Consider the following 141247-nt stretch of genomic DNA (forward strand, 5'->3'; position numbering starts at 1 on the left):
TTTCACAAATTGGGACACTGGAGTCTTCCACAAGTGCAGCTTCCCCAGGCGTTAACAGATAAACCACCCCTGCGTCCCTCACACCGCCACAGCCGGGTAATGCCTCACACGTATTCTGACCGCTCAGCCACCCCCTCCCCCGCCCCGCCCCGCCCCGCTCCTCTGCCGCGCCCCCTGGCGGGCCCTGAGGGAGCGGCGGCGAGGCGGAGGGCGCCTGCGCGCGGCGGGGCGCGGGAGGGGGCGCGTGCGCGCGGCGGCAGGGGCGGGCACCGGGGTGCGGCCGGGTGGAGGGGTGGCCGCGGCCCCGGGACCAGCAGCGGCAGCGCGCGAGGTGAGCGCGGGGCGCGCGGGCGGCGCCCCTCACCCTCCCCCCCCCCCCCCACCCCGTTCCTCTTCCCCTTCCCCCCACCCCTTCCCCTTCCGGGCTCCCCGCTGTGTGGCGGCGCGGCCCGCGGCGGGCCCCGAGGGGCCGTGAGGCGAACCGGACCAAGGTGCGGGTGGCGGCGGGGCAGCGGCCTCCCCGGGCATCCCGCGCGAGTGTTTCTTCTCAGCGCTGCCGCCGGGCGGAGGCCGGGGGCGGGCGGCGCGCTAAGGAGGAAAATCCTCCGCCTCCGGCCGCCACCACCCGGGCTGTCAGCGGGGCGGTGGCCCGGGGCCGGCGCCCGGCCTGGGAGCTGCGGCGGTCTCGGTCTCCTGCGTGGGGGAGGGCTGCTCGGGCGCTGCCCGCGGCTCCTCGGTATCTGCCCCGCTGAGGAAGCAGCCGTCTCCGGAGCCGGGAGGGCGAGCTTGGGAGTCGTGGGGTAACGAACCCCGCCGGCCGCGGGGGGGGGAGGTGGGATGCGGTCCCGTCTTCTGCGCTCGGCTCTCTGGGGGTGAGCGCGCTCCCCGGGGGTGCTGGAGGCGTAGGGGAGGGGCGGATGTTTTGGAGCGAGTTGTTTTTTTTTGTTTTTTTTTTTTTTTTTTTTTCCTCTGGTGGCATTTGCGGCTGGGGGATGTGCGGGGAGTCAGGCCGGCGCTAACCCGCCGTAGGGCTACCGTGGCGGGCCTGAGGCGACCTCTGCTCCCGGCGGGTATCATAAAAGGTTGGCATAGAATGAGTTCGCCTTTTCTAAAGGTCTCTTGTTTCAGCGCCGGGAGTGGATTTTCCTTTACAGGGAGAGGTAAGAGTAGTCGTGTTTTATCTGCTATTTAGAAACTGCCAAATTATTGTTCGGGGAAGAGCGGAGCAAGGTAGTGACCTGAAATACTCTTTGAGTGCTGAGGGGTTTCAGGAGTCACAGATACCGTCTCGTTTAGCAGTTGCTACAGAGCTCTCTTTCATCAGCTTAACGGTTCTCTCCTGGAGTCACATAAACTCTCGGGATCTTGTCCTGAGGCGTTCCTAGCTTAACCTCAAACCCTGAGAAGCAATGCTACCTTTTACTTGTTCTGAACGAGAAATCTTTCTGATTTAATTTGATTTCACTTTGTGTTTTTTGTTGTTTTTTTTTTTTTGAAAGATCCAATGAATAGCTGGTATTTGTTTACTCTTTATAAACACTTGTGATTTCCATAGTATTTACTCAGAGTTATAAAAAAGCTTTAAATGCTTTTGTTCTCTGTGTGTACCCTATACTTGCAATGTGTCCCATGCTGGAGTGTGATGCTCCTTGTGCCAGCATCATTAGCTGTGTGCTCTTTGTCCCAAGCTTATATTTTGATTTTAAAAACCTTATGTTCTCTTCTGTGTCAAATGTAAAATGCATAGCATGAAGGCTCTGTTTGGCCAGGTTGCCAGTGTTCAGCTGCACACAGGTTTTTCTATAGGGAACTTAAGCTTATGAGACATATTTGGCATTTTAGCTTACTATTTCCATAACAGAAAAGATGCTTTTAAATGTTCTTCTGAGAAGGAACTTCTTCTTCAGAGGTCTTGGAAAAACAATGAAATACGAGGTTTGCAATTAGTAGGAGGAAACTGAATGTGCAGTTTGATTTGCTTACATGATGAGGCTGTGATTCTTTTGGAGTCCAAAGTGTTTGCACAAGATGTGGTGTCATGTAAAAAGGAGTGTGTGTGTGTGTGTTTTTTTTTTCTTTTTACTTTCTTTCCTATGCCTTTATGTGTAAATTGGGTAGACTGCTAGAGTCTCCTTGACACTGGTAACTTCTGCTCACTTTTTAGAACTGCAATACTTGATGCAAACGAGACTGGCAAATATTGCAATATTGTAGTTCACAAAAAAAACCCATTTTTTGTTTGGTGTTTTTCTATTTTTTTTGAAAACTATTATTGATTAACCAAGTGCATATTTTTTTTTTTTTTTTTTTAACCCCCTGGTGAAATTTGGGGGCAAAGGAGGAGAAATCAAAGACAATGAAAAGCATGTGTGGGCTTTTTTCGTGAGGAAAAAGCTTAGATTTTCCCAGTATACACGTTATCCTTGAAATACAACAGTGGTTTTGTTACAACTTTTCTTAAAAATAGTGTTTAGAGTGCCAATGAATGCCAGGTGACAAAAGATGATAGGAAAATAGACTAACTTTTTTTTTTTCCCCCCTCAAATAGGAATCAGGGCTGCTTTAACTGGATTTATCATTCATCCTGCAATGTGCTTAATGCGCCTCTTCGCAGAACTTCATGTCTGAGGTACTGTCTTTCTTTTAACCAACAGTAATGAATAAGGCCTTGCCAGAATCTATAAAAGGTAGGAAGGACATGTTATTCCTTTCTTATGAGCTGAGTGTGATACCCAGGACCTCTCCTGGGTGATACAGGCAACTCGCAGGTGTGTAGTGGATGTGGGCACAGAACGCTGCAGTCCCAACTCCTAGTCTTACACCTTTACTGCACTCTCCCTTGAAGCACGTCAGGGTTGCTTTTGTTCAAATAAATGGTGAAGCATATCTGTCCTGACGAATCCATGCTTCTGCATGTGGTTGCAGGAGGAAAATTGTTTAATACACTGCAACTTTTGATTATGGCAGGATACATGTCACATTCATCTACTGGAGATTCAGGTATCTACTGAAGTCCTAGTTTTTAGTTCCTGTATGACTGTGCAGCCGCACCTTGGTATAATGTTATTTCACAGCTGTGCAGCTGTTTCACAACCTTGTTTCTGATGCCTTTTGGAAATATTTCTTATCCAGTAAACATAATCTTGGATTCATAGAATTTAAGGTCACTGATATTTGGTCATTAATATCGTTGCTGTTCTATAAAATTTGGAGTATGGAGTGTTTGTAGTAAGAATGTTGATGCACTGATGTTTATGTGGTTGAGGTGCCCAAATACCTCATGTGGACCACTTTTTCTCTGTGGTTCTCTAAGAAATACTGCTTACGTGATAAAGCTTATGTCTGTTTCATCCCTGCAGAAAAAAAAAATATCTTTAAATTGATAAACCAATTTCAGCCTAATTTGACAGGGGTAGAGGTTTTTAAAACATATGAAATGTTTTGGGTGGTTTCTTTTATTTCTTTGAAACAACTTCTTGCACCAAAAGGGGTAAGGCCTTTCTAGTATTCACACTGAGGGAAAAATCAGTGAGAATTGCGCTCTTGCTAGGCATCAGTAACATGTGCACGGAAGGTGAACCTCCAGGCAGAGCTCTGCAGAAAGCGGGCTTCCTCGATTTTGCTGTTCACGTGGAGCTCTGCATTGTGGACTGCGCAGTTCCTGCTCTGCTGCTGAAATCTGGCTTAGCTGCTTAACTTTTTTCCCCCTCTGCTGCCACTCAGGCTGTTGCAGTGTATTTTGTTTCTCTTGCAGGTAAATGGCAAGAGAGAAAGCAGTGTGAAAACTTTGAAGTCCAAGTAGGTCATTCATTGCTGAAGGCTATTAGGGATGAGGTCTCCTATTTAACTTTTTTACTCTTTCTTGGCATACATTCTAAAAGTCTGGCACTTGTCCATTTGTTTGGTGTTTGCCTAAAACAATGGCGAGTAAGCTGAGCTGTTGTGGAATAGTAACACAGTCTTGATTAAATTGCTGAGAGCCCCCTTCTCTTCTCTGTCAGGTCTGGTGGCTAAGATGAATGCAAGAAAAATCTTTTAACTCCTTTGCATGGGTGAGGATGGTAGGATATACTTTGAACTGCCTTATCTACCCAATTCATTGTTTAAAGTTTCCGCCTGACTTCATGTATCAGACGGACAGAATGAATCATCTGTGATGTAGTTTTTGTTACTGAAAGATGAGCAATTAAGTCATTGAGATTTCTTAACTTCTGCTTCTGCTTGCTCCTGATAAAGCAGTATCAAACTTCTGAGCCTACAAAACAGGGAAGGGTTGATTAAAGGTGGTGGCTGAACAGAACAACACAGCTCAGTACAGGTGATTTTGGCTGAACTTCTAGTGCATTTTCTGCTAATTTTTGGCCAGAATGGGGCCCTATCCAAACTGGAAAGAGAGATACAGAAGACCTGACAAACTGTGAAAATTAGGTTATCAATGAGCAATATCAAAGCTGAAATTGACCGAACGAGGAGGCATCTGGTGTTTAATGTAGCAAGGGCAGAGGCATATCCTGCTAAGAAGTAGTTCCTCTGCCAAGAATTTTTCGAAGTTCAGGAAGTATAAAAAGCATACATCTAGAAAGCCCCAGAAAAATTCAGGTTCATGTTTCCTCTCTGTTTTCTGCCACTGTTTTCTCCTTTCTCTCAGCAGACAGGGAACTCTCCTTCAAAAGTATTAAAGGGAAGAAGATCTAGAAGTTTTCTCTGTCCCACAAAAAAAAAAAAAATTGATGCCACATGAAGATATTATGTGATTTCACTTATGACAGCTTTGTGGGGAGGGGGAGTGGAATCCCAGTAGTGAATTTCCCCAGCAAATGTCCGGCTGGGTTACAGGAGAGCAAGCTGTCCATGTTAGTGATACCAGAAAATATGTAATTAGGTCAGAATAGAAGCAGCTCTCCAGACAATGTCTCGACACGTCAATTGAAATCTTGCACATTCCAAAGGAAGTGCCAGGTGTGCAGGCAGCGAAGGCAGACTTTGTAGCATCTTCTGAGAAGGAAACTAACCCAAACAGGAATGCCAGTTTTCTCATTCAAAGGCACTAATGGATGAGATAGAAATAACTCTCATCTGTGTATTTTTGCACAACACTTCTTTGTGGGGTGGTTGGGTATGGGTGTGGGTTTTTTTTTTTTTTATTCTTTGAAAATTCTGCTGTAACTGCTAGAACTCTTCATGTTCTAGTGGTCTTCCACCTTAATTGTAACGAAAGTCCTTTCTCTGGCAGGAATAGCAACCAGAATCACCTCTCGCTACTTTGGACTTTATGTTCATTCCTTTCTCTTGCTGAGTAACCTTTAAACTTGGCTTTGAAGCTTGTGCTGAGCTTTCTGTTTCGAAATTCTAAGTCTTGTTTTTGATGTATTGGTGTGTTAATCTGTATTTTTGTCTCTTTCAGTTCTTGTTACCTGTTGTATGTGGAGTTTTTCTCTCTAAAGTTGTCCCCAAAAATTCTTTTGAAGCTCACCAAAACCCCCCCCAAACAAACCCTAAACCAATTTTCCGGCTCTTGGTAATGTTTGCTTGTAGTTTTGTTTTCAGAGTATGGTGTGGGTTTTTTTTTTTTTCAGCATATATTTATATTCAGATGGCATGCAGTGCCAGCTCCATGCAAATTTGAACCCCAGCTTCTTGCTATCTTATGAGAGTTTTATTGCTAGGCAAATTGTTTACAAGAAAAAATTATGAATAGATACCTTATACATTTTGATCAAAGTGATACGTGGATTTAATAGAAAAGGCCTGACGGAGGTAATATTATTTGTTTGGTTGTGGCTTAAATTAAAAAAAAACCCAAAAAACAGACCTTGGTCTTCCATATGTAGATTTTTAACCAAACTATACCTGCTTACAACATACAGGTTTCTGGAGTGTAGGAGCTTCTTTCTACTCTTTTTTTTAATTATTAATTTATCTAAATTTTGTGTTTCTGTACTAAATCAAGTGTATCCTGGTGTGCGTTTGTTTTTCTGTATTGCATATGCCATGTGATTCCTTTCAGATAAGACAACCTGCTTTAAAGGAGCCCTGCAGAGAAGCATACTTAAGCCTACAAGCTCTTTTATTGTATTTGTGTAGTTCCTACTTAGCCTGATGCGTGTTTGCATGGAGTTATTTCCTATTGCAAATGTTGCTCTTCTAAAATCCAAGCCCTAGTCGGGTAATTCAAGATATTAATGCCATGAAAGAGCATTTGTGTTCCAGGCTTTTTTGTTACCTTACTACTGTTCTCTGACTTGAAAGCTCTAATGACCTCTTAAATAAAGCCCCAACAAAATAATCTTTGAGTAACACACTTTCATTAGAAACTTTAAGTTGGGTTTTATCAAACTACTTTAGCTGCTGGTGGTACAGGATACACTTGGCTTTGTAATTTACCAATATATGAAACTACCTCTATTGTCTTACAATATTGAGGCGATGACCCTCCAGATATTAGTGCCTGGGGTGTGCAGATGGGGCTGCAATTCTGGGATACCCTGTCTTTCTGTGAAAAGCTCTGGACAGAAATGCACAGAGGTGTAAGCCCTTGGGGGAGCTCGTGGTTTGTGTTTTAAAGAGACATCTGTTTCCCAGTCTTTGCAATTTGTTTACTTTATCAGCTAGGAACTGGGCATATAAAAGGCCTCGTGTATCGTGTTCTCCAAGACTTTTGTTGCTATAGCTGAATTTTTATTGCATGTGTCCAACTGACTTAATTCTGCCATCCATGTGATGTCACGTGTTATTGGCTGATCAAAATAGCAGCCTGTTGCATAGGTAGTTAATTTGGAAAAAAACCTTTTGCTCTGGAATTGTTGGTCAACAGTAAGGTTTCTGGCACAGCATCTTCTAGTACTTCAGTAGTTTGAAGTAAATGCAGGAATAAGCTTTAAAAACTGCTCTCTGTGCTGCAGTCCAGGGATGCTTTGGCAGATACATATGGTGTTCCACCCTCGTGATTCATTCCTACCATATGCCACCACTGGCTTGGTTGTACCAACACAGTTAGTTGTGCTACTGCTCAGTAAACTGGATGAAGCAACTCCTCACCCTTTTTTCACGGCTGAGGAGGTGGCCTGCTACCTGGGTGAGAAGGGGAACTGGCATTTGAAAATGTCTGAAGGCAGCCGTGCTGCTGGAGAGAACGTGGCAGTGTCTCAAAGCAGGTAGTGATCTTCCCTACAGGGAGAGCGGCAGTAGAGACTAGGATAGTGAGTTACGGTTGCATCTTCAGGTTCAACAGTGTTATGGGATTAAAATACATCTGCTCTTCTGTCACTGTTTGCTTGTAGCACTTAGACCCTTTGTGTTTAGAAATGTTATGTTGTAGTGTATGCTGCCAGTAACAGTGTTCAACCTCTATTAATAATATAATGCTAAACGTTTAATTTGTAATGTTTTAAGTAATTTAATACTAAAAGGGGTTTCAACTTTGGGGTTTGCAAAAATGCAAGAAATGTTTCTAAGCCTCTAATTTGACAGAACTTACCTATATCTTTTCTTCTTCTTTCCCGCCCCCCACAGCCCTGTTAAATGAAAATCTTGGTGCAGTTGTTCTGGAATAATACATGCAGTCCTGCTGTCAGCTTCTGCTGGTCAGTGCTGTTCTTTAGTTTACTGATTACCTTTACGATATACAGTTGCATATGCATCTCTACATTTGACTGGAGCCTTGAAATAGGATGACTGATTTCTTTGATGTATGATGAAACTCACATGTATGCTTTTCTGCCAAAGCTCAAATGTATTTGCCAGATTTCATTTCGGGTGATTCATGTTGTTTTAGAAATGTGATTCCTGCCATTTTCAAAGAGGATAAACTGCTTCTGTGTCATTCTCCTGCAAATTCTTATGCTCCAACGTCCTGCTGGGTCTTTTTGGGGCAAGGTTTCTGCACCGTTTCCCACCACTGGTTGGTTTTCAATAGTGCATGTGTACAACCATTGATATTCCCTTAAGCACCATATGTTGTAGTAACTGCGTTGATATCGCTCAAGTTGCCTGTTGCTGCTTTGTGCCAAAGTCTATTTTCATGTAGTGTGGCGTGCTCCCAGCGGGAAGAGAGCAGTATGTGGATACAGATAAAAACTTTGTCAGAAAGGATGAAGCTGAGACTTAAATGGTAATGAGTTGTTGATTTGTTTGGATGGTCTTGAAGAGGAAGTTGGAGGGAGGGGGTTTTATGACTTTTATAAGGGAACTACTTTGCTATTGCTAATTTTCTGTGTGTTCCCTTTGCTATTTTGGTGGTGTTGGAGCTGTGGTCTTTCTGGAATATGCAATATAGTTCCTCCCACTATTTGTTTCTGCTGTTTGAATCAGCGTATTTGCTGCTGGTTGCAAGTTGAGGATTACTGATAGTACCTCAAAGGCATTTGGGTGAGAAGGCAGATGCAAGTTTCTTCTTGCTCGGGCTAGCAGTGGAAGCTCCAGCATACAACAAATGACTGCTTGTAGGTGTTCCATGCTATTTTCAAAGTTCCTGCTGTTCATGCAATGAAAGTTTAGAATGAGTTGAGTTTTACGCTGCATCCATTTGGTTATCAAACCTGCTCTTCACGTATCAGGAAAGGGATAGGGAAGCCTTTAGGTGTCAGATACCTCCTGTAACAATTCCCCAGTCTGCCTAGGAAGGCTGTCTGATTGCTGATCTTCTACAGCATGTATTTTTTTTAATTCTTAGTGTAAGCTTTCTTTATTGTAGCTGAAGCCTATTAAGTTCTGCTTGTTCTGTCACTGATTAGTGAGAATAATCTGTTCTTGGCTTCTCTAGAAAAATTCTTTATGTATTCTAATCTGGGTACTATGGCTAGTTATATTTTGAAGAATAGCTTTTCTTGTGTGTGCTGCTTTCTGAACCTTTTATCTGCTGCCCTCTAAATAATGCGGTTTCTTAAGGTCTGATCCTGAGTTGAGTGAATTATTACAGTAAACAGTAGCAGTGCAGCCCAGCAATGGGTATCTTGCTTTATTATATAATTTTTGGACCTTTCTCTGCAGTAAACTGTTCAGGCAGTAGACTATGTAGACAAGAAGTGTGAATCTTGGAGAGGGTGTGTGTGAACCTACAAATGATAGAGTATCTTATTACTAGGTCTGAGGTCATGGTCCCTTTCCACTTGCAGGTACCTCTAAGGACTTGTCCCTTTGCCTGTGGGGAAACTGTCTGGCAGTAAGGCAAGACTGTGGGAATTTGGCTAACTTGTGCTTACATGGTTGGAATGCAGCCAGTTCTCTCCGCTCATTGCATCTCCATTTCACTACTGTCTTTCTAGCCTGTGAGCTCTTCATAATGGCTTCTGAGTATGTCTAGCTGTGATAAGAAGTTGTTAGCAATATTAAAACCACTATCATTGAGTGTTCTTTTCCTAACTTTTTTTCTTGCTTTGTGCAGGACTTTGTTTCTGGGTAAAGAATGCAGACTATAAAGTGCGTAGTTGTTGGAGATGGCGCTGTGGGAAAAACTTGTCTTCTCATCAGCTATACCACCAATGCCTTCCCCGAAGAGTACATCCCTACTGTGTTTGACAACTACAGCGCCCAAATGACTGTTGATGGCCGGACAGTTAGCCTGAATCTCTGGGACACTGCAGGCCAGGAGGAATATGATCGCCTGCGCACACTTTCGTATCCTCAAACCAATGTATTTGTCATCTGTTTCTCCATTGGTAGTCCCTCTTCCTATGCAAATGTGAGGCACAAATGGCATCCTGAAGTTTCTCACCACTGTCCAAATGTTCCCATTCTTTTAGTGGGCACGAAGAAAGACTTGAGAAATGACCTGGAAACAGTTAAAAAGTTGAAAGAGCAAAGCTTGGCTCCCACTACCCCACAGCAGGGGACTTCGCTGGCTAAACAAATTGGAGCAGTCAAATATTTGGAGTGCTCAGCATTGAATCAGGAGGGTGTTCGGGAGGTGTTTGCTGAAGCTGTGCGTGCTGTTCTGTATCCTGTGACAAAGAAGAACACAAGAAAATGTGTCTTATTGTAGTTACCTTGGGTGATGGATGTTCAAAGTTGAATATTGTCTAGAACCTTGGAGGCCTTTTTAATGAGTTATATTGAGGATTTGCATCTTGCACTAACAGCTCTAAGCAGAAATGGTTTATGCAACAAATATTCTTGCAGTCTTACTGCTTCAGGGAAACTGAAACAGAACAGATTTTTTTTTTCCCCAACTGAGAGGTCAAATATCTACTTTTAATTTCTAAAGTTCCAGTCTCCAGCTTCTCTGGGATTCACTTGGCTTCTGTCCTTATTTAATGGAGGAAGATACAAGAAGAGACTTCTTTGAAGCCAGACTTCTTTACTAGATAGCCATCAGTTACTAGATTTGCTGAAAAGCACAAATTCTGATAACTTTGCTTTAAGCGTAGCTGCTGCTTTTCCCATCTCTTATTTACTGATCGAATTGTTTTACAAACAGAAGTCTGGCTGTCCAATTTTAATTTATCAATTTGAAGCTTGAAAGCAATTTGTTTACATGCAAAAAATCCTGAAATAATTACTGAGATTCACCTTATAGTGAACTGTGATCATTTACATGAAGAGTTAGCATAAGGCATGTTTAATGCAACGAGCAAGACCCAGGGAACGCCTTCTATTAATAGAAGCAGGAGCTGATTTCTCCTAATGTAAGGAACTTAGGATAATGATGAATCACTCAAATAAGTGATTTTCATACTGTTCAACTGGAGAGGTGGAAGAGTAGTTTAGATGCAAGTTTTCCACAATCTTCTAAACTGAGATTTTATTTTGCTCTCCAAAGAGACTTTGCAACCTGAGAGTAAAGTTAACAGTTACCTTTTTGGACTGACTGAGGTAGTTGGGATGACACTTCTCAGAACGAGATTTTCAGTGTGATCCCTTTGATGAATCTCAGAGACTTGATAGCAGCCCATTTGCTCTTGAGGAAGTCATTGCTTTGCTTCCTAACGTTCTTGGGGCCACCACCTGAGATTTTTACAGCAAATTCCTTTGTTGTTTTTCTGGGAGAACACAGAAAATTCGGAGGTTCTATTTATAGGAACCAGGAATGCTCATTTCTTCCTGGTAACTCACTGATGGTTTCAATTACACATGTAATCGTTAGCCAGTCACTGGATAGGTTTACCTGGGCAGTTTTCTCTACTAAGTGATCAGTTATTATAAACTCTTTTAACTCAAGTTCTATTTATGTACTTTTTAACTTTCTTTAGCAGCTCAAGTGTGTGGCAGCTGGCTTTTATTTTCAGGATGTGCACTGTTCTTTGTGTGATGCCGGGACCAGCTGAGGAGCGAGCGCATGAAACCTTCCTTAGACTTAACCATACAGCTTGGTGGTATGAGAGCAGCATGCTGCAAAGATACTTTGTGTGAAACCAATGGTGCTGGACTGGGCTTTGTCGTCTGAAGTTGGCAGTGCTATCTTTGTCAGGATGCAGCCTCAATTGGCAATTCGGAACTTGCTTTCTTGTGATTCCCACACATGCAAAAATGCACTGGTGTCTACCCTGGAGAGAAAAGAAAATAATTTTAGCACGATAACGGAAAACGTATCAACAGGGTAATTAGGAGTCTTGTGTTAATTTGACCTTGCTTTATCTGATACGGTGGATAGAAACATTCGTATTTGTGCCCTAATCCCCCTTTTTGAAGAGGATGTGCCTTTCTTCAGCCGGTGTAACTGATGCTGACACTAACTGCAATTTTTGTATATCTGAGGTATGCTTGTGCTCGTATCGCTTCAGCAAACTGCAACCCATAGATTATAAACTGCAGTTAATCCAAATACTGGTATATGAGGAACACCGAGTTCCAAACATTGCCTGACTGCCAGCAACACCAAACCACCCGTATGCATGATGTTTGCAGAAGCTTAGAGACTCTGCCCATTTTTCTTCACCAAGTGCCATCGCCTGGAGCGTCTACACTCAGAGAAGTGCTGTTGCTGCTGTGGCTCCTGCTGCAGTGCCCTGCAGGCTGCCAGGGCGCAGGAGCGTTTCGGCGAGGTAACTTCTATCACCATGTTCTGCCTTTCCTTTAGTAGTAGGCCTTTAGTGTGGGCTTGACTTGCAGGCAGCAATTAACCCCGTGCCTTGTAATTCAAGATCATTTTCTGTAGGTAAATTTTGGTAACCGAGTAAATAGAATTTATCATGTTTAAAATGTATTTATTTAAGCCAGTGCACATGTTTTTTTTTTAATGATGGTCAGGTCTAAATCAACTGTTTAGTTACCCTGGTGCAAGCCCATAGCCTTTGCTTCATTCAGAGATGTACTTTAAAAAGTTTGTGATTTATTTGAACTGCTCTTAAATAGACTTTTAATTTCAACAACAGGCACCTCTTTTTTTTTTTTTTTTTTGTTGCTACATATATTTGCAATTTTGTACTGAAGCTACTACTGTTTTCAAAAGTTTTTACTTTTTTACGTACTGAAATCTGTTAGTTCTGCATTTTTTGTGGTTATTCCTAACTGGATTAAGATAATTTTGTGGAGCATAAATCCTGTTAGCAAGTATTATTGCACACCGTCCCCCTCCCCCTGTTTCTTTAGGCTCACGGAGCAGCCATCCTGGTGTTAACTGGAAGAGGGTATGGCAAGATAAAATTCAACTACTTAATCAATTTATTTGAATTGATTACGTTATGCTAGAACACTTTACCCCCACCTAGATTACTTAGTAAATGGATTGCACAACAGTACTGAGGAGAATAACATGCTAATGATGAAAACGAGCAGAAAGTGAACTTTGAACACCATCAAAAACTTCTCACTGACTTTGGAGGACCTTGGTAGTAGTCATGTAGATGCCTGGTGTTGCTGTTGCTTTCGGCCAGGAGGAAGAGTCCTGCCAGATGCCAGCTGGTTTCCTCCAGCCTCTGCTTTTCATGGGAACGAGCTTCGGGAGTGCACGGATCCAAGGAGCTTTTCCGTTCAGCAGGCATTCTCAGTGTGGGATCTTCCCCCCACTCCTTGGTGCATTTTGTTGTAATTAATCCAGTGCTTCAGTCTCCAGTCCATTCCCTTCCTCCCACACCTTTGGTTTTCCCTCTGGGCACATAACGCATACAGACCTCACGCAATCCTGGCTGGATTTTGTCTGGTTTTGGGAGACCAGAAGACCCCGGTGAAGCTCTGTGGCTTTCCCCAGCTGTTGGAAGATTCCTCAGTTTGTTATTGAACAGAAACGTGGTGTGCACGTCTTCATTCACTGAAGAGACTCTGTGTGAAGAAACTGATTTTAATCTTTCAGTTTGTGAGTGATTCCTGCAATACTCTTTTTTTTTTTTTTTTTTTTTTTTTTTAAATGGAGCCCAAGCCATCCCCATCTGCGGGGAGCCAGCGCCTGGCAGCCCACGGCTCTCAACTCTGGTACTGATACATACACTGGCGACTGGATTTTATACTAGAAAATAATTTCTATTACAGCTAACGCTTTTAAAGGAATTTTTTTTTTTTTAAATTATGCGGAGTTAAGTTGTAATAAACCCTTTCCTCACCTCTCTGCCTCTCCTGTTAACTCACCCCGCTGTTTGTAACGCACCCTCTTCTAAACGTAGTTCTTTCCTGTGGAAAGCCAGACGCCCCGCCCCCCGTTCCCCTCCCTTTCTTTTTTAACGGCAATAAATCGTTTTTCGGTGAACGCCGGAGCCTCTGCGCTTCTTTCGGAGGGAGCGGGGCCAGGCCGCCGGGGGGGCGGGGGGGCGCTGTTGGCCGAGGGTGGAAGCGGTGTTCTGGTTCCGCTTCCGGGTTGGCGCTTCCGCTGTCGTCGCCATGTCGGACTCGGAGAGCGAGGAGGAGGCGGATGGCGGCCGCGCCGAGCCCTTCTCGCTGGCCGGGTTCCTCTTCGGTAACATCAATGAGGCGGGGCAGCTGGAGGGGGACAGCGTCCTCGACAAGGTAGGGCTGTGTCGCTCTGGGGGGCGCCGCGGCCCGCTGAGGGGCGGGCGAGGAGGCCGGCGTCGGGCTGGGGGTCGTCGCGCTGAAGGACGGGCGAGGAGGCCGGGGTCGGGCTGGGGGTCGCGCTGAAGGACGGGCGAGGAGGCCGGGGTCGCGCTGAGGGACGGGCGAGGAGCCGGGGTCAGCGGTGTGGGCTCCGGGATGGCACCGAGCAAGCGGGTAGGGGGGCTCGGCCCAGTGGAGCCTCCTAGCTGGGACGTGGCTCTGGTCTCCCCAGGAATCCAAGAAGCACCTGGCTGGGTTGGGTGTGCTGGGACTGGGCAACCTCATCACTGAGATCACCGCCAGTGAGGAGGACAGCCCGGAGGCCGACGGTGTCCAGCTGGATGAGGAAGGTCGGGCACTGGGGGTCCTACAGCTCTGTGGCAGAGGGGTGCGGGAGCAGAGCCCTTCACAGGGAGGGAGGGGAAGAAACGCAGTTTGGTCAGCTGAGGCTGATAGTAGCTGGCCAGAGGGCCTCTGGCAAAGGCCTTGCTTTCTCCTGCTTGCCAGAGTGAATCCCACATTGTCTCCTGGTCGCTTTTGCGCTTGCTCTCTTTCATTTTTTTGTTAGTTTTTTTTTTAAACTTGTTTCTTCTCCCGTACAAATAAGTTTATTCTGTGTTTTTGCCTGTGTTAAACAAGTCTGTTTACAGCACAGTGTTGTCGTATCTCTTTTTTTATTTCTGAGCTTGTTGAACAGTTTCACTGAGGAAGTGAAAGGTGTTCCTTGTGCTAAAGTTGATTACTTACCAATTTTTTTGGGGAACCAGAGCTCTTGGAGCCTTTGGTTGGAAAGAGGGGAAAAACACTGCAATGGGAGATGTGAATCAGATGCTTTTGTTGCTCTAAGAAAAGGAAGCATAGGAAAGGATTCATATGTACATACTGAGGTCTGAAGTTATTAATATGCATCAGGATAAAGTTTTGTGTGACTAGCTTTCTTTTCTTCTAGGCTGGGTTAAGAGCACGGAAGATGCTGTCGATTATTCAGATATTAACGAAGTGGCAGAGGATGAGAGCCGTAGGTATAAGCAGGCAATGGGCAGCCTGCAACCACTTCGAAGACCAGGTAAATGGGATTAGCATTGCAGCTCTAGCTGTAGAAGTTATTTTGGGGCAGTCCCTTATACAGGTGATATTGTGGCTTTCACTTCTTGAAGAACCCGGTATAAGCTTTTGTGAAACTGTTCGCTGGATGAAGCCACTGCTTGATATCTTCCCTTTTTAAGGAATTAATGCCACGTTGGAGTTAAACTATACTCAGAAGAGAAACCGGGGTTCTCCTTTTGTTGTGGGATCCCCTGCAGAGAATAACCAATACCTGCTCATACTTCTTTAAGCTGTATTCTTAGAGAAGAGGGTTATGCAGGAGGCCAGGTGCTGCTCAGAGGTACTCAGAGATAGAAAGAAGGCCCTGATCCCTTAGGGAGTCACTTCAGCCTTAATATCTCTCTCCTGTTTTACCCTGGAATTCTTTTTCTGAAATTACTTTCTGCAGAAGACACTCTGGTTCTTTTGTCAGTCCCAGGGATCTCTGTCTGGCCTAGAAGAGGTTTAAAAACACATGCAATTTTTCCCTTTCAGTAGCTGTTAGTACAAATGTGAAATCTTTGCCTATCCCTTAAAGCTGCCTTACACTTCACCTTTCTGTTGACATAATGTGGTTAGTGGGATGTGAAGGTAATTTTGGCTTTTTAACCACATTTTTCTTGCTTCTTTAGCAGCTTTACTGGCTCTGCAAAGCAGGAACAAGGGGAGGTGATAGCGGAAAAAAAATACATTTTTTTTTTGAGTGCTTCAGTCATTTTTCTGTCAATTTGCCTTTTCCCCTCCTTCCCACTCTTCCTTAAATTTCAGTCTTGGGAATGAGTTTCTGCAGGAAGCCGAACTTGTAAGACTTTTGCACCTAGTCACAAAATGGAGAACGGTCTCCTTACTAATGAGAAGACATAGTCTTCTCATCAGGCTGGGACAGGTGTGAGAGAGTATAAATGGGCAGGGTGCCTGTTTCCCTTTTATTTTCTGCTTAACATTCAGTCTTGTCTCCTGACTGGTTAGATGAAGATGAGGACGATTATGATGCCGACTGTGAAGATATTGATTCCAAGTTGATGCCGCCGCCACCACCACCTCCAGTACCTGGAAAGAAAGAAGATGAGAAGGATGCAGCTGCCACCGGTGAGTGAGGACTTTCTTCTTCTCTCTGGCAATATGAATGTCTGAAGGAAGCAAACACTGCTGTGTAGCAGTTCATTCTGCGGCAAGCACCACGTGTCGTCAAAATTCGGTCTGCAAACTGCATCTAAAGGTGGGTTCTTGTCCTGATATGCAATGTCACAGGATTGTCTGAAATTTAGGGTGAAATACTGTATTTCCAGTGGTTGTTAAAATACTGATATTGACAATGAAACTGCTTTTTTATCTCATCCTCTCAGTTGTGGCTGGGAAATTCACCTGGAACGCTTAGGATAAAATGAAAGGTACCAGAATGGTACTCATAACACCTGCAGAAGCTTTATTTTTGCATAACTTGGTATAAATAGCAGATGTGGCATGAAGGGGTTGTACTAAGGGACAGGGAGGAAATCTGTTTGTTTATAAGGTGCTTGTTCTATTGTAGTATCTGAAGATGGAGACGGTATCATTTTGCCCTCCATCATTGCTCCTTCCTCTGCTGCCTCCGACAAGGTGGATTTCAGCAGCAGCTCTGATTCTGAGTCAGAGATGGGACCTCAAGAAGCCAGGCAGGCAGAATCCAAGGAAGGCAAACTCACACTTCCTCTTGCAGGAATCATGCAGCGAGATGCTACCAAACAGTTGCCAAGTGTTACAGAACTCTTCCCGGAATTTCGACCAGGCAAGGTATTGTAAGAGATATGTGGAAGGGACAGAAACTGTGTCATGTAAGCCTTCTAAATATGAATCACATAGTATCAAGGGTATGTAGTAAGTAATCATATAGATGTTCTTGCTCACCTCAAGACTTTCTTTAGTTTCTCTGTGCTGCTGTTTTCAGACTGTTTAACATGTCATGCTTTTCCTGCTGTTTGCAGGAGCCTCTTAAAAAACATCATATAAATCAGGGTGTGAAGTAATGTTTTGCTGTCCTGTGAGACCATAGCACAGGCCTGTTGATTTCTGAAAATTGTTATTCTGAGGTAGTAGAGAATACTTTTGCCAGATGATTAAATAACATAATGCTAATCTGTCTGCTTTCTGGCTTTTCTGGCAAATATTTGCTCCTCCTTTCATGCTGTCCTGAACTTGGTGTGCTCTTTCTGAAACAATTTGTGATCTGTATCCTTTACTTAATCCTCCCTCAAAACTGCTCCGAGTATGGATCAGAAATCAGCTTAATAACAAGTTGCTTGAAAGAACAATCGTTTTTTGCACAAAGTGGATTCATTACAATACTTCCCAAATAGCAAATGTGGTTGATATATTTCAATAATTATTTTGAAAGTTTTAAGGCTGTCGGCGGGGAGGAAATGTGGGAGGGGAAGGAGAATAAAGATGAGCTTATAGTTGCCAAACAGATGGTTATGAGCCAGGATAACTTGGTCTTATGCGTGCCTCCATCACAGGCTTTGTGAAAAGAGCTGAGCGATTTGCATAATTAAATGTCATGTTTTAATGATTTAGCTAACCTCTGTCTATTAGAAATCTAGGTGAGGCTTTAGCGCAGAAATTAGTCTTCTGGATCCTCTTCTGGCTTTTGCAAATTTGGTGTTTCCTGTGTTACTGTACTTTGTATCAGTTGGTGTGCTCATTTCTTTGGTGCTCAACATGTAGCGTCAGGGACTTGGTCAGTGTTGAGCGTACCCAGTGGGTGCAGAAAGCAGTCCAAGCTGTTAAAGCTAAGCACTTTTCGTAATTAATTCATGAATGCTATAGCTGGCAAAACCTGGACTCCTGTAGATTTGGCTACGAGGACTGGTTGATGTCTGAGAACGTGCATATTAATGTAGAACTGTTTTTCTTGATGAAACCACTTAAAATAGCATGTGGAGAAGCAGACTTTGTGTTTCATTAAACTGTTAGCAGCTTAACTCTGTCTGAGACCTTTGCCCTTTGAAACCTGCCAAAGGGTTTTGAAAGTAATTAATTTTTAATTAATTAATTTAATTAATTAATAATTACTTTTGAAAGTAATCTGGGGGAGTTTTGGGAAGAAGGATAATGTGGATGTAGGCAGAGATGGACAGAGTGGTCGGCTAAACATTATTTCCTTTGGGTATCAGCGTAACAGGTTAACGGAGAACATTAATAGGATGTCTCTTTACAAATCTTTGGTTCTAATTCTGGTTTCATAATTCTTTTGGTTAATTTGGGAATAATGCTTTCCCTCCTTACAAAAGTGGTCTGAAGAAACAATTATCAGTGCTTAATAAACAGCAAGTGTAATTGTAGAAGAAACAGAATAAAAAGCTTGTCATTGTCATCAGTGCAGGTTTTGGAGGTATGCAGTATGCATACAGGGGAACTGCATGGTAGTGGAAATCAAAATGAGCGTATTATTTCTGGCCTGTGGTATTTGTTTTTATCTGGTTGCTTAAGAGATCCCTGCTTTATGTAACTGCCTGCTAGCTTTGTCTCTTTTGCTAATAATTGTAACAACTCTTCTTCAATCTCCGTGTGTCTTTCTGAAGGTTCTGGGTTGTTCAAAATGAAAATAATTATTACCAGGTGGCATCTTACAACATGCCTGATATGCAAAGGCAATCTTTCTTCCCTCTGTTGAGTTTCTTTGTGGCTGAAATTAAGAATCAATCCTTTTGAAAAGGAAGGATCCATCAAACAGATGGATCAGAAACTTTTTTCCAAGTATAACCAAGAGCTTGTTGATTGCATCAGAGGTTGGGATGGTAGTACAGGCCAAGCTTCTGAATTCAGAGTGCTGTCTTTCGTTATTGCTGTTCAGGTGATGGAAATACAGACAAGCGTTCCACAGTGTGTTTTTTTTTTCTCTGACCCTCTTGTTTTTTCGTATTCTAGGTGCTGCGTTTCCTGCGTCTCTTTGGCCCTGGAAAGAATGTTCCATCGGTTTGGCGTAGTGCCCGAAGGAAACGCAAGAAGAAACATCGGGAGTTGGCACAAGAAGTGCAGATACAGGAGGGTGAAGTTGTAGTTGAGAGTGGAATGGAAGGAAAATCTCCTTGGGAATATGAGTTTGCTGCTCCTCCCCCTCCTGAGCAGTGCCTTTCAGATGATGAGGTGGGATATCTGAGACTTAGAGAGGGTCGCCAGCTAGCACTGGGGTTAGTAGTGGATTGGACAGCGACTTTTAGAGTAAAGAGCTTTTCCTCCAAACTAAAACTAGAGGACAGGGTTGGCTTTTTTCAGCTGTGCAGAAGCTCTTCTCCAGATACTAGTCAGTGACTTCAGGTGATTGCTTCTTACTGAGAAGGCTGCATCCATGGTACAGAATCAGTAGGAGAGCTTATCCTCTTTGTGTCAAGGAGAAATCTCTGTGTTCTTGGAAGTCTAATTGCAGAACATTCTTAAGGCAGCTAGTAAGTATGGAAAAGCACTTCTTAGAAATATTTTCTCCTCCGAGAATAAGCTGGGAAACTTGGAAGGAAGAAACCTCTTACTGACAGTTAGATAGACCCTCAGTGTAACCATTCCCTCCTTTGCTGTGCTTCAGATTACCATGATGGCACCTGTGGAATCGAAATTTTCCCAGTCAGCTGGTGATACAGACAAAGTAACAGATACAAAGCCTAAAGTGGCAGAATGGCGCTATGGCCCAGCACAGCTCTGGTATGATATGCTGGGTATCCCTGAAGATGGCAGTGGATTTGATTATGGTTTCAAGCTGAAAGAGAAGAAGGAGGAGCAGGAGGTTAAAGGACACACAGATGAGCGGGTGAGAGGGGAACTGTGGGGGAAGGTGTGGAGATGTGTGTGGCACTAGGGATTGCTGCACAATGAGAGCTTGGTCATGGGCCAGTGGATGGTTGTGCACCATGCAAAATGAGACTTATAATGTCAATGGAGGTCTTGAAGCAACTATTCTTTCCTTCCAGGATGCAGGGTTGATGGATGAGAAGGATGATCTTCTAGCTGATGAGCACTTCCTTATGGTGACACAGCTCCAATGGGAGGATGATGTTATCTGGAATGGAGAAGATGTTAAGCACAAAGGGACTAAGACACAGCGGGCAAGCTTGGCAGGCTGGCTGCCATCCAGCATGACTAGAAATGCCACTGCATACAATGCCCAACAAGGTGATCGACGGTCTGATATGAATTGTAGTTGCTGTGGTTGAGCTGACTCATTGCATGCTTTCTTCTCAAATACAGTACATGATTCTTCCTGTCAGGGAGTCTTTTTTGGCAAAATCACAGCTCCGCTCAGAATTCTGAGGTTTACTTTCTTTCCAAAAACAGAGTAGGTCCCTTCTGTTAAAGAAAATAGCAACTCTGGCTTTCTTCTCTCCGTGTGGAATACCAGATGCATAGATCCATCTATGAAGATGGATAGGGCTGGAGCACTTCTGCTGTGAGGACAGGCTGAGAGAGTTGGGGGTGTTCAGCCTGGAGAAGAGAAGGCTCTGGGGAGACCTTAGAGCCCCTTCCAGTCCCTAAAGGGGCTACAGGAAAGCTGTGGAGGGACTCTTGGTCAGGGAGTGGAGCGGTAGGACGAGGGGTGATGGTTTTAAACTGGAAGAGGGGAGATTTAGATTAGATATCAGGAAGAAATTCTTCCCTGTGAGGGCGGTGAGCCCCTGGCGCAGGTTTCCCAGAGAAGCTGTGGCTGCCCCATCCCTGGAGGTGTTCAAGGCCAGGTTGGATGGGGCTTGAAGCAACCTGGTCTGGTGGGAGGTGTCCCTGCCCAGGGCAGGGGGGTGGGACTGGATGATCTTTAATGTCCCTTCCAACTCAAACCATTCAGTGATTCTACGATTAGTATCAAGCAGTGCTACATTTAGGATATCTGCAGTTTATAGGCCAATGGAATTTTCTTTATGTGTTTTTCTTAAGTGGAAGAATTTTGTAAAAGTCTTCTGAAATTTCTCCTGGACTAATAATGGTATTTTGTTTTTTCTAGATAGGAAGTAGCAATTCTCACAAGACTCAGACTTTTCTCTTAGACACAGATGCATTTTAAATTTAAATTGCTTGCGTAGAATGAATGCTTATAATCTGTTTGTTATATCTTATCCGGCTTCTACAAGGAAAAACTAATGGGAATGTCAGATCTTTATTGGGTACTAGTGTCAATCCTTTACTGTTCAGCTGTGAGTACAAGACAGGAGTTGGGTAGGTGAATTGGAGACAGCTTTTTATAACAATTTTCATTTCAGCACAGTTGTGCCTGAGCTATCTGGGCCTGGGCTTGCTGTGTTTGACTCCCATTGAAAGCTACAGTAACATGTTAAACATGGTTGGTCTGTTCACATGTGCTAGGTCTTATGCCTCTCAGAAGCGTTAACTTAAGTGACATTAAGTGACACGTGAGCATAGGTGAGAGTAGGTCTGCCCTGGGAGAAGCTGCCTCCACAGAGCTATTCATTGAGGTCTGCTTGGCCATCCTTTTTTCCGTGGCAGTTTGACATAAGACAGGAAGCTGCTGGAGACCAGACCAACTGTTCTGTCAACAGCAACTGTCTGCTCAAGGCCTCTCACTGTTATAGGGACCCTGTAGAAATGCACCTTATGCATTGCCATGTAGCATATGCATAGGAAGCCAAGCATAACTTTGAAGATGCTGCAGACTCCAGCAGGAAGCCGTGGGTGAACACGTTTTTGTAAGTCTTACCTGTACTAATGATACATGACACTCTGTGATATGAGCAGTAGGCCCATCCTGGTTCAGGCTGGCAATTGCTCCATGCAACCCCCAAGTTCTGACTTAAGGCACTGCGGTACCCCCTAACCCTCCCACTCAAGCTAACTGTACTTTTGTTTTCCTTTTCTCCAGGTTTGAACCGCAGTGGGTCTTTGCTCAATCCCCCGATTCCACTAGCACAGAAACCAAATGTAGCAGGAGTCCTAGGTATAGCAAAGGGCAAAGAAAAGCAGGCCCCTGAACAGCAAGGTAATGAAGATGTTAATCTTTGGCCTATGAATAGGTGCATGACACATGTTTCTTTATAGACTTGTGTTCTGTGTAATAGCAGGGTCCTTTTTTGGCAACAAGGTGTAGATAAAAGGGAAATGTGTTTGCTCTAAAACCTGTTAGAGGCCCTGTTTCATTCTTGGAGGTTCTCTGTGTTTCAGTGGGGCAAAATAAGTGTTGGTAAAGCTGAGACTTGGGGCTCTGCTTCTTTGCTTCCAGGATGAGTTTTCTTTTGCCTTTTAGAGGTCCTGCCTCAGAAAGCTGTGAGAGATGGGGAAGGTTGAGGGAACAACATGTGGGGATGACCCCTGAATGGTTTTCTGCTAAGGTAGTGTATAAAACTTAAGAATTCTACCTTATGATTGTTGCAGTATCCCTGGATGAAGACAAGCCCTGGTACTCTATTTTCCCAATTGATAATGAAGAGTTAGTATATGGCCGTTGGGAAGACAATATCATCTGGGATGATCAGGCAATGGAAACCTACTTGGATCCCCCTGTCTTAACACTTGATCCAAATGATGAAAACATAATTCTAGGTATGTTTATAGCATCCAGAAATTTGGCTCAAATGGGAAAAGACAAGTGGAAATGGAAGCAAGGATTTATAGTCACACTGTAATGCAAATAAATGGACTGGGGCAATCCTTATGGTCTTTCTTTGTTCTGGCTTTTGAAGATAATTTGCAAGTAATCAAAGGCCTAAGCAGAAGGTGGCAATGGAATTATACTTTCAGCTACCAAGTTAAACGCAGTAACACGAGAGTAAGAATTAATGCCCTGAAACTTAAATTGGACATAATTAATCTGACTCTTGGTGTGTTTTAGAAGTGGCTGTCTTCATTTTACTTGCATGCATGTTGATTTGAAGAGGGAGGGTAGAGAAGTAAACCACAAACCTTGCCATTCTCAGCATGTCTTGTATTCAAAGCCTGACGAAGCACATTACTTAAGCCTCTTTCAGGCTATGGTAATGGCACATGGGACCAATGACTTTGCATGAGAACTGTCAGTGGTTTTGTTGCTGCTACCAACTTATTATTCCTGGAGTTTGATTTGAATGTACTCCCTGCTCATTTTGCTACAAGCTGGAGAGATTTTTGTCCTTTTTGGACCACTAAAATTACAGCTTTCTCTTAGATCTGTGTGTTGGTAATCTTCAAGCAGCCTTATGTAATTTAAGGATAGGCATAGTTTGCTACACTTCTGTATGGCCTGGATTACATTTCCTTCTTCAGGAAAGTGGGTCAGTTCTAAGAATTTCTATATGTATTGATTGGACTGTTCTGGTATTAGCATCCTTAAAAATCACTTTGATTTTGAGCTTGGTTAAAGTAAAGACAAACAGACTCACAGTATTTTCTTTCCAAGTCTGAAATACACTACAAAATTGCAGATGTTTGTATAAATAGTGATAAAGGTCATTCCTACAAACCCATTCTTATTTTTTATAGAGTGACATGAGATCTGCACGTGACGTTGATACAGCGTTTACCATGCCCGTGTTGCCAGGCTCTGCTTCTCATGTGAAAATCTTATTTGGAGAATCCATGCTTCACAAATTCCTAACTTTTAAAATTCATACTACTTTCCTGGAATTTTTCAGGAATCCCCTTTGGGTGCAGGTCTTTGGATTGAGACTCACTTCCCTGTTGTATATACGTGGGGGAGAAAAAGATTATCAGTACATGCAGTTGAGAAACAGTATTGGCACCCCTGTTGCCTTGACTCTCAACTCTTTAGAATAACTTTGGCAGAACAGATGCTATTTTTTGGTACTTTCATCAGTTAGATTTTTAGTAGATTTTGTGTTGAGCAGTGGATACCCCAAGTTATCCTCACAATTGTCTTCTTCCCACTCAAATCTGCTCACTGCTGAAGAAGGTATGGTAGAGGCTTAAGCATGGAGCTTTTCTGTGTTTGTTTAACTTCTTTCGTATTAACCTTTATGGAAGAAAAGGGGGAGGAACGTAGAAGAAGGACAGTTGCCCCAGAAACTGAGCAAAAAGGCTAAAATGTCTGGACTAAGCTGCAGCTCAGTAGGAGGTTGAGGTGCTGAAAAGGGAAGCCTAGGATGAGTGCCCTACAGTGTGATTGCTTGTGTCTTTAGAAATTCCTGATGAAAAGGAAGAAATGACTTTGAACTCTCCATCCAAGGAGAACAAGAAAGAATCTTCTCTAAAAAAGAGTCGAATCCTGTTGGGAAAAACAGGTGTCATCAAGGAAGAACCACAGCAGGTCAGCATAAGCATTAGCATTAGCATCTTGCAGGTTGGGAATGACGTGGGAAAGAGTGATTTTTTTTTTTTTTTAATTATTTTTATTTTTTGACACACCTCTCTCTGTTTAAAATTGAATTAGAACATGTCTCAGCCAGAAGTGAAGGATCCCTGGAACCTTTCCAACGATGAGTTTTACTACCCGAAACAGCAAGGACTTCGAGGAACCTTTGGAGGCAACATCATTCAGGTAGTCACAGTAGTGTTGGCTATAGAGTCAGAGACAGAGTGTCTTGATAGGAGGTTTCTAGCTGAAAGAATGATTTAGGATTTGTAGAAAAACAGAATTTTGATTAAAGCGGGTCAGTTAAGTGTTCATGAGAGAGACAGTTTTATTGTTGTTTAATTAAAATGATTAGAAATGAGTTTGAACTAACTTTTCTTGATTGCCCCATCAAATTGATGTTTAGGTGCTAGATCTTGCTGTAGCATACTTGCCATGCTTTTGTTTGGTGTCTCTTTCTGCAGGACTCTTTCTGAAGCAGTAGTGGGAGGGGGGAAAGTGGTGCAGATAGTCAAAAGGTGAGGCTGTACTTCTGCTCCTAGTGTGTATTTTAGTCTGGATAGTTAGGTAATGATGAATTTGAACTACTGCTCACTAGCCCTAGGTGAAGAGGTGGTAGTTTTTTCCTCCTTCATTGTGGTATCCAGTGACCTCTTCTAAAACCTCATCCAATTCCAGCCTCTTCTGTAACAGGAAAAATGTATGTAATTCCAAAGGCACTTCTCTCCCACTGATAGGGATAATGGCTTTGCATACCCCTAGTTTATAAAAAACATCCTCTCATTGGGTACCGTTTGAAATAGTACAGTTAAAGTTGTCTCTGTACAGAAAGGAAAGATCTATAATGGGATCTAAGCACTTTCTGTCAAAAGGCAACATGCATGATAACAAGTGAATTTCAGTGCACTGGTATTGCCGCTAGCAGACCTAAAAATATTACTAGGTTCTGTTATATAAGGGTTAGCAGGATAGGAGGATGATCTTGGTTTTGAGATGATATGTGTTATTCTTAACACACTTTTTGTTCCTCTGTTAGCACTCTATCCCAGCAGTGGAACTTCGCCAGCCATTCTTTCCCACCCATATGGGTCCTATGAAGCTCCGACAATTTCATCGGCCTCCCCTGAAGAAATACTCTTTTGGTGCCTTGTCCCAACCAGGGCCCCATGCTGTGCAACCTCTGCTGAAGCACATAAAAAAGAAAGCCAAGGTACAGTAATTTTTCTCTGTATCTGATGTCTGCTGTGGCTCCATTTGCACAGCAGATCTCTTTGATGTGCTGTTTTCCTAACGCTGTCTTTTCACTGGCACAGATGAGAGAGCAGGAGCGTCAGGCTTCTGGTGGGGGTGAAATGTTCTTCATGCGCACACCGCAGGACCTAACTGGCAAGGATGGAGATCTCATCCTTGCTGAATACAGTGAGGAAAATGCCCCTTTAATGATGCAGGTTGGCATGGCAACAAAGATTAAAAATTACTACAAAAGGGTGAGTATGCAGGTTTTGCTGTCGGACAGTGATTTTCTCCTGCCTCTTGCTGAGCGCTAACTGCACTTTCATTGCACATTGCAGAAACCTGGCAAAGACCCAGGAGCTCCAGACTGTAAATATGGAGAGACTGTTTATTGTCACACTTCTCCGTTCCTGGGTTCTCTGCATCCAGGCCAGTTACTGCAGGTGAGAAAAGCAAGCATAAGAAGACAGAGAAGTTGAACATGGAGTTAGGCAGAATGTTTTATGCCCTGTTTATTGAATCACGAATCAACTTCCAAACAAACAGATTTGGTTTCATTTCCAGTTTAAGTCTCTTTGTTTACTGATAATAATTCAGTTCTTGGCTTTTTTTTAAATATCCCTCTGTTGTATGCTTTTTAAAATTGTTGTAGGAATGATAGGAATTGCAGGAAGTGAATCTTTGCTGCTTTGCTTTGTGATGGCATTAGAAATACTGTTAGAGAGGACTGAGTGGAAGGCCAAAGCTGCTTGAATGTTGAGGAGCTCAGTAAATAGGTGTTGGAGGAGACAGATGATGTGGATTTATCATGATCCAGGATGTGTAAGCATTGTTTTGTGTACTTTGAGAATTGTGCTGCTAGTTGTCTGCTGGATGCCAGTTACTAGTCAGGTGTGTAGACCTCTGCTTTTATGAGCCTTTGTCTGTTCTTGAAATACATAGAGCTGAGATGGGGAGAGGAATTAAAGATGTTGTAATGACTACCTGGTTACAAAATCCATGATAAATGTAAAAAGAAATCGATTTCAGTCAATGCTAGCTGCTTTTGCTGCAGCAGTAATTCTGCTGTAACTTCCTGCTCTACCACAGGAAAAAAGTAAGGTGAAGGTTGATATTAGAGATTCATCACGAAACTGACTGACTTATTGTTCAAGCCTAAGAGGACTTCAGGCTTTCCAGAAGTCCTGTTTTATCTGTGATGAAGGGCCATCTCAGGGAAAGCTTTGCAATGTGGATGAGGGAAGTGTGGGAGAGTAGCGGTGAGTAAGGCTTGTGGAAGCCCTATGGATGGAGAAAACCCTTTATAGAAGAGGATGGTCTTTCTAGTTCCACTCAGTCTAGTGCCTCCTTGGCGCCAGTTTAAACTTTACCTTTAAACGCTGAACTTTGCTGCTCTCTGCTTTTCTGGTTAGGTTCTTAAAACCTCCTTCCCCAAGTAAAGTCTTCAGTCCTTGCCTCCTCCCATTCCCAGACTGTGCGTGTGTCCTGGGCTGGTTGCTGTGGTTATAGTGTTCTTCTGCGTATATGTTCTTACTACTCCTTTTTAAAGTACCTCCTTAAAGGTCAGTCCAAAGAGGTCTTCAAACTCTTTCGACATTTGTTCTAGGTTTTCTTATACTTTTGTGCTTCAGCCTCGGTTGTTCTCTGCATAAACAAGGAATGTTCTGACTGCATATCTTCGTATATTGTGATATAAATGATAGCGTGCCGTTGGAATTACTGGGATTTTTTGTTTGTTGTTTGTTTTTTTAAGGTCTTTTTTGTAGATTGAGTTACAGAAAATTTGATCAATACCTGAATTTCAAACTTGAATTTGTTTCTCTTTTTAGGCATTTGAAAACAACCTTTTCCGGGCCCCTATCTATTTACATAAGATGCCTGAAACAGATTTCCTGATTATTCGGACACGACAAGGCTATTATGTTCGAGAATTAGTGGATATTTTTGTAGTTGGTCAGGAGTGCCCACTTTATGAAGTACCTGGTCCCAACTCGAAACGAGCTAACACCCATATCAGAGATTTTCTGCAGGTATGTGATAAGAGGATAAGAGTCAGGTTGGGGATCTGAGGGGTCTTTGGAGAAAGCCCTTGGCATAGGCCTGGGCCTCACGTGGACAGACTTGATTAGAGAAGCTCATTGCCCTGCTATGGCTCCTATTTTTTTCATGGTGGGTTTTTTGGGGGTTATTTGTTTTTTTATTTTTTTTTATGTCAGGTGAGAGCACTACAAGAGATGGCTGTTAACCATACAGACTATTTTGGTTGCCGTTTAACCGTGATTTATAGGATGCTTCTTCTGTTTACTTGCATCCTATCTGAGGCTTTTTATTAGGCAAAATAAAGGGTTATAAGTTTTATATAAAAGTGTAGGAAACTGAAGACATTAGAATGAACTTTGAAATGGGTATGATGTATAAAATGAGTTATGTGGGTTTTACTAAGGGACAATTAAGGGATCTTAAAGGGTTTTATGTCCTATAACCGCACAGAATTAGAGTTGCTTCATAGGTCTCTGTTGATTTCCTAGATCTTTGGGACTGTCAGTGACCATTCAAATAAATATACCCAAATTTAGATTTTAGAGAAATTTTCTAGTAATTTACTGTCAGTTTAATTCAAAATTATAACTGAAGAGATATTTGCAGAGCAGGAAGATCCCTGCCATTCCCAGAGTTCAAATTTCTGTACCAAAGCATGATTGTTTGTAATGTGATAATGCAAAATTTCAAGGCAAATATTTTTTCCACATCTCCCTCTCAAAAAATAGCTGAACCTGAAGCAGACATGTCGCTTGGAAAGCTTATCCTAAGTAAATTTATAAGAAACAATGGGTTTTAAGTAGGAAGTCTGAAGAAGTCGCTAGAGTAACAGCATTGTCTATGCTGTCTTTGCAGGTTTGTTCTGTTCGTTCTTCGGACATCACAAATTTGTGAGTCTTGTCTTGTAGGTTTTTATTTATCGCCTCTTCTGGAAAAGCAGGGACCGTCCTCGGAGAATTCGCATGGAGGATATCAAGAAGGCCTTTCCCTCACACTCGGAGAGTAGCATACGAAAGCGGCTGAAACTTTGTGCTGATTTCAAACGCACAGGTATTTAAAGATTTTATGTGGACGTCAGCCATTCTTTGCTGCCCTTGGAGTTCCAAACAGAGCAGGAGGCAACATCTCCTCCTGATAAACCATTTTTGAAAACATCTATTTGAAGAACTGACGTGTAATCTGGTAGGTTTTTTGTTCCAATTTTTATAAATGTCCACTTTCTTTTGGCACAAGTGTGCTTGATGGTGAGAAGTGACTACAGTTTTGACATTTTTTTTTTTTATAACCCTTTGGGCAATGATTTACTTGTAAAGTAACAATGTATGACATCCACACACACATATTCGCTTCCCTTTTTGTATGGCTGTGTTGTGTTTTGCAAGCAAATACATGCCAGTAGAAGCTTGTCCCATCTTCGTTAATCTAATGGTGCTCTTGAGAGTTCCTATTTGTGTATATGCAGAATGATAAGCAGGTGGTAATACAAAGCTTTTTAGGCTAGCCATGGGGCAAAGTAGTTTGAGGTGAGGAAGTGAAAAGTGCATTAGATGCTTTTGGAATGGATTTTATACATTGAATGAGCATGAATGATGAGAGTTTGCTGATATAACAGGTGCTAAGTTAGGGGGTGTTGATTTAGACAAACGCAGAATGAAAAATCCTATCACTTTGAGTGGTATGTCACAGATATGTCATACTTGCTCCTTTTGCCAGCATTACAGCAGGGTACTGGATCTTGAAATACACTTAGGATTATGATGGCGTCCAACGTCTGTGCGAAAGTACTCAGTGTTTGATCTGTGCATTTTTCAGGGATGGACTCAAATTGGTGGGTCTTAAAGCCAGATTTCAGGTTGCCGACAGAGGAAGAGATCAGAGCAATGGTATCCCCAGAGCAGTGCTGTGCTTATTACAGCATGATTGCGGCTGAGCAGCGATTGAAGGTAAACAGTCCTTATAAGTTCTAAGGCAAGTTACTGACGAGTAGTTCTGTGAAGGGTGAGGCTAGGTAACACCTTCTGCCTAAAGCTATTTTTGCTATAAAGTAGGTGCATCAGGGCCCTTATTGATGGGCAACTTGCTAAGTTTTCTGCTATGTAAAAAGGGAGTTGACTTCTTGAAGAGAGAGACATACTCTTACCACCTATTATTTAGATAGTGAGTTAGCTATGCTCAAAGATAGCAAAGGGAAGGTATGAGAAAGGGCTTATGTTTCTACTGGGAGGTCTACAGCAGAAAGTAACCAGTATGTGGCTGTGAGAGAGACTGGTGATTTTTTTTTTTGAAGTTCAGTGCAGTAATTAGTTACGGAGTTTGTCAAAATACTGGGCAGTTTAACATCTGCAGTGCTGTCGGTCACAGCGAATCTTGCAAACACCTGTCTGTGTAAGTGTGCTTGTTTGGGATGACAAGTCATAGAATAGAATCACAGAATGGTTTAAGTTTGAAGGGACCTTAAAGATCATCTTGTTCCAACCCCCCTGCCATGGGCAGGGACACCTCCCACCAGCCCAGGTTGCTCAAAGCCCTGTCCACCCTGGCCTTGAACACCTCCAGGGATGGGGCCTCAACAACCTCTCTGGGCAACCTGTTCCAGTGCCTCACCACCCTCAGAGTGAAAATTTTTTTCCTAATACCTGTTCTATATTTCCCCTGTTCCAGTTTGAAGCCATTCTCCCTCGTCCTATCACTACATGCCCTTGTAAAAATCCCTCTCCAGCCCTTCGGATAGGCCCCCTTCAGATTCAAGAAAGTTGCTATAAGGTCTCCCCGTAGTCTCCACAGGAGATTCATAATATGTTTCTAGTTCTCTCTCCAGTAACCTTTTTAAGACTTCAGGTTCTCATTTTTCCTAATATTTCTCTGCAGGATGCAGGTTATGGGGAGAAATCCTTCTTTGCACCAGAAGAGGAGAATGAAGAGGATTTCCAAATGAAGATTGATGATGAGGTACTGTCAGAGCAATGAATGAGTGTGCATGCTAATATATAAATCAGCACGGCAGGAGAGAAACGAGGTCTGTAAATATGAAGGATGTAATTAAAGTAGGATTCAGTGGATTAAATGTTCTTGTGGCTTTGCTGGGAACTATGCTGCCAAGCTTATAACTGTGCTTGGGGATCCTTCTTGCCAGGTCCTTTCAGGAGTAGGCTTTTTGCCTTAAATGACTTTTGTGACTTACCTAGCACTTTTGTTCTTCATAGAGGTTTTATTAGGGCAGCTGAAGGATCAAGCAGCGGAATTCACCCTCATTATGTCAATTGAAATTTCTCAGTATGGTTGGAAGAATCCAAAATAAAAAGCTTGGAATTCTCCTTGATGGTAGCAGGATTGTGCAAGCATGTTTCTCTTCTTCCTGGCAGGTGCGCACAGCTCCATGGAACACCACACGAGCCTTCATTGCTGCTATGAAGGGCAAGTGCCTCCTAGAAGTAACTGGTGTAGCAGATCCTACTGGTTGTGGTGAAGGATTTTCTTATGTGAAGATTCCAAACAAACCAACTCAGCAGAAGGTATGGTTCCCAAGGTCAGGTTGAAAAGGAGCAATAACTGGAAAGACACGTGGGAGAAATGTAGTACATATTGGGGCATCAGGAAGAGAAAATATCACAAGATGAGCCTAGGAAAGACTATTATCTGATGACATTAATAGGCTGCATCTTTCTCTGAACAGGATGATAAAGAACCTCAGCCGGTGAAAAAGACAGTGACTGGCACAGATGCTGATCTGCGCCGACTTTCTCTCAAAAATGCCAAACAGCTTCTGCGTAAATTTGGAGTGCCTGAAGAGGAGGTGAGCATGAACCTGGAACAGGTTACAGAGTTCTCTCAGTAACGGATTCAGCAGCTGATGGGACGTGTACTTTTCTACTCTGACCTTGTGTGGAAAGGAGTTGAAATTCGCAGTCAGCTACCTCAGTTGTAAGTCTCTAAAGCCATTTCTGGTCTGTCTTCCTCTTTCCAGATAAAGAAGCTGTCCCGGTGGGAAGTGATTGATGTGGTACGTACGATGTCTACAGAGCAGGCTCGTTCAGGGGAAGGTCCTATGAGCAAATTTGCACGTGGGTCTCGGTTTTCTGTAGCAGAACATCAGGAGAGATACAAAGAAGAGTGTCAGCGCATCTTTGATTTACAAAATAAGTAAGTTCTTATCTGATGTTTACAGCCTTGAACCCCACCCTGTCCCCACCTTAAAAGTCCAGAACTATGTGTGCCTGGGGCTCGCTGATATGTAGTGGTAGAGATGTTGATTCAGCTGGTTGGGCCCACAAAATACAGCACTGAGAAAGAGGGCTTTGGCTGTTAATAGAAACTTATGCGTTAGCCTTAGTGTCTTGCTGTCATAAACCTTTTGGAAAGGTAGAATGAGTTGCATAGTCTGCCACATATAATGGCATGAAAAGTCCTACTGTTCCACAGATCAGTAGTTCACCGCCCTATTTCCTTCCTTCCGTCCGTCCGTCCGTCTGCCTTTCAGTGGTTTGCCATCTCTCTCTTGGGTAGCAGCTACCAATTCTATGTCCTATTCTTTGAACTGCCAGAAGAATTCATGCATTAATCCTTTCTCTGGCTCAAAACTTGGGAGTGGGGAGGCAATATAGTACTGTTGATGGAGAAGATTGGCTTGGAACAATTGATCTTTTGGACATTGGGATTACAGGAGGACTGAGAAGGGAATATATTGTGCCTATTCTTGTAGTAGTGATTTGCAACATTTATTTTCAAACCTTTGTGTCATTTTTACCCTTGTATTTCTGGGAAGGTAACAGGCTGATTTTTTGTGGCGGGGGGAGGAACTAAGTAACTTTCTAGGTGCCTTCTGTTTCAGGGTTCTGGAATCCACTGAGATCCTGTCAACAGACACAGATAGCAGCTCAGCTGAAGACAGTGACTTTGAAGAGATGGGAAAAAATATTGAGAATATGTTACAGAACAAGAAAACCAGTTCTCAGCTCTCTCGGGAAAGAGAAGAGCAGGAACGAAAGGAATTGCAAAGGATGCTTCTGGGAGAAGACAGTGGCAATGACAAAGAGAGGGGCAAAAAGGACAGGAGAGACAAAAAGGGGCTGTGTAAGTAGTGGCAACCAGCAGAATGTGCCTGGGAAGGGATGCAGAACTTTGTGTCAGGCTGCAAAGTGTGGTGATCTGGCTTCTCGGAGGAGAGTGGGAATTCCTTACAGGGAGAATGCATAGGCATGCTTATTTGGGGCTGCTTCTTTCTCCTGAGCTGAAAATGCATTTAAAGTGTTTTTTTGCTCCATAGCTTTTCTTATTTTGAACTATGAACTTACTCTTTTTTTTAGATATTCACTGCTGCTTGCTGCTTAAGTTTCCCCTTTTTGGGGGGGGGTGGGGTGGGTGGGTTGTTTTTGAGTAGTTGTCTTAAGATGTGTTCACAAATAGTTCCTGCAACCAGCTTATGGTACTGCAATTGGATCTTCTGTGTAAACACAGCTACATATGTGAAACAGATACTCTCAATATGTAGGCTGATAGCAGTGTCTGTTATGCTGTTTGCTGCAGCAGTGTGTTTGGGAGGTAATTGGGCAGCTGCCAGATTTGGATCCCCTGGAGACATGTTTATTTTAAGTGCATTCCAACAGAGAACTAAACATGTCCTGAACTGGCAGGTAAAAGGGTTTGACCTGTGAACAAGCTTCTGTGTATGACGGTGTTCATGACCACTGTTACTTGTTGCATGTGTATGAGCAAAGTTGAGCTCTGCTGCTTCTGAGTCAGCATTGTTGTTGCTGTTGGAAACCCAGATTGGGAACAAATCACTAATTAAATAACTGCTGGAATAATTTAGTAAGGGATATGTGGGTGATTTGCTGATGATTGTTGCCTTATGAAAGATATCCAGTGTTATAGAATCACAGAATGGTTTAGGTTGGAAGGAACCTTAAAGATCATCTTGTTCCAACCCCCCTGCCATGGGCAGGGACACCTCCCACCAGCCCAGGTTGCTCAAAGCCCTGTCCACCCTGGCCTTGAACACCTCCAGGGATGGGGCCTCCACAACTTCCCTGGACAATTTGTTCCAGTGCTTCATCATTCTCAAAGTGAAAAATTTCTCTCTAATCTGAATCTCCCTTCTTCCAGTTTGAAGCCATTCCCCCCTGCCCTATCACATGTCCTTGTAAAAAGTCCCTCTCCAGCTTTCTTGTAGGCGCCCTTCAGCTGCTATAAAGTCTCCCCAGAGCCTTCTCCAGGCTGAACAACCCCAACTCTCTCAGCCTGTCTTTACAGCAGAGGTGCTCCAGCACTCTGATCATCTTCGTGGCCTCCTCTGGACCCACTCCAACGGTTCCATGTCCTTCTGCTGTTGAGGGCTCCAGAGCTGGACACAGTACTCCAGGTGGGGTCTCCCCAGAGTGGAGCAGAGGGGCAGGATCCCCTCCCTCGCCCTACTGGCCACGCTTCTTTTGATGCTGCCCAGGATGCGGTTGGCCGCCTGGGCTGCGAGTGCACATTGCCAGCTCATGTAGAGCTTCTCATCCACCAGCATCCCCAAGTCCTTCTCAGGGCTGCTTTCCATCCGTTTTCTGCCCAGCCTGGATTTGTGCATGGGATTGTCCCAGCCCACATGCAGGACTCTGCACTTGGCCTTGTTGAACTTCATGAGGTTGGCATGGGCCCATCTCTCCAGCCTGTCCAGGTCCCTCTGGATGGCATCCCTTCCCTCCAGTGTGTCGGCCACTCCACACAGCTTGGTGTCGTCGGCAAACTTGCTGAAGGTGCACTCCATCCCAACATCCACATCACCGACAAAGATGTTAAATAGTGCCGGTCCCAGTACTGACCCCTGAGGAACACCACTTGTCACTTACCTTGAACAAAATCTCTCAACCAAAGTTATGGGTGGTGCTGGAAAGATTCTGTGGTCACGCAAGATAAGTCTAGCTCACTGTTGTAGCACTGGTTGGAGAACTGGATAATCGTTGACTTGCAGTTTCTGCCAGATCTCCAGACCTATCATCAAAACCACTGTAACGATAAGCAATCTGCAGGGCCATGTTGCAGTTGCCTTACAGGTTGCGCTTAGGCACCTGCGGGTCCTTGTTGACTGTAGCTGTTCCTTTTGGCTTTGTCATCCCTGTGGATAATTCAGTATTATACCTTTGTTTCAGGTTGATATGTGCCATGATAAGAGAACATAAACGAGCAAGGGAAAGTCTTCTGTTGCTTAGGTTTTCCTGGATAGGTGTCTTGAAGTTTTTAACCCAAAACTATCTGCTCTATTTAAACAATGATGTTTCTACAATGTGAAAGAAATTAAAAGCAAATAAAACACTCTGTTGTAGCATCAGCTTCAGGAGCCTCAGCAAATTCTCACAAAGATGATGACACTGCCTCTGTAACCAGCCTTAATTCTTCTGCCACTGGCCGCCGCCTCAAAATCTATCGCACATTTAGAGATGAGGATGGGAAAGAATATGTGAGGTGTGAGACAGTTCGAAAGCCGGCTGTTATTGATGCCTACTGCCGAATACGGACTACTAAGGATGAAGAGTTCATGTAAGACCTATGCGATTTTTTTCTTTTTTTTTTTTTCTTTTTAACTTTGTGTGTAGAGTATTTCATTCTGTTGGCAGCATGAAAAAAGGTAGAATTGAGTGTAGAAGCCTGGCACTGTAATTGTGTAGAGACAGAGAGATGTAATGGCTGTCCATTGGACGGTATTACAAATTTTGTACGGTGATTGACCTGGCAGAAGAGTACCTGGTAAATCATCAACTCAGATGAAAATCTTTGTGGTTTTTGTTTTGGTTTTGTTTTCCCCCTTCTTCCCCCAGACGAAAGTTTGCTCTATTTGATGAACAGCACCGTGAGGAAATGCGGAAGGAGCGGCGCAGGATACAGGAACAATTACGGCGGTTAAAACGGAACCAAGAAAAAGAGAAACTCAAGGGCCCTCCAGAAAAGAAGCCCAAGAAAATGAAAGAGCGTCCAGACTTGAAAGTAAGCATATCGATACATAAAGCATGCTAACAGGTGTTGGGTATTGGAGAAGTTTTCTGTTCTAGTGATGTCCTGACTATAGGGGATTTTAATGATACTTTGCCTCTAAATTAGGAGCCTGTGTATGAATTCTGATCTGTCATCTTTCTTACATTTTTGCAGCTAAAATGTGGAGCATGTGGTGCAATTGGCCATATGAGGACTAATAAGTTCTGCCCTCTTTACTACCAAACAAATGCGCCACCTTCTAATCCTGTTGCAATGACTGAGGAGCAGGAGGAAGAGCTGGAAAAAACAGTCATTCACAATGATAATGAAGAACTCATCAAAGTAGAAGGAACAAAAATTGTCCTGGGAAAACAACTGATTGAGAGGTAAGGGAAAAGGCAGAGATACTGATGATTAGTAAGAAAAAACAATTCAGAGGTTAGTGCAGAATACTCACGTATATTAATCACAGGAATAAAGTGACAGGGTTTTACACAGACTATTACTAGTGTATTTTGATTGTGTATTTGGTATTATGGCAGATGGGACCAGAGCCCATACTGGGGGACAAGTGGTCTTGATTCACAAGAGGGCTGGAGAAACTATTACGCTTTTTTGTTTTTACCTAGTGCCGATGAGGTTCGCAGGAAATCACTGGTCCTGAAGTTTCCTAAACAGCAGCTTCCTCCAAAGAAGAAACGGCGAGTAGGGACAACCGTTCACTGTGATTACCTGAATGTGAGTGAAGGTGTTACTGAGCTGATTGCAGCATCTCTATTTCTGTTTGTACCAACCGGCCAGTTTTTGTTACTCCTGTGTATCCTCTGCATGCAATGGAGATACCTGCCTAGTAAATGAATAAACTAAATTGCCTAGGATTTCTGTGGGTCGATATTTTGCATCTTGGAACTGCCTTAATTTTTCTGCGTCTGATTTTTTTAGCGTCCTCATAAATCTATCCACCGACGGCGAACAGATCCCATGGTGACGCTGTCATCTATCTTGGAGGGCATCATCAATGACATAAGGGATCTTCCTAATGTAAGTTTAAGCTATGAGATCAAAAACCCGTGTCTTAAGCAATATGATTGAAGTAGGTTGGTTGTAGACACCAAAACGATGCTAGGCTTTTCTCAGATGAGGGTTGTACCACCCCTTTCCCCCCTGCCTTGCACACAGTTGGTGTGTGCCATTTCATAAGTTAGCTCAGCTCAGAATCTTTTTTGAAATTAAAACATCCATGTCAGTAAATAATGTTGAATAGTTTTGTATGTGTGCATATTCAGAGCCTGGGATTTGATTTTTTTTTTTTTTTTCCAACAAAACCAGAAAAAGATGCATAACACTTGATGTAGCGATGTGCAATACTTTTATATGTGTGACGCTGGAGAAAATTATGTACTTCCCTATTTCTGACCAGATTTTACCAGAAACTTGCAAAATCAAAAGATTAAATGGAAGACTTGAGTTGAAACAAGAATTTAAAGTTCAATTTCTTGATTTTTGTGCTGCATAACCAAAAATACCATCTGAGAATTCTTTGTGAGATTTTTCTTCTTATAATGGTATTAAAGAACATTTTGTAGAAGGAAGTGATAGCCACTGTGGGGCTGAGCTTATCGTATTTTCCCTGGTGCCTACTCAACTGTGGAGGTTAAACTGAGATTGGCTGTGCTAGTACTGCGTTAATAAGCATTCATTTTTTTCTTTTCTTCCTCAGACATACCCCTTTCATACACCTGTAAATCCAAAAGTTGTCAAAGATTATTATAAGATTATTACTCGGCCCATGGATTTACAGACCCTGCGTGAAAATGTTCGTAAGCGGCAGTACCCATCCCGAGAAGAGTTCAGAGAACATCTGGAACTAATTGTTAAGAACAGTGCGACGTACAATGGTAGGCTATTGACAGTGTGAGGAAACTGTGTTTCTGTGAATAGGTTGTATGTGTATGAGGTGTGGGTCCTTTACTTTTAGAAATAACGAAAGCAACAGAAAAGCAGAATAAATTCACTGTCAGATGGCAACAATAAACGTGTTTTTCCAGATATCCTGGAAGACTATATTAATGTTAATGAGCTAATTCATAAATAAGAAAGAAGGGGACCTGACCATTTAACAATAACTAAATGATGACTGTGATGTGGTAACTGAAGTTTAATTATGAACCTCTCAATGACTGAGGACACTGGTGCGTGTATTAAGTCAAACTGCACTGAAGCAGCCCTGCGTATCCCCTTCATATAAGGTGAAGCAAAGCAAAACATTGTTTTCAGTAGACTACGTTTTGAGTGTCCTTCCTTTTTCCTTTCAGACATGGATTGGTGGGGAGAACCTTGTGAACTTATTTACTCAATATTGTACTTTAATGAATGAATCTTTCAATACAATTAGGAATAGTTCACACCTTCTGAAGCCATTGCCTCGGAACATGCGGTTTTGAGTAGAGTTTACTGGAATGATTTTGCGTGTTTTGGTTCTTAGTTGCAGTAATTTTTTTCCCCATTTGGGAATGTGAGAAAGCTAGTTTAAAAAAATAAAAAGCATAGATTCTGCAGTAAAGCATGGCTCTGCTGGGGAAAAGTGCTGATTCATTGAGCAGCTGTAGGTCAGCTGTATTCTGACTGCTGATAGAAAGGTCTTTGTCCAAAAGGTATTAATTCAACAGATAAAAAATCTTCCCAGCTGCATCGAGCCTCTCTGGGCTGTGCAGCATTCAGTGTGACACTGACAGCACTGGTTTTGTGCCTTTACTGCTTGCTTTATTATTTTGACAGTTAAGTCCCTTCTCTATCCCTTAGATCTGTTTGCAAATATCTGTTGCAAATACTTGTTTCCATGTCCGAGCAATTGTGAAATTACTTTAAGCTGTAGTTTTCTGAGTATTCCTTAAATGTCCATCTTACTGTCCTTAGCAGTTCTGCTTCACTGACTGGATTTAGTGAAGGAAACAGAAGTTTCATGATTTACACTCTGAAAATTTGGCAAAGGTGGAGGGCTTAGAGGCCAGTCTTCCACAGGCACAGCTGCTTTCCCCATAGGGTTTCCAAACCTTAACAGAATGCATACCAAAAGCATGACTATTTGCTACAAATAACCTTTTGTCATATAAGATCAATACTGAATTTTAGTAATTGTGTGTATTGAGAATATACTTCCTCCCCATTGTGCTAGAGATATAATCAGTGATGCTTTAGGAGTAAAGGTTAATTCCTGTTGTGACATAATTGGCCTTTTTAATCAGTCTGGAGTATCTCACCATACTTGCTGTGTGTTTGCAGGGCCAAAGCACTCACTGACACAGATATCTCAGTCCATGCTGGACCTGTGTGATGAGAAGCTGAAAGAGGCAAGTCTTGTGAATGAGTTGTGGTCAGAGTGGAGAGGGAGGGGATGATCGGGGGTGGTTGAGGAATTTGAGGACAGAGGACGTGAGTAGGCAAATAAGGAGAGTAGAATAATAAGAGGACTCCTCTGCCCACCCCGGGGTGTATTTGAATTTTTACAATTTAAAACAGTTCACATTGGAGTCTTTCTCAAAAAAAACAGATGCTCATTTGTTACTTGTGTTACTTTATCTTGTATGTAGGCTTATATCTAGGCTGTTATCCTCTCTTATTTACACGTGTCTTCATAAAAAGGTGAATGGGAGTCTTACTGGGACGTTAATTAACACCTATTAATCTCGGGCCAACCACTGGTGTTCCTTACTTTTGTTGCAGAAGGAAGATAAACTGGCTCGATTAGAAAAAGCAATTAATCCCCTCCTGGATGATGATGACCAAGTGGCCTTTTCCTTCATTTTGGATAACATTGTCACTCAAAAGATGATGGCAGTTCCAGATGTATGTACCTTGAGTGTGTGTGTGTGATATGAAAAATGGGCTGATATAGTCCCGTGGCTGTATATTTACATTGTTGTCCTTAGTGCACTGCAAAAAAAAACCCTAAACGACAGAGTGCTCTGTCAGGGAGCTGGCCTGTGATTTTTCTGAGTGGCACAGACACACCTGTACTCACCCCCTTCACTGGAGCAAAGGTCCGGAAGTGACGGCTGGGTTCCACTTTTTTTTCTGCTCCTGCCACTCCTTAATAGTGCCTGTGTCAACCTCCCATTAATATAAAACCACTGATTTTCATTAAGCATGGTCATTATGAAACATACTCTTCTGCTGCTTATGCAGCACTTGCTTTGGTAGATCTCAAAGCACTCTCCAAAGGTACAGCTTTCAGGTGCAAATGAATCGCAGAATCACAGAATCACAGAATTTTCAGAGTTGGAAGGGACCTCTAGAGATCATCTAGTCCCACTCCCCTGCCAAAGCAGGATTGCCCAGAGCACATTACTCAGGACTGCATCCAGGCGGGTCTTGAAAATCTCCAGGGAAGGGGACTCCACAACCTCCCTGGGCAGCCTGATCCAGTGCTCTGTCACCCTCACCGTAAAGAAGTGTTTCCGTGTATTTGAACGGAACTTCCTGTGTTCTAACTTGTGCCCACTGCCCCTCGTCCTGTCACTTGGAACCAATGAAAAGAGCCTGGCTCCATCCTCCTTCAACCCACCCTTTAGATACTTGTACGCCATAATAAGGTCTCCCCTCAGCCTTCTCTTCTCCAGGCTAAAGAGTCCCAGCTCTCTCAGCCTTTCCTCATAAGGGAGGTGCTCCAAGCCCTTAATCATCTTAGTTGCCCTTTGCTGGACTCGCTCCAGCAGTTCCCTGTCCCTCTTGAACTGGGGAGCCCAAAACTGGACACAGTATTCCAGTTGTGGCCTCACCAGTGCCGAGTAGAGGGGGAGAATGACCTCCCTCGACCTACTGGCCACACTCTTCCCTATGCAGCCCAGGATTCTATTGGCCTTTTTGGCGACAAGGGCACATTGCTGGGCCATGGATAATTTACTGTCTACCATGACCCCCAGATCCTTCTCCTCAGAGCTACTTCCCAGCAGGTCAGCCCCTAACCTGTACTGGTGTCTAGCATTCTTCCTCCCCAGGTGCAGGACCTTGCACTTGGTTTTGTTGAACCTCATTAGGTTCTTCTCTGCCCAGCTCTCCAGCCTGTCCAGGTCACGCTGGATGGCAGCACAGCCCTCTGGGGTGTCAGCCACCCCACCCAGTGGCTGAAACACAAGCTGATTTCTAATTGATCAGGTTTATTCAATGTTGTACTAGGTTGTTAGTATTAAAAAACCCCCCAAACAATAACCTCAAGCCTACCAAGTACAACTGCACAAATAAGGACTTCAGTGTCACTCATCTATAATGTGTGAGGTGTCTGAATGGCATAAGGAACAAGAGTCTGTAGTGGTTAGACTGAATGAGAGAGGGCTTAATGTCTGTTGTCTTTAAGACTTTGTTGGTTCCATTCTCTGTTGTCACCAAGTTCTCATTTCTGATGTTTAGGAACAGATTGTAGAGTTTTTCTATGCCGTCACACCGTGGTGAACAGTTAAATTGGTATATAGAGCCCTTGTTGTGAGATCAGACCTAGGTTTATATTCTTTGTTCATTGTACAAGCAGTGAGTGTTCTTACTGGACACTGCAGTTATGTTGTGGAGGAAATAGTGATATTAAATAGAAAAGCCCTTTGTATGATTATTTTATTGTATTACATGTTCCTACTGTTAAACAGGTATCAACAGGCCTAGTTAAAAATCCAACTGGTTGATCTTTTTTCTGTGTCCCTCCTGAAGCTAAAAGATTGGATTCAAGGTGATTTGTGATAAATATTTCCCATACATTTTGAGTGTTAATTAGTTCTGGAGGCTCGTTTTATGAAATTTGTAGCTCAATCTGTGAAATATTCTATGCAGAAGCTTTCTAAACTTGTCTGTTGTCTTTCCTCCAGTCTTGGCCATTTCATCATCCAGTTAACAAAAAGTTTGTTCCGGATTATTACAAGGTGATTGCTAATCCAATGGACCTGGAGACTATCCGCAAGGTGGGTAGCTTGAACTGAGCAGCCACTTGAGAGATGTTTAGACTTGATTACTTACTGGGTGACAATCTCTTCCAGAATATCTCCAAACACAAATACCAGAACAGAGAGACTTTCCTGAACGATGTTAACCTCATCCTTGCCAACAGCATTAAGTACAATGGTAGGTGGTGAAAATAAGGCTTCAGCTGCCTTCTGTACTTAAATGAATCCATCTGTGCACCTGTTCTTTAGTGCTGTCAAAGCCCGAAGCCGTGAATCCTGAGACTGGTTGTTGCTTTCCTTGCCTGCTGAGAAAAGGGATGCTTAAACAGTGATGTTATCACTGTCACGTGCTGCTTTAATTAAAATCATGTGCAGAATGGGGCAGTTACATTTGGGGAGGATTTTCTACACATCTCTGCTTCAGTTATTTGTTTCTGGGAATTTCTTTGAGATTGACAGTGTACAACCTTCCGATCTCCTAAATCATCTTTTTAATGCTGGAACAAACTGGTTGCTCTTTGTTAGTTGAATGTGAACCCTGATTTATATTTCTCCTTAAATCAGAAGGTGCCGAGATTTAGGGACCTGTGTCATGAGAGCTGTGTAACCAAAACCAGTCTTTCTGTCTCAGCAGCTGAGCGAATGTCAGAATGCATAAAGAGATTTGTTTGTTACTACAGGTCCAGACAGTCAGTACACCAAAACAGCCCAGGAGATTGTAAATATCTGTTACCAGACTTTAGCTGAGGTATGTGGACAACTCTACTGTAATGTTTTTGTATGTTTGAATTTTCTGTTCTGCAACCTTAGCAAGCTTCTTTATTCTTAGTATGATGAGCACCTGACGCAACTTGAGACAGACATCTCTACTGCTAAGGAAGCAGCACTAGAGGAGGCAGATCTGGAAAGTCTTGATCCTATGACCCCTGGTCCCTACACTCCACAGGCAAGTGACCAAGTTTTCACTTCCTTTCTTTTAGTTTCAATTTCCTGGATGTTCTGTCTAGGGGTGCCTCTGTTTACTGTTCTCCATCTGTCTGCAGTTTCTCTTTTAGTAGACTGTCTTGTTGGATGGTGTGCTAACAGCTGTTTTTTAAGGATAAATATGAGAAGTGTTTACAATGCTTCAGAGAGTGAGATACCTAAGACAAAGAAGGTAATTTGCCAAGCAACTTGCAACTGGTCTCAAGATGAGCTGTGTACGGTCAGGTACAACTGAATGTTGGTTGGAAATTCAAAGACTGTGCAAGGGTAGCAGTTAGAAACCCTCAGAAGGCAAGCAGCGAAAAGGTAAGGAGAACATGAGGGAAAAAAATCATCTGTCTGAGAAGATGCTGGAGAACTGTTTGGTGGGGGTATTGTTCAAGAAGCTTATTGCTATGAGCAAAGAAACTGCCTAGTATGGTTAGCAAAGTAGGACTCCTCTGCATTCTTTAGTGGGATTCTTTACATTTCTTAGTTCTAACGGAAAAAGCTTTTTTTTTTTCTCTTCACTATTATTTTATAGCAGACAATTGTGTGTGTCAGTTGTTTTGTATGTATTACAGACCAAGTTGGAAGCACAATTTATACTGGAGATTGTGTGACAGACTGCTTTTTCAGTGGTTATAAAGCTTATAAAATTTTGCCAAACTGTAGACCTTTTTTTTTTTTTTAATGCTGCTTCATGCCTTGGACTGTTTGGCTGTTTTTAAAAACAGCAGTAAAAAACTTTTACCAGGAATGACACGTTCATTCCTGAAAAATAAAATTGCCTTTGGAATTTCCCTGATAAGCTGGGTAGCGGTTCAGGGAATGTCATCGTGGTGTCTGAGATATGTCTTTTTTTTATTTGGAAAAACTGTTGAAGTTCATAAGCCTTAGGAAAGATCTCTCTGTTAATAACTGAATGATCAAAATTCAAATGTTGTATACTGAACTGAACATTAGGAAAGAATTTTTCACAGAAAGAGTGGTCGGGCATTGGAATAGACTGCCCAGAGAGGTGGTTGAGTCACCATCCCTGGATGTGTTTAAGGGATGTTTAGATGTGGTGTTGGGGGATATGGTGTAGGGGAGAACTTTGTAGAGTAGGGTAGATGGTTGGACTCGATGATCCCAAGGGTCTCTTCCAACCTAGACAATTCTATGATTCTATACCCAGTGTAGGACGACAGAGCAGAGCTTTCTTTACGTTTTTCATCCCCATTGTAGACCAATAATTTTTGTATTCTGTGCAAGTCTGGTGTGATTATATCTGGAAAGTTGCATTTAATTTTAGTAAAATCAGAGCAGAAAAGAGGAGCTTGAAGTTCAGGATCAATTTACTATATTATAAAGATTATTTTTAAGAGAAAAATGAGTTTTAAATTTGTTTAGGTAATAAGTACACAAAGATTATATGGCTGGAGCCAAGATAGCAGGCTACAAACAATTTTAGAGCAATATTTAACACGGAATCATGGAATTTTCAGAGTTGGAAGGGACCTCTAGAGATCATCTAGTCCAACTCCCCTGCTAAAGCAGGATTGCCCAGAGCGCATTACTCAGGACTGCATCCAGGCGGGTCTTGAAAATCTCCAGAGAAGGGGACTCCACCACCTCCCTGGGCAGCCTGTTCCAGTGCTCTGTCACCCTCACCGTAAAGAAGTTTTTCCGTGTATTTGAACGGAACTTCCTATGTTCTAACTTGTGCCCATTGCCCCTCGTCCTGTCACTGGGAACCATTGAAAAGAGCCTGGCTCCATCCTCCTTCAACCCACCCTTTAGATACTTGTATGCCATAATAAGGTCTCCCCTCAGCCTTCTCTTCTCCAGGCTAAAGAGTCCCAGCTCTCTCAGCCTTTCCTCATAAGGGAGATGCTCCAAGCCCTTAATTATCTTAGTTGCTCTTCGCTGGACTCGCTCCAGCAGTTCCCTGTCCCTCTTGAACTGGGGAGCCCAAAATTGGACACAGCATTCCAGTTGTGGCCTCACCAGTGCAGAGTAGAGGGGGAGAATGACCTCCCTCGACCTACTGGCCACACTCTTCCCTATGCAGCCTAGGATTCCATTGGCCTTTTTGGCGACAAGGGCACATTGCTGGGCCATGGATAATTTACTGTCTACCATGACCCCCAGATCCTTCTCCTCAGAGCTACTTCCCAGCAGGTCCGCCCCTAACCTATACTGGTGCCTAGCATTCTTCCTTCCCAGGTGCAGGACCTTGCACTTTCATCCATACATCCAACACATCCATCCAACACACTCCATCCATCTCTCCCCACAAAAAAAACCCACCCAAATTTGGCATTGTAGGAAGCTAGAAAGAACTTGTGAGGAATGATGATTGAATTCAACAGGGTGGGAACTGAGTATCACAGAAAAAGACCTTCCTGGCAGCACGAACTGTCAGGCTGCAAGGGAGTCTTTGGAGATTGAGTTGTTGAAACTATCTATTAACACATTTCAAGGAAGATTAGATGGAATCAAGGATGATCCCAGTACCTCAGAGAATGAGGGACATTCTTCTCTCTGTCTGATGGTTTCCTTCCCAAGAGCAGTAGTACCTGTTCTGATTTTTTTTTTTATTCAAGTTGGTGATCAGGAGAGAGGAAGAGAGGCCTGAGCAGTGAACTGCCTCTTCAGAGTCTGCTCCTTCTCTGGTCTTGCTAAAGGAGAGAGCTCCCTGAGCTTCTCCCTTGAACTTGTCGTCCGAAGGCCACCTTTTCCCTCTGCTTCTTGGCTGGAGGTACACTCCTGCTTCCCACGTGCCCAGACTTGTCACAGATGATCTGGTGATGGGTGCTTGGCTTTAGTTCCCTTTATTGCAAATGCAATTGAGATGACTAATATTTATCTCCCCATATGTTTCTTCAGGAGTTGGATTCCAGGATGTAAAAAGCAAATACAGCAAGTAGAGAGCTGTCAGTAGTTCACAAATTCTTAGGAAGCCTGTTTTGCCTAATTTAAATGGCATTGCTGCTGTTCTTAATTTCAGGGTTGTCATGATACATAAACTGTGTATTATAAGGGCATTTTGTCAAAATCCTAATCTGTAGTTCCTCATTAACTCTTCAGAGGTTAAACGGCATGCGAACTACAGTTTGGCTTTTAGAACACTTTAGCCATACCCTCCTTTTTTCTTGCTTTTCTCAGCTTTGGTGACTCTTGAGGCAGTGATTGCATAGAACTGAATGAAAGTTGAAGCTTCGCTATTTCATACGTGATAAACTTTTTCCAGTTCTGATAGCAGCATTTGTGGTTGCAACACCATTTCTATTGTAGGAACTGAAATGAAAAGGACCATGCTGAGTCACACCAAAGGTTGATGTGATCGAGTATTCTGTCTGGCAGGGACCAGAAGTAAGTGGATGCAAACATACAGTGATCCTTCTTACAGAGAAGCCTCTCTGCTTCTGGCAATTCGCTGTTCCGGCACCTTAACGTGGTGTTGCACCTGGACCATTCTATTTATGAGCTGCAGAGAGGCCTATTCTCTATAAATCAATCTAATCCTTTTCATAGAATCATAGAATGGTTTAGGTTGAAAGGGGGCTTAAAGATCATCTGTTTCCAGCCCCCATGCCATGGGTAGGGACACCTCCCACTAAACCAAGTATCAAAGCCCCTTGAACACTTCCAGGGATGGGGCATCCACAACTTCTCTGGGCAACCTGGGCCAGTGTCTCACCACCCTGAGAGTGAAAAATTTCTTCTTTACATCTAATCTGAATCTCCCCTCTTCCAGTTTGAAGCCATTCTCCCTCGGCCTATCTATACATGCCCTTGTAAAAAGTCCCTCTCCTGCCTTCCTGTAGGTCCCCTTTCAGATACTGGAAGGCTGCTATAAGGTCTCCCCAGAGCCTTCTCTTCTCCAGGCTGAACAACCCCAACTCTCTCAGCCTGTCCTCACAGCAGAAGTGCTCCAGCCCTCTCATCATCTTCATGGCCTCCTCTGGACCCACTCCAACATGTCCATGTCCTTTTTGGAGTCCATTTATGATTTTGGCCTCTGTAGAATAGCACTGCATAGAAGTACTGACTTCTATTTTAAAACCTTCTATTTGTTAAACTTCAAAGAACTTGTTAAACTTGTGAGCCATTGCATTTTACCGTGTTTGTTCTTTAAATAGCTTATCTGGATTAAACGGTGTTGAATAATACAAACACTGTGCTGAAAAATGCAGTCCTGAAATCCCAGTCTTGCCTCTCAAGATACTGTTAAATTTTCAGTTCAGTGTTATGTCCCCTGTTTCCACATACACTTTAGTCACCCGATTTGTATGATGCTGCAGTCTATCAAGATGAGAGCCATTTGTCTGCTCTGCACACTCCCATCCCTGCCCCAGAGAAGCGAGGAACTCAGGTCAGAATCCTCCGTCTTTTCATGTGGTTGGAGAGTTGGGTTGTATAAGCAAATTGCTAAACGGAGACAATTAACTTTGTAGGAAACAGGTGACAAAGATCAGCAGATTTCCCAAGCAGAGAAGGGAATCCATTTCAAAAGTTACCAGTTTCCTTCCTTTTAACTGCTCGGAGGGAAAGGGAAAAATGTAAAGAGCACTGGGAATTGGAACGCTGCAAAACAAAGAAGAGAGAATCAAAAGTTGCAAAAGAATCTGCCTGAGGCTAGATATTTGTTGCTTCACTACTGGGAGTAGAAACCTGGTGACTCATGCTACAAAGGGCTAATATGCAATCCCTTGTTGATTCTGAATAGAGAAATGATGAAGTACATTCTAGATATTTGGAAGATGATAAGTAGATGGTTATGATTGCATCCAGTGATGATTAGAAGCTGTACAAACACCTAGGAAGAGATGGTTGTCACTGTAGATACCTTGTAGTTGTAAAGGAAAAGAAAAAAAAAGCAGACCGGTTAAAGTTATTAAATCATTATAAATTAATTTGTTAGAGTAACCACAGAATATTTTTTCTTAGTCATTATTCTGTATTAAAAAAAACAAAAAAAAATTGTTGGAGGAGAGGGAATAGCAGAAGGATGACCATGAAAATAAATTACCAGGAGGAGGAAGGAAGTGAGGAGGGCCACAAGACTGAAGGTGGTATCAGAAAGACTAGTGAGAGATATTCTGAGCAATCCAGACAAAACAGAGACTGAATATGAATAGTTCCATCCAGTATTGTGGCTGGCTGTAGCTTTGTGAATGTCTTCTAGATCTGGACGTCTTCAAGCTTTGCATAGACTTTCAGTGTATAGTCCTAGGGGCAGAATCTGCATGTCCTCTCTACCTTTGACTCATGGTCACTGAGGGAAGAACAGGAGAGAGAAGGGCAGGAGAATATTTGTTGGAAACTTCTGTCTGCTTTTAAAATATTTTGTGAAAGGAAGCATTTGTTAAGATCTAGTGGTATTTTCCAGAAATAGCTAGGTAAACAAAGAACTCTGGTGCTGTAAGACTGGGGATTCCCTTTTCAAGGATGAAGGTCGTCAGGACAAAAGTGTGTGGAGACTGTGTGCTCTCTCATGTTGGGATACAGACAGAAAGGATCCTTGCACTGAGATTGATATACCTATATTTTCCTTTTTAATCTTTCTCCCCCTGTACTCCCGCACCCATCATTGTGGTCCAGATGTCAGTCATACCCTTTGGTTTATGTCCAGTAGCACCTTCCTCAATGGTATTGCTATTTGTGTTCCCCATTCAGATGCGCCAGGGGCGAGGTAGGCTGGGCGAGGAAGACTCTGACGTAGATATTGAAGGGTTTGATGAGGATGATGATGGGAAACCTAAGACTCCAGCCCCAGTGAGTATATTTACAGAACTCCCAGCCACAGTCTACCTGTTGACTTGCATACTTGTGGTAGAAGTCTCCATAGTATAAGGGTGGTCTGCTCTGTCTGCCACCCTGAAAGCCAGCAGTATTTGTAGCAATAGCTAGATTCTTACATGTAGTTTTAAAACGTCAACATTATGAAATGAGTGACTAGGCCAGAAAGAACAGTGTGATAAATAATAGGCATATGCTGGAAATGGCAACGGTAGTTTATATGTTGTTTGATCTTTGCTATCCCTGTTCTGTATGACCTAGGAAGTTGAAGATGCAGATGGTGACCTTGCTGATGAAGAAGAAGGATCAGCCCAGCAGCCCCAGGCTAGTGTCCTCTATGAAGATCTGCTCATGTCGGATGGAGAGGATGATGACGATGGGAGCGATGAAGAGGGAGATAATCCTTTCTCATGTAGGTGTACTTTTTTCTAAAAGGTTGAGCAGGAACTGGTGGTTCACAAACCCAGCTAATCTTCTCATGCTTCCATCACAAAAACATGCAGTAGAGAGTGTAGAGCATAATTGGGATACGTGTGGGCCAGATGATCTAGTAGGCAGAAAGGAAGAGAGACCAAAGGACGAGATGAGAAAGCTGGATGAATGTAAATGGAACTGAAACCAAAGTGGAATAGGAGTGCTGCAAGTACGGACACGAAAGAAAGCAGAGTTTAGCAAGATCTGGTTGACTGTATTTCAGAAAGTGAAACTGCAAATGGTTCTGAAAAGACTGGGACTATGATTTAGTGTGCAGAACCAGGAACAGGCAGTTTAGTAAAAGCACGTTTATTTTTGATAAGAAATGGTGTGGTCAACTTTACCAAGAACAAGTAGAGGTGTCTGGGGGTTCTTCAGATTGTACTCCTGTTTTACTAAAAACCTTGCCATGCAGAAAAGCTTATTTAGCAATGGCTTGTGAAGATTACTAGGGGAGAAGGAGGGGGAATTATTCCGAGTAGAGAAGCAAATAAGGCCTTTTTGAGTAACGATGGTAAGAAGATTGCTTTTGAATAACATCAGAACTGGGTACTCGCCTCTCAGGTGCCCTTTTGGCCACCTTGTGGAGACACTACTTTGTGTACATTCCTTACAGTCAATATCATAGCCTTCAAACAAAGACAATGGGTATGTAACCCACAGGAAAAAACCTGTTGATTTGTGACCAAATGTCGGTTTATTACACAGCTATCCAACTGAGTGAGAGCGGCAGTGACTCAGACGTGGAGCCCAATGCTGTGAGACCTAAACAACCTCACGTTCTTCAAGAGAACACGCGGATGGGCATGGACAACGAAGAAAGCATGATGTCTTATGAAGGAGATGGTGGGGAGACATCTCATGTTATGGAGGACAGTAATATCAGGTAATTAGAGTTGAGAATCTTGTTAAAATAGTTCCTCAAAACAAAATCCCTTCTCTAAAGAAGCGGTTCCATTATTAGTGCTGTACTTGTAATTTTGTCAGCTTTATTTTTTTGCATTCACATGAGAGAATACTGACCTGCTCTTCCTTCTCTGGCTGTTCTGTAGAATATTGGCATTAGATTCTCTGTTCTTTTTCTACTTGGGGAATTTAGTCCCTTGATGTGATTATTGATGTTTACCTAATAAATTATGGGCTGCGTGTCTTTCTGTCTGCGGTAAAGGTGACGACAGATGGAAGGTGTTGGAGCCATGAATTTTTTCTGCTCTGAGTATATCATATTGAGGCGAGGATGCTGGTAGACCATTGTTTCATCAGGAGAACTGTTTTTTTGTTTTGTTTTTTTTTTTTTTATTTTAAAAAGCTGGCCATTGACAGAATTTAAGTGTACAGTGGTTCAGAGCGTCCCACAAGGACTTCAAGCCTTTTACAGGAGTTAAATACAGAATTGTCAGTATCAGCAGATGGTTTGAAATGGTCATAGAATCATAGAATCATCTGGGTTGGAAGGGACCTTTTAAGATCATCAAGTCCAACCATTAACCCAACACTGCCAAACCCAGCACTAACCCGTGTCCCTCAGCACCATGTCTGCCTGTCTGTTAAATACCTCCAGGGATGGCGACTCCACCACTGCCCTGGGCAGCCTGTTCCAGTGTTTGACAACCCTTTCACTGAAGAAATTTTTCCTAATCTCCATCCTAAACTCCCCCTGGCGCAACTTGAGGCTGTTTCCTTTTATCCTATTGCTTGTTACTTGGGAGCAGAGACCGACGCCCCCTCGCTACCCCCTTCTTTCAGGGCACTGTAGAGAGCGAGAAGGTCTCCCCTCAGTCTCCTTTTCTCCAGGCTGAACACCCCCAGTTCCCTCCGCCACTCCTCATGAGATGTGTGCTCTTCACAACCCTTCACCAGCTCCGTTGTCCTTCTCTGGACACGCTCCAACACCTCAATGTCTGTCTTGTCGTGAGGGGCCCAAAACTGAACACAGCACTCGAGGTGGGGCATCGCCAGTGCCGAGTACAGGGGGACAGTCACTGCCCCAGTCCTGCTGGCCACACTGTTCCTGATACAGGCCGGGAAGCCATTGGCCTTCTTGCCAACCTGGGCACACTGCTAGCTCGTGATGGTCTAGTAAGAGTTTTCTCTCTTTCTTCTAGTTACGGCAGCTATGAAGAACCAGACCCAAAATCCAACACAAGAGATACTAGTTTCAGCAGTACTGGAGGGTACGAGATCTCGGAAGAGGAGGAGGAGGAAGAACAGCAGCGCTGTGGACCAAGTGTGTTAAGTCAGGTCCATCTGTCTGAGGATGAGGAGGACAGCGAGGACTTTCATTCCATTGCAGGAGACAGCGACCTGGACTCAGATGAATAAATTCCCTGTCCTGACGGGATGGGCAGCTTGGGCCACGCTGGGCTCCTGAATTTGTCCTAGTTTGGTGTAAGGAACAGTGTAGCGAGGACTGTGTTAACAAGAAGTGATTTTTTTTTTTTTTTAATGTAATATTTTAATCTGTTATAAAACGTTTTATGTGAGTAAATGGTGAAAATCAAGCTTCGGACCAGCGTGCTCCGCTGAAGTTTTGGGTTGTTGTAGCCTGTGCTAGTTCCAGAACCCAGGGGATTTTGTATGGTTTGTTCTTCAGAAACATCAAATAGTTTCCTCATAACTACCGGCCTGTTCGATACATGTGTGTCTGTCAGGAAATAAATGCTCGTTCACAATAAAATACCTGCTGTTGATAAACAACTATAAAACAATTTTCATTTCTGAAAGGGAAGGTTTTTCTCTGGGACCACAGCCCAAATGCAGGGGCTGAATTCTTACCTCAGACTGGTTTTGATATTACTGGTATTACTTCAGTATTTTATTTTATTTTTCGTAATCAGAATTTGGTAATTTGAGGCCTCGGGACGGCTCGTTGTTCACAGGCGACTTGTCATTTTGGCTACTCTGGTAGTGCTTCAGCATGGGGGTCTTCCCCGGCCCGTGGGGAAGGGGGCCCGGGCCCGGAGGTGCCCACTCGCCCCGCCACGCCTTCCCGGCAGCCCCCGCGCCGGCGGCCCCCGGATGTACCGCGGGCGCCATGTGCGGGGGGGATCCGCACGGCGGAGGGCAGTCGCGCACGCGCAGTGTCGCTGCGTTTGTCGCAATGGCTTTGCGCGGAGGGATACCTGAGTTGACAGAGATGGGCTGCAGCCGCTGGGGCGGATACCTGCCGGAGGGGGGAGGGGGGCTCGGCGGAAGGAGACAGAGGAAGTTCCGGTAGGGGTCCATCCGCCGCACGGGGGCTCCATGCGGTCCCTCTGGCTGGCTCCGCCCGGACTACTTGCCGGGGGGAGTTAGTCCCGGCAGCAACCATTCGGCAACTTGCTGCCTCCGCCACCGCCATTTCGGGAGCCGTCGCCGCCGTGTTAGTGCACCGGGCCTGTGGGCAGCTCGGTCCTGCGCCACCCGCTTCAGCTGAGCGGGCCCGCTCCGCACTCGCGGCCTTTCCGCTGCCTCCACCGGAGCCTCACCGGCCCCCTTTCCCGATGGCGACCTCCGTGGGGAACGTGGCCGACAGCACAGGTACCGTGGCCTGCCGCGCGGGTACGGGCGCGCCGGGGGCCAGCGCCGCCGCCGCCGCCCTGCGGAGTCCGGGCTCTGACCTCGCCCCGCGGCCACAGGGTGCCCTGCGCTCCCCCGGGGCCGTGGCTGACCCTTCCGGAGCGCAGCTCTCCCTGCTCGCCGGGCCCGCTCCAGGCGGAACTTTCCAGAAGCGGCCGCCTGGGCGAGGCGGTGGCTCCCGGCGCGGCCCCCGCCACCTTTGTGATTCTCTTCCCCGGTCTCGTCCCTCGGCGGGCTGCCGTCGGCGCTGCCCGTAGGAAGCCGGCGCGATTAGCTGTAGTGCGGTCCGACCGTCAGGTGACTGCGGGTTTTTTTTTTTGTAAGAGGACGAAGGAGGGTGACAACTCTGATCCCAAAACGTACGGTGACTGATCCAGAATCTCTTTGTACGCTTAAGGAGCAGATCTTGTGTAGCGTAGCCCAGAAGTACAGCGCTTTTCTGGACAGTGAGATGGCTAAGAAAAATCCTGCCCTATATTTAATGTTCAGATCCAGAATTTGAGGGATGGGGGAGAGAAGAGGAGACATCTCGCTTTTCCCCTATAGAGGAAGAAAAAGAAGTGTTCTGCTTAATGAAAGGACATCACAGCTTTATCCCCCAGATTTTAGGGGGGGTTCTTTCTGTAACCAGAGGGAAGGAAATGAAAAGCTGAAGCGATGTCTGGGAGGAATAAGATTAAAAAAAAAAAATCTATGGAGAAGGTATAGCAATACAGAAATAGGGATGTAAAGGGAAAGGGTAGCGATAGAGAAGTAGAGATGGAGAGGCAAAGTGCTGCAATACGGTATTTCCTTGCTCCTCAGCTAGAACTGCGTGTCACCGAGGCCGCAGCATCCTCTTGCAGCCTTGATCTGTGGAGTTGGAAAGAACACGTGCGTGTGGGGAGAGTCCTGTGCTCCTCCTCTCCACCATCTCCCAGATGGAGCTGGCAGTTGCTCCTGACTGGGCCTAGATTTTATTTAAATCTGAAGTTGAGCCATGAGTGTTTGGTAAGTGCTTAGGATGTTATTTCTGGGGAAAAGCGGCCTTGGGTGCCTCTGTGGTAGTTCTGTGTGGGTTTTTATTTTGCTTGTGTTCTGTACAAGTCTCAGGAAAGGTCGTTCTCATAGCACGTACTAGGCTTTTCCAAGGTCATAGTCAAAGCATGTAGCGCAAATTAGCCTAGGTACATAAATTCACATATACAAGACTTGATAAGGGATTCTTCTGTTTGTGACTCTTCTGTCTCTGTGACTGCGATTGTTTTCTTTAGAAATGGATTCAGTGAGCAACCATTGATGGCTGTGTTATGTATTCTTTGGGTTCCAAAACTTTTCTTCCAGCCAGCTTTCTATTAAACATTTAGCTCATTTTGAATTTCGTGATATAGCTGCCCACTTTCTACTTTTCAATGAACTTCTCAAGGATCGTTGCTAAAATACTTCTTTGGAGGTAGATGACTGGCTATTTTATGTTGAGCGATTGGCTCACTTTATCTGTTCTGGGGGGGGTTGCTTGCTGAAGAGACTTGATAAATGAAAGAAAACTTTAGCGTTTCACTTATTTTGTTGCTTTTATTAGCAATTCTTATTCCCAGGTGTTAAAGTATTTCTGCACTGCCTTCTATCTTGCTCTGGGAGCTGCAATCTCAAGTTTCACTTTTTGCTTAAGTAGGCAAAATGTAGGATTTAGGTAACAGTCAGAAACTTCTTTCCAAGTGGTCATAAGAATTTAAGTCTAAACTTTTTGAGGGTGTTTTTTGTTGTATTTTGTGTTTGGCTTTTTTTTTTTTGTTTTTTTTAGCTTTGAAATTTAATAACGCCATTGAAATTTATTTGAAGAAGAAATTATTCAGTTAGGTCCATGAGACATGCTTTTCCCGGTGTATGTGCCATCAGCGGAACTTGAAAATACCCTGACTGCCAGAGGGGCTAAACCTGTGTGGCTTTTAACAGAAGGAGGGAGTGAGGAACAGCGTGTTTGTACTCCAGTATAATCATTACTGTCAACACCTTGAAGTTTCATAAATGGTGCTGTCATTCTCATGTTGAATAACAGTTGTATTTGTTTATTACCAGTAGGTTTAACCACATATTGAAGTCCACTTTTCCCTTAGTCAGGATTTGGAAAACTATTAAACTAGGCTCCTAGAAAGCAGGAATCTAATCTGGATGAAGGTGCTCCATTAGTAATTGTCAAGTATCTGAAAACGAGTAGGTTTGCTAGTTCCAACTTACTGTGAAATAGTTCTTAGCACTGACAGACAATATAGTATCTGGAAAAACGGCTTTAGTTACATCATCTTATCTTCAATCTTATCGCCAAAACCTGCTAGTGCTAAAAAGGCAATTTTGAAAAGAATTTAAGTACTTTACATAAATCCTGATTTCAGAAAATAAACACTAGATAGTACTGTACCCAACCTCTCTGTGATTATTTTGCTGTCTAAAGTTCTCATAAAAGAAATTCAAGAGTCTCAGAGGATTTTTGTAGTACCTAACTGCAAAAACGTGTACTCTGATACTGAGATGCTCCCTTGTATTAGGAAGGATTTATCTGTTTCATTTGAATTCAAAGTTTTAAAACACTCTAGGTCAAGATGGGAAGTGTTTCATGAATGGAATTAAGTGACTGCAGAGTAGTGGAAATGCTGGATGGCGGGAGGAAAAATAAGAGATGTTTGCAGTAATTAAGCCTTTAAATAGCAAGAGTCATTGGTATAAAGGCAGAATTTGAAGGTCAACACTTCTTTCTAGGATGAACAGATGTGGCTTTTCCAAGCTGCACTTTTCTATATTTTAATACAGAATGGTGCTTTGTAAGAAATTTTATTTACTTTTCACGCTTAAGGCTGTTTTCTCTAAAACAGGTGGTGTTTTATTTAAGTATCTTGTTCTCCACAATTGCGTCTTAAATACTAAAACCATTTTGCCCATTCCAGCTAAGCCTCCAGAAGCACTAACTCCTTTCCTGTACCCTGTTTGTTTAATGTTTCCTTCTGTAGGCCACTCGCACAATCATTGAAGTGTGTGTTTGTCTCTCATCAATACTGTTCCAAGGCTGATTTTTTTTCTATGAAGGAATTTTTACCCATTAGAGAGAATGTAGGAGTATAGAGGATTCAAGGAATGTTCGCGTTGCCTTTTTTTTTTTTTTTTAAGGGCTTTCCCTGCTGGCACAGCGAAACTTCTTTTATTCAAGTCCTTTGAAGTATTTGCTTTCCTTCATTTCCCTATTAAGTTTTTAGAACTTGTTTTCAAATCTAAAAAGCATAAGATCTTCAGTCTTGGGGGAGAGTGAGGAGACTCATTGTTGTATTAGCAGCATTTCTACTGTTCTGAGCCAAATCCGGTATCGTATGAGGAATCTCTTTATATTTCAGGTTAATGGGAAATTATTTACTTAGAAATATTGACAGTCGTTACCATCTACATGTTCCTAGTATTAGCTGATGAAGACATGGGCTTGTACAGATAATGTTAGAAATATCATAGTAATAGGTTGGGGCATGATTATCTGAGAGTTCAAATTGCCAGTGTAGTGTTTTATGTAATTTCAAACATTTTCATCCTTCAGTTACGTACACTTTTTTTTTTCACATTGTTCTGTTCTGTTTTCTTGGTGTGTGCTTTTTTTTTTTTTTTAATTTTTGTTCCCATTATCTAACTTTTTGTTTTTCCCCCTTAAATGTTTTGGTGATTCTCCAGAACCAACGAAACGTATGCTTTCCTTCCAAGGGTTAGCGGAGTTGGCTCATCGTGAGTATCAGGCAGGAGACTTTGAAGCAGCAGAGAGACACTGTATGCAGCTTTGGAGACAAGAGCCTGATAATACTGGTGTGCTTTTATTACTCTCGTCCATTCACTTCCAGTGTCGCAGATTGGACAGGTAGGAGACTTGAGGCATTCTGTCAAGCTTTCTTTATAGTTTGCACCTCTAACAGTACTGAGCATAGCTGACAAAAGTTCTGTTCTAACATTTCTTTCTTTAATCACTGAATGCAAATAATGACTAACTTCATGGCAGCAGTAAAGACTGGTCAAAAATGATGTTCTTTTTGAATTTTGTTAGGGTAAGAGAAATACAAATCGGAATCGCTAGCTTTGCGACAAACAACAGATCTTGCTGTCGTTCTCATGTTAGTTTAATATGGTACACATTAATATTGAAGTGTCAGCCACACTTGTGTGTACTGGAGGTATTTAATGTATAAACAAAGGCATTTGTTTATTTATTCGACTTGCAGTGTAGGGGTTTGTGATTTTAATTTTTTCTTTTTTTAAATTGCAAGGCTGATTGCTGTGAAATGGCATGATTAGTTAAGAATTTTTGTCATCTGAAAGTTGTCTCTATCTTCTTTCTGCTTGCCTGTTCCTGATCTTGCTGTCTGTCTCAGGTATTTTGAACTTCTAGCTGTAAACCTGCATGTGCTAGTGAAGGAAGTAAGAACTGACTGAGATTTATTTTATATAGGCTTCTGAATGAAGTTGTAGTAAGAGTTCAGATCTGGGAAAGTAAAATGGGGGAGGATGCAACAGAATTTTACATCTACATATGTCAGCTATGTCCTGCCTGTTAAAAAGAGTAATGAGTGGAACATATGTTGGAAGAGGCTTCACAGGATTTCTGTAGCGTTTTCTCCAAGTGCATTGAGTTCAGGTTTGATGAAGCAACTTGAATCCTACTGATTGTAAGTGAGAGTTGTCTTTCTTCAGTAGAATCTAAAATGTGAATGGGGGAGACAATAGTTTAAGCTAGGAGAAGCTAAACATACAAGACAGCTCTATAAGCCAAGATTTGTTGGCTGTGTTTGGCTCTATTAAGCATGAATGTTCATTAAGTAACTAGGTAAACAGGCAAACTCTGGAAGTCAAGGGTGAGGTGTTGGTTGTTTGTGTGTTTTGGTTTTTTGTTTTGTTTTTTTTTTTTTTTTGGCTAACTTATCTAATTTTCTCCAGGTCTGCTCACTTCAGCACTTTGGCTATTAAGCAGAATCCACTGTTGGCTGAAGCCTACTCGAATCTAGGCAATGTGTACAAAGAACGTGGACAGCTACAAGAAGCAATTGAACATTATAGACACGCGCTACGCCTCAAGCCAGATTTCATAGATGGATATATTAATTTGGCTGCTGCGCTGGTAGCTGCAGGTGATATGGAAGGAGCAGTACAGGCATATGTGTCTGCCCTTCAGTACAACCCTGTAAGTAACACTTAATTTTATAGAAGAACTCCATACTACTGTCCCAGGACACACAAACAGCAGGTTTCAAAGAATGAACAAATGTTAACCCTTCCCTCTAACCTGTATGCGATAAACTTAACAAGGTGTTTAATACTTTTCTTTGACAGTCTTCTGTCACAAAATGTTTTATATTGCCATACAGTAAGGGCTGCTGTTTGTGTACTTATCGGTATTGTTGAGGTAACAGAAAAGCAAGGAATTAGGGTTTGGTGTTTTTTTTTTTCTCAGGTCAGAAGTTTCAGTAAATAACCTCATATTTAGCTTTGTGTGCTTTGAGGCAGTATTATTACAGTGAGAGAATCGCTGCTTAGATTTGAATGTGAGATCTTGCAAAATCATCAGGTATTACTTTATCACGAAGTCAGAGGTTTTGGGGTGATAAAGGTTGCCTTTGTTAGATTGCCACTGTCCGCTGGTTTACAGAAGCATTATTTTTGTTTTATAGGCTGAAAGTGAGTATCTGTGTATAAGTGACTCCTATAAAATAGATCTTGTGTTTGGATTTTGGTTGCAACTGTTTTAAATTGACATTTTTAGTAAACAGTGTTATCAGACTGATACCTTCTGTTTGCTTTGCATCGTACTCAAATAATGTGTATGGTACAGCATGATGAAGCACTCTGCTTGCTATTTGGTCATATATTTTGTCAAAAAAAGACTTAAAATGCAGCATCATCTGGTGTGCATAGATCCTTTTTCCTTTGGAAAAGCAAACGCAAAGCCAGTCCGACAAGAGCTGAGAATCTTGTTTCGCTGTGTTCTTCAGCCTAGGTGAACTTGTCTAACTTATTATGTGAAGTTGTGTGACCAGTGGAGTTTATGCACTGGTTAAAAATACTGTAGGATGGTGTTTTCATTCAGGAGTTGAGTTTTGTTTAGGTTAGAAACTTTTGTTGTCATTGACAAAAGTGTCCCCATTCTCTGGGTTCTTTACCACTAGATTATGTGGTTGCAGCCTGTGCTGAAGCTACAGATGGAAGAGCAAGAGCACGTGGCAAGGCTGTTGAAAATGGATGGATTAGTGGGAAAAACAGGGAGGAAAAACTGCTTTGGGGATCCAGGAAGCAAAATCACTATATTGAATCTATTTAAGAACCATAATGGCAGTGGTGTACCTTAAGAATACGGGTTTGCAGTCATGCTTTAAAAACAACAACAAAAAAGGGCTTCAGATACTTATGTGTGGCAAAAGAACTTAAATTGCTTGGGGGGGGCAGCATTTTTGTCGTTTTTCTTTTATAGTTCTGTATAAAGAGGAATAGTATGAAATACTACTTTCTTACTTCTTTACAGTTGTATTTTTACAGTACTAAAATCAGTAAGGTTATCTCTTGGCTGTAATGTTAGGTCAAAAAAATAACTTACATTAGTGGTGTATTTATTAAGAATTTAAAAGAAGTTGTGGAGGGTGTTCCTGTGCAGGTTCTCTGTGAAGACCTCTGGGGCATCTGAAGTCCTGAAGCTGATGGTGTGACTGATTTTTTTCAGGACTTGTACTGTGTTCGTAGTGACCTGGGGAACCTGCTCAAAGCCCTGGGTCGCTTGGAAGAAGCCAAGGTAGGTGTTGGGTAAACATCAGTGTTTTGAAAACTTGAACTTTGCACCAAGTCTTCAAATCTGCGTTGATCTACAGACAGTCTGAGAAACTGCTGAAAACTGAAGGCACTGAAACACCCCAGAGTAGTTGCAGGGCAAGATATGGCATGTCCATGTTTAAAAGTTGGTTTAAGTCAAGAAATGGAACGCTACCAAGCCTTTCTGCTGAACTAGACTATCTGATACCATTCTGGAGTGTTGGGCAGGGGCTCCATCATGCTCTTATCTGGAAATAAGTAACAGTCCTTCAAATCTGAGGCTTGCCTGCTGGTGCCAAGCAGAGAGCCTGTGGTTAGCTCGAGATCCCTGTACGATGCAGGTGCTATTGAAAATGCTGCTCTTCTAAAGTCCTTTGTGGCTTGTAAGTGGAGAAGAAACTTATCCAAATGTTACCTTGTAATATTGGCTTTTGAAGATTTTTATTCTTTTAACTTTTCCCTTCCCTTGATAGTGGAAGAAAGGCTAGTAAATGATCAATAGCTGCAGTATGCGAACTCCCCGAATATCTTTTCTTCATGTCTTCCCTCTCCCCTCCCCCAAAATAAAGAAATCTGAAGGACAAAGCTGGTTTGTTTGGGAAATGAACTGATCAAAAGAAAACTTGCTGTAGTGGAAAGGTGGCTTCTAGCAGTCTTGTGTTTCCTAAAGTGAGAATTCGAACACCAAGATGAGTTTAAAATTCTTGGCATGTTAAAAACTTGGATTGCACACAGAATTGTCTTGTTACAAGCCACCTTACGCGTCCGCGCTGCAGGGGTGAGGAGTGTGGAGAAATCGGAAACACTCTGGACTCCACGTCTGTCACTCCAAGCCCCACGCGCATGCTAAAAAGTGGAGTGTATGAACAGCGTAGCTGTCTGTTTGGCTGCAGCACCATTTGGGGAGGGTTCTGATCTTTACGGGGTAATGGGAGCGCAGGTTCAAAGTTCCATTCTTATTTTGATTTCGCTTAACGACTTGGATGTGTGTACCATCCTAGGGCAGCTGAATTGATTTGGCCAGATCCAGGTTGAAAATATTTCGTAGAAGCATTTAGAGTTGGAACAGTCTTTGAGACACTTTGGTTCTCAGCCCACCAAGCGGACAGCTAACATGAATTGCACTTCACTGCAGCTTTAGTGTGACTGGTATAGGCCAAGACACTGCGCCTGCCTTAGGTTGCTGACTTCTTTGTTTCAGAGCTCTGGAGACACCTAGTTTGAAAGTGTTATTCCGTTTTGTGAGAACTTAATAAACGAGGAAAAACATCTTGAGTAAATTGCAATGTATTTCTTTGGTTATCAGTCCATTTGAAAGATCAAGCCAGCAGATTCCTTACAGTTTGAACTAAAATTTAATTTCTTTGTAGATATTTCAGAGCCTTTCTTCCAAAAAAAAAAAAAACCAAACCGAAAAAAGTCCCTGCTGTATGCAATTGCCCTGATTAACCCTCTCCCTTCTGCATGTCTCCCTTGTTACAGACAGATTGTCCTCATTCCCATGTGTTAAGACATATCCAAAAAAATGCAATTGCTTTGTTGAACTCTTACTAATGATCTTGTTTTATTTTCTCTCTTGTTTTTGGTTTTTCACCACTGATATTGTATTTAGAAGGTTTCAGGTGGGTGAAACCTCCTATTCCATGCGTAAGGTGCCTCGCTGAAGGGAGCTCGAGGCCTGGATCTAGGGCAGACACACACCTCCTCCTCCTCTTCCAGCAAGGAACGCACCGAAAAGTCACATGATGAGAAATATGGTAACGGGTTTGTAACTGCCACAGCAAAACCATTTGCCTCCATGCCTGAATCTTCTGTCTTGTGGCTTCAGAAAACAGCTTAAAATATTTAATTACAAGCAAGTAATGTAAGAATATTTTATACTAGTAGCCACAAATTCTTTCAAAGAAATAAAGTAAAAGTAAATTAAAATATTTATTTTAAGAAATAATTGGAGATAGTTAATAGTAAAAGCTTCTAACTCTTCTGGTTGTTCATTTTTTTCCTTTTTTCTTCTTTGTTTGGATTGCAGCGTTCTGCTCTTCTGATGATGCGCTGTGATCCTGCAGTAGCGCAAAGGCTGCGCAGCGGTAACGCGCATTGCGTGCGATTAAGCCCTCGTGAACGGTTGACTGGATGATTAATCTCTGATTGGGTGACTGCCCAAGCTCCAGGCTGTGGCCTTTTGGATGAAATTGGGTTGTAACGCATTTTGAGTCCAGACATCAAATTTAATATGCGAGTTTTTCTATGGGCCTGTCTGGTAGATTAATGATTCTGGTTGGCCGTTCACTGGACCTAGGGGCAAGCAATAGAGCAAAGCAGTTCGCAGCGATAGCGTGGCGCCGTGCTGTTTAGGATGCGCAGCGACTTCTCGCGCTTGCATTACAGGGACCTAAACCTTCATGCAATCCTGTCATTTGAGGTTTTGAAGCTGCAGATGATTGAATATGCTTGAAGGAACTGGGACACCAGATACGGGTTGGGTGTGTCATCTCGCTTGACAAGGACAATTAAAACTGAAGAACGGCTTCATCTTTTTCAGTAGTTTTTCTATTTTTTTTTAAAGTAATTTCTGTCTGTTTTGGAATATTTCACAATTTAATAATTTTATTTCACGGAACAGTTGTTGTTACACAGTAGTTTTTTTTTTTATGCACTTGAGGGCGGCAGATATCTCCGCTGAACTAGTTGAATTATTTCTAAGATGCTTTCTGCGGTGACCTGGTGTATAAAGGCATGTTAATTTGTTTTCAGCATAACTGAAAAATGGTGGGCTTGCACCTGGGTTTTGGTTTGCGCTGGCGCAGGATCAACCACAGTTTGCAGCGCATTAGTTTTGGCGCAAGCTAGCCTATACTGCAGGGTCACTTTTGGCTGGTTAGAGAAGGCATACTAACAATTTTTTTTTCTCATTTTTTTCTTTTTACAAATATTCCCCTTCCCTTGTATCTCTCTTCTTTAACTGTTCCAAGGCGTGTTACTTAAAAGCAATTGAGACTCAACCAAACTTTGCAGTGGCTTGGAGTAATCTTGGCTGTGTATTCAATGCCCAAGGAGAAATTTGGCTTGCAATTCATCACTTTGAAAAGGTAACTATCTCAGCCATTCAGCTTCACTGCTAGATTTTAATGTACGTGCAGTGGCCTACTTGTAAAAGTATTTTGCTCAGCAGAGAAAGAACTTCTTATGATGCTGTTGGTCAACGTCCTATGTTAATCGGGTTTTGTTTTTTTTTTTTTAAACTTTCTGATGTTTCAGATTGCCTGTGTGCCACTAGAGAGATATGTTTAGAATTGCCCAAACAACTTCACGCACGTGTCAAATACAAGAAAATTCATTAAGTTGTTTTACAGTCCTTTTCCAGAATAAATTTTTTAAAAATGTAATTTGATGGCAGTAATGTTGTGCATGTTTCGTATGTGAGAGGGAGAAACAACTTTCTGCTTAAAATCATTTTTCATTGTGATTTTGTTTCAGGTATTACTCTCCTGTGAGTAACTGAGGAGATCAATTTTAAGTGACATACTAATTCCTCTTCTCCAGGATTTTTCACCACTGTTGTTTCAGACTTCTCTAGATTGCTGTCATTAAGTAGTTGTCTGGTCACCTTCTACTTTGTTAGCATCTTAATTCAGTTTGTACTCATTTCTTAAGTTTCTAAAGTGACCTAAACCCAGATTTAAGATGTGGACAGTTTCTTCCTGATATTTATGACTTAAGAGCTACAAAAATAATTTTAATTGCTTGAGGTTTTTTTTTTGTTCTGTCTAGTTAGTGATAGATTGTAATGTATTTTAATTTGGAAATAGTAGTGCCCTTGAGAAAGACTGTAAGAGTGTGGCCTGTCAAATACTCAAGTGTGGCTTATTGCTGCATCATTTGTAACTTTATTGGTTCTTAAATTTTTTGCTTTTTGTTAGTTTTGAAGGGATTGAAAACGTTTTCTTGTAGTTAGATGGCTACTGAATTTTCTCTACACACATGATGTATTTGCTCTTTTCTTGCTCTTGTGAAACTGTCTCCGTTTTCATGGGCTGCTAAAGTTTTAAAATACTGTCTTATTTTGCAGTAGATAAAGGCTATGGATCGTTTTTTTAGGGCTTTGGGGTTTTCTCCCCTAAAATTAAAGTTAGCATACCATGGGTGGGCAGGAGTATGATCAGCCTAACATGAAATAAATGTTGAACACGTTATTCTGCAGTAGTTACAACTGATTAAGTAAGCAAATGAATACATTTGAAGGTAGTGTATGCTGTCTTTTCTACAGATACATAACTTTGATACTTTGTGATTGATTTTTATAAATCAAGTTTTCCTTTCTTACTAGGTTATTGATAAAGTCTTACATGCTTACAGATTGGGTTTGTCAAATTAAAAACAAACAAAAAAACAACCTAAAACCCCCAGCTAGGTTTCATAGAGAATATTTATGTGTTAATGCTTAAAACTGTTACTTCCAAAATATTTTCAGGCTGTAACACTTGACCCAAATTTTTTGGATGCTTACATCAATCTGGGAAATGTCCTGAAGGAGGCAAGGATATTTGACAGGTAAGCAGATAAGAATCATCGCTCTGTCAGTGGCCGTTCAAATGCATCAAGATAACAAATTAGATTCCTGATGTAAACCTCTTTGGACAGTATAGCAAAGACTTCTGCTGTCAGCTAAGCAAGCAAATGGCTTTGAAATGCATATAGAGCAGGTTACTGGAATTAAAAAAAAAAAAAAAAAAAAAAATCCTGTGGAATGTATTCCTTTATGTTACTTTCCTGTACTTAATAAAATGAGAGTTTCTGAAAGCATCAAAAATAGATTTGAAAATAAGGCTGGGGACGGGTGAAGATAAGATGTCTGAGAAAGGCCTGAACCCTTGAGTTCTTTGTTTTCATGATGTGATTCAGGATATAATCTACAAGTGTGTTTCTTCTAAAATTTTCCATGTAAAACAAGTTGAAATGCTGAAATGCAGCTAAGCATCTGGTTGAATATTCTGTGTTTGTTATGTGTCAGCATTGTGCTATTGATGGGGTTGCAGTACTGTTGCTGTCTCTTTGAACTAACCTGTTTTGAGACCTAATCTGATACATGAATCTTTCTTTTGTTTCTAGAAGAAGGTCCCAACTGTGTTGTTTTTATGCAGTGTACCATATTGCATCTGTTAATTGAACTACAGTTTCTGGTAGCTGTGGTTTGTGGCTCCAAATTTAATAAAAGCTTGCAGGGAAAAGTTAATTATTCTAACTAGTTGTGTTGCACACAGTGTAAATGATTCAGTGATTTCTGTTTTAACCACAAATTACTGGGCCAAACGGGAATGTTTCCTCCTCATTGTAGACTTTACATCACTTTCTTGATAATTTACTTGTGTATACTGTTGTGATTTTTCTGGAAATCAGATTTGAATACACCAGTTGTTTATATAGTCCTATAGGAGCATATAATTGAAAGATGTCACTTTCAAACAAAGTGAAGTTTGAAGTATGAATAAAGCATGATACATATCTTAGTTTAGTGGAGAGAATAAAGGCATCTAATAATATGATACTGTTTATATTGAATAATTAAAAAATAAAAAAGGGCAATACTAGTAATATATTATAATATATAATATATATATTTATATAATTTATATATATTTATATATAATTATACTAGTAATGAGGAGTGTTTAAAAAAAAGTAGACAAAAGCTTTACTTTTTTCCAGAAGACTTAACATTGATCACTATACAGCATCAGCTGGAAGAAAATCATTCCTGTTTTATGAAGTATTTCTTCTAGTCTGCTATTCATTACAGAATGGAGCATAGCGTTAAGATAACGTGAATAATTCATCCCTTGATTGGGCTTTTAATTCAGGCAGCACTCAGTGTTTTCAGTAACATCTTACAGGACAGATTTGCGTGTGTTAATAATACATATCCCTTGTAGTTTTTTTTTTTTTAAATATAGGTCGTTTTTATGACCAAAGTAAATATGATTGCTGCTCTGTAGGTGATTGTTTGTTTACCTTCTTTTTCTTGTTCCAGAGCTGTAGCAGCTTATCTACGAGCCTTGAGTTTGAGTCCAAATCATGCAGTTGTGCATGGCAACCTTGCCTGTGTGTATTATGAGCAAGGGCTGATAGATCTGGCAATTGACACGTACAGGAGGGCTATTGAACTTCAACCCCACTTCCCTGATGCCTATTGTAACTTGGCCAATGCCTTGAAGGAGAAAGGCAGTGTAAGGAGTACTTTTTTTCCTTTTAAAAGTTTTAAAAAGTACAGTCAATGTTTATTGTAGACACCAGATGTCACCAGCTTTATTAAGATGGGTTGTTATCCTCAGTCATAAGGAAGAGTAATTCAGGAAATCTCTACCTTGAACCTGTTAAAAGTGATTGTATAGCGACTTCTCATAAACAGTGCTGTTGCAACAAATATTACCATATTCATAGAATGGTTTAGCCTGTTCCACCCCCCTGCCCTGGGCAGGGACACCTCCCCCCAGCCCAGGTTGCTCTTCCAACCTGGCCTTGAACACCTCCAGGGATGGGGCAGCCACAGCTTCTCTGGGCAACCTGGGCCAGGGGCTCACCACCCTCAGAGTGAAAAATTTCTTCCTAATACCTAATCTAAATCTCCCCTCTTCCGGTTTGAAGCCATTACCTCTTGTCCTATCTCTACGTGCCCTTGGAAAAAATCCCTTTTCAGCTTTCCTGTAGACCCCCTTCAGATACTGGAATTATATTAACAGTATGCCTTTTTTTGAAGGTGGTAGAAGCAGAAGAATGCTACAATACAGCTCTTCGACTTTGTCCCACTCATGCAGATTCTCTCAACAATCTAGCAAACATCAAACGGGAACAGGGGAATATTGAGGAAGCTGTCCGTCTTTATCGGAAGGCTCTTGAGGTACAGTTTAATGTGGTGAGGGAGAGGTGGGGAATTGAAGTTGGGAATGTGTAATGTGACACAGTGTTTTTTTTTTTTTTTTTTTTCGTCTTTGGTAGTAAGTGGAGGAATGTCTGCTTAGAAACCTGCGTCATATAAAAAGAGGAGTAAAAAATCCGCAAGTTTGGTTTTTTTTATATGGTCTACTTGGGGCATTTGAGAGACGGATTCTACTTTTTCTTCCAGGTTTTTCCAGAATTTGCTGCTGCACATTCAAATTTAGCAAGTGTTCTGCAACAGCAAGGAAAGTTACAGGAAGCTCTGATGCATTACAAAGAAGCTATTAGGTAAATGGATACTATCTGTAATAATGCCAGCCTTTCATAACTGGGACGTGCCATAGATTTGTACAGAAAGTGACTTACAGTAGCGTATTTTAATTCAGATAGTTGCTTTGCAAAGTAAAATTCTGGGTAAGAGTATGGCTCTTCATTAGAGGAGGAGCTTTTATTGTTCGTGACTCATATTATCTTTGTTTCTCAGAATCAGCCCTACGTTTGCAGATGCTTATTCTAATATGGGAAATACTTTGAAAGAGATGCAGGACGTTCAAGGAGCTCTACAGTGCTACACCCGTGCCATTCAGATAAACCCAGCCTTTGCTGATGCCCACAGCAACCTGGCCTCTATTCACAAGGTAGCACATGGGAATGATGCGCTCTTAAAACATGGTGGGGCACTATGAGTACTTACTCTGAGTATATTTTTATCTGCTGGCTCATTCCTGTATTTTTACAGGATTCAGGGAATATACCAGAAGCCATTGCCTCTTACCGCACTGCTCTGAAGCTGAAACCCGATTTCCCAGATGCCTACTGCAACTTGGCCCACTGTTTGCAGGTAAGGAAGATGAGGTTTTTACTGTAATTCCTAAGATTCCTCTGCAGTAAATGCTAAGCTTGATCACCTCAACCAATCGCTAACTTAAATGTAGAGTTAGACTTCAGTGTTAAATCAGAAGATCATACTGTCATCAACAGTAATTTCTGAAGTTCTTGCTTCCATTTTTGGAAGAAGCATTAGTCTAAATTTGTGAAATATCTGTTATAGATCAAAGGAAACTGTTGCCCTAATGTTTTTTTAACTTTTCCTTTTTCTAGATTGTCTGTGACTGGACTGACTATGATGAAAGAATGAAGAAGCTGGTTAGCATCGTAGCTGATCAGCTGGAGAAAAACAGGCTGCCTTCTGTCCACCCGCATCACAGCATGCTGTATCCCCTTTCTCACAGTTTTAGGAAGGCTATTGCTGAGAGACATGGAAATCTGTGTTTGGACAAGGTAGGAGGTTTTATATAGGCCAGTTGTGATTGAAATAGTTTGTGGTTTCGCCTGTTCCTACTGAAAAACGAATGCTTGTGTAGTTAGTATGGGCCTCTAAGGTTTCTGAGTCACTGATCTGTGGACAGATAGGACAGAGTATGACTTAGCTAGTTTTGCAGGAAGGGGTGTTTTGGAAAAGCAGAGTGAGTAAATTATTGTTTCCTGACAGTAAAACAGATCCAGGCAGCTCTGTGATGTTATTTCTCGAAATCTGGTCTTTTCCAGCATCTGTAGCACTTGGAACCTGACCTTGCCTTTAGTGAATCCTTGCTGTAATGTCTGAGCTTTGTGTGGGATTGACTTTGGGATTCCCAAATCCATTCGCTTACTGGCAGTGGCAGCAATGTTATAAGGGCAACGCATCACAGTAGGAAGTACTCAAGGATTTGTTGTGATTCTGTTCTGGAGTCTTGTGTGTACAGTAGAATAGATCACTCCAAAACCATACCAGCTCTTGCTGTGATTACTTGTGTGCCATTTCCATGAGACTGCACAGCGCCTCAAGCTGCCGTGAGTGCAGTTGCAGTCGATGGCAAATTCTTCAGTAAAAGTTTGATGCAACTTCTTTTTCTCTTCAACCAGAGAGTCACAGGTGTTGGCACTTGTGAATGTTGACATGGACTGCTTGAGCAGGTTGCCAATTATATTTGAATCATAGAATGGTTTAGGTTGGAAGGGACTTGAAAGATCATCTTGTTCCAACCCCCCTGCCATGGACAGGTACACCTCCCCCCAGCCCAGGTTGCTCCAAGCCCCGTCCAACCTGGCCTTGAACACCTCCAGGGATGGGGCAGTCACAGCTTCTCTGGGCAACCTGCGCCAGGGGCTCACCACCCTCAGTGAAAAATTTCTTCCTGATATCCGATCTAAATCTCCCCTCTTCCAGTTTGAAGCCATTACCCCTTGTCTTGCCGCTACATACCCTTGTAAAAAGTGCCTCCCCAGCTCTCCTGTATGCCCCCTTTAGGTACTGGAAGGCTGCTATAAGGTCTCTCCTGAGCCTTCTCTTCTCCAGGATGAAACCCCCCCAACTCTCTCAGACTGTCCTCACAGCACAGGGGCTCCAGCCCTCTGACAATCTTCGTGGCCCTCCTCTAGACTTGATCCAACAGGTCCATGTCCTTCTTATGTGGAGGGATCCAGAGCTGGATGCAATATTCCAGGTGTGATTTCACCAGAGTAGAGGGGCAGAATCCCCTCCCTCACCCTGCTGGCCACGTTTCTTTTGATGCAGACTGGGATGCGGCTGGCCTTCTGGGCTGTGAGCCCACATTGCTGCCTCATGTAGAGCTTCTCACCTACCAACACCCCCAAGTCCTTCTCCTCAGGGCTGCTCTCCATCCGTTCTCTGCCCAGCCTGCATTTGTGCTTGGGATTGCCCCGACCCAGGTGCAGGACCCTGCACTTGACCCTGTTGAACTTCATGAAGTTGGCGTGGGCCCACCTCTCCACCCTGTCCGGGTGCCTGGATGTACTGAAAATATGCTGTCAACCAGTGGAAGTTTCTGATTAGCTAATGTAAGGATCTCAAACTTCAGAAGATAACACTAAGCTTTCAAACTGGCTTAATAGCCTTATAATCCTATCAGTGATAGTGACTACGAGCTGATGTCTGGGGAAGATGGTGAGCATAAGAACAGAAAGTGTGCTGTGGTGCTTCACTGGATTATTGTTCAGTTCGCAAGTGGCTTGTAGCTTGAGAACTTCCTGGTCATACTGGTGTGGTATTTATTTAATTATCAGGGGTTACTTTAAAAAAGGCAGGAAAACAGAAATGTTAACTTGCAGTAGTGATGTCTGTCTTTGGCTGAATGTAGGTATGTGACATCTTGTAACACAGTTTGTGGACACTACACTTGGCTGCAATGGAGGTTTCAAACAACAGATGCCCACAGGCCACTTACTTGAATGTGGGATAAGGCTAATTCTACAAACTTGTGGGATTTTTTTTTGTCCCTCATTTTAGCATTTGATTTTGTTTCCCGAGTTTATAAACAGTTGTGTATGTTTTCTTGACAGATTAATGTTCTTCACAAACCACCATATGAGCATCCCAAGGATTTGAAGGCCAGTGAAGGTCGACTTCGTATTGGCTATGTGAGCTCTGATTTTGGCAACCATCCAACCTCGCACCTAATGCAGTCGATCCCTGGCATGCATAACCCAGATAAATTTGAGGTAAAAATACAAATGGTGTACTTAAAGCTTTAAATATGGCTGTAAGTGGCACTTTCTTTTTCCTGGTGCAGACAGGTAAACTAGGGAAGGGTAGATTTTTGTTTCTAGGTGTTTTTTTGTTTTGTTAGCAGACTCTTTTTTTTTTTTTTTTTTTTTTTTTTTTTTTTTTTTTTTATGGGCTGAAGAGTTCTCCAGCCTGGGTGATCCTCCTTTACCAATATGAAGTGTTATTTAGAAGGTAGGCTAATTAGATACCTGTCGTTAGAACACCTGTAGGTAGGATTTGTGGCTTGTGGAAGACTATTTTTAAGCTTCAGCTGCAGTTCTTTGAGTAGATGCATTTCAGCATCAAGCTACCACTGCCCGGTTACTTCTGATTTACAGATACGCATCTGTTTTTTGGTCACTCTCTGCTGCTGGTATTTCTACATGTATTTTTCTCTGGAATACCTGGATCACAAACATGAACTTCAGATTGGCTTGGCTACTGCTTTTTCAAAAGGAAATGGTAGGCTATGCTTACTTCAGGAGCATATACAATTTAGCGATGCTAAAGACAGTCACATCTCTATTTATTTGGGTATCATGTTCAGGGATTGAGGCTGTAAATAGAACTAATTCCTAGTTCTGTTGTTTGTCCCATGACTGTTTAAATTGCCTTGGTTTTGCGCTCCTGTTTTCCAAGACATGAGAATTTGCTTCTTTGTAAAGAGTTGTAGGTCTTTCCTTCTTGCAAAAGTGTTTTTTATTAATCTGTTTTGTTTGTTTTTCTTGCTTTTTCTGGTCATGAAGTCTTTGTAGTCTGAAATGCTTGTGGCAAAGCTGCATGCTTGAATTGTTATCAGAAGTGTGACCATGAAGCAGTTTTTTTCATGAAACAATTAAATTGGTGGTCTGAGTACATAGGGGTATGGGGAGAATATACCATTTAACCTTGAATCGGCTCAAGACAAAGGGAAGTCTTTCTTGTTCTGGATTTATAAAGCTCTACAGAGCTTATTTAAATACTAAATAGAAGTTCTCTTTTATTTTACTAAAACCATGCTTTTCTGCAGATAGAAACAATATGCAGAGAATTTATTATTTGTTTTATATCAATGTGGGCTAGGTTAGCTAAAGATGCCTGGTTACATAACCAGTCAATCTTGAGTTTCTCAGATAGATATGCAGTTTCTTAACTGGAGAGAACTACTCACTTGTTTAAGGAATCTGTTAAAAAGCTTCCACGAGGCTTAGCTTGTCTCTTCAACCTGAGTCATAATTATGATTCTCACTGATTACAGATTCAAATGTGTCTTTGTAAAAGGCGTTCTTAGAGAATTTGATGCTTATGCATGTCCATTTATTAAAATTACTTTACCTTGCACTGATGAGAACATATGCAAGATGTAATGCCATACTCTAGCACCAGACTGGGTAAAACTGGAGCCTGCTGCAAATGTGTCAAATGCCTGTTTCCCCCCCCCCCCCCTTTTTTTTTTTTTTTTACTACTTTCTCAAGTGGTAAATGTGACACAGATAAGTATATTTGTATGAATTTTGATGTAATTTTGCTTACGTAATTTAAAATTGCAATACCATATGTTTTATAGTAAAGTTATTTTATTGGCAAGTTATTGCAGATACTCGATTTCTTGGTGCCTCATGTTCTAGGTATTCTGTTATGCCCTGAGTCCTGATGATGGTACAAACTTTCGTGTAAAAGTGATGGCTGAAGCAAATCATTTCATTGACTTATCTCAGGTGAGCTTTTTTTGTTGCATTGACCTTTCAGCAAACCTGAATGAAGAAAGAGATCAGCCTGTAGTTTGAGATGTTTAGTTGCAGTCATTTCTTGAATTAGACCGATGTTAGCCTTGAGAATTTTGCAGTTTGTAGATGCATTACTGTTAGGCCTTACCTGGAAGGCAGTGGTTATCACATTCCCTCTGTGTGATTATTAAAAAGTAATATTAGCAGTATTGAATAACTGTTCCATTAGGTCTTTAAATAATGGTCATGCCTAAATATCATGGATAAGTCAAGATGCCACAACTGCAAATATATTTAAGCTTGCTTTTCTCCAGTGAAGTAGGATAGAGGCTTAATGATTAATGGGGGGATTTTGCCCCGCTATCAAAGGCTGTCCTGGTAATGTTTACAGGTGGTTTAGTTTTTTTGGTTTTAAGTTCCATGTGAAAACTGATGGGGATTTCAGTAGACACAGAAGTCAAGAAGTTGTTATACTATCTCAAGATAACTGGCAAAACCCTAAAGCAACATGGGATAATCAGTGTATGTTAATAATAGAACTGGATTGGCACCTGAGCAGTCCCAGATTAGGTGATAGGTAAAACTTGCATGGAGTTTCTAAACTCATCATGTCCAGAACCTGCTCTTATATGTAAAAATGCTAAATTGATGTCAGCAGGATTGCTCTTTGAGATGGATTTTGCAAAGTTGATCTTTTAAAATGTTCTTTTAGAATAATTTGCTTCAGTTAGGCTTATGAAAAGCCATTCTGCTCCCCTCCCCCCCCCAGATTTTGCAGCTGTGAATGCTGAAGCCTTTGGTCATGGTAAAACAGAGCAGCAATTTTGTATTTGTTGTTGCTTTTAACAACTATCTAGGAAAAATTCTTTCCTTTGCCCAGAGAGATACACTGAGTTTTCTTCTTTAAAATTCTTGAGGCATTAAACTCATTTTTAGATTACAGTGCAACTCTTAGATACTTGTACAGGGGTGTCAAACAAGTACGAACAGTTTGCTGTGATCTGTTACATTAGCAGTGTAACTCGCTGGAAGTTAAACTAAGATGGGAACTCAGATTGTTGTCCACTTGGAAATATAACTGCCTCTATGGATGTGTTTACCCTGCTATAAAATGTGAAGTAGCTTTCCCTTTTTACAAAAATGAAGTACTTTTGTGGGGTATAATAATGGTAGAGTGAGTCAGCTTTAGCAGTAGCTGCAGAGTAGTGAATTGGCTTACTTTTGATCTTTGATTTGAAGTAATTTCTCTGTATGACCTTAGTTTGGGAATCTACCACTTGTGCTACATGAGCCTTGATTGTTAATTAGCCTTATGGGAGTGGTGGTGATGGGGAGGGCTCTTCTGGTTTGTGTAGTCTCAGTTTCTAGCATTTTTTTTTTTTTTTTTTTTTACTGCTGCTGTAATAGAGACATCTATCAAACATTATTTTTTTTTCAATCTGCTTGTTAAGTAATGACAATTTAATTAAGTCTTGGAGGAATTTAAAACTGTTGAAAATTATTTACCTTTCAGTATTAGATAGGAAGAGAGACACTAATTTCAAAGGCTTTGCTGTTCTTGAAAGTCATTGGTAATACCTTGTGAAGTTCTGCTCTTCTTTGGTCTTGATTTAGCCAAGAACTGAAGCAGTTTCAGCGTTGTGTGAAGTTTCTTCTGTGGTTCATTTGTGATATTGTTCTGTGTGACTTGCTGAGCTTGGCAACGCTAGGTATGACGCCTCTGATTTGAATGTGCAGAGGCAATCTTCAAAGTACCACAGTTACAGTTCCTGTCAGCAACTGCTTCAACTGTGCCTAGCAAACTTGGGTTTTTCTTGGCTTCAACAGGGTTTGGTTTTTTGGACTGAGTTATGGACTTAGACCTCTGTAAAACCAGGAGTGACGATATTTTAAGTCTCACCTAAATTAAATTATGCAGTGAACACTTATCGATTGGTACACTGATGACTAACCACATTACTAATGAAAGACTGAAAACAAAAATCTGTATTTTTGTATTATTTATGTATTATGTATATATTTATGTATTATGTATTCTTCAGATACCATGTAATGGAAAAGCAGCAGACCGCATCCATCAGGATGGGATACATATTCTCATTAATATGAATGGTTACACCAAAGGAGCCCGAAATGAATTATTTGCCCTGAGACCAGCACCTATTCAGGTAACTGAGTTAGATGGCTCTGTATCTCCAAAAAAACACTATGAGTAGGAAGAGTTTCTTTTTTTCTTCTGACAGAGTGGAAAAAGCGTTGAAGGCTCATGTTGATCAGTAAGTGAGAGAGACTTTTTAGGGCTTAGCATATGTGAGGCAAGTAGGTTCATTCTGTTGAAGCAGTAGTTTGTTTTTTTAACGGGCTTTGTGGGCAGTTGAATGTCCTGAAAGAGATCTCCTTAACTCTATGAGGTTCCTATACACCACTGGCTTTCTTGCATTAGCGAGAACAAAGAAAGGGTATTTGAAGCAGTTGTGGAAATGAGCTGGATACTTTGGCCTTTTGCTTGAAGGATCAATTTTAGAACATCCTTGAACTGTTCATTGTCTCAGTAGTGAAAGCTTGGGGTTAGTGGTTGCTCTTCAGTTGATAAAGCACAAGAAGGAACTTGAATCTATGAGTGGAAAATTTAACTTACAATGTGTTGATTTTTAACTTCCTTTATTTTTTCAATGCACCTGGGACTGGAGCCTTGCGTTCTTGTTTTTTTTAGGCAATGTGGCTAGGTTATCCTGGAACCAGTGGGGCGTTGTTCATGGATTATATCATCACAGATAAAGAAACTTCCCCAGTTGAGGTGGCTGAGCAGTATTCAGAGAAATTAGCTTACATGCCAAACACTTTCTTTATTGGAGACCACGCCAACATGTTCCCCCATCTGAAGGTACGTAGGAAGATACAGCAAGAATAGTAGGTGCTTTCCATAGCTGCCTTTATAAAATAGCACTTAGTATAGTACTTGGTAAGGGATTTTGAAACTTTTTTAGAACTTACTTGGGTTTTTTTTAACAGAAAAAGGCAGTCATTGATTTCAAGTCCAATGGTCATATTTATGACAACAGAATTGTTTTGAATGGCATTGACTTGAAGGCTTTCCTTGACAGCCTCCCCGATGTCAAGATTGTTAAGGTGAGAGCTACTCTTCTGCATGTTCGGTTGTAGGGACTGTAGCTAGTGCTTTATCTGATGCTTACGTGATTTATCTTAGATGAAGTGTCCTGACAGCTGTGACAATGCAGACGGCAATGCCGCCCTCAGTATGCCAGTCATTCCAATGAACACAATTGCAGAAGCTGTGATTGAGATGATTAATCGTGGGCAAATTCAGATAACTATCAATGGATTCAACATCAGTAATGGATTAGCAACTACTCAGGTGAGGCACTTCAAATCGCTGTTCTCTTGGGTTTTATGTTATATCTGTATGTTTTAATGTAACAAGGAAGAAGAACCTCCAAGCAAATGTCTGTCTTCTGTCATGTTGATTTGTTTAGTTCTCATACTGAAGGAGAGTCGCAAATGTGTTATAAGCTACAGATGTGCTGGAAGATGATCTTTCCCCCCAAAGATGGAGGGGTTGTATCAGGAAGTATCTAAAATCCAAAGAAATTTAATCTTGTTGCATAAAATAGACACTTGGTTGTTCAGAATTTGAAAGCTTTGTTTCTTGCCTGCAGCCTACAGAGCATTTGTGAGCTGTTACCCAATTTCAGTTGTGTTTTTCCTTTACAAAAATATTGCTGGGTAATGCAGGCAAAGTTTCTCCACTGTATCTCAATGGCGTTTATTCATCTTGCATCTTTCTGAACTATGCACTATACATGGTGCTTAACAGTTAATGGGATTTTAGTGGTAGTGACAGTTACTGGCTTTGTTTAATACTTCTTCCTTTGCAGAACAGTTCTTTTTGAAAATACTGTGCTTTGTCATCAGCATAACTCTTGACTTGCGAATTTTACTTAGTTCGCAGTCCTTCAGGAATCTCTTTTATGTCATTGTATGAGACCTTTTGTTATCACTGCTTTATCCATAATCTTAGGCCTTGGTTTCTGTTTGTGAGTTCTTTTGTGCACAGCTGAGACTTCCCTTTAAGTTGGTGATAGGTTATATCTTAGTTTGCTTAGTGAGCTTATTAGCATTTGTTTCCTGAAATCGTTGTCCCATGAGAGTAATAGAGAATTCTTGTCTTAGCACTGCACCACCAAGATGAAACAACCTAAGCTCTGTCTGTGCACTTTTAAAACAGGATTTCTACCTTTTTTTTTTTTTTTTGCACTAATATAACCCTTTTTTGTGCTTGTTATAATTTGATATCGGCTACTTTGAGGCATAGGTCGACGAGAATTGTGCATTGTGGTTTTTGAGGTCTCCTCAGTGACCTGGATAAGTAACACTTTTACCAACTTTTGTTGAAGCAAATTATCTTGTGCATCTTCTAACGGAGTCAGTGACAGTGAGTCATTGTCATTCATGTCAAGTTTGTCAGCAGTATGCTTACTTTGGCTGCACTGCCCCAAGCTAAATTTTAAATACCTATGTATGTAAAATTTATATGTAAAAAGAAAAAGGCTCCAAGTGTCTGTTTTGCCCTATCTGTACTGGTGTTGTTATCTGTCTTTGATTCTACCATTGCCTGTCACTATTAAAAAAAGTACATTAAAAATCATACTTCCATTTTACTAATCCTCAAGGCTCTTGCATGGTGTTTTGATTATCCCAACTTCATCCTCTGCTGTTTTTTGTTAGCATATTCCTATTCTTTGTGAAGGCTGTGAGAGCCGTTCTTTTTTGAAAGTCCATTAATAACTCTTCTAGTCTGATTCTCAGCATTTCTCATTATTTCCTTGTCAGCTAGTTCCTTATGGTCTTTCAGTTACCTATTAGTCTGTGTTTTCAGTCTTGACTATCTGTTCTGTGCCTGATGTCTTTCATCTTAAAAAAAAAAAAAAAAAAAAAAAAAAAAAACACAAACCCAAACAAACAAAAAAACCCAGACCCCAAAAAACAAACCACAAAAAAACCCCAAACAAACCAAAAACCGCCTTTGCTTTCTAAATACTGTTTTATTCTTCCTTGAACTCTTAATTTCGTTTTTGATCTCGAGGAAATGAAATGACCTTAAGGAGGGGAGGAGTCCACGTGTAATGCCTCATTTTATGATTCTTCTTTCCAATTATTCCAGTTACTTGGAATTTCAGGGAGATATAGCAAGGGCATGAAATTGCCTGGTGTTTTGTGCCTTGGTGGTTGCAACACTGTGGCATCCACAAGCATGTATGCATACCAGTTAAATTCTTGTCATGGGTAAGTAAACAATTTTGATTTTGTATAATAAAACCAAAGATATGCTTACAGTAAGTTATGATGCTAACAAATGTCGCAGCGTGTCTTGGGACGATTTCACAGGGCATAGCTTGTTTCCCGCAATGGCAGCATTCCAATAGCTGTCTCTCTTTTTTTCTTTAGATTAACAACAAAGCAGCAACTGGCGAAGAAGTTCCACGAACTATAATTGTTACTACCCGTTCTCAGTACGGCTTACCAGAGGATGCTGTTGTGTACTGCAACTTCAATCAGCTGTACAAGATTGATCCTTCCACTTTACAGATGTGGGCTAATGTGAGTATCTGATATGAAACCTAAGGTCAGACTTTGGGAACATAGCTGTTCTGTTCAAGTTAGCAGAGTCTTCATGTAAGTTAAAACTGTAACTGTTCTGTGGAAAACATTGACCCTGAGCTGTTTGAATCCTTACAGTGCTTATGTTGCAGGACTTAGTGTTAATAGAATATAGAGTTTTTTTAGATTGATTTCAAATCACACCTGTGCTTCTAGTCAGTGAAAAATTTGTATCTTGGGCACACTTAAGCTAGTGTGCTGGTACTCCATTGTGAAGTAAGTTTGGTCTTCCCTCATCTGCACAATTAAGTCATACCTGGCCTTGGCAGTTGGCAGATTGATAGGTCTGAGCATCTGTATCGAGGTCCAGTTTATAGTGTATTGCTGAGAGTTACTTGAGGTGTTTTTTTTTTTTTTTGTATTCTGTAGCATGGGCCTATAAATAACTGAGATCATGGATTTCAAGACTTACTCTCTAAGCTCTATGAACTATTGCTCAGAGTTGTTGTCTCTTTCGGTTGGATGAAAAATGCAATCCTCGTTATCCCACTTGAAACGGTGATGTGGTTTTTTTCCTGCTCTATACCTCAGACAATTAAAAGCATTGAACGATTACGCCTTTTGCTTCATTTTGGTATGTGGTAATTTCATGTTTGGAGAAGAAAATGTTTCTGATGGAACTTTTTGTATTTGCTTCTTGATTTTTGTTACAGATCCTAAAAAGAGTTCCGAACAGCGTGCTGTGGCTGCTACGTTTCCCAGCTGTAGGAGAACCCAACATTCAGCAATACGCACAAAACTTGGGTCTTTCCCAAAACCGAATCATCTTTTCTCCTGTTGCCCCCAAAGAAGAACATGTGAGGAGAGGGCAACTGGCTGATGTCTGTCTAGACACTCCGCTTTGCAATGGGCACACAACTGGCATGGATGTACTCTGGGCCGGGACGCCAATGGTCACTATGCCAGGTAACACAGTGGGGAACCTACATAGAACAGATGGATTTGAATATTACTCATTTTTTAATAACAAACAGAAAGCTCCACAAACTTTGTTGCCTCTTGTAGAGGGAGAAGGAAAGTAACTCATACTCTGCAATATGTTACGTGATAAGCTTATTCCTGCTATCAATTTTTTTTTCTTTTTTTCCAGGCGAGACTCTTGCATCACGAGTTGCTGCCTCCCAGCTGACTTGCCTGGGTTGTCTTGAGCTCATTGCAAAAAGTAGACAGGAGTATGAGGATATTGCTGTGAAACTGGGAACTGACCTGGAATAGTAAGCAAACTTGTACTGTGTAATGTGGTAACATCAAGAGTGTGAAGTGTTGTATTTGGGCGCAGCGCTGAGACTTAGCAGTAGTATTTTACTATTTAAAATAGCTAGGCAATCCTCATCTAGAGGTTTCTTGTCTTGCAGTTAACTCAGCTTCTGCTTTTACAGTAAACTTAACAGCGCTCCAACTGGAGTAACAGTGGTACCTGTTCTGAAGAAATTGCTCATGTGCGGGCTCTAACCTGGTAAAAAGTACAATATAGTTCTTTTTAAAGAGTGTTCTTTTTTTAAATTGAAGATTAAGCAGTTTGTCACTTACTGCAAGTTAAAATCGTGCTGTAAAAAGTTACCACAGTACAGATAATGCAGCAAGTTGATGCGTTCATTTGAAGCTCTTCTGAGTTGAAGTGGTCATGTCAGAAATTATTAGGGGCAAAACCAGCAATATGAATTTGGTGGCAATGAGAGCAGGTATTTTTGCAACAGTTGTACTGGCAGTTCTGGGTTAGCAGAAAATAGTAGATTTCAAAAACAAACAGTATGATGAAGTGTTTGGAACCTCTCATGACTGCTTTAACTCTTTTTGTAGCCTGAAAAAAATACGTGGCAAAGTCTGGAAGCAGAGAATATCCAGTCCTTTGTTCAACACGAAACAGTACACAATGGACCTGGAGCGGCTTTATCTTCAGATGTGGGATCACTATGCTGCTGGCAACAAACCAGACCACATGATTAAACCAGTAGAGGCCAGTGAGTCTGCGTGAAGCAAGACTGGCTGCATGCCCACTTAGAACTCTCCGGCAACTGAGCCTCTCCAACACTTCTGCAGAGATGATGAGCTAAAAACTGTGCATTTCTACTTAATCTGCCTGGTAATCTGTGGCTGAAGTAATACATGATGGTGATTAAAGCACAGCCAGACTTATTTCTTGCATGATAGGGAAAGACTCTATAGAGCCTGGGATCCTTTTATTCCATGAGGAATTTGAATGGGATTGAGCCGTGTACACGTAAGCCAGTGTGTAGGAGTGACGTGGTGGTTGCTGGGGGAAGTTTGAACTGCCCAACCAATGATGATTTCATGGATTGATTTAATCTTCCTACGAATCTCTCTCTCCTTTTATGTGGATTGGGAAGCATTTTAACATTTGATTTTGGGTACTCTTGTTGGTATATGTGTGGTTCTCCCATGACAAGATTTCCAGCTAACAAGTGTTGCTCCCTGCATTAATTTCTAAACCGTGTGGACTGAAAGGGCATATTTGCTGGTGTAGTCTTTTTTTATAGGTTTTATAAACCACTTAAGCCTATATCAGCATTTTAATGTTTGACCTCTGTTTTGGAGCTCTCTGTAATGTGTTGGTTTAGATAAGGACTTTGGGTTTTTTTTTGTTTGTTTGTTTTTAAGCTTCTCCAGTAACTCAGCTAATTGGCTTCATGATGGCAGCTCCCCTTCTGTTGAAAAACCAAATTTGATTTGAAATTAATCCTCCCCACAAGTGTTTTGAGGTAAACACAAACTGGTGCCAAATACAGACCTTTCAGGAATGATTGTGAATTATGTATAGAGGCGCAGTCCTAGGTACTGTAGCAAAGACTTTAAACAAAAAAAATAAAGCTTTGGTTTGCCAGTTTGACTGATTTGACCAGTGTTGCGCGTTTTCTGCTGCCCTTCTTGGGCTGGTGTCAGAAAAGTAGTCTGAACTCCTCTTTTCTGTAATTTTAAGTAACGCTATGTGTTTCAGCAGAGAGAATCCCAGGTGAGTGTACATCTCGTACATGCCCCCCAAAAAATCATTTAGCCAAGCCATAATTTTCTATGCCGTTTGGCATTTTGCTGATAATACAGATTCGTATCCACTGCAGGAAGACCCCATGCCATTTGCTGCCATACTGCAATACTGTCAGCACAGAAAGGGTGGCCAGCAGTGCGACAGAGAATTTAAATATGTTGGATACCTAGTTCACAAATCTGAGGTATAATGTGAAATCATTTCAGATCTAGTGCCTTGTTTCCTTTCTTAATATCCTATAAAATTCTAACCAAATTAAAGAATATATAAATTATTCCTCAAAAGTGATGTAAAAAGAGCCTTAGGAGGGTAAAAAAAAAAAAAAATTATCATGCTATTAAAGTTGAGATATGTGGCCTATGGGAAGCTTCTGGACCAAACATCGAATTGAAAATCACCACGATCGGCTCTTGCCCACCTGAGAGCGGTCTCTTCAGGCTGCGGATGTACGCACTGTGTGGATACATCTGATGCAGGCAAACTGGAACCAGGCAGCCTCGCCTCCAGTGCCAGCTCCTGAAATCCCAGAAGGAGAAGAGGTGGGATGGAGAAAGGGGGTTTGCAGGCAGGAATTGGGGAGTGGGGGACGGAGTGCGGTTGGTATAAGGCAGGTCAAGCTCAGGGTCGGAAGCGGAGCTGGGCTGAGGGGTGAGCGGAGAGGGGATGGTGGGTTGCGGGCTGGCAGAGGGCCAGTGACTCCAGACGGGACACAAGTGCTGCAGAGGGCCAGCCCAAAACCTAACCCCGCTCGAGGCCTGAGGGTCGGTCTCTGTACCGAGTTGCGGTGCAGACTGCTGTAATGGAGGGCCGACGATCTCGGACCCCTTCCGGTGCCGCTCTGCGTGACTGAACCCGAGAAGCGTTCATCTGGGTTTTAAAAAAACAAAGTAGTAAATGGAGAGACAAATATTCCCTCGTTAAGAGAACAGTAATAAACCTGAATCGCTGCCGACCGGATTGGTTAGACATCTTAAACCGCCCGCCTCAGTTTGCGCCGCCTTTAATTTAGCCCCCTGTGCGCAGGCGCGACCCGGGCGCTGACCCGGAAGCGCTGCGGCGGGGCGCGGGCGGTTCGAAGCGGGATGGAGCAGCGGCGGCCGCCGGGGCCTTCGTCCCCCGCACTCGGCCGGCCCGGCCCGGCCGCTCCCGCTCCTCGTCGTTGTCAGTCCGAGGAGGCGCGGGACGGGGGCCCGGCGGACGGTGGGGCTGCGGGGAGCCGGGGCCGGCGGGAAGGCAGGTGAGGTGGCGCTCGGCGGGGAGGCGGCCCCGCGCCGCGCCTCCCCGCGGCCTTCGCTGGTTTTATTATTGATCCTATCTAAATATAGTTTTAGTTTGCGCCTTCGGTTGTTTTGTGATAATTGGTAGGTATTAAGAGGTTTCAGAACTACGGTCTGTAAGGTTTGTGTAACTAATGTAATTAAAAGAAGCTGTTTTCACATCTTTAAACAATTGCACAGCGTATTTTTCAAGTTGTTAGTATTTGGTTGGTTTTTTTTTTTTTTTTTTTTTCAGAAAACAAAATAAGTAATTTGGTAAGAATATCACGGCTTGCCTCTCCCTGTGTGGGAGAATTGCAGTCCCAGTAGTAGTGTGTCCATTCTGCCTCTTTGTGAGAGTGACAGCAGTTTGCTGAACCGCAGCAACCGTGTTAAAGTCTACTTTATACCGAAGCAGCTTGTTTCTTACTGTTGTGTGTTTTGACGTTTCAGACTCAATACAACACGGCATTCTCTGATCATGAACCGTGTGTAAGATGAGAAACAAGCTTTCCGTCCCTTCCGACATCCAATTTGAACTTAAACCAATGTAATGTTCTACGCCCGTGTCTCTGAACAGTCCACTCTTCCAGATTTTGACAGCAATTGATTACTACTTGACTATATATGGTTGTTAAAAGTTTTAGTACTCAAGTTCTAATATTTCTATTTTAAGTAATTTAAACCACTTCAGCCTGAGATGTTCAGTGTTTGTTCAGTATGTAATTGGTTCTTAGTGCTTGCAGATGCTTCAGACCAGCAGAGATGTGGATCTACTCACTGTTGACCTAATGTCCTTGAGACTATTCTGCATTTCATTTTTTGCAGCTGTGCCCTGTACTTCTCTTCCAGCAGCGATGATGAATTTGAAACATGTAAGTAATCACAGAATCACAGAATCACAGAATTATCAGAGTTGGAAGGGACCTCTAGAGATCATCTAGTCCAACTCTCCTGCTAAAGCAGGATTGCCCAGAGCACATTACTCAGGACTGCATCCAGGCGGGTCTTGAAAATCTCCAGAGAAGGGGACTCCACCACCTCCCTGGGCAGCCTGTTCCAGTGCTCTGTCACCATCACCGTAAAGAAGTTTTTCCGTGGATTTGAATGGAACTTCCTGTGTTCTAACTTGTGCCCATTGCCCCTCGTCCTGTCACTTGGAACCAATGAAAAGAGCCTGGCTCCATCCTCCTTCAACCCACCCTTTAGATACTTGTATGCCATAATAAGGTCTCCCCTCAGCCTTCTCTTCTCCAGGCTACAGAGTCCCAGCTCTCTCAGCCTTTCCTCATAAGGGAGAGCATAATAGCATACGTTAGTTTGTGTTTTGAAGGAGGATGAAAAGGCCACATTTCTATCAAGTTATAGCGAAGTAGTTTTTACACGTGATTTTCTTTTTTTGCTCCTGCTGCAAAATACACTTTCTCCTTGCAGCACAGTGTTGATACCTCTGTGCCACAGTGGGTGTTCTTGCGTCTTGTGTCTCAATGGCTGCTTTTTGCCTTCTTGCGTTATTTGTTCTTGTTGCCTCCGTTTTGTCTGTTCCCTGTCAGTCACTTGCTTCCTTCTCAGTCTACAGAGCATCTTTGAATAAGCAGTTACTGTTCCAAACACGTGTCTATACTACTCCAAAATCCCTCTTATGGCTTTTGCTGCATGAGTCTTAACCAGTCGGAGGGATGGTTTTGGCTTTTCATAGCAGTTCTAGGTCTTGGTAAGATGGAATTGAATACTAAATTTTATATGGTGGCTTCTGCTGTGCATAACTTCCTATCTTTATGTTTAGCCTGTACATACAAAATCTGATGTTCATATTTTTGGTTTTGGGCATAGCTATTATGGCTATCATTTTGTGCTAGGGTAGTTGAGTACATGCTATTTTTTTTTTTCCTGTTGCAAGAGTTCTATTAAGCTCATTCCTTAGATGGACTAATCATGGCTTTACCACATCTCAAGTGGGTTTTAGACTGGTAAGTAATTAAAAGGTTTGTAGATCTTGCAACATGTACCTTATTACGTATTCAACATTTGGACAGAGATGGTAGAAATGAATAGTAAAGCAATAAGTTGTATCTGTTTATTTTGCCTTTTGCATATCACTCTTGTGTTAGCCCAGCTGCTTTTGAAGCAGATTTCTCATTACCGTAGAGTTTGTGCTGTGTTCCAGCTCAGTGTCCTGCGAACGATCTTAAGCATTGTTAAGCCATACTACAGCCATGTGCTGTGTCTAGTTCCTGCACTACCTCTGGGCTTTTAAATCTTGTAAATATTTCAATGCTGTCCACTCATTAGGTCATTGTTCACTTCCCTGTAAGTTTTTAAACTGAGATATTGGACAGTCTGCTCACTTTTCCTACTCTTTTTGCCTCCTCTATCCAGGAGGCTCTTGAGGCCAAAGTCATGCGTTGGCTCTGGTATGGAAGGTAGCTGAGCGTAACCAGCTGGGGCTGGGAGCAGAATATTTGCAAAGCTTTTTTATCACCATATTATCACTGCACTGACAACTGTAGGAAAGAGTGAAATGAAACTACGTGCCAAGAGGCAAGAAATGAAAGAATTGATTTATTAAGTGGCAAGTCATATTTTTCTGAAAGCTTTCAGTTTCCTGTGACCAGCTGTCAGCCTTATTAGTTTGGTGCTGCTTCATGGTCTAGGAACACTGTAGTTGTGATCATCTAGGAAAGCTTCTGGCTGCTGGCCATCTGTGCTTTGATGAGCCACGCTGGTGCAGTGGCTTGGAAGGCAGCAGATGCTGCAAATGCTGCATTTACTTCTTTTGCGATGAAGGTAGTGGTGAAGACTACTGGGTGCTAAAACTGGGAATAACATAGTGCTCCAAATACTTTTTGAGCTTTGAGATTTTGAATTCTCTCCCTCCTCCTTTATTATCTCCCTGACCCATAATTGGCCCATTATGTTCTGAAGAAGGGACAGTTGTTTCCTGTCCCTCCAGCCTGATTTATGCTTTAATGAGGTTTGTTCTCCTTCGACTTTCCTGAGTCGCTCATAATAAGGAAGGTGTGTGATATTTTGATGGCATTTCTGATAATCTATCAAGAGTCAGTACTCCAAGCGTGTCCAGTACTGCTGCCTGAACTATGTTTTTGTGTTTAGCAGTCACCACAATATTCCTGGAGTGATTAAAGCACATTTATTTCTGAGAAGAATTGCTGTTCTACAGTGGGGAATTACTGTCACCATTTTTTCTGAATGCTTTTTTGGAGTCACTTAGTGGAATAAGCATACGGACACCTCTTTGCAGTAGGAAAACTACTATCTGCAGTTACTGAAATGCTTGGAGAAAATATTGATAAACTCTTTCAGTTCTACCGCCAATGATCCACTTATATGAGGAGGCTATACTGGATACGGCAAGATATGTAACAGCACTTCTTACCTGTCTTTGTGCAGGGCAAGGATTGAATAATGAAGGAAATGCAAGACATCTGCTGTCAGCTTTGAGGAATTGAGAGTTGGAATTATATGTAAAGCATTCTTATTTTGGATTTTTTTTTTTTTTTATGATTTTAGACTGAATTTTTACTAGTCGCAAGCTTTTCTCTTAAAAAAAAAAGTCTAACAAAAGGAACAGAACCTTGTTCTTAATTAATCTTTTATTGTTGCAGTTTTGGCTAGAATGAAAACTCCCAAATCTGTTTCTAAGAAGGTGGCGGCAAGGTGGGTGCAGTAACCTATGACTTTTCAATGTTTGTATATTAGTTTTCTGTATCACATATACCATTCAGAATACAGAAAAATGATCAAAATTTTAGTGATTCATAGGCAGAGAGATATGTGTGTAGGAGTGAGTGCAGACGGACCCATTACCTGTTCAGTCTGTATGTGCAGGTCAAATGGAAAAGGGGATGTTTGGAGGTGTACATGCTCTATTGCCATTCCTGTTAATGGATGTAAATGGTAACTTTTCACAGAATCCCAGCGTGGTCAGGGTTGGAAGGGACCTCTGGAGCTCACCCAGTCCCACCCCCTGCCAGAGCAGGGGCACCTCCAGCAGTGGCACAGGACACGTTCAGGCGGGTTTGGAATGGCTCCAGAGTGGGAGACTCCCCTCCTCTCTGGGCAGCTGTGCCAGTGCTCTGCCACCCGCACAGGAAAGAGGTTCTTCTTCATGTTTAGATGGAACTTCCTGTGTTCAAGTTTGTGCCCGTTTCCTCTTGTCCTGAGCACCACTGAAAAATGACTGTTCCCATCCCTCTGGCACCCTCCCTTGAAGGTTTTGTAAGCATTGATGAGATCCTCCCTCGGTCTTCTCTTCTCCAAACTAAAAAGCCCCAAGTCCCTCAGCCTTTCCTCATAAGAAAGATGCTCCAGTCCCTTCATCATCTTTGTAGCCCTTTGCTGGACCCTTTCTAGCAGTTCCCTGTCCTTCTTGAGCTGGGGAGCCCAGAACTGGACACAGTGCTCCAGATGTGGCCTCCCCGGGGCAGAGCAGAGGGGGAGGATGACCTCCCTCCACCTGCTGGCTACACTCTTCTTGATGCACCCCAAGATGCCATTGGCCTTTTTGGCCACCAGGGCACATTGCTGGTTCGTGGTCATCCTGTTGTCCACCAGGACTCCCGGGTCCCTTTCCACAGAGCTGCTCTCCAGGAGGTCAGCCCCCAACCTGTACTGATGTACAGGTTATCCTCCCCAGATGTAGTACCCTACACTTGCCCTTGTTGAACTCTGTAAGGTTCCTTTCTGCCCAGCTCTCCAGCCTGTCCAGGTCACACTGTATGGCAACACAGCCTTCCGGCGTGTCAGCCACCCCTCCCCGTTTTATATCACCAGCAAACGTACTGATGATATGCTCTATCCCTTCATCCGGGTCATTGATGAATATATTGAACAGGACTGGACCCAGTACTGGCCCCTGAGGAAAAGGGGCATCAGTTGCTGCGCGCAACTGATAATGTTCTATTGGGTGGCTTTTTATGCTTTGCTTTTTTAGTAAGGCAAACTTACTCTTCTATTTTCCTGCTTATGCCTAACTTGTTTTCACATTATTTGCTTGTTTTACAGTTTGAAGGGCTTTATTGATGACTCGGATGATTTCTTCTTGGATTTTAAAGTGAGAGAGAGCACAACAAAGAATGGCAAGTAATTGTCCAACAGCAAATCCGAGACAGGAATTTTAATGAGTGGAAAGATAGCATTCATTGCTGAGCTCATAAATTTCTGAGAGAGCTTGTTAAACATAAGATTGCTTTGTCTCTTCCTTGAGGGTAAAAGAGGAGAGGTTTTTCTGTCTCCCCTGGGGGTGACAGAGGAAAGCATAGTCATACTGTTCTGACAGATGTATGATTTGAAGCACTGATGTAGGTCTGCAGATACTATGGACTCTCTGCTAGTATTTGGGTCTGTGAAAAGAGTAGTGAATCATGGTTGATGAGGCTGAGCTGCAAATATGGGCTGATCACTGGAGGGAGGACTTAGGATATGCAAAACAGTGTTCCTATGGCTGTATGAGCTCATCCTGTGGCTAAAAGACACTGAGTAAAGAAAGAAGGTAACAGTTGTTAAGCTAGATACCTTTAATTTGATTCAGGTGTTGGCAGTCAGGCCAGTCTTGCCTATGGATGTTGCAGAGCCACAGACACGGATCTTTAATTTGGAGCTTCTTTAGCCAAGGTCCTATGTGTAATCCTGGCTACAAGATGCTCTGGCAAACCATGGCTTGAGGGGTTTCAGTGCTTGTCTGAGCAGAGGATCCCTCTTTTCCCCAAGAAATGGAAAGTGCCTCGGTTTACTAACATTCAGACCCTGACTACAGCTGTCTAGCACACTTCTCATTGGACTTTCCTTGGAGGAGTGAACAGGGTTATGGAATTCTTCATACAGCCACTAGGCCAGCAAGCAGGTGGTAGAATTCTAGTAGATGAGGGATGATAACAGTGATCTCATGTGAACCTGTAGAAGCCCTGATCAAGAAGGGTGGGATCTCTTGCACCCGGTGTGAATGTCAGCCTGAAACTGTGTATGCCAGCAGCAGACTGTAAAAAGCTAATGGAATGGTTTCTGGAGGGGAAAAGGGGGGAAGCAAAGTGGACCAGAAACATCATTAAAAAAAAAAAAAATCTCACCAATAGATCTGACGTGATCCCTTGATCTTGATAGGCCAAATCTGAGATGTCAGATTTGCCTTGTTTGTTGGCAAGCGTAAGTGCTGTAGGCTATGGTTCAATCAGCTGAGCATATTTTAAGTCACCCTTCACTTGGTGGTTTTATAAAACTTTATATGAAATGTTGAGCATGTAGCTTTTGTGTGCTAGCTACCTATTCAGGATTATTCGGCCTGGTGGCTGATGTATATGTACATGGGGTTTAAGCTCCTTTTTATTTTTTTACACATCTTTCAGTGACTTTCCATTTAGTATGATGGTAAATGAGCAGAGTGTAATAAAGAAAATGCAAAGATATCTTTAGCTTCTTTGTGTTTTCCTATCTTTCAAGGGATTTTTTTTGTGCTAAGGCAAAGGTGGGTCTTAAAGTTTACCAAAACTTTAAGTTGTTTCTTTTGAATTGCAGCACAGAAGGATCTTCAGACCCTGAAGAAGTTGACGACTTCTGGAAAGAAAAACACTTGCTGCCGAGAATTGCAGAATTCAGAGACTTCAAGTGACAGTGAAGATTCTGTCTTTGTAGAAAGCTCATGGCATGACTACCAAAAAGGGGGGGTGAAAGATTTGAAAGAGAGTTGGAGTTGCACAAAACTTTCACCTCCACAAAATCTGAAAGAGTCAATTTCCAGAGGCAGTCCAGACTTGCTTGTTAGAAGGAAAGAAAGGAGCTGTGAAAAAAGTACAGAAAATAAAGTCCAGACTGCGGCACTACGACAAAGTACAGCTGTAGAATCAGATAGCTCAGATGATGAATTTGAATCACTAATAGAACGAATCAGGAAACGAAGCATACCCCGAAAATCAATCTTAAGCACAAGTAAAACTGTCTACCAGCCAAGTGTTATAGGTAAGTGATTGTTCTTAGCTAACTTGCAAGCTGCCTGTTGGCAGCAATGGTAGCGCTAATTGCCTAATTCTTTTCCTTTGGGTGGCTTATGCTTTAGAAGTGCAACCTAGCATCTTGCAGCTGAATTTGGCACAATCGGAAGTTATTCCTCTGAGCATTCTGAAAAATGATTCTGCTAGTCTTGTGGTATCAAGATTTAAGTTTTTCACTATTGCTTGTTTTTATAATTCCTGTAATTGTAGGCATTTTTAGTTTTTAAAATTGTGCTGGAAACATCTAACTGGTGGTTTTAAATGATGATAATTTTTAATGTAATTTTTTTAGAGTATGATAGCAGTTAATGTGAAGCTGTCATTTTGGCAAGACTGAAATTCTGAGTAGTTTAGATGCTGCTAATTTAGTATTTGGATTTATAATTGACTTCATTTTATTTAAAATGCAGTTTATAATGAGAATTTCCTTAATCAGTAGCTCCTTCTCTCCTTTGACTAACTGAAGTGAGCTCCAACTGAAAGATTGCAAAGGCTGAAAAGGGCAATTGCTGAGTACGAGCAGGTAAAACCAAATATTTTTGTAGAAGACTAAACGCAAGGTGCCTTCCTCACTAACAAGGACTAGTTCAGGGCAAGGAGACCTATGGAAGAGGATGGCTGACAGCATAGAAATGTGCCCTGGGAAAGAGCAAATTTCTTTTATTTATTGGAATATGTTGACATGGTCTAGAAAACATATTCTAGGAGTGAGCTGGCAGCTGCACTGGCTTCTCTGTATGTGGTTGTGCAGTGAAAGGAGACAAGTTGCCCAAATAGGAGAACAGTTATAGAAAAGGCAGCAGAGAAAACACCTACTGAAACTGCAAACCTTGAAGTGGTCCTTGATTTCTGGTGTGAGGGTCAGTCATTTTAGCAGTCTGTCCAGACATGGACTGGGGTAAACAGTGATCTCATCACAACTTGCCCCTGAAACAAGTGATGTGACTTAGGGTACATGACCGAAGGTTAGAATGATATTTTTTTTTTTTTTTTTTTTTTATTCAAATGGTGTCTCTGTGTTACTACTCCCAATGTGCTGGTGATGGATTTTGAATTTGTGAAATGTCACAGATACGCCTGCCTGAGGTCACAAATGCTTTTTCCCTCTACTTCCTCCTAGCTGAATGTTGGAAAGTTTGGAGTACGCCACTCCTTCATCGAACGGTAATTTTTGTAGTATATAACAGCAAATTCACTTTCCATCAGTTGTAAAAGCCTTTGTATTCAAGTAGGTGCGGTAACAGTGTGTATGCTGAGTTGGAATATTTCACTTTTTTCGCTGTTGTCCGTTATACCTGGTTGCTGATGTCTGCGCGCCCAGTTCTTTGAATGTGCAATCCTGTGACTCTTTCTGTTGAACTAGAAAACATCAAGCCACCCTGTGAAGATGCCCAGTCCTTGAGAGGCGAGGGAGTCATGACACCAAAGCCAAACTCCATTTCACTTCAAGAAACACCTTCCAAGATAACGGCTTCTGCAAGAATTCCTAGGGATGAACTGGTCAGTTGCTCACAGTCAGCAAAGATGGAGAAAAGGTAGGTGTTTTTCCATCTTTACTATGTTCTAGGACCATTATAGATGGACAAAGAGATGCTAAGCATTTTGCCTAAGATGACGTTGTGATTTTTCTTGTACCTAGAGACTTCTGCTACCAATTAAGCAGTTGTTAATGGTTAAGTAGCTGGAAATCATAGCTTTCAGTCTCAGATATGTCAGGGAGAATATAAGTTAATCTCCGCATGGAGGGATTGATGACAAATAAATCTTCTTTGTTAATGTTAGCTCTCTTGCTGTTCCTTGTCTTGGCATGGCATACTTGAAACGTGCGTTGGACCTACAGATTCTATCTATCCAGCTGCCTGCCTCTGAAAATTTATCAGGACCGATTCTGTTAGGAATTCATGTCTTTTAACAGGCTTGTCTTGATATTTTTGACCCGTATCCTTATAACTTGCAGAATTTGTGTTTCTTTTTCTATATGTGGAAGCAACTTAAACTTTTCAGAAGAAAGCCTTGATAATTTCTAATAGCTGCCTTTATTCTGCCTTTTAGACATCTGATGTTTTCTTGAATCATTTTATAATTGTGTATACCAATACAAAACCTTTAAATTAAGTTTTCAAAGCTGATGCTTTGTCTTGGAGTTAATCATCCTAGTGGAATATCTGCTTCCCCTGAATAAATTCTAGAGGATTCCCAGAACATCTTTGGCTATGTTTCTGAAAATATACTTTTATTGTGGGTGACCATATTATTAGATGACCATATTATATTAGGGTTGGTCATACATTGATCAAGTTTTGATATCATAGAATCGTTTTGGTTGGAAGACACCTTTAAGATCATCAAGTCCAACCATTAATCCAGCACTGCCAAGTTACCATTAAACCATGTCCTTCAGCACCACGTCGTCACATCTTTTAAATACCTCCAGGGATGGCGACTCCACCACTGCCCTGGGCAGCCTGTTCCAATGCGTGACAACCCTTTCAGTGAAGAAATTTTCCCTAATATCCATCCTAAACCTCCCCTGGTGCAACTTCAGGTCATTTCCCCTTCTATCGCCTGTTACTTGGGAGAAGAGACTGACTCCTGCTTTGTAGGGGAGTGGTTTTTGTGCCTTTTTGTGCCTTGCAGTGTCACAAAGATCTGAGCTACCACCTTTTCCTACTTGGTGGTTCTCAGTCTAGTTTTGTGAATTAATGAAATAACTGCGCAACTACTGCAACAGCTCTACCCTTTCATGCCCCCAAAGGGGGAAAAAGACAGTACAAGTGTCTGTGCCCCACTGGCCTCGGAAGGGCTAGCTAGTGAAGAGAGTCAGGAGAGGTTTGTGCCAGTGGCAGCATCCCAGAGATCCATATTGGCTATAAAGTGGTTGTCATTTGTCAACGTGGTATCTCTGTACTTCAGTAAATTGCTTTATGGCTTTTCTCGTAGGCTCAGGGTGTGCTCCGTGCCTGGCTGTTTCTTGCAAGATCTCTCAAATCCGGATGCCCACTATGTGAAGTATTTCAAGAAAAATAAAGAGGAGCTGGCGCAGAAACTCTTCTGTCTGTATAATCGTACCATCTTTGAGCAGAAGGTTGGCTTCAAAGCAAAAACTACAATTCTAAAATGCTGGTTAATATGTTGCTCCTTGCCTTTTGATGTGATTGCTCTTCATCCTCTTCAGTTAGCAGAAGTCAAGCTTTATAGCAATGGCTTACATTTGAATTCGTTCAAGCAATTTCTTTGAAAGGGGTTTATCGCCACTGTGACACAGCAGTTTTCCGCTTGTCTCACTTTCCCAGCTGTAATGGTGTATCATCCTTAAGTGATCAGTCTGGGTGGTATCCAATAGTCCTTGATGTGAGGAACTGCTACATGAGGGGCCTTGGAACAGTTTCGTCTTCCAAAGAGGTGACTGATATTTATCTTCATGTATTTCCTGTGTGGTCATCAACTCAGCAGCCCGGGAGCGTTTCTGTTGCTGCCTCTGTGGTAGTAGACCCCAGCAAAGGCAGCTGTGGTTTTCTGCTGCTGGAAGAAGCTCAAGGTTCCACCATGGCTTATTCAGCTTTTACTCCAGTAACATGTACTAGTGAACTCTGCATCGTTACCACAGCCTAATAGCTAGTTGTAGTGCAACTTTCTTGCCTGCAGCTGACAAAAGGCAAGTGGAAGGAGAGTACATTGGGGAGCAGGGAGCTGATGGATAAAAGCACTTCCCTTTGTTCTTAGGGCCTGTTGCTTCATGCTTCAGGCAATCTTCATTCAGTCCTGTTGCGTATTCCTGGCTGCCATTCAGGAGAACAGATTTAAAAGCTGCTTATCCTTTGAATAACAGTTTTGGGTGAACCTAAAGCTGTAAGCTGTGTTTTGAATTGAAGGCTCAGTTTCAGAGAACCGCCGTCTTGACCTTTACATCTTCTGGGATACTGGAGATCCTCCTCTGATGAGAAATGTCCTTGAAAGGACGGATGCTGACGGCAGGAATTCCAGCAGAATTTCCTTCAGGAAGGAAAATATTTCTGTGCAGCTGAGAAAATATTGTTGAGTTGACCAAGGACAGGCTGAGGTCAGGATTTCACATAAAGCTGAGCTGAACAGGCTCACTGTTGCTGAAAGCAAAATATTTTGCTCTCGAGTGCTTCAGCCCTGTACCTGTGCTGGCACTTACTACTATGTAAGTAAGGGATAATCGCCCCTCTTGCAGTGTGAAGGTGCATCAAATTAAAATGGCGAGTTGTAGGTTCAGAACAATCAAAGCAGATGGTACTTGACTGCAAATTATTAAGCTATAGAACTTCTGATCATAGACTATTGTGGATGCTAACAATGCGTATGTATTCTTAAACATACACACACATTCTCCCCAAAACACCAGAAAACAACTTGAAGGGCTATTTAATGCAAAGGAATCACCTGTGGCTCAGGGAAGTGTTGTCTTGCAAATGACTAGCAGTTGGGGATAGTACTTTTTTTGAAGAGGAAATTCTGTTTTATGCCTGACCTGTCCTTGCATTTCCTCTTAAGCAGCATGTGTTAGGCACTGTTGGAAGGAGAATAGGGGAACTAAGGGACTTTTTGTCTCCTGCATTGTGAAACTCCTGGTGTTGGTTACAGAAAAACTGATGATGGGAATAAGAAGCCATGGAGGGTGGGTTTGCATCTGAAGTCACAACAGTGTTAAGGGCACTAACAGAGACATCCTGTACTGGCTTTGCAGTAAATATAAGGGGAAGATAGAGGGTCAGAAGAAGAAAAGAGAGGTAGAAGAGGGAAGATTACATGTACTGTTTTGTTTTTCAGTTACCAGAGAAGATGGTAATAATATGGAATAAGAAAATGAGAAAAACAGCAGGATATTGTGTAACTGGGCAGACAGAAGGTCCTGAAGCAAAGCGTTATGCTCGCATAGAACTTTCTGAGAAAGTCTGTGACTCTGCAGGTAGGTAAAAGAAAAGTTATGTTGATTCTTTGGTGAGAAAGAGAGTTCTAGAGATAAAACCAAGAATCTGAGGCCTAAGAAGATCTGCAACTGGCCCCTTCTTTGAAATTTCTTATTACCTTGAATAAATAAATCCATTAATGGTTGTACTTATCCTCACAACCCATCTAAGAGGCTGGGCAAATTTAAAAAATCTGACAACAGACGTGTTCATGCCAACAGCAGTATTTTGTTTTATATTTCTTATTGCTTTGAAGACTATAATGCTATAATGGCAATCTAAAATCTGACTTCTTCCATCATAGCTAGCCACTTTGTTGGTAGTATTTAAAGCTGGAATAAAGACAGGTCAGCGCCAAATTAAATTCTGTTATATGGTGGGTACTGTAGCTGTTATTTCTCCCTCATCCCATCCCAATTTGGGGAAGTGAATGTTTGAGTTACCATGGGAGAACCAGTTCTGTAATTAATGGAATATTTTGAAGTAAGCTTAATAAATTTGAGAGATACAACGGAGTACCCTGGGAATATGCTTTTGAGGTTGTAGGGTTCTACAAATGCTGGTTGGGTTTTTAAGAAGCACCTTTTAGAAGCACAAGAGCAGCCAATCTTAGTGTGTCGTAAGACAACCAAAAGGGGCAGAAGATCAGCTTGGCTGAACAGGGAACCTTGTGGAGCTCAAGAGAAAAAAGAAATTGTCTGATCTCTGGAAGCGAGGTCAGGCTACACAGGAAGATTAGAGCTGTGGTTTGTGTATGCAGGGAGAAGACATGAAAAGCCAAAGCTCAGTTTGAGTTGAAACTTGTCAGTGTTGTGTCAGATAACAAGAAGGGGTTTAAGTACATTAATAACAAGAGGAGGTCTAAAGAAAACATTGGACTGGTGCTTGTTGAAGATGGTCATCTGCTTAATAGGGATGAAGAAAAAATGGAGGCATTCAAGGCTTTTTTTTTTGGCCTCAGTCTTTAAAAAACTGACAGACCTTGGGCTGCCTGGTCCTGTGGGTTGGAGGACCACGAGTGCAGGAAGGGTAACTTTCCATTTGTGGACACTGAAATTGTCAGGGACCAACTGTATCAGCTGAATATTCACAAGTCCATGGGGCCTGGTGGGATTCACCGCAGAGCACTGAAGGAGCTGGGGGATGTTAGGGCAGGACACGTCTCGATCATCTGCCAAAGGTCTTGGGAGTCTGGGGAGGTCCCTGCTGACTGCAAGCTAGCCAGTATTATTCCAATTTACAAGAAGGGCATGAGGGAAGACCCAGGAAACTACAGACCTGTGAGTCTAACCTCACTTCCTGGAAAAACTATGGAGAAGATCCTACTGGGTACTACTGAAAGGCATTTAAAGCATAATGCAATCAGGTACAGTCAATGTGGGTTCACAAAGGGAAAGTTCTGTTTAACTAATTTGATCTCCTTATGTGGATGAAGGGAAGGTGGTGGATGTAGTTTTTCTGGATTTCAGTAAGGCTTTGGATACTATCCCTCACAGCATCCTTCTGTACAAGTTGTCCATCTGTGGAACGAGCAAGTTCATGGTGTGCTGCATGAAGAACTGGCTGAAGAGTAGAGCTTAAAGTGTTGCAGTGAACAGGGCTACATCTGGCTGGCGACCAGTCACCAGTGGTGTTCCTCAGGGTTCCATGCTGTTCAATGTATTTATCAATGATGTGGATGCAGGAGTTGAATGCACCACGAGCAAGTTTGCTGATGGTCCCAAACTGGGAGGCACTGTCGACTCTCTGCATTGCAGAGGGATCTAGATAGATGGGAGCGTTGGGCAATGATTAATGGGATGAAATTTAACAAGGACAAATGCCAGATTCTGCACCTGGGATGGAGTAATGCCGGGCACGAGTATAAATTGGGAGAGGAGTGGCTGGAGAACAGCCCTGCAGAGAGGGATCTGGGGGTGCTGGCTGACAGCAATGTGCCCTGGCAGCCAAGAGGGCATACCGCATCCTGGGGTGCATCAAACGCAACATCACCAGACAGTCAAAAGGGTTGGTTATCCCACTGTGTTCAGCTTTGGTGAGTACTGTGTGTCGTTCTGGGCCCACAATTTAAGGAGGATGTGAAGGCACACGAATGTGTCCAGGGGAGGGCAACAAAGCCGGTGACAGGGCTGGAAGGAGTGGCTTATGAGGAGCAGCTAAAGACTAGGTTTGTCTAGTTTGGAGAAAAGGAGGCTGAGGGGTGACCTTATTGCTCTCTCCAGCTTCCTGAGGAGGGGATGTAGAGAGGGAGGTGCTGAGGTCTTCTCCCTGGTATCCAGTGACAAGATGTGTGGGAATGCTTGAAAGCTGCACCAGGGGTGGTTTAGACTGGACATTAGGAAGCATTTCTTTACTCAGAGGGTGGTCAAGCACTGGAACAGGCTTCCTAAAGAGCTGGTCGATGCCCTGAGCCTGTTAGTGTTTAAGAGGCATTTGGACAATGCCCTTAATAGCATGTTTTAGCTTCTGGTCAGGCAGTTGGACTAGATGATCGTGGTCAGTCCCTTCCAACTGAAATATTCTATTCTAATTGTCAAGAAAGTTCAGTGCTCTGCTCTAGTTGTTTCTGGGTGAAAAATATCAATGATACAAAAGCAACCAATGAATGTTAGTCTTAATAAAGGTGTTTCAGGTCTCATAAAACCAAACCAAAACACTCACCCCCTCCACCCCAAACCAAACCCCAAAACCAAACAAAACCCCAAACAATTTAGGTGTGCAGGGAAGTAACTAGGATGCAGAATGAGGGCTGATCACAAAACTGGAAATGCACTGAGTAAAACCTTGTCTTGGGGCATTTTATCTTTTCAAAACATTTGTAATCCCAACCTCCGAAATAACTCTTGCATCTTAATAAAGAGTGAGTGTTAAAGGTCTGAAGCAGTGACCAAGGAGGAAAGTCTGTACTTCCCCGTACCTGACTGTTCTTAATGTCTTTTGTTTGCCTTACCCCAAGATCGTCTTCGAGACACGCTAATTCATGAGGTTTGCCATGCAGCCACCTGGCTGATCAATGGTGTTCGTGATGGACACGGACGATTCTGGAGATTCTATGCCAATAAGTCAACTGTGATTCACCCGGAACTGCCAGTAGTAACAAGATGCCACAGCTATGAGATTAATTACAAATTCATCTATGAGTGTGTTCGGTGCAAAGCTACGTGAGTACTGTTCTGATCTTGCATATGATTATGTATTAACTTTGTCTCTAATTTCACAGTCTCCCGTGTCTAGAAATCCTGGATCTCTTAAACTGAATTTAGGTTGGAAGGGACCTTAAAGATCATCTCATTCCAACCCCCATGCCATGGGCAGGGACACCTCCCCCCAGCCCAGGTTGCTCCAAGCCCCGTCCAACCTGGCCTTGAACACCTCCAGGGATGGGGCAGCCACAGCTTCTCTGGGCAACCTGCGCCAGGGGCTCACCGCCCTCACAGGGAAGAATTTCTTCCTAATATCCAATCTACATCTCCCCTTTTCCAGTCTGAAGCCATTACCTCTTGTCCTATCCCTCCATGCCCTTGTAAAAAGTCCCTCTCCAGTCTTCTTGTCGGTGCCCTTCAGATACTGGAAACCTGCTATAAGGTCTCCCCAGAGCCTTTTCTTCTCCAAGCTGAACACCCCCAACTCTCTCAGACTGTCTTCATAGCAGAGGTGCTCCAGCCCTCAGAGCATCTTCGTGGCCTCTTCTGGACCTGCTCCAACAGGTCCATGTCCTTCTTATGTGGAGGGTTCCAGAGCTGGACACAATAGTCCAGGTGAGTTCTCATGAGAGTGGAGTAGAGAGGCAGAATCCCCTCCCTTGCCCTGCTGGCCACGCTTCTTTTGATGCAGACTGGGATGCGGCTGGCCTTCTGGGCTGTGAGCCCACATTGCTGCCTCATGTAGAGCTTCCACCTACCAGCACCCCCAAGTCTTTCTCCTCAGGGCTGCTCTCCATCCGTTCTCTGCCCAGCCTGCATTTGTGCTTGGGATTGCCCTGACCCAGGTGCAGGACCCTGCACTTGGCCTTGTTGAACTTCATGAGGTTGGCATGGGCCCACCTCTCAAAACTGCCCATGTCCTTCTGGATGTCATCCCTTCCCTCCAGTGTGTCTGACCTAAGTAGCCTGGAGGAAGAGAAAGGAGTTCTTCCCCCCAAGTACTGTCTGCTGCAAGTATGCAATCAAAGTATGTATTTTTCCATTTCAGGATTGGACGTCATTCCAAGTCCCTGGACAGAGAGCGCTTCGTGTGTGCGTTCTGTGGGGGTCAGCTAGTCCTAAGTCAGCCCACTCGGAAAGATGGCACTCCTGCTAGGACACATCTGACACCCTTTGCGAAGTACGTGAAAGAAAACTATGGACTTACTAAAAGAGAGCAGCATGGGTTGAGTCATGCAGAAGTCATGCGGAAACTCAGTGCTGATTTTGCTTTAAAAACTAGGCTTCAAGATTCCTTGTAATATCTCAGTACACTTCCTTTCTTGATGTCGCTCAAATTTTGCGTGTAGTAGTAAATAAGTCTAACATGAGTCTAAGAATGTGTTTCAGCGGATTCCAGATAATTTTAATATTTAGCAATAAATACTTCTAATAAAGAAGGCCTTAAGGCCTTTTAGAAAAGGGGCAAGAGTGAGCAAGAAGTAAGGATGAGAGAAAGTCCATGGCGATGCACAAGTCAGTTGGGGTATACTTCTTAGTCTTCAAATAAACACCACCTGTGCCTGGGAAGATGCAGTTCTAGGCCCTTTGTGGGACTGACTCGCTGCGTTTGTCTGGAATTTTCTGAACGGTGTTTACACACAGTGCTTCATAGCACGTCTTCAGTGACTCCAGTGAGCAATGTATTTACTCTTTCATCTGGGTAGCTGATCTGTTGTAGACTCTGGGTACGTGCTGAAGACCTGCTAGGTGTGCTGTCTGGGATTGACAGACGCAAAAAAATCCAGGCCTGTGAGCCAAAGTCCTCTGATTCTGTTTGGATGACTTGCAGGCAGGAAAAGGGGCAGACCTGAAGAAGGCTTGAACGTGAGTTTAGGCATTCTCCCAAGGAGAGTTGCTTGAGTGATCCTTCGCTGTTTTGTTAAAAGTGGTAGGTAGATGATGCCTCAAATGTGTTAGAGAAAGTGTGAGCTTCTGCAAAGCCCTCTGGCCCTTAGTGAGATCAGAGTCTTTCTGATTAAATTTTGATTGCAGTTGTGCCTCTAGCACTGAGATTTCGTAGATGCTAAAATAGATGCAAAAGGCCAGGTCGGGGAAAGCATACGCTTCCCACCATAGAATGAGAAGGGCTAGCCAGATGACTCGAGCTTTTCATGTAGAACATGACTGAATGTGTGTTAAAGTGTTTGTGTCTGCTATAAACAAATTGCTCAGGGGATTCGTAATTTTGAATAATCAATAAATGCAAATTTTGTACCAACTGTGGCAATGAACCAGGGTTCTTTGTTTCAATTTAACTATGGCAGTGTAGGTCTAGTACATGAAGCTTTCTGATTTCTCCTAGCTAGTTTTGAGTTTTCATGTGCAGCAGGTCACCCTGCTTGCTGTCAAGAATACCTCTCCCTGCTCCCCACCTCCTGTCCTGCCTTTATTAATTCTGTTACACTCCAACTGAAAAAGAAATATTAGCAGCATATGAAGGAGTTCAAACTGCTGCAGAAATAGCACCTCAATTGCCTGTGCTGAGCTGGATGTTCAAAGGAAGGGTCCTCTACGCATCTGTCACAGCCCACTCAGAAAAGAGCCGGGGGGGGTGTGGGGGGGAATGACTCAGATTTGCAAATCCCCAGCGGTGTGGACTAAGGTGAGACAACTCTCAAGGTCCATACAAAAACATTTATTAGATTCCCACAGTGATTAATACACATCTCAACAAGGTCCATGATAATTGGTTAGGTATATAACAAATGAAGGCAAACAGTAAAACTAGTTATGACAAGCAGTAAGGTATGCCTTGCATTACTTAGCTACAGATATACAACAAATCATGGAAAGCAGTACTTAAGAACAGATAAATAAGGAATTATGATGAGTGGTGAGGTATGCCCTCTGTTACTTAAAAGGGCCGCTCCTCATAAGACTTATTCTCAAGACCCTTCACCAGCTTTGTTGCCCTTCTCTGAACCCTCTCTAGCACCTCAGTGTCCTTATACTGCAGCGCCCAAAATTGATCACAGTACTCAAGGAGCTGCCGCACCAGTGCAACAGTACAGTGGAACAATCACTTCTCTAGTCCTGCTGGCCACACTATTCCTGATACAGGCCAGGAAGCCGTTGGCCTTCTTGGGCACACTGCCGGCTCATGTTCAGCCGGCTGTCCAGCAATACCCCCAGGTCCTTTTCCACTGGGCAGCTTTCCAGCCACTCCACCCCAAGCCTGTAACTCTGCATGGGGTTGTTGTGACCCAAGGGCAGGATGAGGCACTTGGCCTTGATTAACCTCACACCATTGGCCTCGGCCCATCGATCCAGTCTGTCCAAGTCCCTCTGAAGAGTCCTCCTACCCTCAAGCAGGTCAACACTCCCACCTAACTTGTTGTCATCTGCAAACTTACTGAGGGGGCTCTCAATCTCTTCTTTGAGATCATTAATAAAGATATTAAACAGAAGTGGCTCTAACACCTTCAGGAGCTCCACGCTTGTCAGCTCCATCTGCCACAGGTTGAAAAATAAAGTCACATTGCAGATCTAAAAGAATAGGGCAGGATTTGTAAGGGCAGCCTGGCTTCCACTTGCAAATGCTTACCAGGGACCAGCATTTCTAGTAAGGAGGGAGACCAAGTAGGGAAATGCGTGGCAGAATGCAGTGCCCGCATGGCTCCTGGGCAGGTGCTGGGACATGAGCAGCCCAGCAGACAGAACTGCTTTCATTCAACAATATACCCCCTTGGCAGGGCTGGAGCATCCCCACAACTGCACCTGGAAAAGGGATAAATACATAATTCAGGCAGCAGCTACCTGAGATAAGATGTCAGACCCCTTGCACTGTGAATCCTGCTGCGGCATAACTTATCAGAGTAGATTAGTCAAAATCTTGATCCTAATGCTGTCTCTGAATCAAAAGAACCGGCTTGGTGATAAGGGCATTTTTGACAGCAACATCAGCCCTCAGCGCTGGCTGGACCAGGGCATAGCAGGGCAAAGCATGGAACAGGGAAAGGCAGATGAAAGAAGAAAAGACCAAGAAAAGGGGGAGGTGGGAGGTGCCCACAGGTGCCCACAGAACTGCTCTTGTTTTATTTTTGCCTTTTATGTCTTTAAAGGTGAACTGGGAAAAACAGTGTCCAAGAACAAAGCCTTGTCAGTTACCCTAGCTCGTTAACTCATCACTGTTAACGTGGGCCATGCTGTGGCAAGCAAAAAAAGGTGGAAGAAGGACTTCCTGTCTTAGAGCAGGTGAAAAAAGTCCCTCCTTACTCAACAGGCAGCCAATTTAAGAGGCCTTGAGCTGAATGATGCCCAGATTGCCCAGCCATCCCTCCCCAGCTAACCATTCCCCCAACTCTTTCACTCTCACCAGAGCCCTGCTCCGAAATTAAAAATGTCATATGAGATCTCCAAGTCAAAAGGTGACAGCACTGAAAGCTGTTGCTGGTTCATACCTTCCCTTGGCAGCATTTGCAAAGACCCACAAACTTTGGGGCTCTGAGCTTTCTCTGCTACTTAACGATTTATCTCATGCTCTCATTCTTGCCAGGTCCCAGCTTCAAAATGGCAAATGCCCAGTAATTGCTCCCACACCAAAGGTGCCAAGATCAAAAGCTCTTGCTGGCCCTCACTATCCCTTGGCAGCACTTTCAAACCCTGCAAACACTGGGGCTCTGCACTTGCCTAGCGACTCAATAGCCAAAACAGTATTTCTTGCTCTCACCAGGGTCAGGCTCAAAAATTGCGAACATCCAGCGATTGCTCCCACATGAAAGTTGCCAGGAGGGAAAGCTGTGGCTTGACCTCACTGTCCCTTGGCAGCGCTTTCATCGCCCCACAAACCTTGGGGCTCAGCACCTTCCCGCTGACTTAATCCTAAACCCCACATTTTTTTACGCTCATCAGGCCAGGCTCAAAAATTGCAAATGTCCAGTGATTGTTCCCACACCAAAGATGCCTGGAGGGAAAGCTGTTGCTTGTCCTCACTGTTCCGTGGCAGCGTTTTCACAGCCTTAAAAGACTGGTGCTCCACCCTTGCCTGACTGAAATCAACAACCGATGTCGATGACATCGATGACCAACATGGATGACTGATATCTACAACAAATGATGATTGACGTCTATGACCATTGTAGTCATTGGCAAGACATGTCAATGACCAAAGTCTACATCAACAACTAAAGTCAATGACCAACATCAGTGTTGATGACTGAAGTCAATGACTGGCGTTGAAGACCAACATTGATGTCAACCATTTATGTGGAGCACAGACATCAACGAACAATGTTGACAGCTGATGTCAGCCACCGACATCGATGCTGACATCTGAAGTCGATGACCGACGTCGATGGCTGATTTTGGTGTCACTGACCCTCTTCTATGACCTACATCAATGACCAGTGTTGACATTGACAACTGACATCAACAATTGATGTCAACAACCATGGCCAACTGTGACGAAATGGGAAAAAGGACTTCACTGAGAGGTTCAAATTAACAATATATTTGGACTTCACTCACAGGTCCAATATGTCACTATTGCAAGTTCTATGTGTACAATGGCGATTACATTATTGCAGTTTAAAAGAAATTAGTGGGATACACTATTGCGAGCTACAAATGATCCTGACAAGTAACAACACAAACCACAAGGGCGCTAGATATTAATACCTTAAAAGAGTGCACCAATCACAAACTCAATAGCATGCCATATACCATACGTATGTTTCTTAGTCACTTACCCTCTCTCTCTCAGGTGAGGTCGCTCAATCCCTGGGAAGTTACCCTGTACAGCATCCTGGATGGGGGGGACAGATCTCCTACAGGCCAGCTGTATCGTTGGAAAATTCCCCATTTTTCTCCCCAAACCCTGCGGTTTATATTTCCTGATTCTGTGAGGGTGCAGGATTATGCCTGAGTGGATTACACTGTCTGGGATATTTACCTCTGGTGGTGCGATGGCGAAGTCTCTGTTGCCAATTTGTGATGTCTGGTGCTCAAAGTCACGGGAATAGTGGTGGGATGGGACTCGGGGCATTTTGTTTGTTAAGGGCCATTTGGTTTTTGTTCTTATATGCAATCTTGAGATAACCCCAGGCTGAGCTGTTTTGCAGCTCCCTGCAAGTTATCTCTGCATAGACAAGGCAAGGTGGAGATGAAGCTGAGTCAGATAACAACTCCCTGCATCTCACCTATTGTGTTCTGAAACCAGTTTGGCTGGGTGCTCCCATACACCAACATCAACTACTGACATTGACGACTGATATCGATGACATTGACATTGATGACCAGCGTTGACATCAGCAAGCAACATTGATGACGGATGGTGACAACCAACATCGACAACTGAAATCAATGGTGACAACTGACGTCAATGACAAATTCGACGTCGACGATGGATGTCAACAACTCACATCAATGATGTTGACAACCACCATCAACAACTGATGTTGATGCTTATGACTGATGTTGTTGTCCGACATTGACAATTGACATCTATGTCTATGATTGATGTTGACAACCAATGTCAATAACTGGCATTGATAACATGGATGACCACTGTGGACAACTGACATCGATGACCAGCGACAGCATTGACAACCAACATTGATGATGCTGATGACCAACATTGACGACCAAAGTCGATGATGGATGTTGGTGACAGATGTTGATGACCGATGGTTATTGATGCCTACGACCATCATGGACGTTGACAAGAGATGTTGACAACCAAAGCCTACTTCAACAACAGACATTGACAACCAACAGTGAATGGAAAACAGAAGTTGATGACCAGCGTTGACAACCGACGTCGACATTGACAATCAACATAGATGACAGACACTGGTGAATGACACTGAAAATTGACATGGATGACAGACACTGACAAAAGATGTTGATGACCAATGTTGTCCACCAAGTTTGATGTTGATGACCGATGTTGATGACAGAGGTTAACAACCGATGTCAACATCACTGACACACTTCGATGACCTATGTCAATGACAAAGGTCAACATTGATGACCAACATCGATGACTGATGTCAACAACCAAAGTTGATGCCAATGATTGAAGTCGACAACAAACATCTATGACTGATGTTGATGTCGATGACTGATGTTGGCAACTGATGTAGAAGTCGATCATGGGCATTGACAAGCAACGTCGACAAGTGACATTGACAACCAAGATCGACGTCAATGACCAACATCAATGATCAACGCTGACAACTGACATCAATGACTTACATTGATGACCAATGTCAATAACGTCAACAACTAACATCAATGCTGATGCTGATGACCAACACAGACATCCAAGACTGATGTCAATGGTTGACGTTGATGACCGATATTGGTGACTGACATCAGTGACTGATGTTGATGATGTCAATGACAGACATTGATGCCCGACCTCGACTATGTTGATGACCAACATCGATGACCAATATTGATGATGTTGCTTGTTGCGGCCAGGTAGAGGGGAGCAAGCACACCGATACGATGTATGTTAGCATTAATCTCTGCTAAGCTCCGTTTATTGCTAACACTCGGGTTACATATATAGTCATTCGTATCTTGTACACGCGATCACGCATTGTTTGATTGGCTGTCTCGCTTTGTGCTTGCGGCAAGCACGCAGGGTTATTTCACCCATGATTGGTTAACATTAGCATATTGCTCAATCTTGCTCAAGCGTTATTTTTCTTGCTGACATCCTGTTCTTGTTTTACTCTTTCTGCCAACTTTCCTGTTATCTAGTCTCAAGGTTAAGGCATCCTTCACAATTTGCTATACACACGGTCTATTTTCCAAGGACTAGCTTCCACATCTCCCCCTCTTTTTTCAATTAGGGCATCTGATATCTGTTCCAGACGTTGCATCAGACATCGAATCAAACAGGGTCTAAACATACCTGAGTGTAGGCCGACAGGTGTTTTTCTGTGGCACACTAAAAGCAAAGCGTTCAGTATCTGAGGGATGCAGAGGAATAGAGAAAAAACAATCTTTCAAGTCTACAATCAGTAAGTGCCAATGTTTTGGTAATGCGACTGGAGAAGGCAGGCCTGGTTATAACGCCCCCATAGGTTTCATTATTGCGTTTACCGCTCTGAGGTCATGCAAGAGCCTCCATTTTCCTGATTTCTTTTTTATAACAAAAATAGGGGTATTCCACTCACTGAATGATGGCTTAATATGTCCTAATTTCAATTGTTCCTCGACTAATTGCTGCAGAGGCTCTAACTTGTCTTCAATCAGCGACCACTGAGATACCCGCACCGATACATCTGATTCCCATTGCAGTTTTACCGTGGGCAGCCTCTGCCCCTCAATGGCCGCTATCAGAAACCCGAAGTTTGCAACGCAATCCCCCATTGGGACATCACATCACGACCTAAAATCCACAGGGGTGTGTGCATGACATAGGGCTTTACCCAGGCTTGCCTCCTTTCTTGTTTATCTTCAATACAACAAAAAAGGGTACTTTGCATTGTAATTGATGCTCCTCCTATACCACTAACCACGGTAGCAGACTTGGTCAGGGGCCAATGCTCTGGCCATGCTGAAGCAGGGACATTTGTAACATCGGATCCTGTGTCTAACATCATTTTGATTTCTGTCCTTGTCATTGGTTCACCCTCAAGGGTTATTCTCACCTGTCGCTGAGGTCTTTCTACCCCAATTTTGGTGGTAAAGAGGACCAAAGGTCCCGCAGTTTGTCCTGAACTACCAAAGGCGCCCGCCCCTCGAATTGCCTGTTTTGCGACGGGCACTCTCGATTTAAATGGGACAAGCTGCGCTATTCTGCTTCCCTGGGTAATGGTTGCAGGAGGAGCAAATACTTTAACCATTATCTTAATTATTCCCGTATAATCGGCATCAATAAGACCTGGTAATACAAAAATTCCCGCTCTACTCGCTGACGAACGTCCTATAAGCAAGGCACTTAACCCCATCCCCAATGGTCCTGTTGCCGTGGAGTCTATTAGGGTTACCTCTCCTGTAGTAATAGTTACGATTCTTGCCACGGCCAAATCGACTCCTGCGCTTCCGGTGGTGGCTGCGGCAAGCTCGTTGAGGCAACCGTGGCGTGTCTCCTGTTTGTCGGGTATTTCTGAGCCGCGCCCGATCCGTGGCTGTTCTGGTTTCCCGGCAACGGAGTACCATCCTTTTTAAATCGCGAGCGACACTCAGCGGCCCGGTGGCCGAATTTTTCACAGCGATTGCATGTTCCCGAGAACACAGAAGGAGAAGACGAATTGTTAGAGGGGCGCATTGGGCAAAAACGTTTCAGATGACCCATTTTCCCACATCGAAAGCACACTCCTGGTCCACGGTCTCCCTTTCCCAACCCCCCTTGCTTTAGTGCAGCGGCTAAAGCGGTGGCATGGATGCTCGCCTTTTGCTTCTCCTCCTCCCAGGGACGGGCAACTGAAGTTTCATTGGTGTTGGCTCTTCCCTAGGTGCAGAAGCCCCCTCAGTATTAGGATACTGTGGCGCCTTTTCGTTAGGGTCCCAGGGCAGAATTAGATCGTCGAACTCGCCCTTTTTGGTTACAGGAGCGACAATATTGTGAAAGGGTTTCACTGGGGGAACAGGATCAGAGAGAGGCCCCCAATCTGTAGGATTATCCGCCTCCTCCTTCTCTGCCTGCTCCCTCCCTTTACTCAGTGCGTCTTGTAAAGCAGCTGCAACCTCAGCGTCAGCATGTACTTGTTCTATCATGAGACGCACTTGCCGATAAGTCCGCGCTAACTGCTTACTCCCTTTTTGTTCACTTTGTACACTTTGCCATAATTCCTCACCTATGTGCCTCCACTGGTCTTGATCAAATAACTGTCCAGTGGCTTGTAATAGTCCGCGGCGCTGGCACCAAAACAAGAAGTCTGTGAGCTCCTGCCGGGGTATTTGGTGCCCTGTTTTCTTTGCTACGCTTAACAACCCGTCTATCGTAGCCTTTTCTATCGCTGATACAGCGGATCCCATCCCGAACCAGACCGCAGTCTGCCTGACTCACCGGTCAGCCGTGGCCACGTTTCTCTTCTTTTTTCCTGCCTCTCTCGAGCAGCCGGGATCTCTACCTTCTCTCGTCCGCTTAGCCGTCCTGGTCTCTCTCAGTTGCAGCACAGCTTCTGTATCACGTCTTCTGTATCACGTCTTCTGTATCACGTTGGGGTTGCTGACTGATGTCTTATGACCAATGTTATCTTCCCCATGTGGATGGAAACAGTGACTGACATCAACAACTGATGTAGATGACTGACACAGACATCAAAAATGGGAATCCAAAGTGGATGATGTCGACAACTGAAGTTGATGATCAAAGTTGATGACCGACGTTGATGTCAATGACTGAAGTCATTGTCTGATGTTAACAACTGATGGGTCAATGTTGATGACTGACATCAACAACCGAAGTTGACAAAAACATCAGCATTGATGACCAACAATATCAACTGATGTTGAGGACTGACATCGATGATGTTGATGATTGATGTCAATGACCGACATCCAGGTCAAACTACTAATGTTGAGGAATGACATTGACGTTGACGATCAGTGTTGATGACTGCTGTTTATGCTGGATGTCAATAATTACAATGACTGGTGTTGATGACTCACGTTGATGTTGATGAGTGACATCGACAACCAATGACATTTGACATCTACAACCATTGTAGACATTCACAACAGATGTCAATGACCAAAGTCTATGTTGATGACTGGTGTCGATGACCGACATCAATGTCAATGACTGAAGTCAATGACTGGCGTCAATGACCAACATTGATGTCAAGATCGATGTGGAGGAATGACAAACTTCAGGCAAAGTAGGAAAACTTTGCCTGAAGTAGGAAAAACCCAAACAGTTTTCCCAAACAAATTCCTTTCATGCACCACAGGGACTTTATCCCCTTCTACAGTATATAAAAGGTCTGACTGAGCAGGACCAGCTCGATTGGTGGATCCCCTGGTGTTAACTAATCAGGTGGCTTGAGCTAAATGCTTGTTTGAATTTTTAAAGGTTCCACCACCCATTGCTTTCAGGGTGGTTTTTAACAGCCCATTTTATGGCATAATTTTCCCAGAAGCTGGTGCGTGATAGGGGATATGATATACCCACTCAATGCCATGTTCATTGGTCCAATTACTTGCAAGATTGTTTTTAAAATGAGTCCCATTTTTAAAATGAGTCCCATTGTCCGATTCAATTCTTTCTGGAGTGCCATGTCGACATAGTACTTGCTTTCAAGGCCCAGGATGGTATTCTGGGCAGTGGCATGAGGCACAGTGTAGGTTTCAACGATCCAGTGTTTGCTTCCACCATTGTAAGCATGTAGTGCTTACTCTGGTGGGTATGAGGGAGTGTGATGTAGTCAATTTGCCAAGCACCGCCACCATTTTAACCATCATCACCCACATCACAAAGGTATTAACTGTTTAGCTTCCTTGATTTTGGCGTATTTTTCACAATCGTGGATATATGCAATAGCATCCATGGTTAAATCCACCCCTCGGTCACGGGCCTGTTTATATGTTGCATCCCTTCCCTGATGACCTGAAGTGTCATGGGTCCATCAAGTTAAAAATAGTTCACCTTTATGTTCCCATTCCAAGTCTGTCTGGAAAATTTTTGCAGCCTGATCCACTTGCTGATTGTTTTGGTGTTCCTCGGTGGCCCGACTTATGGGTACGTGGGCATTTACGTGACGTACCTTTACGACTAGGTTCGCTAGCTGGTCAGCAATGTCTTGCCACAGTTGAGCAGCCCAGATAGGTTTACCTCTGCGCTGCCAGTTGCTCTGCTTCCACTACTTTAACCACCCCCACAGAGCATTTGCCACCATCCATGAGTCAGTATAGAGAGAGAGTATTGGCCACTTTTCTCGTTCACAACATCTAACGCCAGCTGGATGGCTTTTACCTCTGCAAATGGACTCCATTCACCTTGTCCTTCAGCAGCTTCTGCCACTCGTCCTGTAGGACTCCACACAGCAGCTTTCCACCTTCGATGTTTTCCTACAATACGACAAGATCCATCAGTAAACAGAGCATACTGTTTCTTGTTATCTGAGAGTTCATTATATGGTGGGGCTTCCTCAGCATGTGTTACCACCTCCTCTGGTGCTACTTTCATCAAGTGACGTCCAGCAAGCTCTTCAAAATGAACACGCTACCCATGGGCACAAACCAGAACGAATTTCATACCATCTTTCCTGCCCTGACATGAGATCCTGCAATCATGAACTAAATGGACTTAAACTTTTGTATTTAAACATAAACTGTAGATAAGTGACCTGCATGTATCCATATCATATATATATATATATATATGTGCATGTAAATCTGAAAGTAATAGTAATCCGAGCAAGATGCAAATGGTATGGAATAAGGGGTGGAATGTCCTGGTTTGAGGTAAAACAGAACCAATTTTGTTCAGTAACTTTGCTTCTTAGCGGGGCCTCTTCTAACTACTGACATTAACTGCATATTGTGCAGTGTTCACTCTCTGAGTGATAAGACCCATGTTTACAGCTGACGCCCGGGCATGGGATGCAGAGAGGCTCTGCTTATACTTACTGCTGTAACCCCCACGGCCAACCCACTTTGTTATTTGCCCCGTGGGAGGGTCGGAAGCGGAAAAGCGCAGTGGGGTCTCACCTGCGGGGAGAGGCGGACAGGACAGGTGGCCCCAAACTGACCAACAGTGTATTCCATCCCATCTGCCTCATGCTCAGTGTAAAAGCTGAGGGTTCAAAGGGTCAGCGCTCTTCCTTCAATGGCTGACGTCTGAGGAGGACTCTGTTCGTCTGCCTGTGATCCCGATCATGAATCCACATCTGGAATCCAGTTCCCTTCCATCACTGAGTCCAGCCCGGGACTGCCCCAATGCCAGCCGGTGTCGTGATTGTCATCTTGGGAGCTTGATACGGTTTTGTATATATTTTTCATTATTTCTTTTTCTTTTATTATTAATATTTCATTACAGTAGTTTAGTTCCTTCTAAACTCATAAGTCTCTTTTTCCTCCTCTGCCTCTCTCTTTGAAGAGGGGTAGAGGGGAGCATCTGTTGGTCCCATCTGGGATCCCTCAGGTCCCCAGTAGCTGATTTGGCCTAAACTACGACACTCATTCTACCCTGTCACCTACTAATTTACTACTGACATCACAAGAAGCTGCAGAAGCCAGCCGCGTGCTTCTGCAGCCACAGAGCCAACATTGACATCACAAGCACCAGCAAAACCCAGGTGTTTATTCATAACCAATAAACTACTTAGACATCAGTGACATCAAAAGCAGCTGTGCAAGCCAGGGGCCTACTCTTACCCTGTCACCAACTGGGGCACTGATGGCATCACAAGCACATGAACAAGCCAGGTGCATACGCCTGCCGTATAACCAGCTCAGACACATGTGACATCACAAGCACCTGCACCAGCCAGCTGCATGCGCCTGCTGTATCTCTTAGAGAGCAACCACTGACATCACAAGCAGGTGCAGAAGCCAGCTGCATACCCGTGGCCTATCAGATTCTTACCCATCAGTGACAACATGTGCAAACCAGGGACTTTCTACTGCCCTTTCAACTACTTGGGAACATGACATCACAAGCAGCTCCACAAGCCAGGGGCCATCTCCTGCCCTAATAGCTGCAGAGACACCATTGCCATCATCAGCAGCTGCACTGGTCAGGACTCCATTCATTCCCAATACTTAGCCACCAGGGACATCACAAGCACCTGTACAAGCCAAGGTCCTTCTCCTGCTCTGCCAACTGCTGAGGCACGTGTGACATCTCATCCACAAGAAGGGCCGGAAGCACGATCTGGGGAACTACAGGCCTGTCAGTCTGACCTCGGTGCCTGGGAAGGGTTGTGGAGCAGATCATCTTGAGTGCCATCACGCAGTACATGCAGGACAAACAGGTGATCAGGCCCAGTCAGCATGGGTTCATGAAAGGCAGGTCCTCCTTGACTAACCTGATCTCCCTCTATGACGAGGTGACCTGCCTAGCGGATGAGGGAAAGGCTGTGGATGTTGTTTACCTGGACTTTAGCAAAGCCTTTGGCAGTGTTTCCTACAGCATTCTGCTGGAGAAACTGTCTTCTCATGGCTTGGACGGGTCTACCCTTCACTGGGTAAAAATCTTGCTGGCTGGCCATGCCCAGAGAGTGGATGAATGGACTGAAATCCAGTTGGTGTCCGGTCACGAGTGGTGTTCCCCAGGGCTAAGAGTTGGGACCAGTTCTCTTTAATACCTGTATCAATGACCTGGACAAGGGGATCGAGTGCACCCTCAGTAAGTTTGCAGATGACACCAAGTTGGGTGGCAGTGTTGACCTGCTTGAGGGTAGGATGGCTCTGCAGAGGGATCTGGACAGTCTGGACCGATGGGCCGAGGCCAATGGTGTGAGGTTAATCAAGGCCAAGTGCCGGGTCCTGCACATGAGTTCACAACAACCTCATGCAGCGCTACAGGCTTGGGGCGGAGCGGCTGGAAAGCTGCCCGGCGGAAAAGGACCTGGGGGTGTTGGTTGACAGCTGGCTGAATATGAGCTGGCAGTGTGCCAAGGTAACCAAGGCAGCCAACGGCTTCCTGGCCTGTATCAGCAACAGTGTGGCCAGCAAGACTAAGGAAGTGATCGTCCCCCTGTAGTTGGCACTGGTGAGGCCCCACCTCGACTACTGTATTCATGTTTGGGCTCCTCACAACAAGAAGGACACTGAGGTGCTGGAGTGTGTCCAGAGAAGGGCACCAAAGCTGGTGAGGGGTCTGGAGTACAAGTCTTATGATGAGCGGCTGAGGGAGCTGGGGTTGTTCAGCCTGGAGCAAAGGAGGCTGAGGGGAGACCTTATCACTCTCTACAACTACCTGAAAGGAGATTGTAGTGAGGTGGAGGTTGGTCTCTTCTCCCAAGTAACAAGTGATAGGACAAGAGGAAATGGCCTCAAGTTGTGCTAGGGAAGGTTTAGGATGGATATTAGGAAAATTTTTTTCACTGAAAGGGTTGTCAAGCATTGGAACAAGCTGCCTGGGGATGTGGTGGAACCACCATCCCTGGAGGTATTTAAAAGACTTGTAGATGTAGTGCTTAGAGGAGTTTAGTGGTGGTTTTGGAAGTGCTAGGTTGATGGTTGGACTCGATGATCTTAAAGGCCTCTTCCAAACTAGATAATTCTATGATTCCATAACTCAGTGGATTAGGCAGCCCAAGATCTATCAAGTACTATTAAAGACTGAGGCAAAAAATGCATTGAATGCCTCTTCTTTTTATTCATCCCTATCAGAACATCCTCAACACGTACCAGTCCAATGTTTTCTTTTGACCTCCTCTTGCTATTAATGTACTTCAGAAAGCCCTTCATGTTATCTGAAACAACACTGGCCAGTTTCAAGTCTAACTGAGCTTTGGCTTTTCATGTCTTGCCCCTGAATATAGGAACCATGGCTCAGTAATCTTCCTGTGAAGCCTGACCTTGCTTATGGAGATTATAAAATTTCTTCTTCCTCTTGAGCTCCATGAGGAGTTCCCTGTTCAGCCAAGCTCGTCTTCTGCCCCACTTGCTTGACTTATGACACAGTGGAATTGCCTGCTCCTGTGCTTCTTAAAGGTGGTTCTTAAAGACTGACTGGCAGTCATGGACTCCTAAGCCGTCAAAAGCAGGTTCCCAGCTCCCCAAATAGCTTAGTTTGCTCTCCTGAAGTGCAGGGTAGCAACTCTGCTGTCCTTTTTTCTTATTACACTGAAAATTTTAAATTCAATAATTTAATGAGCACTGTGGCCAAGGCAGTGTGAGACAACTCTCAAGGTCCATACAAAAACATTTATTAGATTCCCACAGTGATAAATATATCTTAACTATGTCCTTGATAATTGGTTAGGTATATAACAAATTATGGCAAAAAGTAAAACAAAGTATGGCAAGTGGTAAAGTACGCCTTGCGTTACTTCTCAACAGATCATACACAACAAATTATACCATGAATTATAGCGAGTGGTAAGGTATGCCTTGCATTACGTGCTTAACTTTAAAAGAAAAAGAGAAAAGAAAGGGAAAAAGAAGGATAGAGAAAAAGACAGAGAGAGAGAGAAAGAGATCACTGGTCCTGGTTCCAGCACTGGTCCAGCCATCGAGGGTCTTTGGTTTGTAGAAGCGCTCTTCTATGGATCTCCAGGGAAAAAAGGTCTCCCTAGGGGCACTTATTTTCCCCTTTTATGTTCACGGTATCAGTATGACCCGCCCTGCTGTTACGGTGCTCAGGTTTCTCTTTCCCCCAGGTGACATGTAACATGATTTGGGTGGAGAGACAAGTCCTATGGTCATACATGTTTAGACTTTGATATGCATTTTGTGGATAATGAGGCAAAGGTCATTCATGGGACATGATGGCCCTGAAAACAGAGAACTAACAAGCTTCACAGGTTGAGTAGAAAGCCCTGTCTTCACAAGACTTGCCCCCCACAGCAAGTGTTAGCCTTATCAGTTCTTTGAGCACAAAGCCTACATTGTCCAGACTCCACATTATCCACCCCTTGGCTACAGCCACATTGCAAGGTACTTGCGAGTGTTTGAGACATTCCTCAGTCAGGCTCAGAGGGCCTCCCCCATCTTTTGTCTCTCACCATTTGTTTCAGGGAATTTACAAGTTGTCTCTTACACCATGGAGTCACCGGCACTTGCTTTTCATGTACACATCTGTCACTCTTGCCACTGGCAGACCTATGGTGAACAGTACAGGTGTGCTCCAGTGATTAGTCCATCCAGTCCAGTGGTGTTTTTTTTTTGTTGTTGTTTTTTTTTTTTTTTTTTTTTCCCCAAGGAACCAGCAGTCACATGCACTTCTAGTCCTCCCTCTTGAATTCTGCCTTCTATCTACGTCCCTTCTTTTTGGCTTCATCTGTATCCTTAGTACTCCTTAAGTGATGGCATCCCTCTCTTTTGAGGTTGTGGCTCTGTTGCGTTAAGGGGCAAAGTAGTTTTGGCAGAACATAAACCCCCTTGCGTTCTAACACTCCTCACCGAGGCAGGAGGCTAGGTGTGGCTAGAGTTAAATTCTGAGTGATGCCCCATTCAGCACTATCAGCCCTGGCACGTTTAGTCTATTTTAAACTGTTACGGTTCTGAATACACTAACAGCAGACTGTACCTTCAGCCCAGTCGTGCTCCTGAACTGGCATGGCCACACGGTCACGTTCAATGAGAACACCCAAACGACGAGCTGCCTACACAGTGCAGTTTGCTTAAACAACAGAGACATGAGTTCTTTTGGATTGCCGGTGACAGTGACTGTCTGCAAAGCCCCTGTGAATGCTAAAGATGCTAGCAATATAGCTCGCTTACAAAAGCGCTAAGTTATAAAACCACTCTATATAGAGATTTCTAAGTTTCCCGGGGAAGCACTTGGCATAACCAAGTGTTCGAATCTTACAGACAAGCATGGGGGCAGGGCCTGAGCTCTGCAGAGGATCCACCACCACGAGGTCGCCCCCGGTCCAGAAAGACTCAGAGGAAGAGAACAGCAGAGAAATAGTTATTGTATTTAATAGCGTTTCCCCCTTAGGTGATAGTCCCGTGTAGGTTTTAGGTCTTCGTTAGCCATCTTTTAGGTCTTCGTTTTAGGCTTTAGTGTTCTTCTGATAGGAGTAAAGTTTGTTTTTCTTCTGATAGGAGTAAGGTTTGGTTTTCACGAATCACGAAATTTTCAGAGTTGGAAGGGACCTCTAGAGATCATCCAGTCCAACTCCCCTGCTAAAGCAGGATTGCCTAGAGCACATTACCCAGGACTGCATCCAGGCGGGTCTTGAAAATCTCCAGAGAAGAGGACTCCACAACCTCCCTGGGCAGCCTGATCCAGTGCTCGATCACCCTAAAGTGAGAAACCCAAAGAAGGTTTTTTCTTGTATTTGAATGGAACTTCCAACTTGTGCCCGTTGCCCTGTCACTGGGAACCACTGAAAAGAGTCTGGCTCCATCCTCCTTCAACCCACCCTTTAGATACTTAGAAGCAATAATAAGGTCTCCCCTCAGCCTTCTCTTCTCCAGGCTAAAAAGTCCCAGCTCTCTCAGCCTTTCCTCATAAGGGAGATGATCCAATCCCTCAATCATCTTAGTTGCCCTGCGCTGGACCCTCTCCAGTAGTTCCCCATCTCTCTTGAAGTGGGGAGCCCAGAACTGGACACAGTGTTCCAGTTGTGGCCTCACCAGTGCAGAGTAGAGGGGGAGAATGACCTCCCTCCACCTACTGGCCACAGTCAGATTCAACACTTGGCTCAAAATAGGCTGGAAAACTGTCCTTACCCCAATACACCTCAGAAATCAATCTGCATGAACAGGGAACTGTCACTCTTTTTGCAAACTCGTCACTAGGGGAGCTGGAAAAATATTTATAAAATCTATAGCTATTTAGAGTCCAGACGATAAAAAGCACAACACAGGTCCCATGAGAGAAACTGCAATGGGAAAAGGTCTTGGTTTGATTAGGTTGCTGGATAACAGCTTCAAGTTAAGGGATTTCTTGAGCTACCGAAACCATTTGCTGATTGTCCTCCTCTTCTTTCCCCCTTGCTCTTCTCCTCACAAATCAATGGCAAAGGACACAAAGGAACAGACTTCCTTGATTGCATCCAAATGCCCCAGTGCTTTACAGGAACACATTTTGAGTAAAAGAGCAACAGAAGTGACTGACAACATGGAAGAAGACTGGGCAATAAACCATTAAAAAATCCAATTGAAATGCCTCCTCTCTTCTTTGGCACTTGGGAAACTTCATCTGGACTCTTCTGTTCCCCTCCTGGTTTCCACAGCCCAAGAAAAGACTTGCTGTGGGCCCAGCCCAAAGCCTTTGGGATGGTGAGGGGCACACAAGAGGCAGGCAGAGGGAGCTGCCTCTGGTCTGCATCAAGAAGAGGAGGCTCGGGGTGGACCCAGCTGGTGACTACAGCTGAACAAGTGGCACTAGGCCCAGAAGAAATCCCAGCTCGACAAAAAGGAAAAGATTATCACCATGAGGCTTCTCAGACACGGCACAAGGGCTCAGAGGGGTTGCGAAGCCTGTCCTTGAGGGTACCCAAACGTGACTGAACTAAGACCCAAGCAACGGGATCCAACTGGGGCTGCTCTGAGCAGAAGCTTGGACTGAAGACCTCCAAGCATCTCTACCAACCTCTATGCTTCTGTGGTTCTTCGAAGGTGAGCTGTCCTGCCTTCCCCAGATGGGCAGCGACAGCCACAGCCTTGTGGAAGGCAGCCTGTTGCACTACCACCCAGGCCCCTACTTCAGATGAACAGCCACTATCAAGCATTTGCAGGGCACTGGGTCGGTGGGAGGGCACTGAGGACCCCCAGCCCTCCTGGAACACTGTTGCCACCATCTGGTTGAGACCCCAGCCATGGGATGAGGAGAGAGCTGGAGCCCAGGGCTCATGAGGGGAGCTGGAAGGTGGTCCCTATGCCCAAGGGGTGGCCTTTCTCTCAGGCAAGCAACATGGTGGGCAGGAGCGAGCCCCAGGAAAGAGGCTTTTGGCCCCCTTGACCCTCCTCCTCTTCCCACATTTGGGCATGTTTCAGGCCACAGCCCCCCCATGCCCAAACATACCATATTTGGCCACATGCATCAGCCACAGTCCCAATCAACATCACAACGGCTTCCTGATGTCATCAGCCGCCTCACACTGCCTGTTCTTGAGGACATATAAAAGCAGGGGTCCCTGCAGCTGGCCCACAGTTTGCCGAGCTTCCAGGCCCTCGGACGCCAAGCATGCTTGGAAGGAAGAGGAGCTTGAGCAGCGAGGCGCATGGCTGCCCACCTTTGTGTGGAATGCCGCAGAGCCACTCCCCGCAACCGCAGAGGAGGCAGGCTCATCCCAGGAGGAGCAAGCTCAATGAGCAGAGGTGGCACACCACTCCTGATGGCACAAGCGCGGCTGACCTCGCTTCTATAATCAGAGGCATGCAGCGCTTGACCATAAGCTCACCAGGAGACGGCGTGGAGCCCAAGTGCACCTGCCTGCCAGGGAACAGCCAGAGCAGTGAGGCAGATGGCTGTCCACTTTGGCATGGGACGCGACAGAGCCATTCCCTGCAACCAGGGAGGAGGAAGACACCTCCCGGGAGGAGAAAGCACAATCAGCAGAGGAGGAACGTCACTCCTCATGGCACAGTTCCGACTGACCTTGCTTCTGCGATCAACGGCACACAGCGCATGGCTGTAAGCCCACGAGAGAACGGTGTGGAGCCCAAGCGCATCTGCCTGCCAGGGAGCAGCCGGCACAGCGAGGCAGATAGCTGCTCAGCTTGGCATGGGATGCCACAGAGCCGCTTCCGGCAACCATGGAGGAGGAAGGCATCTCCCGGGAGGAGGAAGCACAGTCGGAGGAGGAGGAGGAGGAATATCACCACCCATGGCATAAGTGCGACTGCCCTTGCTTCTGCAATCAACAGCATGCAATCGACAGCGTTGATTTTATGTGTTTACTCCTTAACTTATTAAATTGGGTTGGTGAATGTAAAAGTTCTGGGACTGCTCTTGCTGTTTGTGCTGTAAATAATTTAAGCAATTAAAACTCGTTCTGCTTGGTTGGTGGTGCTGTTATGGTTGGAGAGACCCATAACAATTTATTGTCATTTAGGCAATCATTCTATCACCTGATGAGCCTTCCCCACCTGGGAAATGGAATCGGGTAAAACAAGGCAACCTGGGAGCTGAAGTATAAACAGATTTATTAGAGTAAGATTAGGTAATTAACATTAACAGCACATTCTCCTTTTGCTCCTCATCACTTGTACGTAAAAAAACCTGAAAATCAAAGAAGCAGTGGTGCGTTCACACCTCCTCCCTAAGCCTGCTCCTTGCTGCGGGTGTTGCCAAAGCGATGCCAAAAGGCAGGAGTTTGGGGAAAATACCCGGCACGGTATTGAAATACAGGTCCAAAAGCCCTGCGGGTGGATTTAAACCACCACTGCCACACGGAAGGGCTCCACGTGCAGATTCTTGCTGCGAGTCTCGCTGCTGTTCTGCACCACTTCCAAAACCTCAAAGTTCTGACGCATAAACAGAATCTGGTCCAGATTCTCTGGCACCAGGATGGCGCGCCCATGCTCCAGGGCACTTTCCCCAGCAGTGAAGGCCTGGTCTGGCAGGAGGGCGGTGGTGGGGATGGCGAGGTACTGACGGCTCAGCCGCCCTGCGGCCGGGAAGCAATGCTCGTTGTTCTGCCACCAGTGCAGCGGCTGGTGCTGCCCTTGCAGAGGAGCTCCATGATGTAGTTTTCCAGTTGCTGGTGGATCTCGGGCATGCTCTCCATGGCGTCCTTCCCCCAAAGGACGTCGTAGATGCTCTGAGACAGGGTGCTGGCGCATGGGTCCTTGTGAGCAGGCAGCTGGCTGCCAGCATCTGCGCCCGTGGCTTTGGAATCTGAGTTTGGCACCCCAAACTGGGTGGCAGATGGGGACTGGCTGTTGCAAACCCGCAACAGTATGGTTCTCACTGGCTGGTGCAGCTCGCTTAGGCTGGGGCTGAGAAACCGCATCTCCTGGAAGCGCTGCCCAAAACAGAGGCCTCTTCGGGTCTGGGGTTCCCCTGATGGTGCTGGGGGTCCCTTTATGGTGTTCTGGTTTGTGCTGGACGGGCCCTTGAGGACACTGCGTGTCCACTGCGGTGTCCTGGTGCTGTAGTAAAATCCCTAACATGGGTTCAATTACAGCATGTCTGCCTTTACCAAAGACAGCAAAATCTCCTTTGGAGCAGGGAATGTGAACCCCCGCTTTGAATTGGACCTTTGATACCATCTTCACGAACGGAACTGGAATATTAAGATTTAATTTGAAAAAGGAAAGGGGATTTGGATTAGGGAAATGGAAGGTTCTGGGGAATGATTCTAAAAATTGGTGTTGGCATATTAATAAGACCCAGCAACCTGTATTGGTTAAGCAAACAGGACCATGTGATCGATTCCCTCGGGGAATGCAGTTCCCTTCAGTGTGGAAGACTGCAGAACATGGAGAATGGCATTACGTGCAATCTACTCCTTGGTGTATGGATTGGACAGGGAATCAGTCAAAAGAGAAGACAGGAAAAATTAATTTGCCTCCTGCTTGGATGGCAGAAATCTATGAGAGGCAGTAGAAGTCGGATGGTTGAACAAGATCTTGCATGGCTTTGAGTTTGCCCGGACCGTATGGCTGCAAAGCCTATTGCGAAACCCAATCATTTTTGTGATCGTAGTGATTTTTGTTTGTGTTTTGTTTGGATGTCTTAAGAGTATCGTTATCAAGCAATTATCTCAATCTTATGTATTAGTGATACGGGATAGGAAATGAGGCTCACTGAAGTACAGAAAGACTTGGGTAAGTCTCAAAGGGGGGGAATTGTTGTAATAAAATCGACATAAACCAGGAAAATTAAATGTAACATGTAATTGAAGCAACAAAGGAAACCTGCTGCTACTCAAGTCCTCTATACTGCCCCAACGCTATTTATTTACCTAATCTCAAAATAAAGAAATAGTTAGTAGACACGATTTCTCTATGATTCAGTTAAGGAACTAACCACCAGACAGTGTAGCACTGTTGGTAAGCAGGGTATTCCTATCAAGAGAGCGACGAACTGTAGGCCTGGTCAGCAAACCCAGAAAACCACTTGGAACTGCCAAGATCAGAGGAAAAGCGGGTAAAAGGTGGTTCTGGAAGAGGGAGATTGTGACCATCGACTCATTGAGCACCTACTCAAATGATACCACCTATTAAAAAAATAAGAGTGGAAAAAGAAGACAGAGTCTGTGCACTCATTTACGTGGGAAGCAAAGAAATCTTGACCAATCATTAGAGGGAATAACAGTGAATATGTATTAATTGTTTAAATATGTAATAATCAATGTGTAAAAGTGAAGATTTTTGGAACTAAGGTGTGAGCGCTCCTGTTTTGGGACAAGCACCCATTTCTGTGCATTAATGGCATAAACTTAGAAATACCTCTGCTCTGCGTGTTACTGGCTTGCCCAGCAGGTAAAGAACCCAGATTTCGGATGATAGTGGGGTGTCTGTAAGGGGTCCTGGGCGGCCCTTATGGGGTCCTGGGGGGGACTCTTGCAGGCCAGAGGGAGACTGGGGCAGCCCTTCAACCACCTGGGGGTCCCCTCTGGTGCCTCTGGGGAGGGTTTTGTGGCTGGGGAGGGCTGAGCTGGTTTCAAGAGGTGCTTCCTCCCTTTCTCCAGCCCACCCAGCTCCCCCGACACCACCACCCCCCTGGTTTGGTGGGTGCCAGCAGTGCCAGCTTGTCCCACTGGGTCGGGGCACTGAGGGGGTCACAGCCCTAGCCGCAGGATGGGAGGAGGAACCACAGCACCAGGGATAAAATGTTGGTCTCTATTTCTTTAACATTTCCCATGGGGGGCACCCCAGGGTTCCGCGGCTGCACCGCAGCTGGTGCCAGGAGGGACTCCAACGTCCCCCCCTGTGGAAAGATTACTAAAAATGATCAATAATACAGCATTGGTCACACGTTAAGGAAAGGTATACAATCAAAAGGCTTCTGTGTGAGCCGACTCAGGCAGGACACAGGAACGACCACAAGATAATGGATGAAAGACAAAGAACAAATGTGATCTCGATACCTCACGAACTGGGGAGTCTCCGCAGCAACACCCGGGCAGAGGGACACAAGCAGGGGATGCAGGCGCCACAGGGCGGGAGAAAGTCCTTGTTAGCAGCAGCGTGAGCTCTAATTTGCTGTTCTCTCCTGCTTTTCAAGGGTTCAAGCAGGCATAGTTTTCCACGGTGCTTTGATCTTCTTCAACACCAAGGCAGTGATCTCCTGTATGCCAGATAAGGTGGCCCTGAGCCCATCCCAGGCTCACGGTATCTAAGTCCAGATATTCCACTTGCAAGCACACATGGCTGAACAACAATTAGTGTGATATATGTGCTGTCCAGCACTCCAGGTGCAAGTCATTTGAGCGTGTTTACAGTCCTCCTTGCCAATCTTCTGTTATTTTCCCACAGCTTCTAGGGTAGAACACAGCCACAGCTGGTATGTGAAGAATCCACTACATCTGCGATTCCCTGTGCAATATTGCTTGCAGAGCAACACAGGGAGTGGAGTGGAGCAGGGTGGAGACACTACGGCTTAAACTCTGTGATAAACTGGGAACCTGGGGACCAAATAGAGCCCTCACAGGTCATATGGAACTGATAAGCTGCTGACTTGTTACCCTGAGCCAATGATCTGTCATTTTTTTGATGAAATGCTGTCCTTTGGTGAACTTTGCTCATTATAATATCATTATAATACCAAAACACACCTCCATCCTAAAAGCTACACGTCTCCAAGGTGCGACCACTCCTGCTTGAGTCTGCGCCCTGAATTGTTCGTAAACTATACCTTTAAATGAGGCGAGAAAATTTTACACCCATCGTAATGAAAGTATTTATGACTAGAGTCACTCAAACTCCACCTTGAAGATAAAATAAAAGTATAAAAATAGCCCAAGAAAGGGGGGATGTGAGGGAAGACATCATCATGGACTTCTGGGACCAGTCGACGGGCTGAGCCTCTCTTCCCCCCCATAAGGACGCTCGTGGGTAAGATGCAAACACTTGGCTATACCAAGTGCTTCCCCGGGACACTTAGAGATCTCTACAGAGTGGTTTTATAGCTTAGCGCATTTGTAACCGAGCTGTATTACTGACATCTGTAGTATTCTCACGGGCTTTGCAGACAGTCACTATCCCCGGCAATCCAAAAGAACTTGTGTCTCTGTTGTTTAAGCAAACTGCACTGTGTAGGCAGCTCGTCGTTTGGGTTTCTCACGCAACACGACCAAAGCGTGGCCGTGTTAGTTCATGAGCACGACTGGGATGAAGGTGCAGTACGCTATTAGTGTGCCCAGAACCGTAAGTGTTTAATATATATTAAACACGCCTGGACTGATAGTGGTGAATTGGGCATCACTCAGAATTTAAACCTCGCTGCACCTCGCCTCCCACCTTGGTGAGGAGTGTTAGAATGCAAGGGGGTTTATTTTCTGCCAAAACTACTTTGCCCCTTAACGCAACACACCATCAGCAGCTGCACAAGGAAGATTCCTGCTCCAGCCCTTTTGCTATCTCACCTACATGTGACATCACCAGCAGCTGCGCAAGCCAGGTCCTGCTCCTGCCCCGTCACCTCTTCAGGCACATGGGACATCGCAAAGGCCATCCTCAATGGCAATACCCCGGCTTTTCACCTTCCATCTCCATCCCTGTCTCCCACGTCTCCAGGCACTTTCTTACCCCCTCCACGACCTCCCAACTCCTCTGGCTCTCTCTGTCTCTCTTGTTGCCAAGGCCATATCCCACAGGATTTGTCCACACAGACCTCTGACCACTTGAATCTGCTCTGCTGAAAGCTGGGGCTGTGGTCCTGCTCATGCCCCGCTCCCTCCCTTACGCATCCCCAACTCCACCATCTCAGGGTCACTTGTCTTCCTTGTTCACCAGGGCAAGGTCCAGCAGAGACCCTCTCCATCACCCATGCCAGGAAATGCACACTAGAAATCTCCTCAATAGCTTGAGCCCTGATGGATTACCCTTTCAGCAGGTACCAGGCTAGTTCAGGTCCCCCATGAGGACCAGGGCCTGCGAAGGTGAGGCTTCTTTCTCTTGTCTGAAGAAGGCCTCATCTACATCCTTCTCCTGAACAGGAGGTCCCTAGCAGGAACCTGCGAGCACGGCACCCATGTTAGTCTGTCTGCTGACCCTGGCCCCTAAGATGGCTCCTGTCCCACCCTGAGCAGCAGGCAAGTCCACCTCCTTGCCTTCCCACACAGTCCTTCCTGAAGAGCCTGCGTCTCTCCACCGCAGGTCTCCCGCTGTGCCATTTACCCACCACACCTCTGTGGTCCCAGTGTGGTCACAGCCCGGTAATCACGTGCAGACTTCTGGCCGTGCTGGTGGTACTCAGCACAACGTACAGGAGCGTGCCAGGCATGTCAGGGAGGCACCAGCTGGGCTGGTTTCCCACCCGGGAAGGGCGTGAGAGCCTCCTCCACCGTGTTGGCATGTGCAGGAGAGGGGCTGCACGTCATTGCGCTGTGGGGTATGGGTGGACTCGACTCCTTCCTGCTCCTATGAGGAGTTCTGGGATCACACATGGGGTGTGCACAATCCCCTGCGCCACACCAGGCACAGGCCAGTCAGTCCAGCTGGGAACAGCCCCAGAGCTCTTGATTTTGTATTTCTAGGTGCATATCGGCAGCTGAGAAGCCGCCCAGCCCCTTAGCTAACAGCCACTACTACAGCTGCCGCTCCCAGCATCTGCCACTCTGCTGCGGTACCAGCATCTAGTGCCAGGGAGGAACAAAGGAAAGCGTACGATTGTATGGAGAGGGAGAAGGCAGAGATATCCCGCAGGTGTCGCTCAAGCCACCCGCAGTTGGAGGGATCTGCTTGTGAGGAAGCCTCAAGGTGTCTGTGAAGTGGGAGAGGCCCCTGATGCCCAAGCCCAGGAGAAGGTCCCAGGTGCAGCTGGTCAGCCTGGGGCTGAGTCAGGTGGGGCTGAGACCTTGGCTGTCCCATAGAGGTGTGCCCCCTTGGGGCAAGGCATCTTGGGGCAGGACATGCTCCCCAGTTTGGAAAAAGGAAGCTACAACCATCAGAGGGATCCCTCTGCCTTTAGCCAGGAGTTCTACAGCCCCCGTGGAAAGCCAATTCTGGGTGCCCAGGCAGTCTCCTTGGGGGTGATAGAATCATAGGGTTGGAAGGGACCTCTGGAGATCATCTAGTCCAACCCCCCTGCCAGAGCAGGGACACCTTAGAGCAGGCTGCACAGGAACATGTCCAGGCGGGTTTTGAATGTCTCCAGAGATGGAGACTCCACCACCTCCCTGGGCAGCCTGTGCCAGTGCTCTGCCACCCTCAAGGTAAAGAAGTTCCTCCTCATGTTTAGGTGGAACTTCCTATACTCAAGTTTGTGCCCGTTACCTCTTGTCCTGTCACTGGGCACCACCAAAAAGAGCCTGGCCCCATCCTCCTGGCACCCACCCTTTAAGTATTTATAAGCATTGATCAGTTCCCCCCTCAACCGTCTTTTTTCCAGACTAAAGAGACCCAATTCCCTCAGTCTTTCTTCATGAGAGGTGTTCCAGTCCCCTAATCATCTTGGTAGCCCTGTGCTGCACCCTCTCCAGCAGTTCCCTGTCCTTCTTGAGCTGGGGAGCCCAGAACTGGACACGGTACTCCAGGTGCGGCCTCACCAAGGCAGAGTAGAGGGGGAGGATGACCTCCCTCGACCTGCTGGCCACACTCTTCCTGATGCACCCCAGGATGCCTTTGGCCTTCTTGGCCACAAGGGCACATTGCTGGCTCATGGTCATCCCGTTATCCACCAGGACTCCCAGGTCTCTTTCTACAGAGCTGCTCTCCAGGAGGTCAGCCCCCAACCTGTACTGCTGCATGGGGTTATTCCTCCCCAGGTGCAGCACCCGACACTTGCTCTTATCGAATTTCATAAGATTCCTCTCCGCCCAGCTCTCCAGCCTGTCCAGGTCTCTCTGTATGGCGGCACAGCCTTCTGGTGTGTCAGCCACCCCTCCCAGCTTTGTATCATCAGCAAACTTGCTGAGGGTGCACTCTATCCCCTCATCCAAGTTGTTGTTTGAACAGAACTGGAACCAGTACTGACCCCTGGGGAACACCACTTGTCACTGACCTCCAACTAGACTCTGTGCCCCTAACCACAACCCTCTGAGCTCTGTCTTGCAACCAGTTTTCTATCCACCTTACTGTCCATTCATCTAACCCACTCTTCCTAAACTTCCCTATGAGGATGCTGTGGGAGACAGTGTTGAACGCCTTGCTGAAGTCAAGGTAGACCACATCTACCGCTCTTCCCTCATCTATCCATCCAGTCACACCATCATAGAAGGCTATCAGATTAGTCAGGCATGATTTCCCCTTGGTGAATCCATGCTGAGTACTTCTGATAGCCTTCTCTTCCTCCACGTGCCTTGAGATGACGCCCAGAACAAGCTGTTCCATCATCTTTCCAGGGATGGAGGTGAGGCTGACCAGCCTGTAGTTCCCTGGGTCCTCCTTCTTGCCCTTTTTGAAGACTGGAGTGACATTGGCTTTCCTCCAGTCCTCAGGCACCTCTTCTGTTCTCCAGGACCTTTCAAAGATGGTGGGCAGTGGCCCAGCAATGACCTCTGCCAGCTCCCTCAGCACTCTTGGGTGCATCCCATCAGGGCTCATGGACTCGTGAATATCTAATTGACCTAACTGGTCCCTCACTTGATCCTCCTCAACCCAGGGGAAGTCTTCCTCTTTACCCGTTACTTTCTTCAAGGCCTGGGACTCCTGAGGGCTTGGCCGGGTAGTAAAGACTGACACAAAGAAGGCATTCAGTAACTCCGCCTTCTCCGCATCCTCCGTCAGCATGGCTCCTGTCTCATTCAACAGTGGCCCCACAGCTTCTCTGGTCTTCCTTTTGCCTCCAATATACTTGAACAAGCCCTTCCTGTTGAGCTTGACGTCCCTTGCCACGTTTAGTTCCAAGGCAGCCTTGGCTTTCCTTGTTTCATCCCTGCACACTCTGGCAGCATTCTTGTAATCTTCTCAAGGGGTTAGGCCATTCTTCCACTGAGTGTAAACTTCCTTCTTCCACTTGAGCTTGTTCAGAAGCTCCCTGCTCAACCAGGCAGGCCTCCTGCGTCCCTTGGCTGATTTCTTGCTCTTTGGGATGCACCGATCCTGAGCTTGGAGGAAGTGGTCTTTGAATACCAACCACCTTTCTTGAGCCCCTTTGCCTTCCAGAGACCTAGTCCAGAGGATCTCCCCAAGCAGTTTCTTGAAGAGATCAAAGTTAGCCCTCCTGAAGTCTAAGGTTGTGATTTTGCTTCTTGTAGTTTTGTGTGTAGTACCCATGATCCTGAACTCTATCTTTGCATGATCGCTACAGCCTAGGGTGCCCCCAACCTTAATGTCCTCCGCCAGTCCCTCTGTGTTGGTTAATACTAGGTCCAGGAGTGCTCCTCTCCTTGTTGGCTCCTGCACCACCTGTGTTAAAAAGTTATCCTCAATACACTGGAGGAGCCTCCTGGACTGTGCGTGACAAGCCATGTGGTCTACCCAGCAGATATCTGGGTGATTGAAGTCCCTCATAAGAACCAAGGCCTGCGATTGGGAGGCTATCTTTAGCTGTCTGTAGAAAGCCTCGTCAGCTACCTCATCCTTATCAGGTGGTCTGTGATAAACTCCCACAACAGTGTCCCTCATATTTGCCTGGCCCTTAATCCTTACCCATAAGCTTTCAACCCTTTTTACATCCGCCCCCAGTGAGAGCTCGATGCATTCCAGTTGCTCTCTCACATAGAGTGCAACTCCACCACCACGTCTTGTTGGCCTGTCTTTCCTGAAAAGGACATAGCCATCCATGACGGTATTCCAGTCATGTGAGCTGTCCACCATGTCTCAGTAACTGCAATGAGATCGTGGCCTTGCAATTGTGCACAGATCTCCAGCTTCTCCTGCTTATTCCCCATGCTGCATGCATTGGTGTATTTCAGAGCGGGAGTCATGTGTGTGGTTTGAACCCTTGAGATGTGGTGGGCCTTCTGGCTCTCAGGAATACTGTCAGACTTTGCCACAAGTGCCAAGCGACTATGCCCTGGCACCTCACCAGCTAGCCCAGTACCATCCCCACCCCCCTTCAAATCTAGTTTAAAGACCTATTAATAAGCCCCGATAACACTTGCCCTAGATCCTTTTTCCCCCTGCAAGACAAGGTATGTCCGCCTGTTGCCAGCAGGCCTGGCACTTTGTAAATCGGGCCACAGTCAAAGAACCCGAAGTCCTGCTGGCGGCACCAGGCTCGAAGCCAGTTACTGATCTGCTGGCTCCTCTTGTTCGCCCCCTCATCATTCCCTGCAGCTGCAGGGATAGAGGAGAACACAACTTGCGCTCCGGATCCCTTGACCAGCTGTCCCAGGTTCTTGAAGTCTTTTTTAATTACCCTTGGATTTCTTTTTGCTATCTCATCGCTGCCTACCTGAAAGATCAAGAGTGGATAATAGTCTGAGGGTCTTACCAGGGAAGGCAGCATCCTCTTCACGTCCCTGACCCGGGCCCCAGGGAGGCAGCAGACCTCCCTGTGCTCTGGGTCTGGCCTGCATATTGGGCCTCCCACTCCCTTCAGTAGGGAGTCACCTATGACAATGACCTGTCTTTACTTTTTAACTGCAGAGGTTTTGATGCGCGGGGAGGTCTTACTAGACCTTGCTGGCACCTCCAAGGTAGAACTAACATGCCTGTCATTGACCTGGTTCCCTTGTAGTGCACTGTACCTGCTACACAATGGCACCTGGGAAGATGGTGTTGCCACTGGGCATTTCCAAATGCGGTGCCTGTTGTGCCAGGCAGGAACTTCCTGCCATTGCCCCCTGTCCCCCAAGTCACCACCTTCAGTTGGGATGAGAGAGGACAGGGGGTCCTCTACTGCAGGGGTGCTGTCTGCCTGATGGGTTTCTGTCTCAGGATGTAGGATTCTACTCCAAGCATCTATCTCCCTCTCACATTCCCTGACGCTCCTCAACCTACTTACCTCCTCCCTGAGCTCCATCACTAATCGGAGGAAATCCTCTACCTGGGCACATCTCCCACAGGTGTGCCCATCACTGCCATCTGTCACCAGCATAAGAGCAGGGCACTCCCTGCAGCCTGATGTCTGTGTGGCTGCATTTTTCCACAGGAGCTCCGTCTGATAGGTTGTATCAGACCTGGTGGTTCTGGAGCTCATGGATGCCAAGGTCTTCTTGCGAGTAGCTACCATTGCTACCTGGCTGGGTTGGCAGTCTTTCTGCACTCTTCTGTGTGAACTGCTGTGCGAACTGTTGGCGCCAGACTGGTGTATCACTCCCCATTTGGCCGCCCTTTTCACCAGCTTGGGAAACACCCCCTTGTCATGGTGCTCCCAGGTGGCTCCATGAATGATGCCCAGGAACACCCACTCACTGCTGGTTTGCCCAGTGCTCAGCAACCAGTTGCTGTGCTCCCGCAGGGCTCCTTTTATGTGGGGGGAGTGGTCCCACCCCAGCCTCATTCAGGTTTGTCGGGGGGGGGGGGGCTTTTTTGCTGCAATTCCATCCCCCAGTGTGGACTTACCTGCACTGGAGATGGTCTTCTCAGCAACTTGGATTCTTGGAATCTGTGTCTCCTCCTGCTGCAGGTCCAGCTGTCTGAGTCACTGAGGGCAGGGCAGGGCAGGGCAGGGCAGAGCTTCCCTCCTTTCCTGCACTGGCCCCCACTGCCTTCCTCCTCCCTCTGTGCCTCCTGCTGCAGAGGACGGGGAGGTGGGGTCCCCTCCCATCCCTGCTCCCCCTCTTCAGCCCTCTTCCAGTGCACCCCAGAGCAAGGGTCCTGGCATACCCGTCGTGAGAGGGGATGAGAAGCTGGCATGGACATTTCCCACACCTGCCCTACCTGGTCCATCAGGGCTCAGCAGCAGCCCGGGGCCACCAAGGCCTGAACGTGAGAGGCCCTAGAGACTTCCCCGCTGTCCCTGCAGGTGTTGGAGGCCAGGGCTTTGAGCCCCAAGCCATGACCCCCAATCCCTGTCCAAAGTCCCCCCAACCCCTGTCTCCATCTGCAGGCCTCTCAGGAAGCCCTCCTCGTTGCTGCAAAGCTGCTGAAGTGGAAACAGCTCACGCACCTGACCCAGACACAGCAGACATGCAGAATCGGGCAGTGCTTGGTGAGGACAACCCCGTGCCCCAGGGCCCGGGCTGCACAAGGGGTGCCCCCTGTGCAGCTCTACCTCGCCTGCCCTGCTCCAGACCAGAGCCCGCAGCCTGGAGCTGCCTGCACCCTCCCTGCCTTCGGGCACAGAGCCCCCAGGGTCTCCTCTCCAGGCCCCTCTCCCCTCCCTGCTCCCTGCCCTCAGGATGTTGCAGGAGACCCTAGCCCATCTGGGCCCTGGCAGTGGGACAGAGGGGTCTCAGGACCTCTGGACCCCGCCTCTGCCTGTGGCTGTCTCTGACCCTCAGCCCCACAGGGCTCCTGGCTGGGAGATGGGAATGGCCTGAGGTGGAAGGGGGACGAGGGTGCTTGGAGGAGGGACCAGTGCGGCGACTGGGGAGGGTCTGTGCCAGCTCCATGCCCTTGTGCTCTCTCCAGCTGGTGCAGGACAGGAGCAGAAGTGAAGAATATCTGAGTCAGAGCCTGCCATACTTGAAGGATGCTCAGGTCACCTTGCGAGAGACGGCCGTGAGGTTCATTGGTGAGCCACAGCCCCTGGGGTCCCTCTTTTGGCAGCCTGGCCCCAGTCCCATCTGCTACACTGGAAGCGAGGTACAGCCCTCTGGCTGCCAGAGCCCCACTGCCCCATGCAGGGCCTGGGCAGCCGGGGGCTGTTCCTCCCTCTCCAAGCCCTGCCCACGCAGGCGGGCTTGGTGGCAGCCCTGCTCGGTCCCATCCCCCCTCGGGTACTGTCCTTCCCTGGGGTCACCCTGCTGAGGGGCAGGAGGGTGTGCAGCCAAACTGGCAGAGCCGGGGGCTGCGCTGCTGGGAACGCGCTGGGGAGAGGGAGGTCTGACCGAGCTCTGTGCCTAGGGCTTGCCGCGCGGCACCTGAGGGACAGAAGCGAGGAGAAGCTGCCCGAGATCTGCAACGGTAACTAGGGGCAGTGCTGGGTGTACCAGGGCTGGTGGGGCAGGGGACAGAGCCTGGGCAGTGTGCTGCTATGCCTTGTCCTGCTCCAGGGAAATGCTTCAGGGGCAGAGGAACATCTCAGGGGCATCTGGGGCATTCCTGAGCATCAGCTTTCAGCTGGTCCATTTGTCCCACCTGTTCCTCCTGGCCAGGGAAAGGGATGAGTGGAGCTGGCATGCTCTGGAGGGCATGCCTGGGGCTCTCTGCAGATAGGTGGGTTCTCTTTCCTTCTCTTGCAGCCCTCCAGCTTTTGGAGAGAGACGCCGAACTCTCAGTCTCATCCCTGGCAACTCAGACCATGCTGATCCTGAGATCTCCGCGGGAGCAGCCAACATCAGGATGGACCCTGTGGGCGCTGTGCTGCTGGCCCTGCAAAGCCAGGCAGAAGTGAAGCTCTGTTCAAGAGAGTGGCTCTTTTTGATTAAAGCTGGAACCACAAGCCCAAGGCCATGGTGTCCTTCACGTGGGAACCACCCTGAGCGTGCTGAGCAGACAGCTTTCTTCCTGGCCTCTACCGCACTGTACAGGACTGCTGAAGACACGCTGGCCCCATGACTAGTTTAGAATTTCACCCTACCGTTAGGCTTTCCCCCCAAATAAGTTGTGTTTGTTCACCCCCTGTGGAAGTCTTTTCTCTAGGGAGGCAGAGGGCAAAAGGGAAAAGGCAGGCCACAAAGGAGCCAGGATTGCCCTGAGACCTGCCTGACGCCCAGGCTTTCCAGCAGCCCGTGGCAGCACAGCACACGCTGACCCAGGCGTCCTTGCAACAGAGCTCTGGCTGCCCTGGTGGACTGGTGGAGAAGTTTCCCTGTAGAGAGGGAAGAGCTGTGCCCCCAGGGGCACCCCTGCCCCCACCTCCTTTGGGCTGGTGGGGCTGGGTTCCCAGCCCTTTGGGCAGCTAGGCTGCTCCGGCCTTCTCCCACCGCAGCAGCAGCAGCTGTGCCCTGCCTCTGACACGTCCCTCTGGCTAGGGCGACAGCGTTGGCCAGACCCCAAATCCCGTCGTCGTTATCCCAGCAGCTGCCTGGGCCAAGCAGAGCACTGCATCCACAGGACAGGGCCAGGCCATGCCCAGTGCCATCAGCCAGGCAGTGGGGCCAGGGCTGGGCGGAGGGAGGAGCTCAAATCCCCAGCAGGAGAGAGCTCCTCACCACCCCTGACCAGCAGCTCCCCTCCCTGGGGCCAAGCCCAGGCCGTCCCCGCAAGTCCCTGGGAAACCTCTCCTCGCTCTCCAGGGCTGGGCTGGAGGTCCCCTGCCTGCTGCCAACTTGCCTGGTGTAGGGCCGTGCCCTAAGCGGGGCAGTCCAGAATCTAAGTACCCCGCCCAATGTAGCACGGGATTTCATACGAGGATTTTCGGCCCTTTGGAATGGTACAGACCAGGGCATGTGTGTCAACCTACCAGTTTGGGTGGGTCAAGGATTCAAATTTGCCGTTATAATGGCCAATATTTCTGAACGTTTAGACAAAGGGATTATTCAACACAACGTATCGTGTGACACAGGCAATCGTTCTCTCATGCCTGGGAATGGTCCTTATTCTGGACTGACCGACTGGCATGAGCCAGGTGTATTCTATTTACTGCCTCAAGGTCGGGAAAACAGAACCAATCAGGAAGTTAGCCAACGATGCCTGTTGGAAGTTCAGTAACAGGTGAAACGTGATTGTAATAACATGCATTCGGGGAACGGCACTTACAAGCTCCACAGGTATCAGAAAGGGCTTTACGGAACAAGTTGGTTTTGGCTATGTTGCTGTTAAAGGAACATGGGGTATGTGGAATGTTAAGTTTGACAGAAGGAGAGTGTTGTGTCACCATACACAACGCTGCCACCAGCACAGAGGAAGCGTGAAAGAAGATGAGAGAGAGAGAAACAGGACTGGAGAACTATTTCAAGCCATGCAGGCGGCAGATTGGCTTGTTGGGCTTAGTCCCGGATCATGGATTGCATCACTGCTAGAATTTCTCAGACTCACGGGGTGGGGAAGATGACTTGTAAATATTGCTCTTACGATATTGTGTGGATTCTTGTTTTTAATGCTTCTTGTTTTTATTGCAGTAGTTAGATGTATGATCTCTCGCTTCCTATCTTGTCTCTCCTCCGTACCCGTTCGCTGTGTTCGGATCACAATGGTTGAAGAAGAACTTGGAGCATTTGAGCCATGGGGTGGTGTAAGAGAGAACTTGCAAATTCCCTGAAATAAATGGTGAGAGACAAAAGGGAGAAGGAGGCCTCAAACACTCGCCAGCACCTTGGAATGTAGCTCTAGCCACGGGGCGAATGATGCAGGCCCCGTGCTCAAAAAACCGAGAAGGCTGACCCCTGCTTACTCTTGCCATACTTTGTTTTATCGTTTGCCATAATTTATTATATACCTAACCAATTCTCGTGGAGCTAGTTAAGACATATGCCCATACTGTGAGAATCTAAGAAATGTTTTTGTATGGACCTCGAGAGTTGTCTCACCGCTGGGGATTTGTGAATCTGAGTCACTTCCCCCCCTCTCTTCTGAGCGGGTCGTGACACACGGTGCTGAAGGACAGACAAGGGTCGGCCTGGGTCCACAGCCCAGCCGTCCCTCTCATGGTCCCACAGCTCAGTGGTTATTCCTGGCCTCCTCCTGCCCTGAGAGGAGTCAGAGCTGTGCCGCAGGGGCTGCAGTCCCCTCCATCACGCAGCCCGGATGGGCCACAAGAAGGGTGGCCCCAGCTCCAGCCACCCTTGTGGGTTGCCGGCCATTCTGGCGGGGCCACAGCAGCCATCGCTGTGGCATCCCACTCCCTCGTGCCACTGCTGCCAGGGCCCTCAGGCCTCCCCGCAGTGTTGTCCATCCTCGGGGCTCAGAGAGAGGAGGCCCCGTGCCAGGACAGGGCCCCTGCACCCCTTCTGTCTTTCAGGGCTGAGTCCCGGAGCTGTGCTGCGGGAGACACCTGAGCGCTGCAGGGATGGTTCCTCCTAGCAGCCAAGGGCTGACAGCTGGGAATGGCACCCGCGGTCGTGGTTTAACCCCAGCCGGCAGCGCGGCACCACACAGCTGCTCGCTCGCTCCCCCCTCGGGGGGATGAGGCAGAGCATCAGAAGGTTGACGTGAGAAAACTCGGGAGTGGCGAGAAAGACAGTTTAATAGGCGAAGCAAAAGCTGCACACGCAAGCAAAGCAACATAAGAAATTAATTCACTGCTTCCCGTTGGCAGGCAGGAGTCCAACCACCTCCAGGGAAGTAGGACCCCAGCAGGTGTAAGGGTTGCTTGGGAAGACAAGCACTCTAACTCCAAACTTCCCCTCTTCCTCCTTCCTCCCCCAGCTTTTATTGCTGATCACGATGCCATATGATATGGAATATCCCTTTGGTCAGTTGGGGTCAGCTGCCCCGGCTGTGTCCCCTCCCAGCTTCTTTGGGCCCTCCCAGCCTGCTGGCTGGCGGAGCAGTGCGAGAAGCAGAAAAGGCCTTGGCGCTGTGTAAGCACAGCTCAGCGACAACAGAAACATCCTTGGGTTACCAACACTCTTTTCAACACAAATACATAAACGTAGCCCCACACCAGTTACTATGAAGAAAATGAACTCTATCCCAGCCAAAACCAGCACACCCGCCCAGCTGCCGGCATGGGGACTACAGCTGCCCGCATGCCATTGGGAGTGAAGGACTACACCGCCCAGCATGCCCCGGGGCAGGGAGAACAGCTCCCAGCATGTGTGGCTGGAGGGCCACCTGGCTTTGCTGCTGGCCCAGGAGGCAGCAGCCAAGTCGATGCCATGCGGGGGATGGCCCGACACCTCCTCGCCCTCGTGCCACCCTGCATGCCTGGTGCAGGACCGGCCGGGGCCACGGGGACAGTTGGCAGCGTGCAGCAGCTGCAGCTTTGGCAGGCAGAGGAAGAGGTGACAGCTGGGAGCCCCAGGGTTCCCTGCCATCCCTGCCACCCTGGCTTGTCCCAGCCCTTTCCTGTCAGATCTTAAGGTCTGACCCATTGAAGAAGCAGAGACCCACAAACCCCTTGGTTAGGGAGGCTTGATCCCTCCTCTGTCCTCTCCGGCGTACCCCTTCACTGACGTTGGGGGAGCACTCCAGGTCTGCCTGACTACAGAAGCAAGTCAAACACATGGGTTACAGTCAAGGCGGCAGGTTTAGTGTCTCCTTTCGTGGTCTGCCATCTCCAATGTTTTTTTCACTTTGTTGCACTGTAAGATTAACCTCAAGGTTAAACTTGCTCACACATCCCAACATATTGTAACAGGAGAAACAACCCAGCAGTGTGTGATATCTCATTTTTTTCCTTTTGTCAGTGCTCCGGAAATTAGAAAATAAATAAATAAACAAACAAACAAACATATCTCTCCCTCTCTCTATATAAGGGGGATGGAGCTAGAAACACCTAAGAGTTCTTTTCCAGGTGAATGAGAGCCTCTGTAAGCACGAGACTGTTGCCCGCAGGTCAAGGGAGGTGGTCCTTCCCCCGTACTCAGCACTGGTGAGGCCGCACCTGGAGCACTGTGTCCAGTTCTGGGCTCCCCAGTACAAGAGAGACATGGACATACTCGAGAGAGCCCATCCAAGGGCCACAAAGATGCTGAAGGGCTGGGGTGTCTGTGCTATGAGGAAAGGCTGAGAGAGCTGGGACTGCTCAGCCTGGAGAAGAGAAGGCTCAGGGGGGACCTCATCAATGTGTATCGATACCCAAAGGGAAGGTGCAAAGCGGATGGAGCCAGGCTCTTTCCAGTGGTCCCCAGTGCAGGACCAGAGGCAACGGGCACAAACTGAAACACGGGAGGTTCCCTCTGAACATCAGAAACCGCTTTTTTACTGTGTGGGTGACTGAGCCCTGGCAGAGGTCTCCCAGGGAGGCTGTCGAGTCTCCACCTTTGCAGACAGGGAAAAGCTACCTGGATAGGGTCCTGGGCAACCAGCTCTGGGAGTCTCTGCTTTGAGCAGGGGGTTGGCCCAGATGACCTCCAGAGGTCCCTTCCAACCTCAGCCATTCTGGGATTCTGTGATCTGTGACTGCAGACATCACCAGATAGCGTTTGTCCTCTCTGCTGCCCACCTTAGAAACCCCTGGAGATCTCTAAAGGCATAACTAAGGAGCAGCTTAGATGCTGTTCAAATCAGCAAAATTTTATTTGGATCCCAATGAGATCCGTATGTTTAAAGGAGGCCTTGCTGAACCACCTGGAAAGCACTGTGTCTCTTAGACTGTAGATGAGGGGACTGATTCAAAATGCTAAGATGGTTTAGATGAGAGAGCATAGTTTGTTCAGGTTTCCCATTCTGATAGCACCTGGTAAGCAATACACCGTGTTAAAGCGCCGTTGACAGTTGTAACACCAAACAATGAACAGGTGGGAGGAGAAGGTGTAAACATCTTTTTGCTGAAAGAGCTTTTCAGAACGGAGGAAAGGACGCGACTTGTAAGATGCCAGAAATGATAGAAAAGTGAAGAGAGCGTCTCATCACATCTGCGGTGAACTCTGCACTGTGGCCGGTGTTGTATCATCACAGGAATGAGTAAAGATTAGCTGGGAGTAGGAGCAGGCCATGAGGCAGGAGAGGCGGCCCAGAGGATGCCCGTGGAGGGCTGGAGACGGTGGTCAGCCAGCACCAGTGCAATGATGTTCTTGGTCACGGTCAAAAAACAGGCCAAGAAAAACCCAGCAAGACAGCAATCCCCATTTCTGAAAGATTGCCACATCCTAAACAGGCAAACTCAGTGGAAGATTCTTCACTTTCTTTTCCCTCTTTTCTGCATGAGCTCTTCCTGTTTGGTAGGAGGAAAAGAAGAGAGGAATCGACAAAAAATATGGCGTGTTAAGCTTGAAGGCATCTCGGAGATCTAACATTGCCGAGGGAGAGAGGCAGGGCTCTGGAGTGCACCGAAGGGAATGGACGGTCCTGGGGACACGCCGGGATGTGAGAACACGGGGCTCTAGCACAGCCGGAGAGCAAGAGGGAGGTCTCTGGGGAGCAGGAAGGCAAATGTGGGGCTCGTGGCACCCCAAGAGGAGCAGAGTGCCCAGGGGTGAGTGGGGCTTGTGCCCCCCCCAGGGGACACCCTGCCCCTCCTGGCCTGGGAGGTGGGTCACAAAGGGCACCACTGTGACCCGCCTCTGTCACAGCCCGCGGCCCCTGCCCCTTAGTGCCTGGCAGGACAGCGATGGGACAGGACGGGGCTGTGGAGCTGGCGAGGAACCTCTGCGCAGAGCCCACGTCTTTCCCCGTCACCCCCGGCATCCCCGTGGTGCCAAGGCATTTTGCCAAAGCTTCCCCCTTTCCCACCGCTTTCCTTCACCCCACAGGATGACGCAGAGACCCCCCAAGCGCCTGAGGGTGGCCTGGGAGGAGAAAAGGGCTCCCCAGGAGAGCAGCTCTCCACCGGAGCCCCACGAGGTGTGCGTGCCCAAGCCGCTGAAGACCAGTAAGTGAGGGGCCCTGCCAGGCTGGGCCGGGCTGGGGCCAGCGACCGCAGCCTGACCCATGCCAGGGTCCTGTTTCCGCGGCACACCAGCAGTGGGGGTCTCACGGGCAGGGAGCACGACACTGCCGGAATGCTGCTGGGGGCTGGGAGCCAGCCCCAGCACAGCCTCCCCCAGGGCGGGAGAGAGCAGAGGGGAGGGACCTGGCTCCTGCTTTGGGATATGGGCAGCGAGAGGCAGCTGGCCTGGCAGGAGGCAGCAGTGGTGGGGGACAGGGACCTTTCCAGACTGTCTGACAGCGAGCCCCTAAGCCCGGTGCTCTCGTACCGTCCTGTGCCACGCTGCACTCCAGCATCGCAGCCCATCTGCTGGGCACCCTCCAGCCCGGACACCCACGGGGAGACTGTGCCGGGGGGGCGGGCACAGGGCTGGATGGCGGGCAGAGCTCCTTCCACTCCTGGCGTTTGCCTTTGGCCCCTCTCTCCAGCCCTCCTCCTTTACTAGGTGCCGCCTCTATTGCGTCCAGCTGGCTGGCTCTGTACAGAGAAGAAAAAGAATCCCTGCGGTTCATCCAGGCTTTTCTAAAGAGCTCAGAAAAGGTAACCACGGCCATGGAAATATGGTAGCTGTCCCTGTATCTCCTGATGGGGCCGCCAGCTCTGCTGCCTGCTGCCGAGGCTGCTGGGGGGCTGCTGGCTGGGCAGAGCTGCTCCCCGCAGGTCTCCTGCACAGCACTGCAGCCCCAGTGCTCCAGTGCTGCAGGCCACGTGTCTGCCTTCTCACGCTCCCCGTTTGTCTCTCTGCCCGCCGGCTGCCAGGACTTGGCCCAGAGGATGCGGTTCCTAAAGACCATCTGCACCCTGTGCAAAGCTGCCAGGTGCAAGGGCTTGTCACAGGACCTGACTGTGTTCTGCCGCAGATTTGAGCTGGCAGAGAATATCAAGGTGAGGGGACACCTGGTAGGTCTGGGGAGGGGGCAAGGCCCCCGGGCACCAGCACACTGTGAGGACAGCGGGAGGGCAGGGGCAAGCATGTGTGGAAACTGAGCTACACCATGGGACTTGGGTGCTGCTGAGAAGCCCTGCAAGCAGAGACCCCAGCGCTGGGGGTGGCTGGGGGCACTCTGGGGGCCGGTGCTGAGGCGGGGGCAGAGGGTCTCCGCCAGCCCAGCTGCCTGGTGCTGGGTCTGCTGGCACTGGATGCTGGCGGCTGCCAGGTAACATCGCGGTTGTGCACTGCAGGTGCTGCTTGAAGAGGAAGCAGCCGAGAGTGAAAAAAGTTGCTTTTGAGGCTACAGTCGGCGGGAAAGTAGAGAGGGCCAAAGTCTGTGGGGCATAAAAAGGGGTTCCGGGAGGCAGTGAGGACCAGCATCACTTTTCCCCACTGGCACCTTTGCTGTGGCAGCAAAAGCTGGACGTTTGTCTTTTTTGCTCCGGAGGCTGCCGAGAGTGAAAAAAGGTGCTTTTGAGGCTAGAGTCGGCAGGAAAGCAGAGAGGGCCAAATTGTCTGGGGCATTTGAAGGGGTTCCAGGAGGCAGTGAGGACCAGCATCACTTTTCCCCGCTGGCACATTTGCTGTGGCAGCAAAAGCTGGACGTTTGTCTTTTTTGCTCCAAACACCCCCAAAAGTGAAAAAAGGTGCTTTTGAGGCTAGAGTCTGCAGGAAAGCAGAGAGGGCCAAATTGTGTGGGGCATTTGAAGGGGTTCCAGGAGGCAGTGAGGACCAGCATCACTTTTCCCCGCTGGCACCTTTGCTGTGGCAGCAAAAGCTGGACGTTTGTCTTTTTTGCTCTGGAGGCTGCCGAGAGTGAAAACAGGTGCTTTTGAGGATGGAGTGCGCAGGAAAGCAGAGAGGGCCAAATTGTCTGGGGCATTTGAAGGGGTTCCAGGAGGCAGTGAGGACCAGCATCACTTTTCCCCGCTGGCACCTTTGCTGTGGCAGCAAAAGCTGGACGTTTGTCTTTTTTGCTCTGGAGGCTGCCGAGAGTGAAAACAGGTGCTTTTGAGGATGGAGTGCGCAGGAAAGCAGAGAGGGCCAAATTGTCTGGGGCATTTGAAGGGGTTCCAGGAGGCAGTTAGAACCAGCATCACTTTTCCCCACTGGCACCTTTGCTGTTGCAGCAAAAGCTGGACGTTTGTCTTTTTTGCTCCAAACACGGCCGAAAGCGAAAACAGGTGCTTTTGAGGATGGAGTGCGCAGGAAAGCAGAGAGGGCCAAATTGTGTGGGGCATTTGAAGGGGTTCCAGGAGGCAGTGAGGACCAGCATCTCTTTTCCCCGCTGGCACCTTTGCTGTGGCAGCAAAAGCTGGACGTTTGTCTTTTTTGCTCCAAACACCCCCAAAAGTGAAAAAAGGTGCTTTTGAGGCTAGAGTCTGCAGGAAAGCAGAGAGGGCCAAATTGTGTGGGGCATTTGAAGTGGTTCCAGGAGGCAGTGAGGACCAGCATCACTTTTCCCCGCTGGCACCTTTGCTGTGGCAGCAAAAGCTGGATGTTTGTCTTTTTTGCTCCGGAGGCTGCCGAGAGTGAAAACAGGTGCTTTTGAGGCTCGAGTGCGCAGGAAAGCAGAGAGGGCCAAATTGTCTGGAGCATTTGAAGGTGTTCCAGGAGGCAGTGAGGACCAGCATCACTTTTCCCCGCTGGCACCTTTGCTGTGGCAGCAAAAGCTGGACGTTTGTCTTTTTTGCTCCGGAGGCTGCCGAGAGTGAAAAAAGGTGCTTTTGAGGCTAGAGTTGGCAGGAAAGCAGAGAGGGCCAAATTGTGTGGGGCATTTGAAGGGGTTCCAGGAGGCAGTGAGGACCAGCATCACTTTTCCCCACTGGCACCTTTACTGTGGCAGCAGGAGCTGGACGTTTGCCTTTTTTGCTCCGGAGGCTGCCGAGAGTGAAAAAAGGTGCTTTTGAGGATGGAGTGCGCAGGAAAGCAGAGAGGGCCAAATTGTGTGGGGCATTTGAAGGGGTTCCAGGAGGCAGTGAGGACCAGCATCACTTTTCCCCGCTGGCACCTTTGCTGTGGCAGCAAAAGCTGGACGTTTTTCTTTTTTGCTCCAAACAGCGGCGAAAGTGAAAAACGGTGCTTTTGAGGATGGAGTGCGCAGGAAAGCAGAGAGGGCCAAATTGTCTGGGGCATTTGAAGGGGTTCCAGGAGGCAGTGAGGAGCAGCATCACTTTTCCCCGCTGGCACCTTTGCTGTGGCAGCAAAAGCTGGACGTTTGTCTTTTTTGCTCTGGAGGCTGCCGAGAGTGAAAACAGGTGCTTTTGAGGATGGAGTGCGCAGGAAAGCAGAGAGGGCCAAATTGTCTGGGGCATTTGAAGGGGTTCCAGGAGGCAGTTAGAACCAGCATCACTTTTCCCCACTGGCACCTTTGCTGTTGCAGCAAAAGCTGGACTTTTGTCTTTTTTGCTTTTGAGGCTGCCGAGAGTGAAAAAAGGTGCTTTTGAGGATGGAGTTCGCAGGAAAGCAGAGAGGGCCAAATTGTCTGGGGATTTGAAGGGTTTCCAGGAGGTAGTGAGGACCAGCATCACTTTTCCCCGCTGGCACCTTTGCTGTGGCAGCAAAAGCTGGACGTTTACCTTTTTTGCTCCGGAGACCACTTAGAGTGAAAAAAAGTGCTTTTGAGGCTAGAGTCGGAAGGAAAGCAGAGAGGGCCAAATTGTGTGGGGCATTTGAAGGGTTTCCAGGAGGCAGTGAGGACCAGCATCACTTTTCCCCGCTGGCACCTTTCCTGTGGCAGCAAAAGCTGGACGTTTGCCTTTTTTGCTCCAAACACCGCCAAAAGTGAAAAAAGGTGCTTTTGAGGATGGAGTCCGCAGGAAAGCAGAGAGGGCCAAATTTTGTGGGGCATTTGAAGGCGTTCCAGGAGGCAGTGAGGACCAGCATCACTTTTCCCCGCTGGTACCTTTGCTGTGGCAGCAAAAGCTGGACGTTTGTCTTTTTTGCTCCAAACACCGCCGAAAGCGAAAACAGGTGCTTTTGAGGATGGAGTGCGCAGGAAAGCAGAGAGGGCCAAATTGTCTGGGGCATTTGAAAGGGTTCCAGGAGGCAGTGAGGACCAGCATCACTTTTCCCCGCTGGCACCTTTGCTGTGGCAGCAAAACGTGGACGTTTGTCGTTTTTGCTCCAAACACCGCCGAAAGCGAAAACAGGTGCTTTTGAGGATGGAGTGCGCAGGAAAGCAGAGAGGGCCAAATTGTGTGGGGCATTTGAAGGGGTTCCAGGAGGCAGTGAGGACCAGCATCACTTTTCCCCGCTGGCACCTTTGCTCTGGCAGCAAAAGCTGGACGTTTGTCTTTTTTGCTCCGGAGGATGCCGAGAGTGAAAAAAGGTGCTTTTGAGGATGGAGTCCGCAGGAAAGCAGAGAGGGCCAAATTGTCTGGGGCATTTGAAGGGGTTCCAGGAGGCAGCAGTTTTTCGGGCTCTCACCTTTGCTGTGGCAGCAGGAGCTGGACGTTTGCCTTTTTTGCTCCCGAGGCTGCCGAGAGTGAGAAAAGGTGTTTTTGAGAATGGAGTCCGCAGGAAAGCAGAGAGGACCAAATTGTCTGGGGCATTTGAAGGGGTTCCAGGAGGCAGTGAGGACCAGCATTACTTTTCCCCACTGGCACCTTTGCTGTGGCAGCAAAAGCTGGACGTTTGTCTTTTTTGCTCCAAACACCGCAGAAAGTGAAAACAGGTGCTTTTGAGGATGGAGTGCGCAGGAAAGCAGAGAGGGCCAAATTGTCTGGGGCATTTGAAGGGTTTCCAGGAGGCAATGAGGACTAGCATCACTTTTCCGCGCTGGCAACTTTGCTGTGGCAGCAAAAGCTGGATGTTTGTCGTTTTTGCTCTAAACACCGCCGAAAGCGAAAACAGGTGCTTTTGAGGATGGAGTCCGCAGGAAAGCAGAGAGGGCCAAATTGTCTGGGGCATTTGAAGGGTTTCAAGGAGGCAGTGAGGACCAGCATCACTTTTCCCTGCTGGAACATTTGCTGTGGCAGCAAAAGCTGGACGTTTGTCTTTTTTGCTCCAAACACGGCCGAAAGCGACAACAGGTGCTTTTGAGGTTGGAGTGCGCAGGAAAGCAGAGAGGGCCAAATTGTGTGGGGCATTTGAAGGGGTTCCAGGAGGCAGTGAGGAGCAGCATCACTTTTCCCCGCTGGCACCTTTGCTGTGGCAGCAAAAGCTGGACGTTTGTCTTTTTTGCTCTGGAGGCTGCCGAGAGTGAAAACAGGTGCTTTTGAGGATGGAGTCCGCAGGAAAGCAGAGAGGGCCAAATTGTGTGGGGCATTTGAAGGGGTTCCAGGAGGCAGTGAGGACCGGCATCACTTTTCCCCGCTGGCACCTTTGCTGTGGCAGCAAAAGCTGGACGTTTGTCTTTTTTGCTCTGGAGGCTGCCGAGAGTGAAAACAGGTGCTTTTGAGGATGGAAGCCCCAAGAAAACAGAGAGGGCCAAATTGTGTGGGGCATTTGAAGGGGTTCCAGGAGGCAGTTAGAACCAGCATCACTTTTCCCCACTGGCACCTTTGCTGTGGCAGCAAAAGCTGGACGTTTGTCTTTTTTGCTCCAAACACGGCCGAAAGCGAAAACAGGTGCTTTTGAGGATGGAGTGCGCAGGAAAGCAGAGAGGGCCAAATTGTCTGGGGCATTTGAAGGGGTTCCAGGAGGCAGTGAGGACCAGCATCACTTTTCCCCGCTGGCACCTTTGCTGTGGCAGCAAAAGCTGGACGTTTTTCTTTTTTGCTCCAAAGAGCGGCGAAAGTGAAAAACGGTGCTTTTGAGGATGGAGTCCGCAGGAAAGCAGAGAGGGCCAAATTGTCTGGGGCATTTGAAGGGGTTCCAGGAGGCAGTGAGGACCAGCATCACTTTTCCCCACTGGCACCTTTGCTGTGGCAGCAAAAGCTGGACGTTTGTCTTTTTTGCTCTGGAGGCTGCCGAGAGTGAAAACAGGTGCTTTTGAGGATGGAGTGCGCAGGAAAGCAGAGAGGGCC

The 141247-nt window shown here is 45.2% G+C and overlaps 4 protein-coding genes across 9 annotated transcripts; all 4 read left to right on the forward strand.

The window, feature by feature from the left end:
- The first annotated feature begins 282 nt into the window (after positions 1-282).
- Positions 283-10319, forward strand: LOC309675741 (rho-related GTP-binding protein RhoG-like). 3 transcript variants are annotated; one of them, XM_082488111.1, is made up of 3 exons: positions 283-331; positions 2549-2629; positions 9383-10319. In XM_082488111.1, exon 3 carries the CDS (start codon positions 9404-9406, stop codon positions 9977-9979), a length of 576 nt encoding a protein of 191 aa, XP_082344237.1. In that variant the 5' UTR covers positions 283-331; positions 2549-2629; positions 9383-9403; the 3' UTR covers positions 9980-10319. The 3 variants fall into 3 exon arrangements, with proteins under 3 accessions (XP_082344237.1, XP_082344238.1, XP_082344239.1); XM_082488113.1 differs by lacking the exon at positions 283-331 and adding an exon at positions 1093-1160; XM_082488112.1 differs by lacking the exon at positions 2549-2629 and having other exon boundaries at positions 297-331.
- A 3427-nt stretch (positions 10320-13746) lies between these two features.
- On the forward strand, positions 13747-51336 carry TAF1 (TATA-box binding protein associated factor 1; the record flags this gene model as incomplete). Of its 3 annotated transcripts, XM_082488126.1 has the most annotated exons (40): positions 13747-13872; positions 14150-14267; positions 14867-14983; positions 15973-16092; positions 16535-16776; positions 18910-19128; positions 19562-19783; positions 19944-20145; positions 21842-21958; positions 22351-22518; positions 24090-24217; positions 24341-24448; positions 25299-25472; positions 25576-25749; positions 25834-25938; positions 27325-27525; positions 28444-28585; positions 29348-29478; positions 30404-30484; positions 30898-31047; positions 31209-31328; positions 31500-31675; positions 32364-32605; positions 34840-35053; positions 35332-35497; positions 35660-35871; positions 36115-36223; positions 36428-36526; positions 37206-37383; positions 38768-38835; positions 39209-39331; positions 41338-41430; positions 41506-41590; positions 42093-42160; positions 42242-42391; positions 46643-46738; positions 48043-48141; positions 48427-48577; positions 49348-49525; positions 50745-51336. In XM_082488126.1, 40 exons carry the CDS (start codon positions 13747-13749, stop codon positions 50959-50961), a joined length of 5889 nt encoding a protein of 1962 aa, XP_082344252.1. In that variant the 3' UTR covers positions 50962-51336. The 3 variants fall into 3 exon arrangements, with proteins under 3 accessions (XP_082344252.1, XP_082344253.1, XP_082344251.1); XM_082488127.1 differs by lacking the exon at positions 46643-46738 and having other exon boundaries at positions 42242-42358; XM_082488125.1 differs by lacking the exons at positions 13747-13872; positions 14150-14267; positions 14867-14983; ... (2 more) ...; positions 46643-46738; positions 48043-48141 and having other exon boundaries at positions 18794-19128; positions 42242-42362; positions 48431-48577.
- A 636-nt stretch (positions 51337-51972) lies between these two features.
- Positions 51973-79712, forward strand: OGT (O-linked N-acetylglucosamine (GlcNAc) transferase). Of its 2 annotated transcripts, XM_082488076.1 has the most exons (22): positions 51973-52158; positions 55885-56065; positions 57136-57379; positions 58910-58978; positions 61968-62084; positions 63467-63546; positions 65024-65219; positions 65750-65890; positions 66116-66216; positions 66413-66566; positions 66668-66769; positions 67030-67209; positions 69271-69429; positions 71083-71172; positions 73224-73349; positions 73895-74065; positions 74194-74310; positions 74390-74557; positions 76648-76800; positions 77514-77766; positions 77951-78074; positions 78661-79712. In XM_082488076.1, exons 1-22 carry the CDS (start codon positions 52122-52124, stop codon positions 78833-78835), a joined length of 3138 nt encoding a protein of 1045 aa, XP_082344202.1. In that variant the 5' UTR covers positions 51973-52121; the 3' UTR covers positions 78836-79712. The 2 variants fall into 2 exon arrangements, with proteins under 2 accessions (XP_082344202.1, XP_082344203.1); XM_082488077.1 differs by lacking the exons at positions 51973-52158; positions 55885-56065; positions 57136-57379; positions 58910-58978 and adding an exon at positions 59065-60752.
- Positions 79713-84682: 4970 nt separating this feature from the next.
- Positions 84683-98454, forward strand: GCNA (germ cell nuclear acidic peptidase). The gene is made up of 8 exons (XM_082488238.1): positions 84683-84798; positions 86146-86219; positions 87652-88092; positions 89488-89659; positions 91065-91209; positions 92919-93057; positions 96015-96219; positions 97250-98454. The coding sequence occupies exons 1-8, from the start codon at positions 84758-84760 to the stop codon at positions 97500-97502; spliced, it is 1470 nt and encodes a 489-aa protein (XP_082344364.1). The 5' UTR covers positions 84683-84757; the 3' UTR covers positions 97503-98454.
- The last annotated feature ends 42793 nt before the right edge of the window (positions 98455-141247 follow it).

Source organism: Vanellus vanellus (genome assembly GCF_965231255.1).
Source record: "Vanellus vanellus genome assembly, chromosome: 10".
Classification (NCBI taxonomy): domain Eukaryota; kingdom Metazoa; phylum Chordata; class Aves; order Charadriiformes; family Charadriidae; genus Vanellus; species Vanellus vanellus.

Coding starts and splice junctions, on each gene's coding strand:
- OGT (XM_082488076.1), top strand. CDS start 52,122: ATGGCGACCTCCGTGGGGAACGTGGCCGACAGCACAG. Junction 57,380..58,909: donor CTGCCCTTCAGTACAACCCT/GTAAGTAACACT, acceptor GATTTTTTTCAG/GACTTGTACTGTGTTCGTAG. Junction 73,350..73,894: donor TGAGACCAGCACCTATTCAG/GTAACTGAGTTA, acceptor TGTTTTTTTTAG/GCAATGTGGCTAGGTTATCC.
- GCNA (XM_082488238.1), top strand. CDS start 84,758: ATGAAAACTCCCAAATCTGTTTCTAAGAAGGTGGCGGCAAG. Junction 86,220..87,651: donor AGAGAGCACAACAAAGAATG/GCAAGTAATTGT, acceptor TTTGAATTGCAG/CACAGAAGGATCTTCAGACC. Junction 88,093..89,487: donor CTACCAGCCAAGTGTTATAG/GTAAGTGATTGT, acceptor CTGTTGAACTAG/AAAACATCAAGCCACCCTGT.
- LOC309675741 (XM_082488111.1), top strand. CDS start 9,404: ATGCAGACTATAAAGTGCGTAGTTGTTGGAGATGGCGCTGTGGGAAAA.